General features: G+C 47.7%; 5 protein-coding genes and 1 pseudogene across 9 annotated transcripts in view; 3 read left to right on the forward strand and 3 right to left on the reverse strand.

The window, feature by feature from the left end:
- The first annotated feature begins 1,003 nt into the window (after positions 1-1,003).
- On the forward strand, positions 1,004-77,123 carry RTF1 (RTF1 homolog, Paf1/RNA polymerase II complex component). The gene is made up of 18 exons (XM_053595869.1): positions 1,004-1,207; positions 17,087-17,197; positions 38,884-39,031; positions 41,365-41,569; positions 50,291-50,405; positions 53,999-54,110; positions 60,264-60,399; positions 60,861-61,038; positions 64,036-64,118; positions 69,289-69,376; positions 69,475-69,582; positions 70,189-70,266; positions 70,998-71,119; positions 71,281-71,338; positions 71,771-71,848; positions 72,708-72,803; positions 74,666-74,777; positions 74,968-77,123. Exons 1-18 carry the CDS (start codon positions 1,010-1,012, stop codon positions 75,072-75,074), a joined length of 2,133 nt encoding a protein of 710 aa, XP_053451844.1. The 5' UTR covers positions 1,004-1,009; the 3' UTR covers positions 75,075-77,123.
- Positions 29,864-36,740, forward strand: LOC128587659 (multiple inositol polyphosphate phosphatase 1-like; annotated as a pseudogene).
- Positions 72,953-74,636, reverse strand: LOC128589030 (60S ribosomal protein L21-like). Its single transcript, XM_053595902.1, has one exon. The coding sequence runs from the start codon at positions 73,825-73,827 to the stop codon at positions 73,345-73,347; it is 483 nt and encodes a 160-aa protein (XP_053451877.1). The 5' UTR covers positions 73,828-74,636; the 3' UTR covers positions 72,953-73,344.
- Positions 77,124-92,898: 15,775 nt separating the features above from the next.
- Positions 92,899-102,750, forward strand: ITPKA (inositol-trisphosphate 3-kinase A). The gene is made up of 7 exons (XM_053595879.1): positions 92,899-93,460; positions 100,644-100,740; positions 100,822-101,038; positions 101,162-101,366; positions 101,595-101,696; positions 101,981-102,052; positions 102,159-102,750. Exons 1-7 carry the CDS (start codon positions 92,972-92,974, stop codon positions 102,360-102,362), a joined length of 1,386 nt encoding a protein of 461 aa, XP_053451854.1. The 5' UTR covers positions 92,899-92,971; the 3' UTR covers positions 102,363-102,750.
- An 81-nt stretch (positions 102,751-102,831) lies between these two features.
- LTK (leukocyte receptor tyrosine kinase) lies at positions 102,832-114,469 on the reverse strand. Its single transcript, XM_053595907.1, is given in 21 exon segments — positions 102,832-103,554; positions 103,645-103,735; positions 103,811-103,945; positions 104,628-104,729; positions 104,803-104,895; positions 105,027-105,124; positions 105,203-105,332; positions 105,528-105,590; positions 105,722-105,826; positions 106,325-106,391; positions 106,394-106,516; positions 106,783-106,878; positions 107,294-107,448; positions 109,479-109,558; positions 111,708-111,889; positions 111,955-112,111; positions 112,359-112,505; positions 112,616-112,765; positions 113,202-113,377; positions 113,466-113,579; positions 113,868-114,469. Coding segments are annotated over 21 exon segments (2,751 nt in total). The 5' UTR covers positions 114,028-114,469; the 3' UTR covers positions 102,832-103,227.
- Positions 114,470-116,879: 2,410 nt separating this feature from the next.
- Positions 116,880-139,654, reverse strand: part of RPAP1 (RNA polymerase II associated protein 1) — a 26,122-nt gene continuing 3,347 nt past the window's right edge. For 2 of the 5 annotated variants that reach the window (XM_053595853.1, XM_053595852.1), the window contains exons 2-25: positions 139,498-139,654; positions 138,136-138,284; positions 137,752-137,850; positions 136,054-136,174; positions 133,732-133,953; positions 132,664-132,843; positions 131,552-131,667; positions 131,169-131,267; positions 128,872-128,973; positions 128,498-128,665; positions 128,146-128,328; positions 127,891-128,025; positions 127,624-127,794; positions 126,978-127,135; positions 126,202-126,360; positions 125,886-126,087; positions 125,065-125,174; positions 124,588-124,783; positions 124,228-124,380; positions 123,861-124,003; positions 122,280-123,036; positions 118,655-118,831; positions 118,469-118,528; positions 116,882-118,380 (exon numbers count right to left, since the gene is read on the reverse strand). The exon at positions 139,498-139,654 is cut by the window's right edge and continues 94 nt beyond it. In XM_053595853.1, the coding sequence (XP_053451828.1) occupies positions 118,213-118,380; positions 118,469-118,528; positions 118,655-118,831; positions 122,280-123,036; positions 123,861-124,003; positions 124,228-124,380; positions 124,588-124,783; positions 125,065-125,174; positions 125,886-126,087; positions 126,202-126,360; positions 126,978-127,135; positions 127,624-127,794; positions 127,891-128,025; positions 128,146-128,328; positions 128,498-128,665; positions 128,872-128,973; positions 131,169-131,267; positions 131,552-131,667; positions 132,664-132,843; positions 133,732-133,953; positions 136,054-136,174; positions 137,752-137,850; positions 138,136-138,284; positions 139,498-139,654 (4,185 nt within the window). In that variant the 3' untranslated portion in view covers positions 116,882-118,212. Of the gene's footprint in view, positions 118,381-118,468; positions 118,529-118,654; positions 118,832-122,279; positions 123,037-123,860; positions 124,004-124,227; positions 124,381-124,587; positions 124,784-125,064; positions 125,175-125,885; positions 126,088-126,201; positions 126,361-126,977; positions 127,136-127,623; positions 127,795-127,890; positions 128,026-128,145; positions 128,329-128,497; positions 128,666-128,871; positions 128,974-131,168; positions 131,268-131,551; positions 131,668-132,663; positions 132,844-133,731; positions 133,954-136,053; positions 136,175-137,751; positions 137,851-138,135; positions 138,285-139,497 lie in introns of all 5 variants that reach the window. The other 3 variants (XM_053595854.1, XM_053595855.1, XM_053595858.1) reach the window with 3 other exon arrangements.

Consider the following 139,654-nt stretch of genomic DNA (forward strand, 5'->3'; position numbering starts at 1 on the left):
AATTTTCCTATTTTCAGAAGAGGTGAGATCTGCTTCTTGCTCATGTTGGTTTCCAACTAAAGCAATCTTCCCGCTTGTGTTTCCCATTGTTCCGGGGTTACAGGTGTGAGCCACCGCACCTGGTCACCTTAGTCTCACTTCCTTTTTTTTTTTGGCCGGGGCTGGGTTTGAACCCGCCACCTCCGGCATATGGGACCGGCGCCCCACTCACTGAGCCACAGGTGCCGCCCAAGTCTCACTTCCTTTTAATGCATTCGCCACATTGCAGACAGAGTATTCTTTTAAAAGCAGATCTAATCATGTCGTTCTTCAGTTTAAAATGCTAAAGATCAAACTATCTAAATTAGGTATTATTAGGTTCTGAATGATGTGGCTGCCACGTTCCTCCAGCCTCATCTGTCGCCCCCCCCCAACACACACACCACACGCTCCGCTTTGGCAACAATGAACTTTCAGTTGCCTAAACCCAACTTTCTCTATTATCTCTGGGCCATTGCCCACGCTGTGCTCTACTTCAAACACCCTTTCCTCCACTCTTTTTAAACATAACTCATATGTCTGGGTCCGAGCTCAGCTGTCAGTTGCAAGCCTCGGTATGCAGGTTTCATCCTTCAACCAGTGCGCTCGGCTTGGTCCGAGCGATAGGTGTCTTTCATCGCAGCTAGTTTCCTCCAGGCAGGCAGCCCCTGAGGTCGCCCTCCACGCCCCATCAGTGTCAGATAGTTGAAAAGAGACACGTGAGCCCCATCAGAGAGGACCTGGATCTTTGCAGTTCCAGCCTTCGACAGGTTGGAAGCCCACTGAACTTCGGCTTCGCAGTAGAAACATAGATAAGAGAGCCCAGGGGCAGAAAGAACCCGACAAGCCACCCCCGGCCTCTGCTGGAACCCAAGTGGGCGCGCGGCCCCACCTGCCACGCTGCGTCGGGGGTGGGACAGGGCAGTGCGCCGGGCGCCGGCGAACGGCGTGCGCCGGGAGTGGGCGGGGCCAGGGGCGGAGCGGAGCGCGCATGCGCGGTCGCCTTTGTGTGGGTCGAGCGGCGGCGGTGGCGGCGGCAGTGGCGGTCCCACTGGCAGGCGGGCAAGAGGGGAGTCCGGGCGGTGTCCGGCGTGGGAGCCGGGGGACCACCATGGTGAAGAAGCGGAAAGGCCGCGTTGTGATCGACTCGGACACGGAGGACAGCGGCAGTGACGAGAACCTGGATCAGGTGAGGGCAGGCCGCGGAGGCGCGGGACGGCAGAGCGGGAGGGCTGAGTCGGAGCCGCGGGAGCCGGCATCAGCTCGGGCCCGGAGCCTCCCGACCCAAGCGCCCGACCCGCGTAGTACCCTTACTGCTGCTGCAACCCCCATCCTGTCTTCCCCGCAGCGTCCAGGGCCCTCGGAGTCCGACCTGGCCCTGGACACTGAGCCCCGGGACTTGGCGCCTTGGGCGGGGAGGCGGGGCAGGGACCAGGCTGATGGGCCTCGGGCTTGGGGGTAGCGAAGGGGACCGCGATCTGCCATAGCCAAGTCGGGGTGGCAGGCTGCAGTCTGGGCGATCCGGGCCTGGAGAGATAGGAAGTGTCGCCCGCCAACCCAGGAGGCTGGGAGCTTTGGGAGGAGGTGCAAGGGTGAGCGTGGAGTGGGGGTGGGGGTATGAGAGCAGAGAAGGTGCGGGCTCTAGAAGTTTTTCAGACTAGGGGTGTGGACAGAGGATGGACACTAGTAAATGTCCCAAGTAGTCTCTGCAGTTTGGGGGAGGAAGACTTAGCTGTGGGCATGAGTTTATTTGGCGACTAGGGTCGTATGTGTTTGAGAAGGGTCCCCGTTGAGATGTCAGACAGGGGAAAACACTCTTTGGAGGAGGAAAGAGGGCAAATACTGGATGAAGTGGAGAACTGTGTAGGGCGCCATGGAGGTACTGTGACCCAGGCTTCTTGGCTTTTTTCATGCAACATCCCACAAATCTTTCTTACTTGAAGATTGTGCAGGAACTATTGAAAGTAATTTTTGGCCTTAGTGTCTTGTACTGTTTATATACTGGTACTCGAAAAAATATTGTAGGAAGGAAGCTGCCCTTGAAACAGTGATCTAGTGATATTAGATACGAACGTGGTTTCCCCCATGATTAATGAACAAATGATAAAAAGAAAGAATATGCAAAGGATGGTAGTTTTTTAAGTTGAGTAGAGTACTGAACTTGGAATCTGGAAATTTGAGTTCTAGGCTGGGCTTATGCTGTATTTTACCTATATATCTTTGATCTTAAATGTAAAATCAAGATATAACATTAGCCTGTGTATCTAATTGGGCAGTATAAGGATAAAGTGTTAATGGCTCTCAAACATTTGCAAAATTATAAAATTTTTGTATAAATGGCTTTTTTTTTGAGACAGAGTCTCACTTTGTTGCCCTCAGTAGAGTGCGGTGGCATCACAGCTCACAGCAACTTCAAACTTTTGGGCTCAAGTGATTCTCTTGCCTCAGCCTCCCAAGTAGCTGGGACTACAGGCCACACGCCTGGCTATTTTTTTCTCATTGTGGCTCAGGCTGGTCTTGAACCTGTGAGCTCAGGCAATCCACCTGCCTAGGCCTCCCAGAGTGCTAGGATTACAGGTGTGAGCCACCAAGTCCCTAAATGGCTTCTTGGGGGTTCTTTGTTATTAGGGCAGAGGTCTAAGGACTAAAGTATTAGGGCATGAAAAGGGAGGACTTTTAAGAAGGATCTGGAGGGTTGTTGAAGAAAAGCTGTTTTGAAAAAAAAAGGAAAGAAAAAGAAAATGGTGGGGGCCAAGAGGTGGGGAAATAATGGGGCTCACAGAGGACTGTCTAAGGAATAGAAACCTTGTTTGGGGATGAGAATTGAAATGGTAAGTTGAAAGTGTTCTTATTGAAAAGCTCCTGAAGTTTATAAAAATAGGGCTGGATGCAGTGGCTCACTCCTGTAATCCTAGCACTCTGGGAGACTGAGGCAGGTGTATTGCTTGAGCTCAAGAGTTTGAGAACAGCCTGAGTAAGAGTGAGATCCCATCGCTACTAAAAATAGAGAACTTAGGCGGGTGTTGTGGTGGGTACCTGTAGTCCCAGCTACTTTGGAGGCTGAGGCAAGAGGATCTCTTGAACTCAGGAGTTTGAGATTGCTGTGAGCTATGACACCATGGTACTCTATGCAGGCCATCAGAGTGAGACACTGTCTCTAAAAAAAAAAAAATCAAAAATACATTCTTGACTATAAAAGTTTGATAATTTTAGACTGGAAGTTAGGCTTAGAATCTGCTATACACCCTCTGTAAGTCAACCACTAAAAGACTAATTGACAGACAGAGATGTTCAACATAAGGAACTAGATCTCTTGTACTGATATGTACATTTAATCCATGTGCAGGCTGTGTAAAATAGGTCATCTTAAGGAGGTGGTCAGGGTACAAAGAGGGTCAACTGTGGAGGTTCTATGTTTATGCTACAAAGTACAATGTAGACATACTCTTTTTGTTTTTTGGCCGGGGCTAGGTTTGAACCTGCCACCTCTAGCATATGGGACCGGTGCCCTACTCCTTGAGCCACAGGCGCCACCCTTACAAAGTACAATGTAATAGTCTTCATATTAAATAAAGGATGTTTCTTTCATTATATAGGTTTGTGGCCATACTTAAAAAAAAAACACAACTGGACACAGTGGCTCACATTTGTAATCCCAGCATTTTGGGAGGCTAAGGTGGGAGGATTGTTTGAGGTTAGGAGTTTGAGACCAGCTTGGGTAACACAGTGAGACCCTGTCTCTACAAAAAGTTAAAAAATTATGGCTTGGTGCCTATAGTTTAATGGCTAGGGTGGCGGCCACATACACCAGGGCTAGTGGGTTTGAACCCAGCCCAGGCCTGCTAAATAACAATGACAACTGCAACAAAAAAATAACTGGGTGTTGTAGCAGGTGCCTGTAGTCCCAGCTGCTAGAGACGGCTGAGGCAGGAGAATCACTTAAGCCCAGGAGTTTGAGGTTGCTATGAGCTGTGACATCACGGGACTCTACTGAGGATGACATAGTGAGACTCTGGAAAAAAATAAATTATTACTGTATTTTTCTTCTTACTATTTTCTGGTCTGCAATTGTAGGTATTTCTTTTTTTTTTGTTTTTTTTGTAGAGACAGAGTCTCACTTTATGGCCCTCAGTAGAGTGCCGTGGCCTCACACAGCTCACAGCAACCTCCAACTCCTGGGCTTAAGGTGATTCTCTTGCCTCAGCCTCCCGAGTAGCTGGGACTACAGGCGCCCACCACAACGCCCGGCTATTTTTTGGTTGCAGTTTGGCTGGGGCGGGTTTGAACCCTCCACCCTCGGTATATGGGGCCAGCGCCTTACTGACTGAGCCATAGGCGCCGCCCTGTAGGTATTTCTAATAATAACATCAGCTACCATTTACATAGTGCTTAGGGTATGTATACTAGACACTTTAATTTACAATGTCAAGTTTGCAAATTATGGTTAACGTGTAATCGCTTTCCTCTCTTTGCATATAAAGAAAATGAGGTTGAAGGTGTTTAATCAGTCACACAACTAGTTAAGTGATAGAATTGGGATTTGTACTCAAATCTTTCCACTCTGTTTTTATTTATTTATTTTTATTATTTTTTTTTTTTTAGAGAGACAGAGTCTCACTTTGTTGCCCTCAGTAGAGTGCTGTGGCGTCACAGCTCACAGCAACCTCCATCTCTTGGGCTTAGGCAATTCTCTTGCCTCAGCCTCCTAAGTAGCTGGGACTACAGGCACTCGCCACAACACCCAGCTATTTTTTGTTGTTGTTGTTGTTGTTGCAGTTTGGCTCAGGCCGGGTTCGAACTCACCACCCTTGGTATATGGGGCCAGCACCCTACTCACTGAGCCACAGTCACCACCCGGCATCAGTGCTTTCTGTCTGTTTTTGTGTTCAGCATTGTACCAGGCTCTCAGATGAATCAAAAAGAAAGATCTCTGCCCTCTGGATGTTTTCACTAAAGTTCTTTAGTGAAAGTTCATAGTCAGTGTAGTTTTGGGGCCTTTAGGAATCCTTAGACACAACTAGTGCATTCTGGGCCTTTTCCGACCAAGATGCCAATTTTGTTCCATCTGGTTCTGAGTCTTCATTATGGATATGACATTCAACTTGCTGTCTAGTGTACAGTTCCTATGGAAGGAACAAACCATAATAGATCATTGAGTGTCCAGTGTGGAATGAATGGAGCATAGTTATTTATTTTTTATTTATTTTATTTTTATTTTATTTAATTTTTTTGAGCTTTCTAGCCTAGTTTTTCCTAATTGGGGAGGTGGGGCTCTGTGTCTGAAGCTCCCTGGGTTGCTTATTTAAAATGTAGGTTGGCGGCTTGGCGCCTATAACACAGTGGTTATGGCGCCGGCCACATGCACTGAAGCTGGCAGGTTCAACCCCAGCCCAGGCCAGCTAAACAACAATGACAACTGCAACAACAAAAAAAAAAACAGCTGGGCGTTATGGTGGGTGCCTGTAGTCCCAGCTACTTGTGAGGCTGAGGCAAGAAAATTGCTTAAGCCCAAGGGTTTGAGGTTGCTGTGAGCTGTGATGCCATGGCACTCCATCGAGTGTGACATAATGAGACTCTGTCTCAAAAATAAATAAATACAGGGCAGCATGTGTGGCTTAAAGGAGTAGGGCACCGGCCCCATATACTGGAAGTGGTGGGTTCAAACCTGGCCTCGGCCAAAAAACCGCAATAAATAAATAAATAAATAAATAAATAAATGAATAGAATGAAGATTGGGGCTAATACTTAACAATTCTAATACTTTGGAAGGCAAAGGCAGAAGGATTCCTTGGGGCCCAGAGGTCAAGACAAGTCTGAGCAAAATACTGAAGACCCCATCTCTACAAAAACTAGAAAAATTAGCCAAATGGGATAGCATACACCTGGAGTTCTAGCTATTAGGAAGGCCAAAGCTGGAGGATTGCTTGGGCACAGGAGTTTGAGGTTGTAGTGATCTATGATGATGCCAGTGCACTCTAGCTTGGGCAGGAGAGCAAGACCTTGTCTCAAAAATAAAATAACAAGGTTAAAAAGAAAATTTTTTTAATTTTTTTTAATTTATTTTTTGAGATAGAGCCTCAAGCTGTTGCCCTGGGTAGAGTGCTATGGCTTCACAGCTCACAGCAACCTCCAACTCCTGGGCTCAAACAATTCTCCTGCCTCCGCCTCCCAAGTAGCTGGGACTACAGGCGCCCGCCACAATGCCTGGCTGTTTTTTGGTTGCAGCCGTCATTGTTTGGTGGGCCCGGGCTGGATTTGAATTCGCCAGCTCAGGTGTACGTGGCTGGCGCCTTAGCTGCTTGAGCCACAGGCACCGAGCCAAAAGAAAAAAATTTAAAGTCACTGGCAGGGCCAAGTTTGCAACATTGAGGACTCTGGGCTTTATTCTGAGGATAATAAGAAGCCATTGAAGGATTTTAAGAGATACTCAGATTTGCTTTTTTTTTTTTTGAGACAGAGTCTCACTTTGTCGCCTTCAGTAAAGTGCCACGGTGTCATAGCTCAAACTCTTGGGCTCCCCAGTAGCTGGAACTAAAGGCAGCTACCACAACGCCCAGCTGTTTTTAGAGACGGGGTCTCACTCTTGCTCAGGCTGGTCTCAAACTCCTGAGCTCAGGTAATCCACCTGCCTTGGCTCACCTTTTTATTAGCTTACCTACGCTGCTATGTGTAGAGTAATGTAGAAGGCGCCCTTAGTTTGGTGGCAGGTAGTGAAGTTCAGGTCAGAGGAGGTAGAGAATATAAGTTTCACTAGAATGGAAGCTTCAGGACAGCGAGCGTATTTGTTCACTGTAGTACTCCTGGCACCTAGAATAGTCATTGTGTGACTTTGTCAGTTTTTGTTGAATGAAGGACTGACTTGGATTGGTATAATAATTAGAGAGATGACAGACAGTGGAATTGATTAGTTGTAATATTCAGGATGTAGGACTGACAGCACTTGAAGACTGATTGGCTATTGGGCTAAGAAGAGAATGTATAAGTGATGGATACCAGTCTCTGGGCTGAGACAGGGAACTGTAGAGGAGAATCATGTTTAGAGGTGAAGATCCTGAGTCTTGAATATGTGGAGTTTAAAGTGTCTATGAGATATCCAAGTGGAGACATCGAGTAGATAGTTGAAAATAATCCCTGCCTGACACAGTAGGCAGTTAATAAATCTTTGTCAAATAAGTGAATGCTACTTGGCACATCCATAGTGGGAAGTTTTCTAACCTGGTTATAATGATATTACTTACAGAAATAAGTGCTCTATCAGTTGGGTTCTTGCTCCAGCTCTTCTACTTGTAACAGATATGCCTTCTTTAAGGAGTAGAAATGTATGTTATTTAGAAAGTAGTGTATTGTGGTTGCAGCGCCAGCCACATACACCGAGGCTGGCAGGTTCAAATCCAGCCCGGGCCCGCCAATGACGGCTGCAACCAAAAAATAGCCAGGTGTTGTGGAGGGTGCCAGTAGTCAAACAAAATTTAAATGAGGAATGCTACCACATTTAGTGCCAATCATTTGCAATTTAAAAAATTCTAATACTGCTACTTTGGAATTACTACTTTTAAATTTTTTGTGTGTTTATTCATTGTATTGTTTTGTTTTTTTCCCTTCCACACAGGTTGGAGGGCAGTGGTGTTACCTTAGCTCACTGCAGCCTTCAAATCCTTGGCTTAAGTGATCCTTCTACCTCAGCCTCCCAAGTAGCTGAAAGTGGCTTAAGTGATCCTTCTACCTCAGCCTCCCAACTACAGGCATGCACTACCACCATTAGCATGCCTGGCTAATTTTTCTATTTTTTTGTAGAGATAGGGTCTCACTGTTTTTTTTTTTTTTTTTTGTTTTGTTTTGTTTTGTAGAGACTGAGTTTCACTTTATTGCCCTCGGTAGAGTTCTGTGGCGTCACACAGCTCACAGAGACCTCCAACTCCTGGGCTTAGGCAATTCTCCTGCCTTAGCCTCCCGAGTAGCTGGGACTACAGGCGCCCGCCACAGCACCCGGCTATTTTTTTGTTGCAGTTTGGCCGGGGCCGGGTTTGAACCCGCCACCCTCGGTATATGGGGCCGGCACCTTACCGACTGAGCCACAGGCGCTGCCCAGGGTCTCACTGTTGTTGCTCAGGCTGGTCTTGAATTCCTGGCCTCAAGCAGTCATGCTGCCTCAGCCTCCCAAAGTGCTAGAATTACAGGAGTGAGCCACTGTGCCCAGCCTTGATTTGTTTTATTACTATTTAAAAAAAAATAATACAGGCTTGTTCAAATAGCCCCAACAATACAAAAATACTTTCCTCTCCCACAAACATATACACACCTTCCTTACTCCTGAAAAATAACCAGTATCCATGGTTTGAATCATAGTTTTCAGCCAATAGTTTTGATTTGAAAGAAAGACTAGCAATTAATACCTCAAATTTAAAATTCTGTGAGTTATTTTTTTCTTCATCATTTCTCAAGACCTCCCACTTCTCCCTGTACCTATGGCTACTTTGTCTGGGCCACCATCCACTCTGATGGGACTGCTGTGGGTTCCTTTTGACTCCTTTCTGCTCTTCTACCCTGCCTCTCTAATCTGTTCATCTACTGGCTAAAGTGCTCTTTTGTTTTGTTTTTATTTCTTTTTCTAGCAATGCTCTTAAAAACCCTTAGTGGATTGGGTAAAACCCTCGGATAAAACCATCTGATGGTTCAGTCGGTAGGGTGCTGGCCCCATATACCGAGGGTAGCAGGTTCAAACCCGGCCCCGGCCAAACTGCAACAAGAAAAAAAATAGCGTTGTTTTTTTTTGGGGGCGTTGTGGCGGGTGCCTGTAGTACCAGTCCCTTGGTAGGCTGAGGCAAGAGAATCGTTTGAGCCTAGGAGTTGGAGGTTGCTGTGAGCTGTGACACCACTGCACTCTACCAAGGGTGACAAAGTGAAACTCTGTCTCAAAAAAAAAAGAAAAAAAAAGGTATCAGTTTGTCTTGGCACCTGTGGCTCAAGCAGCTAAGGCTCCAGCCACATACACCTGAGCTGGCGGGTTCAAATCCAGCCCAGGCCCGCCAAGCAACGACAGCTGCAACCAAAAAAAAATAGCTGGGCATTGTGGCAGGCGCCTGTAGTCCCAGCTACTTGGGAGGCGGAGGCAAGAGAATCGCTTGAGCCCAGGAGTTGGAGGTTGCAGTGAGCTGTGATGGCATGACACTCTACCCAGGGCAACAGCTTGAGGCTCTGTTTCAAAAAAAAAAAAAAAAAATTTGATGGCTTTACACCCACTGCCTTCAAATAAAATCCATGCTCCTGACCTTGCTTTAATAAAACTCAGAATGATCTATTTTCTTTTTACCTTTAACCCACCTCATTCCATTGTCCCTCTTGCTGGTAAGCTTAAGTCACATTGTTTATCTTTCAGTTCTTTGAACCAAGCTGTTATCAGCTTCAGGGACTTAGCTGTTCCATCTGAAGGCCTCTATCCAGAAAACTGTAGCCTGGTTTCCTTTCCCAAAGTTTCTGGCCTCAGCATAGGGGCCGTTGCCTCAGAGACACCTCCCAGATTGCCCCTACTGTGAACAGACCCTCTATTCACTTGACTGACTGCCTCCTTAGCACTTACCATTAGATGTAATTCATTGTTTCTTTTTTTATTGTCTGTCTCCCACACTCAGTTTCAAATTCCATGAGGTCAAGGGACTATGTATCTTTTCCTCACTGGTGTCTACCCAGGGCAAGGTACATACATAAAGGGTGCTGGTAGTCAGATGACCAATTGTCCCAGTTAGGAAACCAGAGTTTCCTAGATGTAGGACTTTCAGTGCTAAAACCTCAACAGAATAGGGCAGACCAGCATATTTGGTCACTTTAGCTGGTAGGCATTATTTATATTCGTTGTATTTGTGGAATAAGTGAAAAAGTTCTTAGTATGCTGATTAGCTACAAGCTCAAGGAGTAGGGCACCGGTCCCCTATGCCAGAGGTGGCAGGTTCAAACCCAGCCCCCGTCAAAAACCACAAAAAAAAAAAAAAAAAGTCTTAAAGTTTATTCATATGGGGGCGGCACCTGTGGCTCAGTTGGTAAGGCGCCGGCCCATATACCGAGGGTGGTGGGTTCAAACCTAGCCCCGGCTGAACTGCAACCAAAAAATAGCTGGGCGTTGTGGCGGGCGCCTGTAGTCCCAGCTACTCTGGAGGCTGAGGCAAGAGAATCGCTTAAGCCCAGGAGTTGGAGGTTGCTGTGAGCTGTGTGATGCCATGGCACTCTACCGAGGGCCGTAAAGTGAGACTCTGTCTCTACAAAAAAAAAAAGAAAGTTTATTCATATGGGTTTTTATTCTCCTTTTCTTGCTTTATTTTTGATGTCTCAGTTTTGGTGGTCTAGTTTATTTATTTATTTATTTTTTGTTAGAGACAGAGACTTGCTCTGTTGCTCTCGGTAGAGTGCTGTGGCATCACAGCTCACAGCAACCTCCAGCTATTGGGCTTAGGCGATTCTCTTGCCTCAGCCTCCCGAGTAGCTGGGACTACAGCTGCCCACCAACATCTGGCTATTTTTTTTTTTTGGTTGCAGTTGTTTAGCTGCCCCAGGCTGGGTTCAAACCCACCACCCTCTATATATGGGGCTGGCGCCCTACTCACTGAGCATAGGCACCACCTGGTCTAGTTTATGTTAAAGCCATGTTAATGAAACTTCTCTAAAGTCCAGACGCAGACTCTCTGCACAGCTATACCAGTAATAGGTTGGGCATTGGCATTACTTTAAGCAGATATTTATTTATTTATTTATGTAGAGACAGAGTTTCACTCTGTGGCCCTGGGCTGAGTGAGTGTGGTAGCTCACAGCAACCTCAAACTCTTGGGCTCAAGCTATCCTCTTGCCTCAGCTTCCCAAGTAGTTGGGACTACATACAACCACCACAACACCCAGCTAGTTTTTCTGTTTTTTAGTAGAGCTTCTTGCTAAGGCTGGTCTTGAACTTCTGAGCTCAAGCAATCCACCTGCCTCAGCCTCCCAAAGTACTAGGAATAAGGTGTGAGCCACCGTGCCTGGCTCAGATTAGCTTTTTTCAGTACACATGTTGGCTAAGTCACCCCTAACAAATATGACAGTTTCTTTACATGTGTAGTATTGGGAGGACTTTTTGGTTGCACAGTGGTCTATCCAGCTGTCTGTTGTGAGTCCTCAATAGACTGAACTAAAGGATTGGACTAAAAAGAGTAACCTTGCTGTGATTTTCCCTAATAATTTACCATACAGTCCTCAAGTTATGGAAAGTGCATCTTTCACATTAAGAGGGTCTTTGCTGTCTCCATACTATTGTTAATATAGTATTTAATGTAATAAGAGAGGAACTGTGGGCGGTGCCTGTGGCTCAGCAGGTAGGGCGCCGGTCCCATATGCCGGAGGTGGCGGGTTCAAGCCCAGCCCCGGCCAAAAAAAAAAAAAAAAAAAAATAAGAGAGGAACTGTGCTTATCACATGCAATTGTTCATTAATGAGGCAGAGCCATTTGTTAGGTTTTTAGTATAAAGTAAAGCCTTTTTTCTTTTTTTTTTTTTTAGAGACAGAGTTTCACTTTATCGCCCATGGTAGAGTGCCGTGGCATCACACAGCTCACAGCAACATCCAACTCCTGAGCTTAGGCAATTCCCTTGCCTCAGCCTCCCGAGTATCTGGGACTACAGGCGCCTGCCACAACTCCTGGCTATTTTTTTGTTACAGTTTGGCCAGGGCCAGATTCCAACCACCGCCCTCAGTATATGGGGCCAGCGCCCTGCCCACTGAACCACAGGCGGCACCCCAAAGAAAAATCTTTTTAACAGGATGGGAGTATGAATATCTTTCTTTTTTTTTTTTTTGTGGTTTTGGGCCGGGGCTGGGTTTGAGCCCGCCACCTCTGGCAAATGGGACCGGCACCCTACTCCTTGAGCCACAGGCGCTGCCCGGGAGTAGGAATATCTTAACACTTAGTTACAGTAACTTTTAATCGGTATCTACTGTATGTAATAGTTAATGTTTCAGGGAAGTATTTGGTTGATAGTGTATCCAAATCTCTATGTGAGTTGTTTCTTTTTTTGAGACAGAGCCTCAGGCTGTCACCCTGGGTAGAGTGCTGTGGCATCACAGCTCACAACAACCTCAAAATCCTGGGCTCAAGCGATTGTCCTGCTTTCGCCTCCCAAGGAGCTGGGACCACAGGTGCCTGCCACAATGCCCGGCTATTTTTTGGTTGCAGCTGTTGTTTGGCAGGCCCAGGCTGGATTCGAACCCGCCAGCTCATGTGTATGTGGCTGGCGCCTTAGCTGCTTGAGCCACAGGCGCTGAGCCTATGAGTTGTTTCTTTTGTTTTTTTTTGTTTGTTTTTTTTTTTGTAGAGACAGAGTCTCACTTTACTGCCCTTGGTAGAGTGCCGTAGCGTCACACGGCTCACAGCAACTTCCAGCTCTTGGGCTTATGTGATTCTCTTGCCTCAGCCTCCCGAGCAGCTGGGACTACAGGCACCTGCCACAACACCCGGCTATTTTTTTGTTGCAGTTTGGCCAGGGCTGGGTTTGAACCCACCACCCTTGATATATGGGGCCGGTGCCCTACTCACTGAGCCACAGGTGCCTCCCGAGTTGTTTCTTTTTTTTTTTTGGTTTTTGGCCGGGGCTAGGTTTGAACCCGCCACCTCCGGCATATGGGTCTGGCGCCCTACTCCTTGAGCCATAGGCGCCACCCCCCGAGTTGTTTCTTTAAGCAAGAACTCTAGTGTAGGCGGCACCTGTGGCTCAGTCAGTAGGGCGCCGGCCCCATATACCGAGGGTGGCGGGTTCAAACCCTGCCCCGGCCAAACTGCAACCAAAAAATAGCCGGGCGTTGCGGCGGGCGCCTGTAGTCCCAGCTACTCGGGAGGCTGAGGCAAGAGAATCGCTTAAGCCCAGGAGTTGGAGGTTGCTGTGAGCTGTGTAAGGCCATGGCACTCTACCGAGGGCCATAAAGTGAGACTCTTGTCTCTACAAAAAAAAAAAGAGCTCTCGTGTATTTGTGACTCTCAAGGGTTCAGGGAAAAGATTACTTATCAGAAGTCTTTGTAATGTTTATAAATTTGCATTAAGGTAATATGAAAAAAAGGTAATAGTAAAGGCCATAAACAAATTACTATATAACCTAGCAATCCCACTGCTAAGTATTTACCCAAGTACAATAAAAACTTATATTTACACAGAAACTTGTATATGAACATATAATTACCTCAAAATGGAAATAGCCCAAATATTTTTCAGTGGATGAATAGTTAAACAAATCGTGGTTCTTTTTTGGATGGAATAGTTCTTAGCAATGAACAGGAAAAAACTGAAATACTGATACATGTTGCAACATGGGTCAATCTCAGATACATTATACCAAGTAAAAGAAGCCAGACTCAAAAGGTTGCATGCTATATAGTTCCTTGTATGTGATATTCTATAATAGGCAAATCTATGGGAACAGAAAGCAGGTTTGTGGTTACCAGTGGATAGGAACTAAGGAAGATAAGGGAATTTGATAGAACTGTCTTTTAGATGGTGCCTGTAGGTGGGTAGGGCGGCCAGCCACATACACTGAAGCTGGCAGGCTCGAACCCGGCCTGGGCCAGCTAAAACAACAATAAACTGCAACAACAGCAACAAAAAAATAGCTGGGCGTCGTGGCAGGCACCTGTAGTCCCAGCTACTTGTTAGGTTGAGGCAAGAGAATCACTTAAGCCCAAGAGTTGGAGTTTGCTGTGGGCTATAATGCCACTCTATCACGGGTGACATAGTGAGACTCTGTCTCAAAAAAAAAAAAAAAAACAACTACATGATTGCAAGAGGGACTTTACCTAACAATTGCAATCAGTGTAACTGGCTTATTGTACCCTCAATGAATCCCCAACAATTAAAAAAAAAAAACTGTCTTTTATCTTGACTGTGGTCATAGTTAAACTGTATGTGTCCAACTCATAGAACTGTACATTAGAAAGGATTAAATATACTGCATATAACTTTCTTTTTTTTTGAGACAGTTTCACTTTTTTACCCTTAGTAGAGTTGTTGGCATCACAGCCCACAGCAAACCTCAGACTTTTGGGCTCAAACAATTCTCTTGCTTCAGCCTCACATGCAGCTGGGAATACAGGCTCCCACCACAACTCCTGGCTATTTTTAGAGACAAGGTCTTGCTCTGGTTCAGGCTGGTCTTGAACCTGTGAGCTCAGGCAATCCACTCACCTTGGCCTCCCAGAGTGCTAGGATTCCAGGCATGAGCCACCATGCTCGGCCACTGTATATAAATTATACCTCAGGTTTTTATTTTTTTATTTTTATTTTTTGTAGAGATAGAGTCTTACTCTGTTGCCTTCGGTAGAGTTCTGTAGCATCACAGCTCACAGCAATCTCCAACTCCTGGGCTTAGGCAATTCTCTTGCCTCAGTCTTCCGAGTACCTGGGATCACAGGCACCCACCACAATGCCCAGCTATTTTTTTGTTGCAATTTGGCTGGGGCTGGGTTCAACCCTCCACCCTCGGAATATGGGGTCAGGGCCCTACCCACTGAGCCACAGGCGCCGCCCATACTCAGATTTTTAAAAGACTATATGCACAAATATTGCTATAATTTGCATTTTGTCTATAGAGTTGCCATTTTGCTATGACAGAGTACAGTGTTCTTACCATTTTCAACTTTTTCAGGAAGTTGGTATGTTAGCCATGACTGTTTATGAACAAGGGAGAGGGTCAGCTGTCTAATTCGAGAAGGTCATTTCTCATTCTGGCCAGGGAAAGAGGGCATATTCCTAAAATAGAAAGAGACTGGAAGAAGAAAACAGATACTTCGTATCAATCTATTATTTTAAAATTTGTCTTAGCACTTGACCTATAATTGTATAGCACTGTGATCATCAAGGAATAATACAACTAGTATTCAGCAGCTGTGTTTTGTCTCTTTTGCCAGAAGGGAAAAATGTTTTAGACTAGTAAACCATAACTGAATTAGGAGCCAGGATTCTATCTGCCAAGGTTTGAATCCTGGCTTTTTGATGTACTAGGGTAGTTTACACAGCTTTGTTAAATTGTGTTATTTACTAGGTAAGTTACACAGCTTGGTTAAATTATTTAACTTTTCTTCTGCTCCTTAGTATTTTTATCTTTAATTGAGGATGATAAAAAAACTGAACTGTTGGTTGTTAAGAAGTTTAAATGTCAGATGTTTAGTAAAGTACCTTGCATCTAGTAAGTATAATATAATTATGGACTGGTATTCGTATTAGCAGAGAGCAGAGCAGGTAACCTTTTGTTTTGTTTTTGAGTGACCAGACTGAGTTAGGGAGGAGTAAAGGAAGAAGGGGAACCATGTGACAGCAAATCCTGGTTGTAGCCATGGCTTACTTACTGGCACCTTACTTTCTCTAATCTCACTTAAATCATCGGACAAAGCACAGATGACAAATTGGAGGCATAGGAGTTGTCAAGTTAGGATTGTGTTGTAGTGGCTACACTTACTGCTTGTTCTCAGAACCTGGATTAAACACCAGAAACATACATTCTTTTTCTTTTTTTTTTTGTTTTTATTCTGGAAAACTATTTTTCTTTTGGAGACAGTCTAACTCTGTCGCCCTGGGTAGAGTGCCACAGCATCATAGCTCACAGCAACCTTAAACTTGGGCTCAAATGATCTTCTTTCTTCATCCTCCCAAGTAGCTGGGATTACAGGAGTTCTCCACAACACCTGGCTAGTTTTTCTGAGACAGTCTCTCACTCTTGCTCAGGCTGGTCTCAAACTCCTGAGCTCAGGAGATCCGCCTGCCTCAGCCTCCCAGAGTGCTAGGATTACAGGCATGAGCCACCATGCCCAGCTCAACACTGAGTTTTATTTTATTTTTTGAGAGAGAGTCTCACTTTCTTGCCCTTGGTAGAGTGCTGTGGTGTCATGGCTCACAGCAACCTCAACTCTTGGGCTGAAGTGATCCTCTTGCCTCAGCCTCCCAAGTAGCTGGGACTACAAATGCCCATCACAATGCCCTGCTGGTTTTTTGGGGTTTTTTGTAGAGACAGGGTCTTGGTCTTGTTCAGGCTGCTCTTGATCTCTTCAGCTGGAGCAGTCCACCTGCCTTAGTCTTCCAAAGTACTAGATTACAGGTGTTAGCCATCATGCCTGGCTCATTTATTATTATTATTATTTTTTTTAAACATTCAAAATATAAAATGACCTCAGGAATTTACAGGTTTTTGTTTGTTTTTTTTTTTGAGACAGAGCCTCAAGCTGTTGCCCTGGGTAGAGTGCTGTGGCATCACAGCTCATAGCAACCTCCAACTCCTGGGTTTAAGCGATTCTTCTGCCCCAGCTTCCCAAGTCGCTGGGACTATAGGCACCCACCACAGCACCAGGAATTTACAGTTTTGTAAGCTTATTCATCTTAGCTCCACAAATGCCATTTTTACCATGCAATTTAATAAAAGGGATGCTAGGACTATTAGTTAGATATACCAGTTAAAACAGCAAGCAAATTTCCTTTGTAAACGTGGTTCTTATCAGTCCCTGAGCATCTAGTTCTGTCATTTAGCAAGAATCAGTGACAATTTGGGTGTAGCCTTCAGTTAAGTTTTCTAGTTAAACTTTTTTTTTTTTTTTTGAGACAGAGTCTCCATAGGGTGCCATGGCGTCACAGCTCAGGTAACCTCAAACTCTTAGGCTTCAGCAATTCTCTTGCCTCAGCCTCCCGAGTAGCTGGGACTACAGGTTCTCATCACAATGTCCAGCTATTATTTTTGTTGTAATCGTCATTTGTTGTTCAATTGGCCCAGGCCGGGTTCAAACCTGCCAGCTCTGGTGTACATGGCTGATGCCCTAGCCGCTGAGCTACCGGTGCCGAGCCCAGTTAAACGTTTCCATTTCAGATATATATTTACCATTAAGAGGGAGGGGATGAGTTTTGAATACATTTCTTTAGCACCTAGGAATGTTGTAGTTCGTTCACGTGATATAAGTCCTCATCATGATGTCCTTCGGTTGAAATCACAAAGATGTGAAAGAGATCTAGAGAGGGTGGGCATTATACTGGATATTCTTTCTTTGTTCAACAAAACTGACATGATTATTTTTGTCCTATTAGGAACTCTTGTCCCTGGCAAAGCGGAAGCGCAGTGACTCTGAAGAAAAGGAGCCACCTGTGAGTCAGCCAGCAGCCTCATCAGACTCTGAGACTTCAGACAGTGATGATGAGGTGGGTGTGAAGGTCATAAACTCAAGAACTCATAAACTGTGAGACTATTAGATATTTGAGGGTCCTGAGTTGGTAACTCCTGTCAGCCTCATTTCCTTAATCTGAAGCCTAGAGCTACTAGAACTTGTGGAGACACAAAATTGTATAAGGAAAGTTCTTTTTTTTTTTTGTAGAGACAGAGTCTCACTGTACCGCCCTCGGGTAGAGTGCCGTGGCGTCACACAGCTTACAGCAACCTCTAACTCTTGGGCTTACGCGATTCTTTTGCCTCAGCCTCCCGAGCAGCTGGGACTACAGGTGCCCGCCACAACGCCCGGCTATTTTCTGTTGCAGTTTGGCCGGGGCTGGGTCCGAACCCGCCACCCTCGGCATATGGGGCCGGCGCCCTACTCACTGAGCCACAGGCGCCGCCCATAAGGAAAGTTCTTGAATGTTGTGTTCATTGGACTACTAGTTACCTAGGGAGCCTTCTGCAGAGCATTTGTGGCCATTCTTTTAGCTTTGTTTTCAGCCCTATTGCAGAAGGAGCACAACATATTAATCATCTTTTTTTTTTTGAGTCGTCTTTTAAATCTTGCTTTCATGTTAGAAAATAGATTCTATCAGGAATGCCATATTTTAGTGGGAAATACTTGGTGAGACAAGAAGCTTTCTTTGTGACAATTGATTTACATCCCCCAGAGTGATGGTGTTAAGTTAAAGGAAGAAAATCTATCTGTTCACCAAAGCAGCTTTCCCAAACTACCTACTAACAAAGCTAGGCCCTAAAAGATCTAGAATCTTAATGGAAGATAGGGATGGGGTAAAAAGCGTTTGTTTTTATGTTTGTTTGTTTTTGCTGAGAAGAGTCTCACTTTGTTTTTTTTTTTTGTTTTTTTGTAGAGACAGAGTCTCACTGTACCGCCCTCGGGTAGAGTGCTGTGGCGTCACACGGCTCACAGCAACCTCTAACTCTTGGGCTTACGCAATTCTCTTGCCTCAGCCTCCTGAGCAGCTGGGACTACAGGCGCACGCCACAACGCCCGGGTATTTTTCTATTGCAGTTTGGCCGGGGCTGGGTCCAAACCCGCCACCCTCGGCATACAGGGCCGGCGCCCTACTCACTGAGCCACAGGCGCCGCCCAGAGTCTCACTTTATAATCCTTGGTAGAGTGCTGTGGACTCACAGCAACCTGCAATTCCTGGGCTCAAAGCATTTTTCTCTTGCCTCAGCCTCCCAAGTAGTTGGCAGTACAGGCATCCACCACATCGCCCGGCTGTTTTAGAGACAGGGTCTCACTCTTGCTCAGGCTGGTCTCAAACTCGTGAATTTAGGTACTCCACCACCTCAGCCTCCCAGCAGGGAAATATTTTTCAACAATAGACTAAAGGATGTTTATTTAATAAAATCAAATTTAGTTGGTAAGGCGCCGGCCCCATATACCGAGGGTGGCGGGTTCAAACCCGGCCCCACCGAACTGCAACAACAAAAAAAAATAGCCGGGTGTTGTGGCGGGCGCCTGTAGTCCCAGCTACTCGGGAGGCTGAGGCAAGAGAATTGCTTAAGCCCAGGAGTTGGAGGTTGCTGTGAGCTGTGTGACGCCACGGCACTCTACTGAGGGCCATAAAGTGAGACTCTGTCTCTATAAAAAAAAAAAAAAAAAAAAATCAAATTTAGTTAACAACTGAACAGTATTTACCAGTGTTCTGCATGTGCAAGTTGGGAATGATTACATTCTGATTGACTGGAGTGATGTTCTCTTAATCTTAAATAATTTAATAGACATAAAATTTCTTTCCACAGCAAGAGATAATGAATACTTATTTATTTATTTTTTGAGACAGAGTCTCACTATATTGTCCTCTGTAAAGAACTGTGGCATCACAGCTCACAGTAACTTCAAATTCTTGGGCTTAAGTGATTCTCTTGCCTCAGCCTCCCAAGTAGCTGGGATTACAGGCACCAGCCACAATGCCCGGCTATTTTTTGTTGCAGTTGTCGTTGTTGTTTAGCAGGCCTGGGCTGAGCTTGAACCCTCCAGCCTCGGGGTATGTGGCCGGCGCCCCACCCACCGAGCTATGGGTGCTGCTGTGAATTTTTACTCTTTTTTATTATTATTTTTTGAGACAGAGTCTTAAGTGATTGCTCTGGGTAGAGTTCCATGGTATCATGGTAGCTCACAGCAACCTCCAACTCAGGCTTAAGTGATCCTCTTGCCTCAGTTTTTCTATTTTTAGTAGAGACGGGGTCTCACTCTTGCTCAGGCTGGTCTTGAACTCGTAAACTCAAGCAATACACCTGCGTTAGCCTCCCAGAATGCTAGGATTACAGGTATGAGCCACCTCTCCTGGCCTATTCTTTTATTTTGCTTATTTTTAATGAAGGAGCTTTAATTCCTCTCAAAGTGAGAAAATGACCCAATCTTTAAGAAAACCAGAGGGGTCTATGAAGTAATTTGCTTGTTATTGTTGTTTTCTTTCTTTTAAATGTATAGACTATATGGGAAATCTTGAAATAATTCCCTTTCCCACTATTCCTGCAACTACTTTTGTTTTTCATGTTTCAGAAGTAGCTGCTGTGGACCCTCTACACTTAATATTCCATTAAGTTTGAATCTACGTTGTGTCTGGAAAACCCTGAAAGTTTTTTTGGTCTTTGTAGCTTCTTAAGAAACAAACAATTACTATTCTTGGAACTCATTCATTCTCCATATTCCTATTGTTAGGTCAGAGTCTTAAGTGTGCAATTACTGTTGGGATCCTCTTCATCATTTTTAGGTGCTTCTACTAGAAGAGTAGAGTATGTGTCATCTCCACAGCATTAGAGGAGCTCAAAACTTGTAATAGAGTAGATCCACACCAGGCATTGTAGCTTGCACTTTGGGAGGCCAAGCTGGAACAATCAGTTAAGGTCAAGAGTTCAGACTAGCCTGCGCAATACAATGAGACCATATGTCTACTAAAAATTTTTAAAAAAGGCCGAGGCACAATGGCTTATGCCTGTAATCCTAGCACTCTGGGAGGCTGAGATGAGTGGATTGCTTGAGTTCATGAATTCAAGACCAGCCTGAGCAAGAGCAAGACTCTATCTCTACTAAAAATAGAAAAACTAGCTGGGGCTCAGTGCCTTTAGCTCAGTGGTTAGGGTGCTGGCACATACACCAGTTTCGCGGGTTTGAACCCAGCTTTGGCTTGCTAAACAGCAACAATACCTACAACAAAAAAATAGCTGCGCACTGTGGTGGGCGCCTGTAGTCCCAGCTACTTGGGAGGCTGAGGCAAGAGAATCACTTTATCCCAACAGTTGGAGGTTACTGTGAGCTGTGACGCCATGGTACTCTACCGAGGGCAACATGATGAGACTCTGTCTCAAAAAAAAAAAAAGAAAGAAAAGAAAAACTAGCTGGGCATTGTATGCAGGGGGCCTATAGTCCCTGCTACTCAGGAGGCTGAGGCACTCAACCCCAGGACAACTGAATGAGACTCTGTCTCAAAAATAAAAAAATTTAGCTGGGCATGGTGGTACACATCTGTAGTCCCAACTACTGGGGAGGCTGACATGAGAGGATTGCTTGAAGGTCCAATAAATGAGAGAATAAGTAGATGTTTTGTTTTGTTTTGAGACAGAGTCTCAAGCTGTTGCCCTGGGTAGAGTGCCGTGGCATCACAGCTCACAGCAACCTCCAACTCTTGGGCTTCTGCAATTCTCTTGCCTCAGCCTCCCAAGTAGCTGGGACTATATGCGCCTGTTAACAATGCCTAGCAATTTTTTTTTTGGTTGTAGTTCTCATCATTCTGTTTGGCGGGCCCGGGCTGGATTTGAACCTGCCAGCTCTGGTGTATGTGACTGGCTCCCTTGCCGCTTGAGCTACAGGCGCCAAGCCAGTAGATGTTTTATGTATAGTATCTTTGTGGGGTGGGGGAGAACCCACAAGTAATAACTAAGTAATACTAAGTAATAACAGAGATTATACTTGTTTATTATTTTTGACATATGAATTCGCCTCGATGATATCTTGAGACACATGTGAGAATGAGAAGTGAAGTTGTTTCTGTAAGCCTTATTGGTACATTGACCAAGCCTGGGATTTCCTATCCCTGAAAGTATTTCGTAGGAGAAACAACAGGAACAATAAGAGTGACAGGAAAAATAACAAGGTTAGAAGGAGGAGGAAAGCTAGCCCACATTTATTCAAGAGTTGAGATTAAGGGCAATTCCTATGGCTCAGTGAGTAGGGCCCCAGCTAAACTGCAACAAGAAAAATAGCAGGGAGTTGTGGCGGACTCCTGTAGTCCCAGCTACTCGGGAGGCTGAGGCAGGAGAATTGGCTAAGCCCAAGAGCTGGAGGTTGCTGTGAACTGTGACGCTACGGCACTCTACCGAGGGTGACAAAGTGAGACTCTGTCTCTATTTATTTTAAAAAAAAGAAAAGGGGGGCGGCACCTGTGGCTCAGTTGGTAAGGTGCTGGCCCCATATACCGAGGGTGGCGGGTTCAAACCCGGCCCCAGCAGAACTGCAACCAAAAAATAGCCGGGTGTTGTGGCAGGCGCCTGTAGTCCCAGCTGCTTGGGAGGCTGAGGCAAGAGAATTGCTTAAGCCCAGGAGCTGGAGGTTGCTGTGAGCTGTGTGATGCCGCGGCACTCTACCCAGGGCCATGAAGTGAAACTCTGTCTCTACAAAAAAAAATAGAAAAGGGGTGGCACTGTGGCTCAGTCGGTAAGGCGCTGGCCCCATATACCGAGGGTAGCGGGTTCAAACCCGGCCCCGGCCAAATTGCAACCAAAAAATAGCCGGGCGTTGTGGCGGGCGCCTGTAGTCCCAGCTGCTTGGGAGGCTAAGGCAAGAGAATCGCTTAAGCCCAGGAGTTGGAGGTTGCTGCGAGCTGTGTGAGGCCACGGCACTCTACCGAGGGCCAGAAAGTGAGACTCTGTCTCTACAAAAAAAAAAAAAAAAGGTGGCGCCTGTAGCTCAAACTGCTAAGGCACCAGCCACATACACTAGAGCTGGCAGGTTCGAATCCAGCCTGGGCCTGCCAAACAATGACAACTACAACCAAAAAATAGCCGGGTGTTGTGGCAGGCGCCTGTAGTCTCAGCTACTTGGGAGGCTGAGGCAAGAGAATTGCTTAAGCCCAGGAGTTGGAGGTTGCTGTGAGCTGTGATGCTACAGCACTCTACCCAGGGTGATAGCTTGAGGCTCTGTCTCAAAAAAAAAAGAAAGAAAAAAGAGTTGAAGTTAAAAAAAGTGGCCAAAACAAAAAAGTCCATTTGTTAATAGGAACAGGGTCCTACATCAAGTAGTTCACAATCTTTTTTAGAAACAGGGTGGAGCATATAAAAAGAAATAGTTGCGGGCGGCACCTGTGGCTCAGTCGGTAAGGCGCTGGCCCCATATACCGAGGGTGGCAGATTCAAACCTGGCCCCTGCTGAATTGCAACCAAAAAATAGCCGGGCGTTGTGGCGGGCACCTGTAGTCCCAGCTACTCGGGAGGCTGAGGCAAGAGAATCGCTTAAGCCCAGGAGTTGGAGGTTGCTGTGAGCTGTGTGATGCCATGGCACTCTACCGAGGGCCATAAAGAGAGACTCTGTCTTTACAAAAAAAAATAAAAATAAAATAAAATAAAAAAAGAAATAGTTGCTAGCTAAATATGAAGGAAACCTAGAGTTTCATTTGTTACCAGTGAAAGTTACTTTGGATACCCCCCAAAAAACACTTTTTGTTCAAAATTGAATATAACTAGTGTGTGTGTATATGTATCAGCATCTAACTCTGTTGCCTCAGCCTAGAGAGCCATGGCATCATAGCTCACAGCAATCTCAAACTCCTGGTCAGGTGATCTCCTTTCCTCAGCCTCCTGAGTAGCTTGGACTACAGGTACCCACCATAGTGCCTGGTTACTTTTCCTATTTTTAGTAGAGACGGGTTCTCTCTCTTGCTCAAGGTGGTCTCAAACTCCTGAGCTCAAGGGATGCTCCTACCTCAGCCTTCCAGAGTGCTAGGATAACAGGTGTGAAACACCACACTGGGCCTCACGTATAGTCTTGTTTTCAACGTTTTTGAGAAATAAAAGCATTTGGCCCAGCCCTGTAGTTTAGCCCTTGTCACACCTATTTCTTTGTCCCAGAACTTTTATCAGCCTTCCCAGATCGCCTTTATGCTCAAGCAATTCTCCTGACTCTGCCTCCCAAGTAACTGGGACTACAGGCACCCACCACAATGCCCAGCTATTTTTTGTTGCAGCCATCATTGTTGTTTGGCGGGCCCTGGCTGGGTTCGAACCCACCAGCTCAGGTGTATATGGCTGGCATCTTAGCCGCTTGAGCCACAGGTGACGAGCCCACATAAAATTTCTATAATAAAATGTTCCACATGGATGAATCATTCCAATATTGAAACTAAACTCTTGAAAGTTTAAAATATATAGCTCGGCGCCCGTAAGTCATTGAGTAGGGTGCCGGCCGCATACACTGAGGCTGGCACGTTCAAGCCTAGCCTGGGCCTGCTAAACAACAATGACAACTGCAACCAAAAAATAGCTGGGCATTGTGGTGCGTGCCTGTAGTCCCAGCTACTTGGAAGGCTGATGCAAGAGAATCTCTTAAGCCTAAGAGTTGGAGGTTGCTGTGAGCTGTGATGTCACGGCACTCTCCTGTGGGTTTACATGGTGAGACATGAGACTGTCTAAAAAAAACAGAAACAGGGTGGTGCCTGTGGCTCAAGGAGTAGGGCTTCAGTCCTATATACCGGACGTGGCGGGTTCAAACCCGGCCCTAGCCAAAAATAAACAAAAAAGAAAGAAAGTTTAAAATATAGAAACATTATATAGAAGAACCTCCATAGTTGACCACCTCCTTAAATTGACCTAATGTTTGTAGATTGGACATGAACGACACGTACATATCAGTATAGTAGGCCTGGTTCCTTAGGTTGACTAGTTTGTTATAGCAATTAACATAACAGAGGTTCCACTGTATTGGAAAAAATTTTTGATAGTCACTTTTACATTTAGTAGTTTTTCTTGTTGATTTAAGCCATGGCTCTACTGAGCCAGGCACAGAGGCTTGCATCTGTAACCCCGCTACTTGTGAGACTGAGGAGGGAGGATTGCTTGAGGCCAGGAATTCCAGACCAGCCAGCCTGGCCAACATACAGAGACCCCCATTTCTACAAAAACTAAGAAAAACTAGCTGGCTATGGTGGCATGTACCTGTAATTCAAGCTATTTGGAAGACTGAGACTAGATGATCACTTGAACCCAGGAATTTGAGGCAGCAGTAAACTATGATTATATCTTTGCACTCTACCCTGGGTGATGGTGTGAGACCCTCTTTAATTTTTTTTTTTTTTTTTGCAGTTTTCGGCTGGGGCTGGGTTTGAACCCGCCACCTCCAGCATATGGGGCCTGTGCCCTACTCCTTTGAGCCACAGGCGCCACTCCCCCCCCCTTTTTTTTTGAGACAGAGTCTCAAGCTGTCACCCTGGGTGGAGTGCTGTGGCATCACAGCTCACAGCAACCTCAAACTCTTGGGCTTAAGCGATTCTCTTGCCTCAGCCTCCTAAGTAGCTGGGACTACAGGCATCCACCACAATGCCTGGCTATTTTTTTCTTTTTTGTTGCAGTTGTCATTGTTTTAGCTGGCCTCGGGGACGGATTTGAACCCACCAGCCTTGGTATATATGGCTGGCGAAACCCTCTTTAAGAAAAAAAAAAAAAAGTGGGCGGTGCCTGTGGCTCAGTGAGTAGGGCCCTGGCCCCATATGCCAAGGGTGGCGGGTTCAAACCCAGCCCCAGCCAAACTGCAACAAAAAAAATAGCCGGGTGTTGTGGCGGGCGCCTGTAGTCCCAGCTGCTTGGGAGGCTGAGGCAAGAGAATCGCATAAGCCCAAGAGTTAGAGGTTGCTGTGAGCCATATGAAGTCATGGCACTCTACCCGAGGACGGTACAGTGAGACTCTGTCTCTACAAAAAAAAAAAAAAAGAAAGGAAAAAAAAAGCTATGATAATGAATGACAGTTCCTGAATTATGAAATAATGCCTTCCAAACTACCAAGCTGGGGCCAGGCATGGTGGCTCAGGCCTATAATCCTAACATTCTGTGAGGCTGAGGTGGGTGGATTGCTTGAGCTCACAGGTTTGATACCAGCCTGAGCAAGAGCGAGACCCCATCTCTAAAAACACCCAGCTGGGTGTTGTGGCAGGTGCTTGTAGTCCCAGCTACTCAGGAGGCTGAGGCAAGAGAATCGCTTGAGACCAGGAGTTTGAGGTTGCTGTGAGCTATGATGATGCCACATGGGCACGGCATTCTACCCATCGTGACTAAGTGAGACTGTGTCAAAAAAAAAAAAAAAAAGAAAACAAAACAAAATACTGAGCTAAGTGCTACTGCTTTTTACAGCTTTTCTTTTTTCTCCATTATTGTACGTAAAAAGTGACCATTGTCCTGTCTCTTGATAATCTGCTCTACTTCCAGCTTCCCATGTCCGATCTGCTTTGGGGTCAAGAAACACAGGGTCTTCTGTGGAGTTTAGGTTGGAATACCTTGCTTAAGTACTTGAATTTAGTGACAGCTATTTGGATTGCTCATGAGCTTTATTTTTACAAAGTTTTTTTTGTTTGTTTTTGTTTTTTTGAGACAGAGTCTCAAGCTGTCACCCTGGGTAGAGTGCTGTAGTGTCACAGCTCACAGCAACTGCCAACTGTTGAGCTGAAGCAATTCTCTTGCCTCAGCCTCCCAAGTAGCTGGGACTGCCGGTGCCCGCCACAACACCTGGCCACTTTTTTTTTTGATTGTAGTTGTCATTGTTGTTTGGCAGTCACGGGCTGGATTCGAACCTGCCAGCTCTGCTGTATGTGGCTGGTGCCCTAGCCACTGAGCTACAGGCACTGAGCCCAATCTTACTGGTTCTTAACTATGTAGACATCCATACAATAGCACCTTATTTATCTAGACACCATTAAAATCTCATGACAAGAATTATATTTGGAATAACAAAGTGATTTCATGGACCATTTGCTTAAATCTTTTTTTTTTTTTTTTTTTTTTTGAGATAGAGTCTCACTATGTCACCCTCGGTAGAGTGCAATGGCATCACAGCTCACAGCAACCTCCAATTCTTAGGCTTGATTCTCTTGCCTCAGCCTCCCAAGTAGCTGGGACTATAGGCGCTGACTGCAACGCCTGGCTATTTTTTGGTTGCAGTTGTCATTGTTGTTTAGCAGGCCCAGACCAGGCTCGAATCTGCCAGCCTTGGTGCATGTGGTTGGCACCCTACTCAGTGAGCAATGAGCGCCGAGCCAGAAATTTTTTTTGAGACAGAGTCTCAAGCTGTGCCCCTGGATAGAGTGCCATGGCATCATAGCTCACAGCAACCTCTAACTCTTGGGCTCAAATGATCCTCTTGCCTCAGTTTTTCTATTTTTTTTTTTTTTTTTTTTTTGTAGAGACAGAGTTTCACTTTATTGCCCTCGGTAGAGTGCCGTGGCATCACACAGCTCACAGCAACCTCCAACTCCTGGGCTTAGGCGATTCTCCTGCCTCAGCCTCCCGAGCAGCTGGGACTACAGGCGCCCGCCACAACGCCCAGCTATTTTTTTGTTGCAGTTTGGCTGGGGCTGGGTTTGAACCCGCCACCCTCGGCATATGGGGCCGGCGCCCTGCTCACTGAGCCACAGGCGCCGCCCAGTTTTTCTATTTTTAGTAGAGATGAGGGGGTCTCACTTTTGCTCAGGCTAGTCTTGAACTTGTGAGCTCAGGCAATCCATTCTCCTCGGCCTCCCAGAATGTTAGGATTACAGGCATGAGCCACCTTGCCCAGCCCTCTGACTCTTTTCTATGTTCACCAAAAAACACCTACATCAGGAATTATGCTCTCTCAGACATAACCTCTTTTGGCCACTCTGAGTATCTAGAAATATGAGTACAGAACCCTTCTGACAATTGCTTTGATTTGGTATATCATTCAGTTCGTAGGGAATCCTACAATGCTAGGAATCTTAAAGATCATCTGGACACACTCCACAGATAGGAAAGCAAAGGCTCATGAATGTTTTGATTTCCTTTTTCTAAAATAGTACTTTGCATTTATGCAGAACTTCATAGTTTCTAACATGTGATAAACTTTTCTTATTTTGTCTCCTTTTAGTCTCACACTACCCTGATAGGTGGTCAAGACAGTTATTATTCCTACTTCACATATGAGGGAACAGGTTAAAGGCTTGGGCTATATCCCACTTCTTTTGAGTCCTAATCCCAGTGTAGTTTGTCACTAGCTCAGTTATTATTCTTTAACCCTACTTAAGTCAAAGTATTTTATTTCACTTGTAAGCTCAATTCAGCGTAACTGGACTAGAACAGTTTCTACTTTGGGTTTGGGTCTCTGGAATTGCTGCCCATTAGAGTATCTGTTACATTAGTGAGAGTCAAATTTGCTAATCTCTTTAATTTATTAGATAAAACTTAGGAATTTGGGTATTCCTTGCTCATTAGAGATAATTTTCTTTCTCAAATCTTGAAGTTTCGGGTGGCACCTGTGGCTCAGCGGGTAGGGAGCCAGCCCCATATACCGTGGGTGGTGGGTTCGAATCCAGCCCCAGCCAAACTGCAACAAAAATAGGCGGGCTTTGTGGCAGGCATCTGTAGTCCCAGCTACTCAGGAAAGGAGACTGAGGCAAGAGAATCGCCTAAGGCCAGGAGTTGGAGGTTGCTGTGAGCTATGATGCGACAGCACTCTACCGAGGGCAATAAAGTGAGACTCTGTCTTTTAAAAAACAAAACAAAACACCTCAGCGCTTGTGGCTCAAGTGGCTAAGGCGGCAGCCACATACATACACCTGAGCTGGCAGGTTCGAATCCAGCCTGGGCCCACCAAACAACAATGATGGCTGGCTGCAACCAAAAAATAGCCGGGCATTGTGGCAGGCCCCTGTGGTCCCAGCTACTTGGCAGGCAGAGGCAGGAGAATCACTTGAGCCCAGGAGTTGGAGGTTGCTGTGAGCTGTGATGCCATAGCACACTTTATCCAGGGCGACAGCTTGAGGCTCTGTCTCCAAAACAAAACAAAACTTGAAGTTTCTTTGATTTTTTTCTACCTCCAGGATGCTCACAGTACTCAGCATCTGAATGCCACCCAAGTCCAAAGCAATCACTCCCCATCCCTGTGTTCCTTCCTGTCCTAGGAAGGACAACTGCTTCCCAGAATGAAGATGTAGTTATAACATTCTACATGCACTCAGGATAGCACAGGGTTATATGGCACTCACCTTCCTTGTATCATTACAGAATTGCTGCCCATTAGCGTATCTGTTACATTAGTGATAGCCAAATTGCTAATCTCTTTAACTTATTAGATAAGCAAACATCTCACATCCAGTCTGTTTTAGGTTTTATTCACTGCATATTTACATAAGACTTCTGGAGCTGTGTGGGGCTCACGCACATATATGTTTAGGAAAGCAATACTGACAATGGGATCCTTCCCTTTTCTCAGGTGGTTTTTGAGCAGGTGTCATTGGGGGGGGGGGGCTGCTATGGCCTCTACACAGAGTTCAGATGCAGACCAGCAGGCACTAATTTTCTTATTTTTACCTTACATTTGGTGCATTTTAGGGTAACAACAGAGCTTGTTTTTCAGTAGAGCCATAGTTTCCAAAACAAATTAAGAAATGTCAGATCATTTCCTCTACTCCAGCGGTTCTGAATCTATGGGTCGCAGCCCCTTTTTAACAATGAAAATACATTGTGGCATTAGGAAGGTTGAGAGTCACTGCTCTACTCCCTTCTGGATGGAGAAAGCATAAGAACGTCTCTTTAATTCTGTCTTTTATTCATTAGACTCCATCTACTACTACACTCTGTCAATGAAAGAATTCATTTTCCCTCTGTCTCAGAGTCAAGAGAATAAGACTTTTGGAGGGATAGGTAAGCAATCTCTGGGCTAATGGCGGGATTAAGATATTTCTATATCATTTCTGTCTGCCACAAGTCTTGACCATCTCCTTTGTGGTTTATTAGACTCCTTATTCTTAGGAGAAGAGATACTGGGCAAATGTCCTTTTTTAAAAAAATGTCTTAAATATGTCCTTAGACCAAAATCATTCAGGAATCTCTAGTTTATAGGAGTAAATGTAAAATATTAAAAATGTGATCTCTAGGAAAAAATCTTTGGGAGATTTCTGGGACCCAGAGTCTTTCTCCCGAATTAAATAGGAATAATCATGAGACTGTTTCCCAAATTTAAAGTGATTGTCTTTGGATGGTGGAAATAATGGATGATTTTTTTTTTTTTAAATACTTTTCTCAAAGGCCGAAGTAGCTTATGCCTATAATCCTAGTACTTGGGAGGCCAAGGCAGGTGGATCGCCTTATCTCAGGAGTTCAAGACCAGCCTAAGCAAGAGTAAGACCCTATTGCTAAAAAATAGCCAAGTGTTGTGGCGGGTGCCTATAGTCCCAACTGCTTGGGAGGCTGAGGCAATAGGATCACTCGAGCCCCAAGAGTTTGAGGTTGCTATGAGCTATGATGCCACAGCACTCTACCAAGGGCAACAAAGTAAGACTCTGTCTTAAAAAAAAAAAAAAAGAAAAAAATACCTTCCTTAGCCTGGTGCAGTGGCTCATACCTGTAATCATGGCAGTTTAAAAGACCAAGGCATGAAAATCATTTGAGGATAGGAGTTGAAGACCAACATGGGCAACATAGTGAAACCCTATCTCTACAAAAAAATTTTAAAAAACTAGCTGGGTGTGGTGGTCTACACCTGTAGTCACAGCTACTTGGGAGGCTAAGGTAGGAAGATTGTTTCAACCCAGAAGTTCAAGGATGCAGTGAGTTATGATCATATCTGTTTTACTCTAGCCTGGGTGACAGAACAAGACCCTGGCTCTTTAAATTTTAAAACCAGATTTTAAAGGTTATTTAAGAATAAAATAATTTTGTAGAGAGTAAATATACAAGCTGCTGCAATCCAGCTTCTCAGTATTGAAAGAGGTATTTATAAGAAATTTTAGTTTTCGGCTTGGCGCCCACAACTCAGGTTAGAGCGCTGGCCACATACACTGAGGCTGGCAGGTTTGAACCAGGCCCAGGCCTGCTAAACAACAATGACAACTGCAACAAAAAAAAATAGCTGGGCATTGTGGTGGATGCAAGTAGTTCCAGCTACTCGGGAGGCTGTGGCAAGAGAATCGCTTCAGCCCAAGAGTTTAAGATTGATTGAGCTGTGACACCACAGCACTCTACCGAGGGTGACATAGTCAAACTCTGTCTCAAAAAAAAAGAAAAGAAAGAAATTTAAGTTTTAAAAGTAAAGTCACCCACATTATTATAATTCTCCCAAAACCTTGTCATATATTGTTGTTGGTTGTTTGCCTTTGGTGTGACAGACCTGATGGAGTCAGCCCCATGGTTGGCGAGGCGGCTTTGTCATCTCATTTCCTTTGAGAATTGTAGGAAGAAAAAAGTGAGGATCCTTTCTCACATTCAAGTATAGCCAGGAAAGCCCCTTTTAAATCAAAGTATTTTTATTTTCTTCTATTTTTACCTTGTCATTTTTTCCTCCCTCAGACAGGATAAACATTATAGGCTATAAATGAGCAGCAAGTTGCTAAGCTCAAGATGAGGCAGATTAAAGCAGATGGAGGGCAAAAGAATAAGGAAGTCAAGTTGCTTCCTTTTTTATTTTTTTGAGACAGAGCCTCACGCTGTCACCGTGGGTAGAGTGCCGTGGCATCACCTGCCTCCGCCTCCCAAGTAGCTGGGAATACAGGCACCCACCACAATGCCGACTGTTTTTTGTTTGCAGCCATCATTGTTGTTTGATGGGCCCGGGCTGGATTTGAACCCACCAGCTCAGGTGTGTGTGGCTGGCACCTTAGCCGCTTGAGCCACAGGTGCCAAGCCATGTAAGTCAGGTTGCTTCTTAGCACCTGCTGAGTTAATTTACCTGTGTAACTTCACATTTAGGTCATTTTTCATTTTGCTATCATAAACATTTCTCCCCCCCTCGGGTAATCCAGAACTTGGCTCTATTCCATATGAGAGAAATGGAAATCTGTAGGCAAAAATGTACCTAGCCACTGTGACACACATGTGATCCTGATAGCTCACCCTTTATACTCTTAGTCCCATTGGGTAGAAGGACAAAGGGCCAAGATGCCATGTTAGGAAAGAGGGATCATGGCTATTTTCTTTTTCTTTTTTTTTCTTTATTACTTTTTTTATTGAGACAGAGTCCAACTTTCTGGCCCTTGGTAGAGTGCCATGGTCATAGCTCACAGCAACCTCTAACTCTTGCACTGAAGCGATTCTCTTGGCTCAGCCTCCCAAGTAGCTGTGACTGTAGGTGCCCACCATAACGCCTGGCTTTTTTTTTTTTCTTTTTCTTTTTTTTGTAGAGACAGGTTCTCATTCTGGCTCAGGCTGGTCTTGAACCTCTTAGCTTAGGGCAGTACACCTGTGTCAGGCTCCCAGAGTACTAGGATTATAGGAGTCAGCCACCATGCCCAGCCAGCCAGTCATGCCTATTTTCTTTCTTTCTTTTTTTTTTTTTTTTTGTAGAGACAGAGTCTCACTGTACCACCCTCGGTAGAGTGCCGTGGCATCACACAGCTCACAGCAACCTCTAACTCTTGGGTTTACACGATTCTCTTGCCTTAGCCTCCTGAGCAGCTGGGACTACAGGCGCCCGCCACAATGCACAGCTATTTTTTTGTTGTTGTTGTTGCAGTTTGGCTGGGGCTGGGTTTGAACCCGCCACCCTTGGCATATGGGGCCGGCGCCCTACTCACTGAGCCACAGGCGCCGCCCCAGTCATGCCTATTTTCAAAAAGCAAATATTTTGCATCTATTATGTGTATATTTGTGCTATTTATTGTATTGTCACCACAGAAAGTTGATATATTTTACCTTCGTTAACTAAGAAATTGAGACTCAGCACCTATAGCACAGTGGTTATAGCGCCAGCCACGTATACCGAGGCTGGTGTGTTCAAACCCGGCCTGGGACCAGGTAAACAGCAATGACAACTATAATAAAAAATAGCCAGGCATTGTGGCTGGCGCCTGTAGTCCTAGCTACTTGGGAGGCTGAGGCAAGAGAATTGAGTAAGCCCAAGAATTTGAGGTTGCTATGAGCTATGATGCCATGGCACTCTACTGATGGTGACATAGGGAGACACTGTCTCAAAAAAGAAAACAAGTAAGTTAACTTAAAAAAAGAAATCATCATTCGTTCACTTTAATATATCACACTAGAACATGTGGCTGTTTTATTTTCACTTGTGCCTTCTACCTACTTCTTGGTTTTTTTTTGTTGTTTTTTTTTGTTTGTTTGTTTGTTTTTTGGGTTTTTTTGAGACAGAGCCTCACCTTGTCATCCCCGGTAGAGTGCCATGGCGTTATAGCTCACAGCAACCTCAAACTTTTGGGCTCAACTGAGATTCTATTGCTTCAGACTCCCAAGTAGCTGAGATTACAGGCACCCACCACAATGCTGGACTATTTTAGAGGTGAGGTCTTGCTGTAGCTCAGGCTGGTCTCAAACTCATGAGCTCAGGTGATCTTCCTGCCTCAGCGTCCCAGAGTACTGGGATTACAGGCGTGAGCCACCAAGCCCAGCCTCTACCTAGCTCTTGAGAACAAAAATAAAGTGGCAATTAAAATAACTAGCAAATATAAAATGTAAAACCAGGCTCTGTGCCTGTTGCTTAGCCCCTAGGGTACCATCCACATACACTGGGGCTAGCAGGTTCAAACCCAGCCTGGGCCTGCCAAACAACGGACAACTACAACAAAAAAAATAGGCATCCTTTCATAGTTGTATCAAGGTTCACCAACCAGCAGACTGTGGTTCTTAAGAATAATTCATGGGTAGCTCAGTGCTCATAGCATAGTGGTTATGGCGCCAGCCACATACACCGAATTTGGTGGGTTCGAACCCGACTCAGGCCAGTTAAACAACAATGACAGCTGCAACAAAAAATAGCTGGATGGGGAGTGCCTGTGGTTCAGTGGGCAGGGCCCTGGCCCCATAGACCGAGGGTGGTGGGTTCAAACCCAGCCCTGGCAAAACTGCAACAAAAAAATAGCCAGGCAGGGCAGCGCCTGTGGCTCAGTGAGTAGGGTGCCGGTCCCGTATGCCGAGGGTGGCAGGTTCAAAGCCAGCCCCGGCCAAACTGCAACAAAAAAATAGCCGGGCTTTGTGGCGGGCGCCTGTAGTTCCAGCTGCTCCGGAGGCTGAGGCAAGAGAATCACGTAAGCTCAAGAGCTGGAGGTTGCTGTGAGTCCTGTGACGCCACGGCACTCTACTGAGGGCAATAAAGTGAGACTCTGCCTCTACAAAAAAAAAAAAAAAAAAAAATAGCCAGGCATTGTGGCGGGCACCTGTAGTTCCAGCTACTCGGGAGGCTGAGGCAAGAAAATCGCTTAAGCCCAGGAGCTAGAGGTTGCTGTGAGCTGTGTGATGCCACGGCAGTCTATGGGCAATAAAAGTGAAACTCTGTCTCTACCAAAAAAAAAAAAAATTGGCTGGGCGTTGTGGCAGGTGCCTGTAGTCCCAGCTACTTGGGAGGCTGAGGCAACAGAATCCCTTAAGTCCAAAGATTTGGAGGTTGCTGTAAGCTGTGATCCCTTGGGCAACATAGTGAAACTCTGTCTCCAAAAAAAAAAAAGGAAATTCATGGGAAATTTCTAAGATGGAAACCTGTTTAAAACTACCCCTCTATTCTACCCCCCCCCCAAAAAAAATACTACTTCTGATCTTAGCTCTTGTCAGGTGGGATGTTAACTTACCATCCTATTATAAAAGGAGCAAAGATTTTATGCTTTTGTTAAATATTAGATGTAGAAATTTCATGTTCATACCAGATTTAATATTCAGTCTATAATAATAGAAAGATGAAGATAATCCTTCATAGTACATAAAGTTTCCAAGTAAAGTATTTTTCACCTAAAAAAAATTTTTTTTTGGTTTTTGGCCAGGGCTAGGTTTGAACCTGCCACCTTCGGCATATGGGACCGGCGCCCTACTCCTTGAGCCACAGGCGCCGCCCAAAAAAATTTTTTTTGTTTTTGAAAAAAAATCTCATTCTGTTGATCTCACTAGGGAGCAGTGGTGTCTTCATAGCACACTGTAGTAACCTCAAACTTTTGGGCTCAAGGGACCCTCCTGCCTTAACCTCCTGGGTAGCTGGGACTATAGGTGCGCACCACCACACCCGGCTAATTTTTCTATTTTTTGTAGATAGGGGATTTCACTCTTGCTCAAGCTGGTCTCAAGCTCCTGAGCTCTCGCAGTCTTGTTTCAGCCTCCCAAAGTGCTGGGATTACTAGCCTCTAAAATCATTCTGAATTGACAAGTTAAAGTATCAAAGAAGACATGCTTTGGCCGCCGCCTCCTCGGGGCTTCAGTAGCACCCGCCGCGGCCCTGGCTGCGGCTCTGCTCTCGTAGCTTGCCGGATGCTCTCTCCCAGAGCCAGGGGACTCGGTGGCTTCGGTTCTCAGCCCTTACTTCGGCACCAAGACTCGCTATGAGGATGTCAACCCCGGGCTGCTGTTGGGCCCCGAGATGCTGTGGCGGACCCCGGCGCTGCTGGAGGGGGCCTGCACCCCGGTGCAGCTGGTCGCCCTCATTCGGCACGGCACCCGCTACCCTACGGCCAAACAGATCCGCAAGCTGAGGAAGCTGCACAGACTACTGCAGGCTCGCAGGCCCAGGGATGACAGGGCCGGGAACGCTGGCGGCCGCGACCTGGGCGCCCCGCTGGCCGACTGGCCTTTGTGGTACGCGGAGTGGATGGACGGGCAGCTAGTGGAGAAGGGCCGGCAGGATGCGACAGCTCGCGGTGCGTCTGCTTCGCTCTTCCCGACCCTCTTCAGCAGGAAGAACTTTGGCCGCCTGCAGCTCATCACTAGCTCCAAGCACTGCTGCGTGGATAGCGGCGCCGCCTTCCTGCAGGGGCTGTGGCAGCACTACCATCCTGGGTTGCTGCCGCCCAATGTCAAAGATATGGAGTGTGAACCTCCAAGGATTAATGATAAACTAATGAGATTCTTTGATCACTGTGAGAAGTTTTTACATGAAGTGGAAAGGAATGCTACAGCTCTTTATCATGTGGAAGCCTTCAAAACTGGACCAGAAATGCAGAATATTTTAAAAAATGTTGCAGCTGGCCGGGCATGGTGGCTCACGCCTGTAGTCCCAGCGCTGTGGGAGGCCAAGGCGGGTGGATTGCCTGAGCTCGGAGGTTCAAAATCCATATGAGCAGCAGTCAGCCAGAGTAAGACCCCGTCTCTACCAACAACATCAAAAACAGCCAGCACCGCAAGAGAAGGAAGAAAATCACCAGAAAAGGAGTACTTCAAACAAACATGAACAAGCACACTGAAATTAAAAATAAAAATTAAAAAATTAAAAAAAAAAAAAATGTTGCAGCTACTTTGCAAGTACCAGTAAATGATTTAAATGCAAATTTAATTCAGGTAGCTTTTTTTACCTGCTCATTTGACCTGGCAATTAAAAGTATTAAATCTCCTTGGTGTGATGTTTTTGACATAGATGATGCAAAGGTGTTAGAATATTTAAATGACTGAAACAGTATTGGCAAAGAGGATATGGCTATACTATTAATAGTTGATCCAGGTGTACCCTGTTTCAGAATATCTTTCAACACTTGGACAAAGCAGTTGAACAGAAACCACGGTCTCAGCCAGTTTCTTCTCCAGTCATCCTCCAATTTGGTCATGCAGAGACCCTTCTTCCACTGCTTTCTCTCATGGGCTACTTCAAAGATAAGGATCCCCAAACAGCTTACAATTACAAGGAACAAATGCATTGGAAGTTCCAAAGTGGTCACATTGTACCTTATGCCTCAAACCTAATATTTGTGCTTTACCATTGTGAAAATGCTAAGACTCCTAAAGAAAAATTCAGAGTGCAGTTGTTATTAAACGAAAAGGTGTTACCCGTGGCTCACTCACAAGAAACTATTTCATTGTATGAGGACCTGAAGAACTACTGCAAAGATATCCTTCAGAATTGTCGCACCAGAGAAGAATGTGAATTAGCAAAGGTTAACAGTACATCTGATGAGCTATGAGTAACTGGAGAAGATATTTAATTCATCAGGAATCTTTTGGGAGCAATTATATGCTTGTAATAGGTGGGCAATCCCTTGATTACAGAAAGCTTTTACATTACTTGAATATTTCTGTCTTTTCACAGAAAAACATTGAGGTTTTTTGCTTTGGACAAGATATATGAGAAATAATTTTTCACTGGAGCAGCTCTCTTAGGGGGGAAACCTATTCAAAGAAACAGCTAGAACTGCAAATGTTTACAGAAATTTCCTATTTATATAAAATTTAATATATCTCAGCCTGATATAGAATATGATTTCAAAATGATGCTTGAAAAGTGCTGGAGTAACAAAATATGTCAGTTGGACAATCCATAACTTGACCGAACCAAGTTTAGGAGCTTTACCAATTGTGCTACAGTTCTCTTTTCCTCAGGTAGGAAAATTTTAGTATGTAGTATTGTTTTTCTTAATCATAACTATTGTGATAAGCTGGGAGTATGACTTTGAAAGAAAACTATCATTTCTAGATAAACATTTGAAACAGTTTTAAAAAACAAGGACACCTTCACTGAAGCACAACAAAAAAAGTATAATATTTGTGTTAAAGTATTTATCAAGTATTTGAAAGTAATTGCTTTTAACCTAATAAGTCTTGCAGGGACTTAGTAGGTTAAAATAAGTTATTTTAGGTTAAAATGCATTATTATCATGCCTGTACATTTAATAATGGAAAGACAAAAAGGACAATTCACAGTCAGATGGGTAAGAATCAAAGTTTCTTAAATCCACTGGTGATTTTTTCAATTCTATCACTTGGCTTCTATTTTTTATATTTTGCTATTATATGAAATGTAATGGTGGTTTTGATTTTTGGTGGTTTGATTTTTTTTTTTCTTTTTAAAATAAAGATTTCTCAGCTGGCTTAGTTTCAGTTTTAAACCCTTTATAAAGAAATAAAATAGTTCTTTAAATGCCGTGAAAGTATTTGCTATAATAAAATTCCTCTGACTTTAAAAAAAAAAAAAGGCATGCTTTAATAATAACTGCATATTCTTTGTTTTTTTTTTTTTTTTTGCAGTTTTTGGCAAGGGCTGAGTTTGAACCCATCACCTTCGGCATATAGGGCCAGCACCCTATTCCTTTGAGCCACAGGCACTGCCGATTTTTTTTTTTTTTTTTGAGACAGTCTCAAGCTGTCTGTCGCCCTGGGTAGAGTGCTATAGCGTCACAGCTCACAGCAACCTCCAATTCTTGGGCTTAAGTGATTCTCTTGCCTAAGCCTCCCAAGTAGCTGGGACTACTACAGGTGGCCATCACAGTGCCCCAGCAATTTTTTGGTTGTAGTTGTCATTGCTGTTTGGCGGGCCCTGGCTGAATTCGAACCTGCCAGCTCTGGTGTATGTGGCTGACACCTTAGCTGCTTGAGCTACAGGTGCCAAGCCTATTCTTTGAATTTTTAAAGCAATTGTGTGATCTTTCAGCTGTAAAATTAAAGTACTTGGTGAAGATGGTGTTTTGGCCTTGGAGTAGTTAACTGTGTATTTGACTGATGAAACATATTGTAGTTTCCTTATGTTTAGACATGTAGGATCTCCTGTTTATGATCCAATTTAAACATGATGTTATAGTGTAATGTGTACAGATTTTTGAAAAAGATATACACACATGTATTTAATGTTCTGCTTTACTTTGTGTCTCCTTGGAATTGGTCCCAGTGCTGCTATCCATGCCAAAGAGTGGCCTTTATCCTTTCTACTTGTGCTTTCTACAGTTTTCTCTTAGGCATAAGCTTCATTCACTGCCTTTCTGAGGATTATTTCATAACTAAACCATTCTCTGTGTACTGAATCCTAGACACACCAATCCTTAGCACCAATCCTCTCTGCCATTGAAAACATTAGAATCTGTTTTTTCTTATTTTAGTTAACTCAGCTTACTTGCTGTAAAGTTGATATCTTTATATTTCTTTTAGCAATAAAAAATATATGAACTGGGAGCAATGGCTCATGCTTATAGTTCCAGCTATTCAAAAGCCTAAGGCAAAAGGATCATTTGAGCCCTGGGGTTCAAGGCCAATCTAGGCAACATAGTAAGATGCCATCACTTAAAAGAAAAATTAAATTTTATTCTTATTATGTAAATTTTCTACTCTGTAAGAAATTCCAAACCAGAAGTTATGAAGTTTTAATCAAGTTATCAGAAATCTCTTATCTTTTTTCATATAAAGAGTATTTGTTTTTGGCTCAGCGCCTATGGCTCAAGCGGCTAAGGCGCCAGCCACATACATCTGAGCTGGCGGGTTCGAATCCAGCCTGGCCTGCCAAACAACAGTGACAGCTGCAACCAAAAAATGGCCAGGGGTTGTGATGGGCGCCTGTAGTCCCAGCTACTTGGGAGGCTTAGGCAGGAGAATCACTAGAGCCCAGGAGTTGGAGGTTGGTGTGAGCTGTGATGCCATGGCATTCTACCAAGGGCAACAGCTTGAGGCTCTGTCTCAAAAAAAGAAGAAAAGAGTATTTGTTTTGTGTTCAAAAATGAATATCAGAGACTCTTAACTCTTGAATCTTCCAGATTTTCCCACTAAAGTCCCTATTCCTATTTCAGTTTTCCTTTTTCTTTTCTCCTTATAGTGGACATTTGGGAGCAATAAAAATAAGAAGAAAGGAAAAGCCAGAAAAATAGAGAAGAAAGGAACGATGAAGAAACAGGCCAACAAAACTGCCTCCTCAGGCAGTTCAGACAAAGACAGTTCAGCTGAGAGCTCAGCCCCTGAGGAAGGTGAGCCAAGGCGCCCGGACCTGGGGGCTTTCACTAATGTCAGGTTGAAGATGCAGAGGCAGAAGAGGGGAGTAAAGGTGCCTGCATTATAGCATGACGTCTGCCTTTTAAGACATGGTCTTTAATTTTCCAATGTTCATGAATTCTTTAAGGATATGTATGAAGCAAGAAAGCTGCGTGCAATCCGAGGGTTGGTGAGACCCTTGAAAACCATTCATGGAACCCATGAGGAATCCCTGCATTACTCTCAACTCACTTTATCCTGAGCGCCTTCTCCTTTTTCTTTTTCTTAGACAGGTCTCACTTGGTCACCCTCAGTTATGGTATCTTAGCTCACAGCAACCCAAAACTCTTGGGTTGAAATGATTCTCTTGTCTCAGTCTCCCAAATGGCTGGGACTATAGGCGCCCACCACATTGCCCAGCTATTCTTTAAAGATGAAGTCTCACTCTGGTTCAGACTGGTCTTGAACCCCTGAGCTCAGGCAATCCACCCACCTCGGCCTCCCAGAGTGCTGCAATTACAGACATGAGCCCCTGCGCCCAGCTCTTCTCCTTTTTCTTGGTTATACATGCTCTAGATAAGGGGAGAAATCCTTGAACCAGATTTAAAACTCAGGAAAAAATGTTCTTTTTTGGAAGCTCGTCCCACAATTTTCTATTAAGACTAGTTTGGAAAGAGAACTTTTTTCAGAACTAGAATAATAAACTTAAATTTTTTTTTCCTTTTTTTTCTTTTTTTAATAATTGTTTGGGATTCATTGAGAGTACAAAGATTAGGTTACACTGATTGCATTTTTTAGATAAAGTCCCTCTTATTTCTTTTTTTTTCTCTAAGACAGTCTGACTTTGTTGCCCAGGCTAGAGTGCCATGGCATCATCATAGCTCATAGCAACCTCAAACTCTTCAGATTTAACAATCCTTCTGCCTTAGCCTACTGAGTAACTGGCCCTATACCACCTGTACCACCATGCCTGGCTATTTTTTCTGTTTTTTAGTAGAGACAGGGTCTTGCTCTTGCCCAGGCTAGTCTCTAACTCCTGAGGTCAAGCAATCCACCCTCCTCGGCCTCCCAGAGTGCTAGGATTACAGGTGTGAGCCACCGCACCCAGCCAACTGAATAGTTCATGGTATTATATCAGTGTTAAATTTCCTAAACTAGATTGTATAATTGGTTATTTAAGACTGTCCCCTTTAGGGCGGTGCCTGTGGCTCAGTCGGTAAGGCACCGGCCCCATATACCAAGGGTGGCGGGTTCAAACCCGGCCCCTGCCAAAAAATAGCCGGGCATTGTGGCGGGCGCCTGTAGTCCCAGCTACTCGGGAGGCTGAGGCAAGAGAATCGCTTGAGCCCAGGAGTTGGAGGTTGCTGTGAGCTGTGTGAGGCCACGGCACTCTACTGAGGGCCATAAAGTGAGACTCTGTCTCTACAAAAAAAAAAAAAAAAAAGACTGTCCCCTTTAGTAGAAATATTTAGGGGAAAAGAGTCATGATCTCTACAATTTTTAGTTTGGCAACATAAAAAATAAAAACGTATATATTATTTTTTATATGTGACAGAAATAGAAAGTAAGTTGGCAGTGTTAACAATGGGTGAATCTGGGCGGTGCCTGTGGCTCAGTGAGTAGGGCGCCGGCCCCATATGCCGAGGGTGGTGGGTTCAAGCCCAGCCCCGGCCAAACTGCAACCAAAAAATAGCCGGGCGTTGTGGCGGGCGCCTGTAGTCCCAGCTGCTCGGGAGGCTGAGGCAAGAGAATCACATAAGCCCAAGAGCTGGAGGTTGCTGTGAGCTGTGTGATGCCACGGCACTCTACCGAGGGTGATAAAGTGAGACTCTGTCTCTACAAAAAAAAAAAAAAAACAATGAGTGAATCTTAAGTAAAGGATGTATGGGGATCAAACTGTTCTTAGAACGTTTTTCTATAGGTCTGAAATGTTGTGTTTTTTTTAATATAAAATTTGAATTAAAAAGAATAAGCTAGAATAATGTGGGCATGAGTCTGTAGTCCTAGCTACTTAGAAGACTGAGGTGGGAGGATCAATTGAATCCAGAAGTTCAATACCAGCCTGGGTGATACAGTGAAAACCTCCCCCCAACAAGGAATAAAATAAAAAGTAACAAGCTGGTTTCTTATTCCAGCCTAAATTTTCCTAATCTGTCCTTGCATTTACGGCAGGCAGACCAAGGTCTGCTGTCAAGGGAGTTGAGGTTGTTATGTGCCACTTTACCTGGGAGAGACAAGGATGTTGATATCATAATCAACACTGCGGGGTCATCTGTATTCTCAGTCTTCTGCAGAATAGTATAATCTTTTGTTTGGGCTTTTGTTGCAGGTGAAGTGTCAGATTCTGACAGCAACAGCTCCTCTTCCAGTTCAGATTCAGACTCCTCCTCAGAAGATGAAGAGTTTCATGATGGCTATGGAGAGGATCTCATGGGAGATGAGGAAGACAGGGCCCGTCTAGAACAGATGACAGAGAAAGAGAGAGAGCAAGAACTTTTCAATCGAATAGAGAAGAGGGAGGTGCTGAAAAGAAGGTAAAGTTGTAACTACCCTACCTTTCCTGTTCATGTCTTGTATTGTATTTCCCCTCTTCTTTACATCACCTGTTTATGGAGACTGGCATTTGGCAATGTGATTGTTAACTTGATGAGATGCAAATGATGTATTTAGTAAACTTTAAGATCACTTTTGTTGTTTACTCAGCACCATTGACTTTACAAGTGTGCATTATTCATAAGGTTTTGTTCGTAAGACATCATGTGTTTTTTTTTTTCTTTTTGGAGACAGAGTCTTACTTTGTGGCCCTGCATAGAGTACAATAGAGTCTTCATAGCTCTCAGCAACCTCAAACTCCTGGGCTCAAGCGATCCTCTTGCCTCCTGAGTAGCTGGGACTACAGGCACCAGCACAACACCTGACTATTTTTAGAGATGGGTTCTTGCTCTTGTTCAGACTGGTCTCTTAACTCCTGAGCTCAAGGAGTCCACTCACTTAGGCCTCCCAGAGTGCTAGGACTACAGGTGTGAGCCACCACGCCTGGCCCCAGTTTTTATATTTTTTAAAAACTCAAATGGTGGCTCAGTGCCCATAGCACAGTGGTTATGGCGCCAGTCTCATATACTGAGGGTGGCAGGTTCGAACCCGGCCTGGGGCAGCTAAACAACTGCAACCAAAAAATAGCCAGGCATTGAGGTGGGTGCCTGTAGTCCCAGCTCCTTGGGAGACTGAGGCAAGAGCACGCTTAAGCCCAAGAGTTTGAGGTTGCTGTGAGCTGTGATGTCACAGCACTCTACCAAGGATGACACTCTGTCTCAAAAAAAAAAAAAGAAAACCTCAAATGGTAAATTGCTTTTTCAGATTCAGAAGCTACTTCAGTTCTGAACTTGTACTATACTTTAAAGAGCAAAAGTTCTTCCTTGGCTGGGCATAGTGGCTCATGCTTGTATTCCTAGGACTCTGGGAGGCTGAGATAAGGAAGATCACTTGTGCTCAGGTGTTCAAGGCCAGTCTGAGCAAGAGCAGGACCCCTGTTTTTACTGAAGATAGAAAAACTAGTTAGGTATTGTGGAAGACACCTGTAGTCCCAGCTACTTGGGAGGCTGAGGCTGGAGGATCGTTTGTACCCAGGAGTTTGAGGTTGCTGTGAGATAGGATAACTCCATAGCACTGTAGCCTGGGGCAATGGAATATGACTCCCTCTCACAAAAAAATAAAAAGAAAGTTCTTTTTTATTTTCTAACAGAATTTCAAGGTAAAAATAAACTGGAGGCTTGGCACCTGTGGCTCAAGCGGCTAAGACGCCAGCCACATACACCTGAGCTGGGATGTTCAAATCCAGCCCGGGCCTGCCAAACAACAATGACGCTGCAACCAAAAAGTAGCCGGGCGTTGTGGCAGGTGCCTGTAGTCCCAGCTACTTGGGAGGCGGAGACAGGAGAATCGTTTGAACCCAGGAGTTGGAGGTGAGCTGTGGATGCCACGGCACTCTACCCAGGGTGACAGCTTGAGGCTCTGTCTCAAAAAATAAATAAATAAATATAAATAGGGCAGTGCCTGTGGCTCAGCGGGTAGGGCACCGGCCCCGTATGCCAAGGGTAGTGGGTTCAAACCCAGCCCCGGCCAAACTGCAACAAAAAAATAGCCGGGCGTTGTGGCGGGCGCCTGTAGTCCCAACTACTTGGGAGTCTGAGTCAAGAGAATCGCCTAAGCCCAAGAGTTTGAAGGTTGCTGTGAGCTGTGTGATGCCACGGCACTCTACCAAGGGTGATAAGGTGGGACTCTGTCTCTACAAAAAAAAAAAAATATATATATATATATATAAATAAACTTGACTTTTTGTCTAAGGAAATGAAATAGTCCTCAGAACTAGAGTTCTTCCTACCTACCATCACAACAGAAAAATGGAAGCATTTTTCTTGGCAGCAGTTCTTGCCATTTCATCTAGGATCCTTGTCCCTTCTGGAGATGATATTGTCAGGAGTTATCCTACACAAGAATGTTTGGCTTTCACTTAGCAAGAACCAGTAGACCTTTGTTTTGAGTGTGAGTGCTCCTAAGGTTACCTGTTTTGGTACAAACAACACTTAAGAAACTATGTTGAGGTTCAGCACCCATAGCACAGTGCTTATGGTGCCAGCCACATGCACCGAGGGTGGCAGGTTTGAGCCCCACCTGGGCCAGCTAAACAACTGCAACCAAAAAATAGCCGGACCTGGCGGTGGCTGTAGCCCAAAGGAGTAGGGCGCTGGCCCCATATGCCAGAGGTGGCAGATTCCAACGTAGCCCCGGCCAAAAACCGCAAAAAAAAAAAATAGCTGGGCATTGTGGTGGGCCCTTATAGTCCCAGCTACTTGGGAGACTGAGGCAAGAGAATCACTTAAGCCCAAGAGTTGCAGTTTGCTGCGAGCTGTGACACTACAGCACTATACCCAGGGCGACATAGTGAGACTATGTTTAAAAAAAAAAAAGAAAAGAAAGAAAGAAACTATATTGAAGCTAGGCGAGATGGCTCAAGCCTGCAATGCTAGCACTCTGGGAGTCCTAGGTAGGAGGACTGTCTAAGCTCAGGAGTTCAAACAGCCTGAGCAAGAGTGAGACCCTGTCTCTACTTAAAATAGAAAAATTAGCCAGTTGTTGTGGTGGGTGCCTATAGTTCCAGCTATTCAGGAGTCTGAGGCAGAAGGATTGCTTGAACCCAGGTGTTTCGGGTTGCTGTGAGAGAGGCTAATGCCCTGGCACTGTAGCCTGGGCAACAAAGTGAGACTCTGTCTCAAAAAGAAAAAAGAAATGCTCCTGGAGTTGATAGATGGTTCGGGGTGACTTTTAACATGTTTATTTCTGAACTGTAGCAAGCATAACAAGAGTTTGTCATATAAAGCCCAGGAGGGCCCTATCACAAAAATCATAAAGTAGAACAAGAGTAATGAATGAGTGTTTTTCTCAACTTGTAGAAAAGTTTAGGGGCGGTGCCTTGTGGCTCAAGGAGTAGGGTGCTGGCCCCACATACCAGAGGTGGCAGGTTCAAACCCGGCTTTGGCCAAAAACTACAAAAATATTTATGTATTCATTTGTTTTAGAGGTAGTGTTTTGCTCTAGCGCATAGGCTGGAATGCAGTGACTCAGCACTGCAACCTCAACCTTTCTTGGCTGGGGCTGGGTTTGAACCCGCCACCTCCAGCATACGGGACCGACGCCCTACTCCTTGAGCCACAGGCGCCGCCTACCTTTCTAATGCCTCGACCCTTTAATATATAGTTCCTCATGAATACAGTTCCTCATGTTGAGCTGACTCCCAACCATAAAATTTTGTTTTGCTACTTTATAACTGTAATTTTGCTACTGTTATTAATTGTAATGTAAATATCTGATATGCAGGATGTATTTTCATTGTTACAAAGGGATCGCAACCCACAGATTGAGAACTGCTGTCCTAGACTCAAGCAATCCTCCCACCTCAGCATCTTGAGTAGCTGTGACTACATTCTCGGTGCACCACACCTAACTAATATTTTCAATTTTTTCTAGTGACAATGTCTCATTCTTGCTCAGGCTGATCTCAAACTCCTGACCTTAAGCAGTCCTGCATTGGCCTCCCAAAGTGCTAGGATTATAGGTGTGAACCACCACAACCAGTCTGTTTTTATTTAAAAAAAAATTTTTTTTTCAGGAGGCCAAGGTGGGCAGATCACCTGAGCTCACCAGTTTGAGACCAGCCTGAGCTAGAGTGAGACTCCATCTCTAAAAATAGCCAGGCCTTGTGACAGGCACCTGTAGTCCCAACTACTTGGGAGGGTGAGCAAGAGAATCACTTAAGCCCAAGTGTTTGAGGTTGCTGTGAGCTATGACACCGTGGCATTCTACCAGGAGCAACAAAGTGAGAATCTGTCTCAAAAAAAAGAAAAAATTTTTTTTTATACTTAGAGATAAGATCTCACTCTGCCACCCAGGTTGGAGTCCAGTGGTGTGATCATTGCTAACTGCATGCTCTTGGTCTCAGACAATCCTCTTGCCTCAGCCTTCTAAGTAGCTGGAACTACAGGTGCATATCATGCCCAGCTAATTTTTAATTTTTTGTAGAGATAGAAGGCTCACCATGTTTCCCAGGTCAGTCTTTTATTCCCCGCCCCAACTCCCCTCTAATCTAAAACTCCTGGCATCAAGCAGTCCTCCCACCTTGGCCCCCTCATGCTTATAGACCTGAATCACTGTACCTGGCCAAAACTTCCTTGTATATTCTAGACACTAAACCCTTATCACATGTATGACTTGCAAATATGTTCTCCCATTCGGTAGGTTATATTTTCACTCTTTGGGCAGTGTTAGATTTAATGCAACATTTTAATGATAGTTTAGCTCTTATATTTAGGTTGTTGATATATTTGGAGTTGTTTTTTTTTTTGAGGGGGACAGAGCCTTAAGCTGTCACCCTGGGTAGAGTGCTGTGGCATCACAGCTCACAGCAACCTCCAACTCCTGGGCTCACGCGATTCTCCTGCCTCCGCCTCCCAAGTTGCTGGGACTACAGGCGCCCGCCACAACGCCTGGCTATTTTTGGTTGCAGCCGTCATTATTGTTTGGCGGGCCCAGGCTGGATTCGAACCTGCCAGCTCAGGTGTATGTGGCTGGCGCCTTAGCCGCTTCAGCCACAGGCACTGAGCCTTTTTTTGTTTTTTTTTTTGAGACAGAATTTCACTTTGTCACCCTCAGTAGAGTCCTCTGGCGTCATAGCTCACAGCCACCTCTAACTCTTGGGCTCAAGTGATTTTCTTGCCTCAGCCTCTCAAGTAGCTGGGACTACAGGCACCTGCTACAACGCCTGGATATTTTTAGAAACAGGTTCTTGATCTTACTCAGGCTAGTCTCAAATCTGTGAACTCAAGGCAGTCCACCCATCTAGGCCTCCCAGAGTGCTAGGATTGCAAGAGTGAGCCACCATACCTAGCCTGAAGATAATTTTTTTTTTTTTTTTTTTTACCATACGCTAGTTTCATACACTACATTTTTTTTTTTTTTTTTGCAGTTTTCTGAAGATAATTTTTGTACGTGGCATGAGCTAGGGTTCCGACTTCATTCTTTGTATATTCAAACTTCTCAGCCTATGGGCCAGGCACAGAGGGTCACGCCTATAATCCTAGCCCTCTGAGAGACCCAGGCAAGTGGATTACTGTGAACTATGACGCTACAGCACTCTGGCGTGTGACAAAGTGAGACTATGGCTCACATACATACACAAAAAATGTCTCAGCCTACATGTTAAAAAGCTATTCTTCCCTCATTGAAGGAATGGTCTTGCCACTCCTTCAAAAATAAGTTGGCTATTGATACATGGTTTTATTTGTAGACTCTTAATTCCATACCATTGATCCAAGTATGCTTATCTGTATGCCATTTCCATTGGGGTTGGCTTGTTTGCTTGCTTGTTTGTTTTGGAGACAGGGTCTTGCTCTGTTGTCCAGGCTTGAATGCAGTGGTGTCATCGTAGCTCACGTAGCCTCAAACTCCTGAGCTCTTGGGGTCCTTCTCCCCCAACCCCTCTAGTAAGTTGGAATACAGGTGCATGCCACCACATCCAGCGGATTTTTCTATTTTTTTGTACAGATAAGATCTTTTTGTTCTTTGAGACAGCGTCTCACTTTGTTGCCCTCAGTGGTGTGCCCTGGCATAGGTCACAACAACCTCAAACTCTTGGGTTTAAGCAATTCTCTTGCCTCAGCCTCCCAAGTAACTGGGAATACAGGTGCCTGCCACAACACCCAGCTATTTTTGGTTGCAGTTGTCGTTGTTTAGCAGGCCTGGGCCAGATTTGAACTCACCAGCCCCAGTGTATAAGGTGGACGTCCTAGCTGCTGAACTACAGGGGCCGAGCCAATCTTGTATGTTCTAATCTCTCAATCTTGCTCTCTCTGTCTCTCTCTCTCTTTTTTTTTGTAGAGACAGAGTCTCACTGTACCGCCCTCGGGTAGAGTGCCGTGGCGTCACACGGCTCACAGCAACCTCTAACTCTTGGGCTTACACGATTCTCTTGCCTCAGCCTCCCGAGCAGCTGGGACTACAGGTGCCTGCCACCACGCCCGGCTATTTTTTTTTTTTTTTTTGGCCGGGGCTGGGTTTGAACCCACCACCTCTGGCATATGGGACCGGCACCCTACCCGCTGAGCCACAGGCACCACCCACGCCCGGCTATTTTTTTTGTTGTTGTTGTTGCAGTTTGGCCGGGGCTGGGTTTGAACCTGCCACCCTCGGCATATGGGGCCGTTGCCCTACTCACTGAGCCACAGGCGCCGCCACCCCCTTTTTTTTTTTTTTTAGACAGAGTCTCACTATGTCACCCTCAGTAGAGTGCCGTGCTTATAGCAACCTTGAACTCTTCAACTTAAGCAGTTCTCTTGCCTCCACCTCCCAAGTAGCTGGGACTACAGGCACCTGCCACAGTGCCCAGATATTGCAGTTGTCATTGTTTAGCTCGCCTGGTCCAGGTTCAAACCCACCACCCTCGGTGTATGTGGCTGGCACCATAGCCACTGTACCATACGCGCTGAGCCAATTCTAATGTCTTTATTCATAAATGATACTGGTCAGTACTTTTCTGATCTTGTGATATCTTTGTCTTGTTTTAGTAACATACTAATAATAGCCTCCTGAAATGAGCTGAGAAGTGTTTCCACTTCTGTTTTTTTAGAAGAGTTTTTGAAGAATTGGTATAACACATTGTTTAATTTTTTTTTTCTTTTAGAGACAGAGTCTCACTTTATCACCCTCAGTAGAGTGCTATGGCGTCACAGCTCACAGTAACCTCCAGCTCTTGGGCTTAGGCAATTCTCTTGCCTCAGCCTCCCAAGTAGCTGGGACTACAGGAGCCCACCACATCACGGGGCTAATTTTTTTGTTGCAGTTTGGTTTGAACCCGCCACCCTCAGTATATGGGGTCAGCGCCCTACTCACTGAGCCACAGGCGCCTCCTGAATTTTTTTTTTTTTTTTAAGACAGAGTCTCAGTGTGTCGCTCAGGGTGTCACAGCTCTCAGCAATCTCAAACTCTTGGTCTTAAGCAATTCTCTTGCCTCAGCCTCCCGAGTAGCTAAGAGTACAGGCACCTGCCACAATGCCCAGGTATTTTTTGGTTGCAGTTGTCATTTTTGTTTAGCAGGCCCAGCCCAGGCTCGAACCCACCAGCCTCAGTATATGTGGCTGGCGCCCTACTCTCTGAGTTACAGGTGCCGAGCCCACGTATTTCTTTTCTTTCTTTCTTTTTTTTTGAGACTGAGTCTCAAGCTGTTGCCTGGTAGAGTGCCATGGCATCATACATAGCTCACAGCAACCTCCTGGGCTCAAGTGATTCTCTTGCTTCAATTTTTTTTTTTCCTCCTATTAGTAGAGATGGGGTCTCACTTTTGCTTAGGCTCGTCTCAAGCTCGTGAGCTCAAGCAATCCAGGTTTAAAAAGATGTTATCATGGGTGGTGCCTGTGGCTCAAAGGTGTAGGGCGCCGGCCCCATATGCTGGAGGTGGTGGGTTCAAACCCAGCCCCAGCCAAAAGCAGCAAAAAAAAAGAAAAAAAAAAGAAAAGAAAAGTATGTATATATCTGTTACCAAAAATCTAATGATGAGTACGGCATTATCCTGAATATTTTCTCATTTTAAGTCTATTCCAACTTAATGCTTTCAAGTACTTTTGTTATATATACAATTCAGTATTTGTGACATACTAATAAGGTACATTGGACTTTTTACAAGAATCCAAAGTGTTGGTGGCACCCGTTGCTCAGTGGGTAGGGTGCCGGCCACATACACCCAGGCTGGCGGGTTCGAACCTGGCCCAGGCCAGGTAAACAATGACAACTGCAACAAAAAAAAGTAGCCAAGTGTTGTGGTGTGTGCCTGTAGTCCCAGCTACTTGGAAGGCTAAAGTAAGAGAATCACTTAAGCCCAAGAGTTTGAGATTGCTGTGAACTGTGATGCCTTGGCACTCTACTGACTCTACTAAGGGTAACTCAGTGAGACTCTATCAAAAAAAAGAGGACAGCACCTGTGGCTCAGTGAGTAGGGCGCCTGCCTTTTATACCGAGGGTGGTGGGTTCAAACCCAGCCCCGGCCAAACTGCAACAAAAAGAAATCGCTGGACATTGTGGTAGGTGCCTATAGTCCCAGCTACTCAGGAGGCTGAGGCAAGAGAATTGCCTAAGACCAGGAGTTGGAGGTTGCTGTGAGCTGTGACACTACAGCACTCTACCGAGGGTGATAAAATGAAAAAAAAAAAAAAGAGAAGGGCGGTGCCTGTGGCTCAAAGGAGTAGGGCGCTGGCCCCATATGCTGGAGGTGGAGGGTTCAAACCCAGCCCCGGCCAAAAACTGCAAAAAAAAAAAAAGAAGAAGTATCCAAAATGTTTATGAACTCCTTTCTTTTTTTTTTTTTAAGAGACAGAGTCTCACTTTATCGCCCTCAGTAGAGTGCTGTGGCATCACAGCTTATAGTAACCTCCAGGTCCTGGGCTTCGGTAATTCTCTTGCCTCAGCCTCCCAAGTAGCTGGGACTACAGGCGCCCGCCACAATGCTTGGCTATGTTTTTGTTGCTGTTTGGCTGGGGCCGGGCTCAAACCTGCCACCCTTGGTATTTGGGGCCAGCACCCTACCCACTGAGCCACGGGAGCCACCCTTAACTCCTTTCTTCTACTTATTTTCTTTCTCTTATCTAATGGGAATTAGTCCCTTGCTTATCCTTCATTGCTACTTAATAACCAAGCAAATATCTTTTCAATAGATTTGAAATCAAGAAAAAACTAAAAACAGCCAAAAAGAAAGAAAAGAAAGAAAAAAAGAAAAAGCAAGAAGAGGAGCAGGAAAAGAAAAAGCTGACACAGATTCAGGAATCTCAGGTAGGAGATCATTTAGTCCTCTTTTGTCCAGAGTGTAAACTTCTGTTTTGATGGAGAGTGTGTTTGTGCCTTTTTTTTTTTTTTTAAAGGTGACTTCTCTCTTTTGTTGGGTGTTTTGTTTTGTTTAGCAGGTCCTGACCCACCAGCCCCAGTGCTCTAACTATTGAACTATGGGTACCCAGTTGTGTGTGTGCCTTTATGTGTCTGTTTATGTGAAAGATGGCTTTATGATAATCACCTGAAGTTAATACAAAACTGCTACATGCCATCTCCATTTTGTAGTTTTATTAATCTCTGGATATACCTTATGATTTCACCAGTATCTGCACTGTTTAACTCTTTAGCACTTCTCTTTTTTTGTTGGGTCTTTTTTAAAAAATGAGCTCTTAAAAAAAAAAATGAGGTCTTTCTATGTTGACCATGGTAAAACGCAGTGACTATTCAAAGGTGTGATCAGAGTGCACTGCAGTCTCAAAGTCCCAGCCTCAAGTGATCCTCTTACCTCAGCCTCCCAAGTAGCTGGGACTCCAGGTACATTCCTCCATGTCTGTCTTTCACATAACAAGTCTGCATTTAAAAAGCAGCAGGATGGGTGCCGGGTGAGGTGGCTCATACCTGTAATCCCAGCACTTGGGCAGCCAAGGCGGGTGGATTACCTGAGCTCATAGGTTCGATACCAGCCTGAGCGAGAGCAAGACCCTGTCTCTAAAAATAGCCAGGCACTGTTGTGGGTGCCTGTAGTCCCAGCTACTTGGGAGGCTGAGACAAGAGAATTGCTTGAAGCCCCAGAGTTTGAGGTTGCTATGAAGTATGATGTCATGGCACTTTACCAAGGGTGACAAAGTAAGACTCTTCTTCAAAAAAAAAAAAAAAAGCAGCAGGATGGGCTGTGCACATTGGCTCTCACACCTGTAATCCTAGCACTCTGGGAGGCCAGGGTAGGTGGATCGCATGAGTTTAAGACCAGCCTGAGCAGGAGTGAAACCCCATCTCCAAAAATAGCCAGGGGGAAAGGGAGGGGAGGGAGGGGGGAGGTGGGTAGAGGGAAGGGGATTGGTGGGATTACACCAGCGGTGCATCTTACAAGGGTATATGTGAAACTTGGTAAACGGTCTGTAAAGCTAGTGAATGATGCCCCATGATCATATCAATGTACACAGCTATGATTTAATAAAGAAAAAAAAAAATAGCCAGGCATTGTGGTAGGCACATGTATCCCAGCTACTCAGGAAGCTGAGGTAAGAAAATCACTTGAGGGCGGCGCCTGTGGCTCAGTGAGTAGGGCGCCGGCCCCATATGCCGAGGGTGGCGGGTTCAAACTCGGCCCCGGCCAAACTGCAACAAAAAAAAAATAGCCGGGCGTTGTGGCGGGCGCCTGTGGTCCCAGCTACTTGGGAGGCTGAGGCAGGAGAATCGCCTAAGCCCAGGAGTTGGAGGTTGCTGTGAGCTGTGTGACGCCACGGCACTCTACCGGAGGGCAATAAAGTGAAACTCTGTCTCTACAAAAAAATAAATAAATAAAGAAAATCACTTGAGGGCGGCGCCTGTGGCTCAGTGAGCAGGGCGCCGGCCCCATATACTGAGGGTGGAGGGTTCAAACCCAGCCCCGGCCAAGCTGCAACAACAACAAAAAAAATAGCTGGGCATTGTGGCGGGCGCCTGTAGTCCCAGCTACTCGGGAGGCTGAGGCAGGAGAATCGCCTAAGCCCAGGAGTTGGAGGTTGCTGTGAGCTGTGTGACGCCACGGCACTCTACCGAGGGCAAGAAAGTGAAACTCTGTCTCTACAAAAAAAAAAAGAAAATCACTCGAGCCCAAGAGTTTGAGTTTACTGTGAACTATGATGCCATGGCACTCTACCCAGGGCAGCAGAGTGAGACTCTGTCTCAAAATAAATTAGTGAATAAATAAAAGCAGCAGGATGTGTGTGAGCAGCCCTTAAAAGTCAGTAAACATCTTGTCTCAGGTATCCAGGTTGGTTGTGATGTTTATTCAGGTATATGTCATCTTAGGCTTGGTATAAATGTAGGTAGGAGAATCATCTCTGCATTCATCATCAAAGGCTTTGTTGATAATATCAACAAATATTAGACATGATCTAGGGTGTTCAAGTTTATAAAGGTAATTCCTAAACTTCCTAGTTTATTAGGCATTTAAGACGGGGACTTACTTTATTGCTCTGGTTTTTTTTTTTTTTTTTGCAGTTTTGGCCGGGGCCTGGCTTAAACCTGCCACCCCCGGTATATGGGGCCAGCATTGTACTCCTTGAGCCATAGGCACCTCCCTATTGCTCTGTTCTTTTTGTCCACAAGCGGATGCTCTCTCTCCCCTTATACTACAGTTTCTAAGTTTCTGCAGTCAATATAATTGTCAGTGCTGGGCACAGTGGCTCATGTGTGTAATCCCAATACCTTAGGAGACTGACATGGAATGATCACTTGAGGCCAGGAGTTTGATACAGTCTAGGCAATAAAATGAGACCCTATCTCTGACTCAGCGCCTGTGGCTCAAGCAGCTAAGGCACCAGACACATACACCTGAGCTGGCAGGTTCGAGTCCAGCCCAGGCCTGCCAAACAACAATGACAGCTGCAACCAAAAATAATAGCTGGGCCGGGTGGTGCCTGTGGCTCAAGGAGTAGGGCACCAGCCCCATATACTGGAGGTAGCAGGTTCAAACCGGGCTCCGGCCAAAAAAGGCAAAAAAAAAAAAGCCAGGCGTTATGGCGGGTGCCTGTATTCCCAACTACTTGGGAGGCTGAGGCAAGAGAATGCTTGAGCCCAAGGGTTTGAGGTTGCTGTGAGCTATGACACCACGGAACTCTACCCAGGACGATAGCTTGAGACTCTGACTCAAAAAAGAAAAAAGAAATACAAAGAAATAGCCGGGCATTGTGGCAGGCGCCTGTACTCCCAGCTACTTGGGAGGCGGAGGCAAGAGAATCGCTTGAGTCCAGGAGTTGGAGGTTGCTATGAGCTGTGATGCCATAGCACTCTACCCAGGGCAACAGCTTGAGGCTCTGTCTCAAAAAAAAAATGAGACCCTATCTCTAAAAAAAAGAAGAAAGAAAGAAAAAGTAGCTGGGTGCAGTGGTGCACACCTATAGTCTTAGCTACTCAGATAGCTGAGGCTCGAGGATTACTTGAGCCCAGTAGTTTGAGGCTGATGGAGTCCAGCCTAGACAACAAAGTAAGAATCTCTCTCTAACAAAAAAATTCCTTTTGGAGGATTGAATGTATTAATAATTGTTGGCTATAGACAGTCTTATCAGCTGTTAGTTAAAAGGCCCATACTGGGCGGCGCCTGTGGCTCAGTGAGCAGGGCGCCAGCCCCATATGCCGAGGGTGGCGGGTTCAAACCCAGCCCCGGCCAAACTGCAACAAAAAAAAAATAGCCGGGCGTTGCGGCGGGCGCCTGTAGTCCCAGCTACTCAGGAGGCTGAGGCAGGAGAATCGCCTAAGCCCAGGAGTTGGAGGTTGCTGTGAGCTGTTTGATGCCACGGCACTCTACCGAGGGCAATAAAGTGAAACTCTGTCTCTACAAAAAAATAAATAAATAAATAAAAGGTCCATACTACACATCCTTCCTTACCCAGGTAACATCCCACAACAAGGAACGGCGTTCCAAACGGGATGAGAAACTAGATAAGAAATCCCAAGCCATGGAGGAGCTGAAAGCAGAGCGAGAAAAGCGGAAGAACAGAACAGGTAAGTGGGGGAAATATAATAGCTACTTTGTGTCTTTGATCAGATTATTTGATTTCCTTGTGCCTTTTTTTAATTTTTCCCTCTTTTTAGCTCTTTATTATATAAAATTCCAAACTTATGCCCAGAACAGTACAGTAAACCTCCATGAACCTGTCGTCCAGCCTCAACAGTCAGCTCATGGCTAGTCTTGTTAAATTTATACTCCCTCTTCCATCAGATTATTTGTAAGTAAATACCAGCATCATTATGTTGAAATCATGAATATTTTAATATGTGTTCCTAAAAGGTAAGGACTCTTGTTTTAAACCTACTATAGTGCCACCTATAAAAGAAGGTAGTCCCCAGGTTACAAACAAGTTAAGTTCTGTATGTTTGTTCTTAATTTGTGTGGAAATTGGAACAGATCTATTTACCTATTACCTATATAGCCTCCATTCATGAGTGCGAGTTGTATGTCAGCCAGATGTAACCTGGGGACTGCCTGTAGTAACAATTAATCCCTTAATACTAAATATTTAGTGCTCAGATTTCTCTATTTTATAATTTAAAAAATAATTATTTGATAGTTTGAATCAGCGTCTTAAGTCCACAAACTGTGATTTGTTAATATGTCCCATAAGTTTCTTAGAATAGGTTTTCTTCTCCTCTTTTTTTACTTACCTTGCAGTTTAGCCTAGACAACAAAGAAGAAACTGGAAGAAACTGGGTCATTTGTCTTGCAGTTTCTCGTAGATGCTGACTGCATTGTATTGACGGTGAATGTATTTCTCTAGTCTTTGAATTTCCCATAAATTGGCAGTTAAAACTTGAGAATTGGTCAGATGTGGGTTTGTTCTGCTTCCATTTGGGGGAGCAGGCTGATTTTTAGGTGGTAGTATATATTTCCAACAGCAGACATATAATACCTGATTATCTCTTGTGATGTTACCAGCTCTATCAGTTAGCTTTCTTTTTTTTTCTTTTGTGGTTTTTGGCCGGGGCTGGGTTTGAACCCGCCACCTCCGGCATATGGGACCAGCGCCCTACTCCTTGAGCCACAGGCACCGCCCTCTATCAGTTAGCTTTAACAACAATAATGTGTAGTTACAGACAAACACCCCCACCCACTCCCGTTCCTGCTCATGTACCTGTAGCTCAGCTGCAATTCAAATGCCTGATAATGTGAGTTCAGCTCAGATTGTCTCCAAGCTTCAGGTTTTACCCCTTCTTCTTTGGACCAGGCACATTCCGTTTTTTTGAGACAGTCTCACTTTATCACCCTCAGTAGAGTGCCATGGAAGCACAGCTCACAGCAACCTCCAATTCCTGGGCTTAGGTGATTCTCTTGCCTCAGCCTCCCGAGAAGCTGGGACTACAGGCACCTGCCACAACACCCGACTAGACCAGGCACATTCTTTTTTTTTTTTTTTTTTTGTAGAGACAGAGTCTCACTTTATGGCCCTCGGTAGAGTGCCATGGCATCACACAGCTCACAGCAACCTCCAACTCCCGGGCTGAAGCGATTCTCTTGCCTCAGCCTCCCGAGTAGCTGGGACTACAGGCGCCCCCCACAACGCCCAGCTATTTTTTTGTTGCAGTTTGGCCGGGGCTGGGTTTGAACCCGCCACCCTCGGCATATGGGGCCGGCGCCTTACCAACTGAACCACAGGCACCGCCCCAGACCAGGCACATTCTTAACATGGTTATGGCAGCTGTGTAAAAGTGGCAAGTAAAACATACAATGCTTCTTAAGGTCTGGTCTTGGAACTGGTACGTGGTCACTATGGGGCCAGGAGGAACTACCACGTCACATGGCAAAGAGCATGGTAAAGAGAGGGATGAAGGATCAAAAAGAGCAATGTGTTCTTTTTTTTTTTTTTTTTTAAAGACACAGTGTCACTTATAGCAACCTCCATCTTCTGGGCTTAGGCAATTCTCTTGCCTCAGCCTCCCAAGTAGCTGGGCCTACAGGCGCCCACCACAACACCCGCCTATTTTTTTTTTGTTGTTGTTGTTGCAGTTTGGCCCAGGCCAGGTTCAAATTCTTGGTATATGGGGCCAGTGCCCTACCCACTGAGCCATAGGCATTGCCCAGAGCAATGTGTTCTATCCTGGTAGTCTTGGTGGTCTTTACCTAAATCACTTAATTCATTACGAGTTATAAAGTGGTGATATTCTAGTCTGTCAGATTTCTTCAGTTATTATCTAGTTTGCTTCTATAAAGAGAAACTTTTTGTCAGCTGTATATCACATTGTTCACTTGCAGGTTTACATAGAAGTTACCCATGTGTCATCAGCTATTATTCCATAATTGAATATGAAAGTGAAACAAAGCTGATAAGTCCTCTGTATGATACCATTGCTTTCATCTAGGGATAACGCCTGCTTAGGTATATACAAAGACTGAAATTTTAGAATAAAGTAATCCAAAAGATTCCTAATTTTATAAAGTCTGTCTTTACTAGGTATAACTTGTGAATTATCACTAAGATAAAAAAAAAAATGTAAAGATTTGCTCAAACATTCTGGTCATAGATTTAGTAAATATTGGTGTTTCAAGCAAAGGTCTTGTTGACCAGTAATTTCTCCAATGTGATTTTTTTTTTTTTTTTTTGGTTTGTCCCATCAATATCAATAAACTGAGAAACTTCTTTATATCATTAGTGGTAACTTCTGTCCATGGTAAAGTTTTAGTAGAGTTTTTTTTTTTTGCAGTTTCTGGCCAGGGCTGTGTTTGAACCCACCACCTCTGGCATATGGGGCCGGCGCCCTACTCCTTTGAGCCACAGGCGCCACCCAAGTTTTAGTAGAGTTTTTATAGAAGTATTCTATTTGGCAGTACTATAAATTGAGAAACAACTAAATAAAAAAATTGGCTGGGTGCAGTGGCTCCTGTAATCCTAGCACTCTCCGAGGCTGAGGTAGGTGGATTGCTTAAGCTCAACAGTTTGAGACTGCCCTAAGCAAGAGTGACACCCATCTCTACTAAAAATAGAAAAACTAGCTGGGTGTTGTGGTGGTGGTACCTGTGGTCTCAGCTACTTGGGAGGCTGAGGCAAGAGGGATCACTTGAGCCCAAGAGTTTAAGTTTGCTGTGAGCTATGACGCCATAGCACTCAACACCAAGGCAACTGAATGAGACTCTGTCTCAAAATAAATAAAATAGGCCAGGCTCTGTCTCAAAATAAATGAAACAGGCCAGGCGCAGTGGTTCATGTCTATAATCCCAGCACTCTGGGAGACTGAGGAGAGTGGATTGTTTGAGCTCATAAAGTTCGAGACCAGCCTCAGCAAGAGCGAGACTCTGTCTCTAAAAATCGCCAGGTGTTATGGCGGGCACCTTGTAGTCCCAGCCACTTGGAAGGGTAAGGCAAGAAAATCACTTGAGTCCAAGAGTTTGAGCTTTCTCTGAGTTATGACACTAGAGCACTCTACTGAGGGTGACAAAACAAGACTCTGTCTCAAAAAAAAAAAAAAGGAAAGAAAGAAAGCTTTTACAATATCCTGTATTACCCTGTGTTTTAAAAATTATACAAACATGAGTTGTACAGTTCTACTCATGTTGCAAGTACAAACATGAGTTGATTCATCATTGGTCAACAATGCGTTAATTACCCCAAAGGACATTTTTTTTTTTTTTTTTTGGTTTTTGGCCAGGGCTGGGTTTGAACCCACCACCTCCGGCATATGGGACCAGCGCCCTACTCCTTGAGCCACAGGCGCTGCCCCCCAAAGTACATTTTTAATAGGAAAGACAAGATAAATGGTCAATTTATTTTCTTTTATTTATCAGTATTCAAAAGAACCAGAGTTCCTTAATCACATCCAGAGATGACCAAAGAAGTTTATTTATTTTGAATATACTTGTGAACTCACAGATTTTAATTTTTTTTTTTTTTTTTTTTTGAGACAAAGTCTTACTATGTCACCCTTGGTATAGTGCCAGGGTGTCACAGCTCACAGCACCTTCAAACTCTTGGGCTTAAATGATTCTCTTGTTTCAGCCTCCCGAGTAGCTGGGACTACAGGCATCCACCACAACACCCGGCTATTTTTTTGTTGTAGTCATTATTGTTGTTCTGCAGGCCCTGGGCCGGGTTTGAACCCCCAGCTCTGATGTATGTGTCTCAGTGCCTTAGCTGCTAACTACAGGCACTGAACCATTTCTTGGTGTATTTGAGCCAGGGGCTTGCTTTATTTCCCAGGCTAGAGTGCAAGGGCATGCTCACAGTTCACACAACCTCAGACTCCTGTGATCAAGTGATCCTCCTGCCTCAGCCACCTGAGTAGCTGAAACTAAAAATGTGCACCACCATGGCTGGCTAATTTTTTTATTTTTTGTGGAGAAAAGGTCTTACTATGTTGGTCAGACAGCAGTCCCTCCTTGGTTTTTATATACAGCAGCCACCAACAGACTGTTACTATAAATCAAATTTCATTAGAATACAGTGATATTCATTTGTTTACATATAGTATGTGTCTGCTTTCTAGCTACAACAGCAAAATTGAGTAGTTGAGGCAGTGACCGTATGAATTACATACCTAAAGTATTTACTATCTTGCTCTTTATAAAACATTTTCTACTGCTGCAAGCTATTGTATTGTCTCATTCCTTTTTTTTCTTTTTTGAGATAGAGTCTCACTTTGTCGCCCTCAGTGGAGTGCCATTGTATTACAGCTCACAGCAACCTCAAACTCTTGGGCTTAAGTGATTCTCTTTCCTCAGCCTCCCAAGTAGCTGGGACTACAGGCACCCACCACAACCCCCTGCTATTTTTTTTTGTGGTTTATATTTTTGTTGCCATTGTTTAGCAGGCCCGGGCCTGGTTTGAACCCACTAGTGCCCTAACCACTGAGCTACGGGCACTGAGCCCTCATTACTTTTTTATAGCTGCACAGTAGTGTATCGGGTGGATGTACCAGGAATGATTCAGCCACTTTCCTATTTGGGTTGTTTTCACTCTTCTGCTATTACAAATGGTACTACAAATTCTTTTTTTTTTGTCTATGTTGCCCCAAGCTAGAGTGCAATGGCATCATAACTCACAGCGACCTCAAACTCCTCGCCTCAAATGGTCCTTTTTCCTCAGCTTCCCAAGTGACTGAGACTATAAATGCCTGCCACAACACCTGGCTATTTTTAGAGACAGAGTCTCCCTCTTGCTAAGACTGGTCTTGAACTCCTGAGCTCAAGCAAACCACCCACTTCAGCCTTCCAGAGTCCTAGAATTACAGCTGTGAGCCATCTCACCTGGTGGTACTGCAAATTCAAAATTAAGTTTTCCTCCAAAACTCTATAGTCATTATGAGTTTTCCCTTTCTTTTCTGGCCATCTTCAAGTGTCTTCAGTAGTGTTGGTGACTCTTTCTTCCCAGTTAGTAACAATCTTCCAGCCTTTTTTTTTTCTGTTGGAGGCTAATATCTGGTGCCTGAATAATTATTACTCTCTGGTTTAACTCATTTTTGTATATAGCCCATGGTATCACAGTACAGTCTAGATCAGATAGAGCTGTCTATGTATTTGAGTCCTCTTCCATTTCCAGTTCTTTTTTAAGGATGAAAGATGTGGCTCAGTGCCTGTAGCTCAGCGGCTAGGGTGCCAGCCACATACATCAGGGATGGCGGGTTCGAACCCGGCCCAGGCCTGCCAAACAACCATGACAACTACAAAAAAAAAAAAAAAAGCCAGATATTGTGGCAGGCGCCTGTAGTCCCAGCTATTTGGGAGGCTGAGGCAAGAGAATCTCTTTTTTTTTTTTTTTTTTTTTTTTTTTGTAGAGACAGAGTCTCACTTTATGGACCTCAGTAGAGTGCCATGGCCTCACACAGCTCACAGCAACCTCCAACTCCTGGGCTTAAGCGATTCTCTTGCCTCAGCCTCCCGAGTAGCTGGGACTACAGGCGCCCGCCACAACGCCCGGCTATTTTTTGGCTGCAGTTTGGCCGGGGCCGGGTTTGAACCCGCCACCCTCGGTACATGGGGCCGGCGCCTTACCGACTGAGCCACAGGCGCCGCCCGCAAGAGAATCTCTTAAGCCTAAGAGTTTGAGGTTGCTGTGAGCTGTGATGCCCCCGAGGATGACATAGTGAGACTCTGTCTCAATAAAAAAAAAAAGATGAAAGATGTTTCAGTTTTGGGTTGAAATAACCTGGGTAATCATTTATCCTTTCTAGCTGAGCTCCTCGCCAAAAAACAGCCATTAAAAACTAGTGAGGTCTACTCTGATGATGAAGAGGAGGAAGAGGATGACAAGTCTAGTGAAAAGTCAGACCGCTCATCTCGAACATCATCATCTGATGAAGAAGAAGAGTAAGCTCTCGTACATTGTGGTGGTTCTTTCTGGAGAAGCTTTGTGTAGTTTTCATAATCTCCCTGTTTGGGCCAATAACTTTGGTTTGCTAAACTGAGTTCCTTAATACATGTGCCCATTCATTTCTTTTGCCTCTGGCTGCTAGCCTGCAGCCGTGGACATTTCACCTGGGTCTGGCAGGTAGTAACTGACTTTGTGTCTCTCAGCCTGAGCTCTCTTTTGTTTTTTTTTACTCTGATAGATTATCTAAGGTGGCAGCCTCATTCAAGATAGTTCACACTACTGGTTTTGAACAGGATTCTAATACAACTCTTTCCCAGTGTTTCATTTATTTCTCCTCCTAGGTTAATCATATGGACTTTGGTTTACAACAGTTAAGTTTTGAGAATTTGATATTATTTTTCTATTTTGTTTTGTTTTTATGATGAATATTTTTCCATTACCTCCTTCTTCCTCATAGGAAAGAAGAGCTCCCTCCAAAATCACAACCAGTTTCCTTACCTGAAGAATTGAATCGGGTTCGATTATCACGGCATAAGCTAGAACGTTGGTGTCACATGCCCTTCTTTGCTAAAACTGTCACAGGATGTTTTGTACGGATTGGCATTGGAAACCACAACAGCAAACCAGTTTACCGGGTTAGTATTTCTTTCCCTGGACAATTGTCCATGTTTTAAATACAAGATTCTCGGCCAATTGTGGTGGCTCATGCCTGTAATCCCAGCACTCTGGGAGGCCGAGGCAGGTGGATCACCTGAGCTCATGAGTTCGAGACCAGCAAGACCCCATCTTTAAAAATAGCCAAGCATGGAGGCGCCTGTGGCTCAGTGAGTAGGGCGCCGGCCCCATATGCCGAGGGTGGCGGGTTCAAACCCATCCCCGGCCAAACTGCAACAAAAAAATAGCTGGGCGTTGAGGCAGGTGCCTGTAGTCCCAGCTGCTCGGGAGGCTGAGGCAAGAGAATCGCGTAAGCCCAAGAGTTAGAGGTTGCTGTGAGCCGTGTGATGCCACAGCACTCTACCCGAGGGCAGTACAGTGAGATTCTGTCTCTACAAAACAAACAAACAAACAAAAATAGCCAAGCATGGGCAGTGCCTATGGCTCAGTGGGTAGGGCGCCAGCCCCATACTGAGGGTGGCGGGTTCAAACCCGGCCCTGGCCAAATTACAACAAAAAATAGCCGGGCATTGTGGTGGACACCTGTAGTCCCAGCTACTCCAGGAGGCTGAGGCAAGAGAATTGCCAAAGCCCAGGAGTTGGAGGTTGCTGTGAGCTATGACGCCACAATACTCTACTGAGGGTGATAAAGTGAGACTCTGTCTCTAAAAAAAAAAAAAAAAAAAATAGCCAGGCAGTGTGGCAGGCCCCTGTAGTCCCAGTTACTTGGGAATCTGAGACAAGGGGATAGCTTGAGCCCAAGAGTTTAATTGAAGTTGCTGTGAGCTATGGCACCATGACACTCTACCTGGGGCAACAAAGTGAGACTCTGCCTCAGAAAAAAAAAAATAAAATTTAAAAAGAGCAGAACCCCCTTTCTACTAAAAGTAGAAAAATTGGCCTGGTGCATACCTATAGTCCCAGCTGCTCATGAGGCTGAGGCAGGAAGATCGCTTCAGTTTGAGATTTCTGTAAGCTGTGATGACACTACAACAGTCTACCCAGGGTAAAAGAGTGAGACTCTGTCTCAAAAAAAAAAAAAATAAGAAGAAGAAGAAAAATATAATAATATAAAATAAAATAATATATATAAAATGACTCTTTACTGAGAGTAGGAGTTACTGAAGAACTTTGTCACTCTCTAGTTTGACTGTAAAATAGACTACAGATAAGATCCCTGTAGAGCATTGACAATCTGAGGTGACTAAGGATTATTCATGACCTACTGCCAGGAGGAATACTTGTAGTCCAAGGGACTGGTGGGTTTGGATTTAGAATAATTTTCTCTATCCATTTTCTTGTATTTTTTTGAAACAGAGTCTGACTCTGTTGCCCTGGGTAGAGTGCCATGCTGTCACAGCTCACAGCAACCTCAAACTCTAGGGCTCAAGTTAAGCAATTCTCTTGTTTCAGCTTACGAGTAGCTGGGACTACAGGCACCTGCCAAAATGTCCAGATAGTTTTTCTAGTTTTAGAAAAGATGGAGTCTCACCCTTGCTCAGGCTGGTCTCCCAGAGTGCTAGGATTACAGGCATGAGCCACTAGGCCCAGACCACTATACAATTTCATTATAAAAGGGAGAAGGGAGACATTTATGAAGTATTTTTTAGGAGCTACATATTAAGGAGGCTCTGTTCATTTGAAAAATAAATTAATGATGAAAAATCTTCATGTTATATACTAAGTGACTTCTAGACAGAGGAATTGTATGAAATTGTATAAAAACAAAACAAACATACACAGACAAGTCCTACCTAATAGAGCTGCTCTTTTTTTTTTTTTGAGACAGAGTTTCACTATGTTGCCCTGGGTACAGTGCTGTGGCATCACAGCTCACAGCAACTTTAAACTGTTTGGCTTAAGCAATTCTCTTGCCTTAGCCTCCCTAGTAGCTGGGACTAGAAGGGCCCGCCACAACGCCTGGCTATTTTTTGGTTGTAGTTGTCACTGTTTGGCAGGCCTGGGCTGGATTCTAACCCGCCATCTCCGGTGTACGTGGCTGGCATTGTAACTGCTGAGCCCCTACTAGAGCTTATTATGTGGGTTCTAGCACTGCTCCTCTGGTCTGGGTGGCTGGCACATTGCCATTTGATTATTTCTTCGTTGTTATTGGCCTTTTTTCTTTTTTTTTTTTGAGACAGAGTCTCACTGTGTCACCATAGGTAGACTGCCATGGCATCACAGGTCACAGCAACCTCAAACTTGTGGGCTTAAGTGATTCTCTTGCCTCAGCCTCCCAAGTAGCTGGGACTACAGGCACCTGCCACAATGCCCAGCTATTTTTTTTTGCAGTTGTTGTTTAGCTGGCCTGGGCTGGGTTTGAACCTGCTGGCTTGGGTGTATGTAGCTAGTGCCTTACCCACTGAGCTACAGGCGTCACCGAGTTTGTCTGGGTTTTTTTGTTTATTTGTTTTGAGACAGAGTCTCACTATGTCTCCCTGGGTAAGAGTGCCATGGCATCACAGCTCATAGCAATCTCTAACTCATGGGCTTAAGTGATTCTCTTGCTTCAGTCTCCCAAGTAGCTGGGACTACCAGTGCCCACCACAACGCCTGGCTAGAGTTTATCTGGTTTTGACATGTGTGTTCATCTCCTATAGCCATGCCAGGGACCTACAGGCGTCCTTAAAAGGATGGCAAGAGAAATTGATCTCAATGATCTTCATATTTGGTTAATAAAAATCAACCTTTGAAATCCTAACTACATCCTCTAGTAAGGTAGAATTAGTTGGAGGAAAAGCTTCTAATGGAACCACCAGGCTACCTGCCTTTACCTGTGGTACTTTCTTACCCTGGGCACAAGGCTCTCTGAGTTGGGCCGCCTGAATCCTAAGCCTTTCTAGGTTCTTAGAATACCAGGCCTCTGTGGGCTTTGCTCCGCACAGGATCAGTTGTCTGTATTCAAGTTGGTAGAGGCAATGGAAGAGTGGTTTGGAAACCCTGAAAGAGTGTTTTGTTGTCTCTGTCCTTTCACTTAGGTGGCTGAGATTACGGGTGTTGTGGAAACCGCCAAAGTTTACCAGCTAGGTGGCACCAGAACAAACAAAGGGCTACAATTACGGTAAGAGACACTTCTGTTTCAGCTTCTGCTCCTGCTTCAGATAGGCAATGCTTGTTTGCATTGTTATTCTGTCAGTGTGATATTTCCCATTACATTGAAAAGTATTTATGCTGTCCTCATGAGGTACTTGGAGAGAGACTTATACTCTATCTTTTCTTTTTTCTTTCTTTCTTTTTTTTTTTGAGACAGTCTCTTTTGCACAGATGTGAATGCCATGGTGTCAGCCTAGCTCACAGCAACTCCTAGGATCAAACGATCCTCCTGTTTCAGCCTCCCAAGTAGCTGGGACTACAGGCACCTGCCATAATCATAATTCCCATCTAATTCTTCTATTTTTAGTAGAGATGGGTTCCTGCTATTGCTCAGGCTGGTCTTGAACTCCTGAGTTCAAGCAGTCCTCCTACCTCAGCCTCTCAGAGTGCTGGGATTATAGGCATGAGCCACCATAGCTGGCCATTATATATATTCTGTTTTATTGAGCTTTTTTTTTTCTATTTTCTGTTTTTGAGACAGTTTGATTACGTCACCCTCAGTAGAGTGTGTGATGTCACAGCTCACAGCAACCTCAAACTCTTGGGCTTAAGTGATTCTCTTGCAACCTCCCAAGTAGCTGGGACTATAGGCACCTGCCATAATGCCTGGCTGTTTTTTTGTTGTTGTAGTTGTCATTGTTGTTCAGCAGGCCTGGGCCGGGTTGGAACCCACCAGCCCCATTATATGTGGCCGGTGCTCTAACCACTGGGCTATGAGGGCCGAGCCTTTTTTTTTTTTTTTTTTTTTTGAGACAGAGTTTTACTTTCTTACCCTCAGGAGAGTGCTGTGGCATCACAGCTCACAGCAACCTCCAACTCTTGGGCTTAAGCGATTTTCTTGCCTCAGCCTCTACCGAGTAGGTGGGACTACATACAGGTGCCTGCCACAGCACCTAGCCATTTTTAGAGGTCTGGCTCTGGCTCAGGCTGTGAACTCCGGCAATCCACCTGCCTCAGTCTGCCAAGTGCTGGGATTACAGGCATGAGCCACCATGTCCAGCTATATAAAACCTATTGTATGTATGTATGTATGTATATATGTATTTATTTATATTTATTATTATTTTTTTCTTTTTTGAGACAGTCTCAAGGTATCGCTCTGGTAAAATGCTGTAGCATCATAGCTCACAGTAACCTCCAACTCTTGGGCTCAAGCAATCATCTTGCCTCATTTTTTTTTTCTATTTTTAGTAGGGATGGGGGTCTCTCTGTTTTGCTCAGGTTAATCTCGAACCTGTGAGCTCAAGGTATCCACCCGCCTCGGCCTCACAAACTGCTAGGATTACAGGCGTGAGCCTCCTCACCCAGCCTTTATTTATTTATTTATTTATTTATTTATTTTTGAGACAGAATCTCAAGCTGTCACCCTTGGTAGAGTGCCGCAGCATCATACCTCACAGCAACCTCCAACTCTTGGGCTCAAGTGACCCTCTTGCCTCAGTTTTTCTATTTTTAGTAGAGACGATGTCTCGCTTTTGCTCAGGCTGGTCTCAAACCCATGAACACAAGCAGTCCACCTGCCTCGGCCTCCCAGAGTGCTAGGATTACAAGTATGAACCACCACACCTGTCCTAGAATCTACTTTATATCCTGTAGTAAAAGTAGGGTATTGTCTCCAATCGGGGGACCAGGGATTTGAAGTAGTAGAACAAATAGAAGAGACACATTGCTTTGTGAGAGATCTTCATCCCAGAGCCAATAGGCATTTTTTTGGTGAGTGTGGTCAAGAGGCTTGCTTCTGGTCCTGACTCCATCATGTAATTCACTCACCTCATCTTTTTTTTTTTTTTTTTTTTTTTTGCTTTCAATTTCAACTGGTTTGAAGTTTGTTGTGTTTTTTTTTAATTTTTTTTTTTTATCCTTTCTTTACCAATTCTCTTGCCCTTTGCCTCCCAAGTAGCCAGCATTACAGGCGCCTGCCACCACAATGCCTGGCTTTTTTTTTTTTGGTAGAGATGGGGTCTCATTCTGGCTCACTCCTGCTCACTCTGGCTCATGCTGGTCTCAAACCACCTGCCTCAGCTTCCCACAGCGCTAGGACTACAGGCGTGAGCCACCATGCCTGGCCACTCACTTCATCTTTGTCAAATCAAGATTACCCCTTCAGAACTTAGTTCCTCTTCAGTAAAATGAAAGTGTCATTCACTCAACAAATATTTACTCGGCTTGGTGCCTGTATTTCAAGCAGATAGGGTGCCAGCCACATACACCAGAGCTGGTGGGTTTGAGTCCAGCCCGGGCCTGCACAACTACAACCAAAAAATGTCCAGGTGTTGTGGCAGGCACCCATGGTCCGAGCTACTTGGGAGGCTAAGGCAGGAGAATCACTTAAGCCCAAGAATTTAAGGTTGCTGTGAGCTGTGACTCCATGGCATTCTACCCAGGGCGACAGCTTGAGACTCTGTCTCAAAAAAAAAAAAAAAAAAAAAAATTTATTGGGCGGCACCCGTGGCTCAAAGGAGTAGGGCACCGGCCCCATATGCTGGAAGTGGCGGGTTCAAACCCAGCCCTGGCCAAAAATTGCAAAAAAAAAACCCAAATATTTACTGAATGTACTATGTGCTAGGTGTTGTTCTAAGCATCAGGATATAAAGGACAGAACAAAACAGACACACCAGGGTGGCACCTGTGGCTCAGCGAGTAGGGAACTGGCCCCATATATTGCATAAATTGCAACAAAAAAATAGCCAGGCGTTGTGCTGATGCCTGCATTCCCCACTACTCGGAGGCTGAGGCAAAAGAATCACCTAAGGGGGCGGCACCTGTGGCTCAGTGAGTAGGGCGCCGGCCCCATACCGAGGGCAGTGGGTTCAAACCCAGCCCCGGCCAAACTGCAACAACAACAACAAAAAAAAAAAAAAAAAAAAATAGCGGGGCGTTGTGGCGGGCTCCTGTAGTCCCAGCTGCTTGGGAGGCTGAGGCAAGAGAATCGCTTAAGCCCAAGAGCTGGAGGTTGCTGTGAGCTGTGTGACGCCATGGCGCTCTACCAAGGGCAGTAAAGTGAGACTCTGTCTCTACAAAAAAAAAAAAAAGAATCACCTAAGCCCAGGAGTTGGAGGTTGCTGTGAGCTGTGTGACACCACGGCACTCTACTGAGGGCGATAAAGTGAGACTCTGTCTCTGCAAAAAAAAAAACCAGACACACACAAATTCTTGGTCTCTTGAAGCCTGTCAATTCTAACGACCCTCATATAGGAAGGAATAGAAGTAGTTTTCCAGGATCACATGTCAAACACCAGTCTATAGACACAGCTCTCCTATGGCCTAATGTGTTTTCCATGGTCTCTCCATTCTTCTCTCTCATCCCATCATCTTTCTTGAGTTTTTTGGTTTTTTTTTTTTGCAGTTTTTGGCTGGGGCTGGGTTTGAACCCGCTCCCTCTGGCATATGGGGCCAGCGCCCTACTCCTTTGAGCCACAGTGGCCACCCTTGGTCTTTTTTTTTTTTTTTGCCAGGGCTGGGTTTGAACCCACCACCTCCGTCATGTGGGACCGGCGCCCTACTCCTTGAGCCACAGGCGCCGCCCCGGTCTTTTTTTTTTTTAGAAAAAGGGCCAGCTAAGGGTAGGGGATGGCCCTGACAAGGATTGTCCCTAGTAGGCACTGAGTCAGTTAACTTTGTTTTCATCCTCTCTAGAGAATACAGTTTTCTTGTCAGTGAGATAACTCCGTTCTTTTTTATTTATTTTAGAGACAGGGTCTTGCTGTGTGGTCAGGCAGGTGCATAGGGGCTGTTCAGGCACGATTATAGCTCACTGCAGCCCTATACACCTGGCTCAGGGGATCTTCCTGCCTCAACTTCCTGAGTAGCTGGAACTGTGGCACACCCCGATACTGGGGCTCCATTGCATATTCTTGATGCTGATTGACTGTAAAGGATTTTATTGTAAATAGACATTTATAGCACTAAGCAAGTCCATTTGGTTTTTGGTGCTAGCTTTGTGAGTTTTTATCTATTTATTTATTTATTTTAAATTTTTGAGACAGTCTCACTTTATCACCCTCAGTGGAGTGCTGTTGCATCACAGCTCACAGCAACCTCAAACTCTTGGGCTTAAGCGATTCTCTTGCCTCAGCCTCCCAAGCAGCTGAGACTACAGGCACCTGCCCCAATGCCCAGCTATTTTTTGGTTGCAGTTGTTTAGCTGCCCCAGGCCAGGTTCGAACCTGCCACCCTCCTCAGTGTATGTGGCTGGCCCGTAACCACTGTGCTGCGGGCACTGAATCAGTTTTTCTATTTTTAGTAGAGACAGGGTCTCACTTTTCCTCAGGCTGGGCTTGAACTCGTGAGCTCAAGCAATCTACCTGCCTCTGTCTTCCAGGGTGCTAGGATTACAGGCGTGAGCCACCATGCCCAGCCTGTTTTGGTTTTGTTTCTTTTTTTCTTTTGTAGAGACAGAGTTTCACTTTACTGCCCTCGGTAGAGTGCGTCACACGGCTCACAGCAACCTCCAGCTCTTGGGCTTATGTGATTCTCTTGCCTCAGTCTCCCGAGTAGCTGGGACTACAGGCGCCCGCCACAACGCCCGGCTATTTTTTTGTTGTTGCAGTTTGGCCGGGGCTGGGTTTGAACCCACCACCCTCGGCATACGGGGCCGGCGCCCTACTCACTGAGCCACAGGCGCCGCCCTGTTTTTGTTTCTTTTTTTAGAGATAGTCTTACTTTGTTGCCCGCAGTAGAGTGTCATGGCATCACAGCTCACCGCAACCTCCAGCTCTTGGGTTTGGCGATTCTCTTGCCTCCGCCTCGCGAGTAGCTGGGACTATGGGCGACCGTCACAATGCCGGGCTATTTTGTTGTTGTTGTTGCAGTTTGGCCAGGGCTGGGTTTGAACCCGCCACCCTCAGTACATGGGGCCAGCGCCCAACTCACTGAGCCACAAGCGCCGCTCCTTGTTTTTGTTTCTTAACTTTAGTGCCTGGTTCTTGCTCCCTGAGCTTCTGATTTAGTTGATCTACAGTGGTGCTTTAGCATCGAAAATGTTATAAATCTTATATTATAAAATGTTATAAAATGTTATAAAGGGTAGCCAGTATTGAGGGATAGTTATAGATAGGCAATAAGTACCATCTGGTGGGCTGCTCTGCTGGTACTGCAGTCATGCACATTCTCAGAGGCACTACCTCTCTCTCACTTAGGCATGGCAGTGACCAGCGCGTGTTCCGCCTAGAGTTTGTCTCAAACCAGGAATTCACTGAAAGTGAATTTATGAAATGGAAAGAAGCGGTAAGTGGCTAGAGACTACCTAGCAGTTGTTGATAAACACTGAGAGCATCTCTTTCCAAAATCTTTTACTAATAACCTTTTATCACATTTTGGTCCAGATGTTCTCTGCTGGCATGCAGTTGCCTACCCTAGATGAAATCAATAAAAAGGAATTATCTATTAAAGAAGCTCTTAATTATAAATTCAATGATCAGGACATTGAAGAGGTAAGAAACCTAATACTCCACAGCCTGGAGGTTCATCAAGAACCAGTGTTTAGAGAAAATTGTGATTTTCTTCTTTCCCTGTATCTTGACATTTTTAACTATGCATAAAGATAAGGGAATATTAACGGTGGTACCTTATTATGTAGAGTTCATCAAGCTTTTCTCTGTACATTCTCATCTTCGGATGGGACTACATAGATTAAAATGTATTCATGACTCAGATGAGGCTACAAAGACTACAGCATACTCAGGGATCTGTAATCTGCTGGGATTGGTCCTTCAAGAATTCTCTTACTCCAAAACATTTTGGTAAAATTCTTTGATCTCTGTTCTCTTAGACATTGGGTAGCCTTACAGTACCAGGCCCTTGGGCTGCTGCTGTTTATTGGTGCATGTTCCTTCAGACTGTCCCAAAAGAATCTTCGTGTCCCTGGAAGCAGCATTCCCTTGGAATGAACTCTCAATCTCTCTCTCTGGGACATGACACTCCTATAGGAAGAGCAGCCCCCTTTTAACTAGCTGCTTGCCTCCAAAATGGGCTTATTTAGCCTGTCTACAAAAATTGTTTAGGAATACCTCATTGCTGGTATCTCCTCTCTGGTACAGATTGTAAAAGAGAAAGAAAGGTTCAGAAAAGCTCCACCCAACTATGCTATGAAGAAGACTCAGCTGCTAAAGGAAAAGGTAAGGACTTCCATTCGCAACTCCTTCCCCATCCTGTGAGAAGATGTAGAAATCAAATGTGTTGGGTGGCGCCTGTGGCTCAAAGGAGTAGGGTGCTGGCCCCATATGCCGGAGGTGGCGGGGTTCAAACCCAGCCCCTGCCAAAAACTGCAAAAAAAAAAAAAAAAGAAAGAAAGAAAAAGAAATCAAATGTGTTTATCCCCTGCCAAGTTAGTGGTAGCAGTACTGGAGAAAAAAATGTGGGCTTGATAATAACCAACACAGTGTGTTCTTGGCACCCAGACGGCATTCCTTGGCCATTTTCCTTTCTGTAAATTAAAACTCATCTTATTTGTTGCATTCTCCTTTCTTTCTAGTCACTTTAGTTTTGTGTGGAACAAAATAGACCTTGAGATAGAATTCAGTACTGGGTCTGTACAGACAAATGACATTGTCCAGCCCAGCTGCTGCTGGTGGTTTTCCATTCTTTACACCAGAATGGCATGAGCCTTATTACGGTGCCTTGACCAGATGGATCCTGGGTTCTAAGGTAAATGTTATATATGACTGCCAGCAGAGCCAGGTAGCTATATGGGAAGGTGTTACTACTGTACTGTGTACGTCTGTAACAAAAATTATAGTTTGTATTTGTAAAGTACTTCTTCAGTATTCTGTCACATCTCCTGTCACTTGTTCATTACATGAGATGTCTTGCCTGTGCTAAGTAAACTCACACATCTCCCTGCTCACAGGCCATGGCTGAGGACCTGGGGGATCAGGACAAGGCCAAACAAATCCAGGACCAGCTGAATGAGCTGGAGGAGCGGGCAGAGGCCCTGGACCGCCAGCGGACCAAGAACATATCTGCTATCAGGTATGTTACTGAGCATGATTCAATTGGTCCCCTAGTCTTGACCCACAGGCCTTGGCCAGAATTATTTGGCAAGTGTGTGGCCTGCACATGCTGTGCTGTACTGACAGACAGAGCTCTGAGGTCAGGGACTCAATGATTCCCTCCCTCTTCTTACCCCACAGTTACATCAACCAGCGGAACCGAGAGTGGAACATTGTGGAGTCTGAGAAGGCCCTGGTGGTAAGTAAGACAACCTTATCTAAATTACTAAAAAAAAAATTAATAAGATGATATGAAATCTTTCCTACATATTGCTCAAGTATATTTTTTAAAAAATTAGTGAAATAACATGTACACGTAGCATATACATGGTCTTTCTCTATGCCCCCCCCGTACACACATATAATTTACTAATTTATAATGAAAAGCAGAAGTCTTCTGCCCTGTCTTACCCCTCCCCACCCTTAGATTCTACTCCACAGCTGCTCATTTTTACCATTTTCGGCTTTTCGGTTGTTGCTGCCATAACTACTCTGGTGTTCTTAAAGAGAAAAGGATAATAGCTTTTTATTTCTTTCAGTCTCTTATAAAGACTCTTATTTACATGTGAGCTTAAGAATGAGAGGAGGGGGAATGGAGATGCAGTCCTGCAGTGCATGCTGTCTGTTTCAGGCTGAAAGTCACAACATGAAAAACCAACAAATGGATCCCTTTACTCGGCGGCAGTGCAAACCTACCATCGTTTCTAATGTGAGTGCCTAAAGAGGACGTTTTTAGTCAGGACCTAGATTCTAGGACATAAAATTAATTCCATTAGGAAATTAATAAAGAAGTTAAAAATAATGTTTTCTTAGCCGGGATTTGCTTGTCTGAAGCTCTTGGGTCTGGATACTTCCTTTTTTATCTCACTATAGGGCATATATAAGTAGTGAAGACCTGGCATGAATTCATAAAAGCCTAGGAGACTATCCATACCAGGGTGGGTTTACGGTGCAGTAGACATTAGTAATGTGTCTGTTAGCTAGTGCCTGACTGGGCTTGGCTTTATTTACTTATTTTTTTAATTTTTTTTTTTTCATAGAGATAGAATCTCACTTTATGGCCCTTGGTAGAGTGCCGTGGCGTCACACAGCTCACAGCAACCTCCAACTCCTGGGCTTAGGCAATTTTCTTGCCTCAGCCTCCCCAGTAGCTGGGACTACAGGCCCCCACCACAATGCCCGGCTATTTTTTTGTTGCAGTTTGGCCAGGGCTATGTTTGAACCCGCCACCCTCAGTATATGGGGCCAGCACCCTACCCACTGAGCCGTAGGTGCTGCCCTAGGCTTGGCTTTAAAGCTTTTTTTTTTTTTTTTATTTTTTGGCTGGGGCTAGGTTTGAACCCGCCACCTCCGGCATATGGGACCGGCGCCCTACTCCTTGAGCCACAGGCGCCGCCCGGCTTTAAAGCTTTTAATTGCCCTTTTTTTGTTGTCTTGAGGAAAACCCCACTGAGCTGCTATTGGGTTTGCTATGGTGCCTGTGGTGTTAGTATGGTAGGTGGGAAGGAACCTGGCAGTAGGACTGTGAGTATTGAATAATCTCTAAAATAACTTATTTTTTCTCTCAGTCCAGAGACCCAGCTGTTCAAGCTGCCATCTTGGCCCAGCTGAATGCAAAATACGGTTCTGGAGCATTACCAGATGCTCCAAAGGAAATGAGCAAGGCAAGTACAGTACCACCCTGTGGCCTGCTGGACTGGACTGCTGGCCAGTATGCCAAGCAGTCTCCTTGCCCAGTTCAGGCTTGATTTACCTGGAGGAAGGTGGAGTCCACTTGCAGTTCTTTCTCCTTCCCTATTGTCTACAAATATAATCAGCTGCTACTGAATTTTTTTTTTTTTTTTTAGGACACATTAAAATTTGCTTTAATACTTCTTTGGGGGGGAAAAAACCCACACTTGTAGTGAATGAACAAGAAACATTTTTATGCTATTATTTGTATCTACAATGCCATGAATTCATAGGGAAGAGGTTCCAGCAGCTCAGAGAGGCACCTTGCCATTGAATGTGACAAAGTGTTGATTGACTTTTGAAGTCGTGGGAAATAGGTCCCAGCACCTTGTATCACTGTTACATGGGGACTATTGGTTATCCTGTGTGCTATGCTGTACACTTATTATGCCGTGAGCTCATGGGGAATAAATAGGTTCTTGCTCCTAAAAACATGGGTCCCCTGGTACTCCTGTGTGCTATGTTATATGCTTATTATGCCATGAATTCATAGGGAATGGGTTCCAGGAGCTCAGGCTCCTTTCCATTGGTTCTCACAAAGTGGGTTTCTCTGGGTGGCGCAGGCTGGCGCTTCAGTTGAACCCAGGTACCTTTCTCTTTGGCTTCCTTCTTTTTGTGATCATTTTCCTTCACACGTTTCAGGAAGCTATCTCGGCTCTTAGAGTGCTTAATATGCTCAATACGAACATTAATCCTCTTCGCGAGGATCTTGCCCTTAACTTGTTTGTTTACAACAATGCCAACAGCAGGCTGGGTAACATTGTAAACTCTTCCAGTTTTGCCATGGTAACATTTGTGTGGCATGCCTTTTTGAACAGTACCCATTCCCTTGATGTCTACAATATCACCTTTCTTGTAGATTCGCATATATGTGGCCAAAGGATCAACTCCATGTTTTCTAAAAGGCCTAGAGAACATGTATCGGGTGCCTCTCCTCTTTCCCTTTGTGTTTGTCATTTTGGTGAATTACTGGAAGATGGGGTCTCTGCTACTGAATTTTTGTTGAACAACTAAATCCTAAAACTAATAGCAGTACTTACCTAGGGTCTTGATTAAGTGTTGAGGCACCTGACTTGTAGCTCTGTTTGCCACATTTTCTCCTATGTAAAATTACTGGACCTACTTCACAGGATAATCTGGAGGAGCAGTTGTCACATAAGGATTAAATGTGGGCGGCGCCTGTGGCTCAGTCGGTAAGGCGCCGGCCCCATATACTGAGGGTGGCGGGTTCAAACCCTGCCCTGGCCGAACTGCAACCAAAAAATAGCCAGGCGTTGTGGCGGGCGCCTGTAGTCCCAGCTACTCGGGAGGCTGAGGCAAGAGAATCGCTTAAGCCCAGGAGTTGGAGGTTGCTGTGAGCTGTGTGAGGCCACGGCACTCTACCGAGGGCCATAAAGTGAGACTCTGTCTCTACAAAAAAAAAAAAGGATTAAATGTAAAAGTGAAAGCTCTTTGAAGACAAAAATGGTAAATTTAGAAGCCGTTTTCTGCCTAACTTAGGGCATTTCCTATATAGTCTAAACTGTCCCAGGAATTCCTGACATTTTAGATCAGAAGGTGGCCTTTTGTCTCATGTCCATCCTGTCTATCCTTATTCCACAGACGTGAGCGAACCTTCTCTTTGCTTTTAGCCTTCAGAAGGGCATGCTCTTTGTGGCCTTGCCTCAGAGAAGGAATCGGAGAAGGGCCTTAGTAGGAAAATCTAATGAACCTGAGTAAGAGCTTTTACCATTAGTGGCTGCTGCTGGTTTAAATCCACTTGCTCTTATAATTAGTTTTCCTTTTCACATTGTAGGGTCAGGGCAAAGATAAAGATTTGAATTCTAAGTCAGCCAGTGACCTCTCAGAAGACCTGTTCAAAGTACATGATTTCGATGTGAAGATTGATTTACAAGTTCCCAGCTCAGGTAAGTGAAGTTGAAGGGACAAGATGGATACTTGGCTCTCTTGGGCAGCAAGGAGGCCTGATTTTAGGTAAGAAATAAGGGTGTCTGCTCATCAGTATGTATAAGGGCAGTCAGGCTACTAAAGGATGAGGCACAAGACGAAAGAACTTTGTAGGTATGTCAGGTTTCAATTTTCTCTTCTTTCTCACAGAATCCAAGGCTTTGGCCATCACCTCCAAGGCTCCGCCAGCCAAGGATGGGGCTCCGAGGAGATCTCTGAACTTGGAAGACTACAAGAAACGACGAGGGCTTATTTGAGTGCACCCAGCCTGCTGCTTCTGACCCTGCATGCCCCATCACAGTGTCCCACCTTTCCTCTTTTCCTTTGATTTGCCCTTTCGGGCTGGAGCAGCAGTAGAACTGGGAAGAGACTCCAAACTGCCAGTTATCTGTAATATAAACCATTTTGCTGTATAGACCTCCCTTGTCTACACACCATCTCCCACCAGCCCTGTGGGCCCTACCCAGTATGGATCTGGGCTCATGGGCATTATCCATGTCTTTAGATTTGTGTTTGCTTTTTATTTTTTTTGTTGTTGTTGTTTGTTTCGGGTTTTTTGTTGTTTTTTTTTTTTTGGTTTGTTTGTTTTCTTTTTAACCAGCACAGTTCATTGGCCACTCTGCACGCATTCAGTATTACCATGGAGCTGGGATTCTTGCTGGAGCCCCTTGTGGCAATAGCAGCAGCACTGGGCAGTCTCCTCTGCAGACTGCCTTGGACCCATCCATTGAACATTGGCACCTGAACCTGTGGAGGGAGCGGGGATTGGGCACCTGCAGTCCTCCTTCCTCTCTCCTCATCTTTCTCTTCTTCCCATCTCTGCGGAAGAGGGGCTTTCAAAAACCAGTTTAGTTTCCAAAAGTGTACATTTGTGGGGAGGGTGGGGGGGGTCTGATTTGAGAGAGAGAGAGAGTGTATGTATGTGTATGTGTGTGGATTTTTTTATCATTTTTTTAAAATGCAGTACTCTTTGTATCAGTCTGTCATGGGTCTATAGCTGTTTCAGATTTTTTTCAGCTGTACTTGAGCATCTGAAACTGCAAGAAAGAAACTCATTAAATGTGATTCTTCTTACTAAACAGGCCTGACTGCTGTAGCTGTGTAACTTCCCCTCCCCCACCTCCTCTTCCCCATCACCTCCCACCTTGGAGAAAATTAGCCCCCTGCCCTGCAGGCTGTGTCCTGGAAGGTGGGAGGGAAGCCCAGGGCCAGGTACCAGGGAGGGCAGTGAAGGTGTCTTGCTCACCCCACGTACAGCCCACAGCTTCTTGGCCAAACATAGATATGTCTTTTTCTCAATGAGTATACCTGTCTCTTCCTAGTGATTCTGTTTTGCTCTTTTGGCAAGAATAACATTTTGTTTTTTAAGAGAAATTATTCAACATGAATGTGGAGAGTAAACACAAAAAGATATAGGTTGCAAGTGTTACAAGCATGTGCAGTTTGTGTGTGTGTGTACATATATATGGTAAGCACATATATGGTTGTGCAGTGAGGGTGGAGCCAGCAAAGGGGTGTGTATGTCTTTATGAAATGTTTGAAAGAGATAAGCTGACTGCTTGATAATCATTCTCAGGTGTAAAGCTCCAAGTGTAAATAAGAGTGGCATTTAACAAATCTTTTCAGAACAAAGTACAGCTGACTATATATACCAAGAACTAAGCTAAAGGAACAGCTGAGAGCTGCCGATTTCCGCAAGAGGGAGAGGAATCTAAAAGTTCTGCTTTGTACTTCTTCACCCTACTTTTGTATAAGGAAGGGTGATAGTGGGAAATCATGGAGTTATGTTGTATTTAAACATAAAAATGAACTTGGTAACTCTTCTGCGTTTAGTAGAGCCTCACTGTTGCTTTAACTTAGTTTACATTTTTTTATTTTTAAAAAAGCAGCAAAGGATGGTTTTGAAGTATTGTGACTGTAAAATTGATAAATATGACTGTAACACAGCTATGTGGTAGCTGTGACACAGTTCAGTTGGGCAAAGGAGGGGCGATGGACTCATTAAAATCATATACTTGAATAGTCCATTGACCAGAACTCTTTATAGACTATTGTGTAAATGTGAAATCACAGACTGTTAAACATTGCCTGGACTCCAGCATAGTCCTGGAGCCACTGGGACCTCTCCTATCATGATGAACCTGGACTTTTTTCTTTATGGTTTTAAATGACATAAAATCATAGAATCCAGATAATTTGCTGGAGTCATTCTGATCCACCATGTAGATCTGTATTTAGTATCATTTGGATTTGGAGAAGTGTCAATTACATTATGGCTGTGTAATAAAATTTTTATTAAAACTGCATCACACTGTAGCCACTTTGCCACTACATCCCCACATGCAGTTCCTGGAACCATTCTGAGATGCCAAAGCACAGAGCAGGGAGAAAATCAAACCAAAGAAGACTGAAAGTTAACTTACCACCTCAGTGACCTACTTGGCAAATTAAATCAAGACTGAGGACTTGTCTCCAGTCTCAGCTGAGGCAGGGCCTCTGAATCAAGTTCTTGGCCAGGCATAAGCTAGGGTTTCTTGGCGGTTCTGTACAGTATTTCTTGTAGAGGGGAATTGCTTCGGTGGGCCCCTCCTTCCTCCCAGTGTGGTTTCAGCATTGAAGAGTGTGGCACCCAAGATTGTTTTATACATTTCTCAGTTCCTTCCAAGAAGCAAAAAAAGTCCAGGGTCCATATTCCTAGTTCATGATGTATATAGGGCTGTCTTGCTTCAGACAAGTTAAAGGAAAGTCTACTGCCTGCAACTTCTCTTAAAAAAGAATGTTTTTGTTTCTGTGAAGTCCTGACTTGTCAATCAAAACTGTACAGAGATTTGTAAATAAATTTTGTGCCATTTTGACAAGAGGATCAGATTTAGTCCAAAGATTGCATCCTGAGGGGCAAATCTCAAAGCCATGTTTTAGAAGTCCAAAAGAACCTCTCTTGCTCATCCTTCTCCTATACCCCCCAAAGTGAAAGCAGCTGTCATTAATTCCAGCAGCCTGGTCCCACAGTGGCCTCTCCTATAGTTACCTAGACTAGGGCATCCTCCAATTGCCCTGACATTTTTTTTTTTTTTTTTTTTTTTGAGACAGAGCCTCAAGCTGTCCCCTTGGGTAGAGTGCAGTGGTATCACAGCTCACAGCAACTTCCAACTCCTGGGCTCAAGTGATTCTCCTGCCTCCTCCAGCTCCCAAGTAGCTGGGACTACAGGCACCCACCACAACACCTGGCTATTTTTTTGTTGTTGCAGCCGTCATTGTTTGGCAGGCCTGGGCTGGATTCAAACTGCCAGCTCAGGTGTATGTGGCTGGTGCCTTAGCCGCTTGAGCCACAGACGCCAAGCCTGCCCTGAAATTTTTTTGTTTTTTTTGCAGTTTTTGGCCAGAGCTGGGTTTGAACCCTCCACCTCCGGTACATGGGGCCCGGGGCCCTACTCCTTTTGAGGCACAGGTGCCGCCCTCCCCCTCTTTTTTTTTTTTTTTTTTTTTGAGACAGAGCCTCAAGCTATCACCCTGGGTTGAGTGCCGTGGTGTCAGAGCTCACAGCAACCTCCAAACTCCTGGGCTTAAGCGATTCTCTTGCCTCAGCCTCCCGAGTAGCTGGGACTGCAGGCGCCCGCCACAACACCCAGCTATTTTTTTTTGGTTGTAGTGTTGTCATTGTTTGGCAGGCCCAGGCCCGATTCGAACCTGCCAGCTCTGGTGTATGTGGCTGGCACCTTAGCCGCTTGAGCTACAGGCACCACCCTGATTTATTTCTTAGTAAGAAACTACAAGTTGTAACAGAGCTAGGTAGGTCCTACCTAATACACTGCCTAACCCTAGTGAGAATCTGGGCCTTTCAACTTTCAATTGGCCTAGGCACAGTTCTTTGCTCTCCTGTTTTCCTACCTATCATGAGTGAAAAGGAGGAACCCCAGGGGCTGTGAGTGGGGCTATGGAGGAAAATGATAGCGTTTCTTCCTTCTCCCAAGCTAGGGTGATCTGTAAGGGCTCCCCACCCTCAGTGCCTGAGGGTGTGTCTCAAACCTGACTTTTTTTTTTTCAAGACAGTCTCACTCTTGTCACCCTTCATAGAGTGCTGTGGCCTCATATTGGGTTTGAGCAATTCTCTTGCCTCAATTTTCTGAGTAGCTGGGATTGCAGACCCCTGCAACAATGCTTAGGTGGTGTTTTTTTTTTTTTTTTAATAGAATGAGTATATTAAAATTTGTTAATATTGTCCATATTTTTAATTTTGCTGAAGTATTTAAAAGTATGTAAAATTACAGATATCATGACAATGATTATCTTCAGTGTACATTTAAAAAAAAGTATTTTTCTACATAACCACAATTCCCTTTTCTAAAGTTAAGAGTATTTGTTTGTTTTTTGAGACAGTCTCACTTTGTCACCCTCAGTAGAGTGCCATGACGTCACAGATCATAGCAACCTCAAATTCTTGGGCATAAGTGATTCTCTTGCCTCAGCCTCCCAAGTAGCTGGGACTATAGGCTTCCGCCACAATGCCTGCTATGTTTTAGAGACAGGGTCTCCCTCTTGCTCAGGCTGGTCTCAGACCTGTGAGCTCTGGCAATCCACGCGCCTCGGCCTCCCAATGCTGGGATTACAGGCTTGAGCCACTATGCCCCCCATCTAGTTTTTTTTTTTTTAGTAGAGACAAGTTCTCACTCTTACTCAGGCTAGTTTCAAACTCTTTTTCTTTTTTTTTTTCCAGTTTCTGGCCGGGGCTGGGTTTGAACCCTCCACCTCCGGCATATCGGACCGGCACACTACTCCTTTGAGCCACAGGTGCCGCCCTCTTTTTTATTTTTATTTTTATTTTTGAGACAGATTCTCATTATGTCGCCCTCAGTAGAGTGCTGTAGCGTCACAGCTCACAGCAACCTCAAACTCTTGGGCTTAAGCAATTCTCTTCCCTTAGCCTCCCCAGTAGCTGGGACTACAGGCGCCAGCCACAACGCCCAGCTGTTTATTGGTTGTAGTTGTCATTGTTGTTTGGCAGGCCCAGGTTGGGTTCAAACCCGCCAATTTTTTTTGTTTTTTTGTTTTTTTTTGTTTTTTCAGTTGTTGGCCAGGGCTGGGTTTGAACCCACCACCTCCAGCATATGGAGCCGGCGCCCTACTCCTTTGAGCCACAGGTGCCACCCAAACCCCCCAGTTTTGTTTGGTGTATGTGACTGGTACCCTAGCTGCTGAGGTATAGGTGCTGAGTGCTGGTATTATGGGTGTGAGCCACCTCACTCAGCCTGTTTTCAAACTCCTGAGCTCAAGCAATCCCCCTGCCTCTGGTCTCCCACAGGCTAGGTTCCATAGGCTAGGATTACAGGCATGAGTCACTATGCCTGCTTCGCCTGACCTTTTTTTTTTTTTTTTCAGACAGAATCTCAGTTGCTGTAGGGTAGAGTGCTCTGGCAGCACAGCTCACAGCAACTTGAAACTCCTGGACTCAAGACATCCTCTTACCTCAGCCTCCCAGGTATCTGGGACAAGTGCCTGCCACAACACAGAACTAGTTTTTCTGTTTTTAGTAGAGATGGTCTTACTTTGCTCAGGCTAGTCTTGAACTCCTGAGCTCAGAGATCCACCCACTTCAGCCTCCTAGAGTGCTAGGATTACAGGCATGAACCACCAGCACACCTGGTTGTTGGTTTTTTTTTTTTTTTTTTTTTGCTGTTTTGGCCAGGGCTGGGTTTGAACCCGCCACCTCCGGCATATGGGGCCAGTGCCGTACTCCTTTGAGCCACAGGACCGCCTTTTTTTTTTTTTTTTTTTTTTAAGATAGGGAACTCCCTCTGCCACCCAGCTGAAGTGTAGTGGCATCATCATAGCTGACTTGAACTTCTTGTTATTTTGTTTTGTTTTTTGTTTTTTTTTGCAGTTTTTGGCCAGGGCTGGGTTTGAACCCGCCACCTCCGGCATATGGGGCCAGCGCCCTACTCCTCTGAGCCACAGGCGCTGCACCCTCACTTGAACTTCTTTTTTTTTTTTTTTTTTGTAGAGACAGAGTCTCACTGTACCGCCCTCAGGTAGAGTGCCGTGGCGTCACACGGCTCACAGCAACCTCTAACTCTTGGGCTTACGCGATTCTCTTGCCTCAGCCTCCCGAGCAGCTGGGACCACAGGCGCCCGCCACAACGCCCGGCTATTTTTTTGTTGCAGTTTGACCGGGGCTGGGTTTGAACCCGCCACCCTCGGCATATGGGGCCGGCGCCCTACTCACTGAGCCACAGGCGACGCCCCTCACTTGAACTTCTTGACTCAAACAATCCTCCCGGCTCAGTGCCTGTAGCTCAAGCAGCTAGGGCGCCAGCCACATAAACTGGAGCTGGCGGATTCGAATCCAGCTCAGGCCTGCCAAACAACAATCAACTACAACCAAAAAATAGCTGGGCGTTGTGGCGGGCGCCTGTAGTCCCCACTACTTGAGAGGCTGAGGCAAGAGAATCACTTGAGCCCAAGAGTTTGAGGTTGGGGTGGCACAAGAGTTTGAGGTTGCTGTGAGCTGGGACTCCACAGCAGTCTACCCAGGGCAACAGCTTGAGACTCTGTCTCAAAAAAAAAAAGTCCTCCCCACTCAGTCTCCCTAGTAACTGGGACTACAGGCACAAGCCACCACACTCAGCCCAGGCTGGTCTCAAACTCCTGGCTCAGGCGATCCTCCTGCCTCAGCCTCCCGAAGTGCTATAGGCATCAGCCACCAGGCCCAGTCTCTGACCATATTTTAGCTAGGAAGCAAGAAGATGTTGGAGAAGGTCAGAGAACAATCACAGTGATAGCAGCCAGGTCCAACATTGCCTCTGGTGTTGAAGAGGTGAGTCCCCAGGGCTTACTCCACAATGAAGTTTTCTCCAACTCTCTCATTCCCATTACCTGACAGTTGGCAGCAGTGAGCCCTAGAGAGCAGGAGCTCTGGACCCTTGACTTCAAAGCTTGCTTATCTCTCAGGATCTAGATGTTTTGGAGCAGCCTATCTCTGAGAAGCAAGAAAGCTGCTGCACAGGTGGAGGGGAGAGGGGTGCTGAATGGTCAAGTTTTATTTCCCTGGCCAGGTTCCTCCAGAAGGGGAGACTGTTCCATGGGTTACTAGGGGTAGAGGGGTGGCTGTGCTCCAACACCTCTTGGAAGCCACTGACTCCAGACCAGATTTTTTTTTCAGGTTTCCTAGACCAAAGCAGGCTGCTTAGCTCCTCTGGGAGTGGGTTGCACTGGGGGTTGGAGGGATAGTGGGCTAGAGGGAATGGCAGTGCTAAGGAAGGGCTGGAAGGTAGCCTGCCTTCTCAATAAGGTTCCATAGGCCAGCCCCAATACTCACCTCACAGAGCACAACCTGGACACAGAGTTTCTTTTTTCTTTTTTTTTTTTTAATTTTGGCCGGGGCTAGGTTTGAACCCGCCACCTCTGGTATATGGGACCGGCGCCCTACTCCTTGAGCCACAGGCTCCGCCCGACACAGAGTTTCTTGGCCCAGGTAGGGGCTTAGCCATCAGAGCACAGGCACCTAGAAGGCTTCCAGACTCCAGGGAGAGCCAAGAAGCACAAGGCACTCAGCTCTACAACTTACTACCTAGTGCTGGGCTCCTAGGGGAAGCTGAGCCACAAGTTGTCTTTCTTTAAAAAACAATAGTTGGGGCGGCACCTGTGGCTCAGTGAGTAGGGTGCAGGCCCCATATATGGAGGGTGGCAGGTTCAAACCTGGCCCTGGCCAAATTGCAACAACAACAAAAAAAATAGCCAGGTGTTGTGGCAGGCACCTGTAATCCCAGCTACTCGGGAGACAGAGGCAAGAGAATTGCCTAAGCCCAAGAGCTGGAGGTTGCTGTGAGCTGTGATGCCACAGCACTCTACTGAGGGTGACAAAGTGAGACTCTGTCTCAAAAAAAAAAAAAAAAAACAATGGTTGGCTCAACCTCCCCTGAGCCTTTCCTTAAAAAACAATAGTTGGGGGCAGTACCTGTGGCTCAAAGGAGTAGGGCACTGGCCCCATATGCCAGAGGTAGCAGGTTAACCCAGCCCCGGCCAAAAACTGGAAAAAAAAAAAACACAATAGTAGTAACCATCTGGGCATGGTGGCTCACGACTGTAATTCTTGTACTCCGGAAAGCCAGCCAGGAGGATCCCTTGAGCTCAGGAGTCTGAGGAGGAGTGGGACCCCATCTCTACTAAAAACAGAAAAACTAGCTGGGTATTGTGGCAAGTGCATGTAGTCCTAGCTGAGGACTGGGCAGGAGGCTGAGGCAGGAGGATCACTTGAGCTGAGGAGTTTGAGATTGCAGTGAGCTAGGCTGATCCCATGGCACTCTAGCTTGAGCTGTTAACAGAGTGAGACTAGGTCTAAAAAAAAAAAACAAACCAGAATCCTGTTTAATATTAAATGTTCCTGTCCCCAGTAGGTGTTCAATAATTGCTATTGTTAGAAGGCATGGTGCTGAGTGCCACAGCCCCTTGGCAGAGTGGTCCCCTCAGAGTGGCTGGGCTTGTACCCTAAGGGTTGGAATGGAGGGGGCAGCTGGGCTGATGGAGGGGGCAGAAGCCAAGAAGTACAACGCAGGCATGGGGAAGAGGGCACCACCAGGAGCTGGAGTGAGATTCCTGGTGGCCCCCACTTAGTGGACTACAAAACTGCCTCCGGGTGTATGTTCCCACCAGCAGGCTCTGGGCTGGCCTGAGGATCCACTGGAAGTGGGCTGCCAATGGACCAGACCTGTCATTCCTTCCATCTGCCCCAACACACACTCCCTTTACTGACCACCACCCCAAAGGCCTTGAAGGCTGCCATATCCTCACCACTACAGCGGGGTTCAGAATGTGAGATCTGAATTACCCTCTACCATCAGGAGAATTAAAACTCAAAACAGGGCCAAACCGGAAAATAAGTGTAAAGAAATCCAACAAAGGGGGCAGCGCCTGTGGCTTAGTGAGTAGGGTGCTGGCCCCATATACCGAGGGTGGCAGGTTTGAACCCAGCTGCGGCCAAACTGCAACAAAAAAATAGCCAGGTGTGGGCAGCGCCTGTGGCTCAGTGAGTAGGGTGCAGGTCCCATATACCGAGGGTGGCAGGTTCAAACCCAGCCCCGGCGCAACTGCAACAAAAAAATAGCTAGGCGTTGTGGCAGGCGCCTGTAGTCCCAGCTGCTCAGGAGGCTAAGGCAAGAGAATCGTGTAAGCCCAAGAACTGGAGGTTGCTGTGACCTGTGACACCAGGGGCAACAAAGTGAGACTCTGTCTCTGAAAAAAAAAAAAAATAACAAAATAAAAAGTAGGCTCGGCACCTGTGGCTCAAGATATATGTGGCTAAGATGCCAGCCACATACACCTGAGCTAGCGGGTTCGCATCCAGCCCAGGCCAGCCAAACAACAATGATGGCTGTGACCAAAAAATAGCCGGGCATTGTGGCAGGCGCCTGTAATCCCAGCTACTTGAGAGGTGGAGGCAAGAGAATCACTTGAGCCCAGGAGTTGGAGGTTGCTGTGAGCTGTGATGCCACGGCACTCTACCCAGGGTGATAGCTTGAGGCTCTGGCTCAAATAAATAAATAAATAAATAAATAAATAAATAAATAAATAAATAAAATAAAGGGCGGCACCTGTGGCTCAGTAAGTAGGGCACCGACCCCATATATGGAGGGTGGCAGGTTCCAACCCAGCCCCAGCCAATCTGCAATAAAATAAATAGCCGAATGTTGTGGCAGGTGCCTGTAGTCCCAGCTACTCGGGAGACTGAGGCAAGAGGATCGCCTAAGCCCAAGAGCTGGAGGTTGCTGTGATGCCACGGCACTCTAGGAGGGCGACAAGGTGAGACTCTGTCTCCAAAAAAAATAAAATAAAATAAAAAGTAAAAACAAAAAAATAATCCAACAAAGGTCTGATCCTTCCCATGGTGACTACCCAGTTTTCTTTTTTTTTTTTTTGCAGTTTTTGGCCCCAGCCAGGTTTGAACCTGCCACCTCCGGTATATGGGCCTGGCACCCTACTCCTTGAGCCACAGGTGTCACCCAACTACCTGGTTTTCTTTTTTTTTTTTTGTAGAGACAGAGTCTCACTTTATGGCCCTCAGTAGAGTGCTGTGGCCTCACACGGCTCACAGCAACCTCCAACTCCTGGGCTTAAGCGATTCTCCTGCCTCAGCCTCCCGAGCAGCTGGGACTACAGGCACTCGCCACAATGCCAAGCTATTTTTTGGTTGCAGTTTGGCTGGGGCCAGGTTTGAACCCGCCACCCTCGGTATATGGGGCCGGCGCCTTACTGACTGAGCCATAGGCGCCGCCCTCAACTACCTGGTTTTCTTCTTCAAAATATTGGATATTGACTGGGTGTGGTGGCTCACACCTGTAATCCTAGTACCCTGGGAAGCAGAGGCAGGTGGGTCCCTAGAGCTCAGGTGTTCCAGACCAGCCTGAGCAAGAGCTAGACGCCATCTCTACTGAAATAGAAAAACTAGGCTCAGTGCCTGTAGGTCAGCCGCTAGGGCGCTAGCCACATGTACACAGGGGTTGGAGCAGGCTTCCTCAAACTGCGGCCCACGGGCCACATGAAGCTGTGTGAATTGCATTTGTTCCCGTTTTGTTTTTTACTTCAAAATAAGATATGTGCAGTGTGCATAGGAATTTGTTCATAGTTGTTTGTTTTTTTTAAACTATAGTCCAGCCCTCCAACGGTCTGAGGGACAGTGAATTGGCCCCCTGTTTAAAAAGTTTGAAGACGCCTGGGCTGGGGAGGGTTTGAATCATACTGGGCCCTGCCAAACAACCATGACAACTACAACAACAAAATAGCCGGACGTTGTGGCAGGCACCTGTGGTTTGAGATTGTTGTGAGCTGTGACTCCACAGCACTCTACCCAGGGCGACAGCTTGAGACTTTGTCTCAAAATAAAGAAAGAAAGAAAGTAAAATTACCAATGAATGTGGCAAATACAACAAGAAGAACAACAACACTATATATACACCTTGGATATAAATTTTTTTTTTCATTTAGCTGTGAACGGCCCTACTTTGCTAAGCGCGTGCGAAGACAACACATTGCTCAGCCTCAGACGTTACTCACCTGGCCTTCAGTGTGCTAGTTTATCCATGGATTTCCTCTGTGAACTCTCCTTCATCTTTCAGTGCTAGAGCTCACCTACTCCGGAAGCCTTCCCTGACCTCCCCCACCCCCGGGTAGGCCCTCTCGCCGGCTCCATCTAGCGCGGCACTTACTGTGGTGTACAGGTATTTGAGTCTCTACCCCAGCCTGGGAGCTACCTGTGTGGTGGCCTTTCTCTTCCAATCTCCAGCATGCAGCCAGCCTGACACTTAGTCAAAGCACCATAAACGCGATGCGAGGGAGGTCGAAGGGGGACAAGGGACAGCCACCCTGCCGCGGCCGCCAAGTTGGACCGTATCCGAACCCGCCTTTTCCTTTCATCTGGTTCCCAGACCCCGCGCATCGCCGCGCACCCAGGAATGAGACCCGGCGGCGCGGATCAGCAGAAGCTCCAGCTTCTTATCCTTTGGGTTCAACCTAAGGCGGCGAGAAGCGCGGCGGCGGCAGATGGCAGCCCTCCAGCCCCGAGCCGTGCGCCACGCGCCCCAGGCCCTGCCCGGGCCCGCCCACTCCCGGCTCTGCGTCCTCGGAGCCGGGGTCAGAGCGCCCGGCCCTGCGCGGGGGCTCAGCCTGGGCCGCCCCGCTGACTGCTCTTACGGGCGCTCGGTCTCCAAGCTCAGACCCGGCAAGGCGTGCGTCCGGGCGGCTTCCCGGTGTCAGGCGCTCTCCAGGGCGTAGTTTGTGGTGCCCCCAAGGCCAGTGCGGAGGCGCTGTGGTTACTAGGTTCCTGGGGCAGCCTTCGCGTGGCCCCAGGTTATGCTTCTCCACCGGATGCTCTGTGGACTTGGTCACCATACACCCGGAGTGGAGGTCACAGAGATTACCAATTAGGAGTTGCGCACGCGCCTGGCCCCCGCCCCGCCACAAGATTCGGGAAGTTCCCTGGTTGTGGCTTGGGGCAGGGAGGGCTGCAGCATTCCAGGCGTTCTTCAAGCTAGTCGCCTAGCAGTCACACACCTAGTCCCTGACCGTAGGCCCTCCTGGTCCCCGAATGCTTCCACTTCGCCACTAGGAGAGATTTTGCAGGTTCTGAGATCTGGAGAGAGAGGAGAGGAACACAACAGCCTCCTGGAAGGGAAGGGAAACTTTGTTTCCGAAGCGTGTCAGGAGAGACTATGTGTCCTTTTTTTGGTGTGGGGGGGAGGTGTTTTGTTTTTTTTTGTTTGTTTGTTTTGAGACAGAATTTCACTTTGTCCCCTTTGGTGGAATGCCCTAGCGTCATAGCTCACAGCAACCTCAAACTCTTAGGCTCAAGCGATCCTCTTGCCTCAGCTGGGACTACAGGAGCCCGCCGCAACGCCTGATTATTTTTAGAGACAAAAGTCTAGAGGCTGCTCTCAACTCCTGAGCTCAGTCAATCCACCTGATCGGCCTCCCGGAGTGCTGGGACTATAGTGAGCCATCGCACCTGGTCAGGAGAGATTGTGTTCTTATTGTGCATACACACACGTGGTAACACATTTAATTCTAGGCAAGGGTGACTCAGATTGTGGAGGATCAGTGAGCACTGCTAGATCCTGAGCTCTGCTAAAATACCCTTGCACCCATCCAAAATATACTCACAAAGTCTAGTCTATCAATTTATGGGATCAGAGATTGCAGGAAAGAAAGAGAAACCGAAAAGTAAGAAAAAGAATCTGACCTGGGAGCTGAGGACTCACCTATTGGGTGAAGACAGCCATTCATTACTCTTCCTAGGAGAAAGGAAACCTTTGATTCTTCCCTATCCTCAAGTTTCCACTGGGCCCTGGTTCTGGCCAGCCCTTTAGCACCCCCTCTAGTGTACTGGACAGAGAAGGGCATCAGACTGACCACAAGTGAGGAATGTACAGCATTCATTCCTATATTCTTTGCACCTAGCACAATGTCTGATTCATAGCAGCTGCTCAGTTGAAGTTTGTTTGCTCTATGAATGCATGAGTGAATCACAGGTATTGTCACAGAATATTGGAATCTTTTTTTTTTGAGACAGAGTCTCACTTTGTCACCCTTGGTAGAGTGCTATGGCATGATAGCTCACAGCAACCTCAAACTTTTGGGCTTACGCGATTCTCTTCCCTCAACCTCCCTACCCTGTTTCCCCGAAAATAAGACAGTGTCTTATTTTAAAGTGTGCTCCCAAAGAAGTGCTAGGTCTTATTTTCAGGGGATGTCTTCTCTTTCCTGTGAGTAGGTCTTATTTTCGGAGGATGTCTTATTTTCGGGGAAACAGGTTAGTAGCTGGGACAGCCATAATGCCCAGTGTTTTGTTTTGTTTTGTTTTGTTTTTGTTTAGCAGGCCCGGGCCAGGTCCAAACTCACTGGCTCCAGAGTAGGTGGCGCCCTAACCATTGAGCTACAGGCACCCCAGAATATTGGAATCTTGGGGTCAGCAATTCCCTTGTAAGGGCACCAAGCCTCACAGATTATGTCTGAGACTTATTATTAGAATAAAGGCCTGCACCAGCTGGAACTTAACAGCACACACACACACACGCACACACACACACACACACACACTACACAGAGATTCTGCTCCCTCTGGAGAAGCTTCAAGGCTCCTTAAAGTAAAAGGTGCCCCATTCAGGAGCACAGGTCAAAGGCTGTGCAGGCTTCCCACCCTCTTCCCGTGAGAGGCTCTACTTGTGTCTTAGGAAGCAGAATCTAGCCCTGTGTCCAGCAGGGAGTGGTAAGGGCTACCCTGGCAGACAGAGCTAAATGAGTCAGGCTGGGGAATAAAGCCAAGTCCCCAGATATGCCTCACCTCAGACATTCCATTTTCCAGGCCTTCACCTTCCCCAGCTTTTGTGTCCCAGGGTAGTTGTTCCCAGGAGATACTCAGCCCTCAGGTGTAATGAATCCTAAAGGCCATTGAAAGCAGTGAAGACTCTGAGACCTTAGAAAGCAGGCCTAGGCTTGGTGCCTGTGGCTCAAGTGGCTAAGGCACCAGCCACATACATCTGAGCTGGTGGGTTTGAATCCACCCCCGGGCCCACCAAACAACAATGACAGCTGCAACCAAAAAATAGCCGGGCATTGTGGCAGATGCCTGTAGTCCCAGCTACTTGGGAGGCTGAGGCAAGAGAATTGTTTAAGCCCAGGAGTTGGAGGATGCTGTGAGCTTTGATGCCATAGCACTCTACCCAGGGTGACAGCTTGAGGCTCTGTCTCAAAAAAAAAAAAAAGAAAGAAAGCAGGCCTAGATGTCACCCAACCACCATATGCCATAACAAAATGTAGGTTCTCTCCTTGGACATATGGCCAAGACAGAGCCTATCCTAGAAGAGCCACCTAATGATCATCAAAACCTTGACACATTCTTCTTGGTGCTAGTTTCCCCATTTTTTATGCAGCACATAGGGGGCCATTCCCTCCACCTACATACTGGTCGGTCTGATTTTCTCCATATCTATTCCAGATATCAAAGGCTTGGGAAACCCAGGCATAAAGAATAGATAATCTGGTTTGGCGCCTGTAGCTCAAGTGGCTAAGGTACCAGGCACATACACCAGAGCTGGAGGGTTCGAATCCAGCCTGGGCCTGCCAAACAACAATGACAACCAAAAAATAGCTCGGTGTTGTGGCGGGCACCTGTAGTCCCAGCTACTTGGGAGGCTGAGGCAAGAGAATCGCTTAAGCCCAAGAGTTGAAGGATGCTGCAAGCTGTGACTCCACAGCACTCTACCCAGGGCGACAGCTTGAAACTCTGTCTCAAAAAAAAAAAAAAAAAGGGTGGGCAGTGCCTGTGGCTCAAAGGGGTAGGGCGCCGGCCCCATATGCCGGAGATGGCAGGTTCAAACCTGGCCCCAGCCCTGGGCAAAAACTGCACACACACACAAAAAAAAATGAGTGGCACCTGTGGCTCAAAGGAGTAGGGCACTGGCCCCATATACCAGAGGTGGAGGGTTCAAACCCAGCCCCGGCCAAAAACTGCAAAAAAAAAAAAAGAATAGATAATCTAAAATTTCAAAGTTTCAAAGTTCATTCCTGCCTTGACTAAGAGGACATTAGAGTCCCTTGACCTTGTTTAGTCCCCCAGCTATACTGGGTGACTGAGTCCTTGCCCTCATATTTGTACCCTCATGTTTTTGCCTGTGGTAAGTAGAGGCTAATTGCCTTCATTGCCAAAGGAAATAGATGCTAATGAAAGAAACTGAACATAGGGTGGCGCCTGTGGCTCAGCGGGTAGGGCGCCGGCCCCATATGCCAAGGGTGGTGGGTTCAAACTCAGCCCAGGCCAAACTGCAACAACAACAAAAAAAAATAGCTAGGCGTTGTGGCGGGCGCCTGTAGTCCCAGCTACTTGGGAGGCTGAGTCAAGAGACTCGCCTAAGCCCAAGGATTTGGAGGTTGCTGTGAGCTGTGTGACGCCACGGCACTCTACCGAGGGCGATAACATGAGACTCTGTCTCTACAAAAAAAAAAAGAAAGAAACTGAACATAGGTCTGGCTCAGTGGCTCATGCCTGTAATCCGAGCATTCTGGGAGGCTGAGGCAGGTGGACTGCCTGAGCTCACAGGTTTGAGACCAGCCTGGGCAAGAGCAAGACTCTGTCTCTAAAAATAGCTGGGTTGGGGCAGCTCCTGTGGCTCAAGGAGTAGGGCGCTGGCTCATATACTGGAGGTGGTGGGTTCAAACCCAGCACTGGCCAAAAAAAAAAAAAAAAAACTATAAAAATAGCTGGGTTAATAGCTGAGCATTTTGGTGGGCACCTATAGTCTCAGCTACTTGGGAGGCTGAGGCAGGAGAATTGCTTAAGCCCACCACTCTACTGAGGGCCACTCTGCCTAAATAAATAAATAAATTTAAAAATAGCTGAGTGTTGTGGTGGGGCCTGTAGTCCCAGCTACTTGGGAGGCCGAGGCAAGAGAATCACTTGAGCCCAAGAGTTTGAGGTTGCTGTGAGCTGTGACAGCACAGCACTCAACTGAGGGTGACAAAGAAAGTAAGACTCTGTCTCAAAAAATAAAGAAAAAGGGGCGGCGCCTGTGGCTCAGTGAGTAGGGCACCGGCCCCATATGCCGAGGGTGGCAGGTTCAAACCCAGCCCCGGCCAAACTACAACAAAAAAATAGCCGGGCATTGTGGCGGGCGCCTGTAGTCCCAGCTGCTTGGGAGGCTGAGGCAAGAGAATCGCTCTAAGCCCAAGAGTAGAGATTGCTGTGAGCCGTGTGATGCCACGGCACTCTACCAAGGGCGATAAGGTGAGACTCTGTCTCTACAAAAAAAAAAAAAAAAAGAAAGAAATAGCCAGCCTGAGGTCCACCACACTCCGTGATTTTGGGCAGTGGACTTTACACTTGTTTTTTTTTTTTTTTTTGTAGAGACAGAGTCTCACTTTATGGCCCTCGGTAGAGTGCCGTGGCATCACACAGCTCACAGCAACCTCCAACTCCTGGGCTTAAGTGATTCTCTTGCGTCAGCCTCCCGAGTAGCTGGGGCTACAGGCGCCCGCCAAACGCCCAGCTATTTTTTGGTTGCAATTCAGCCGGGGCGGGTTTGAACCCGCCACCCTCCGTATATGGGGCCGGCGCCTTATCGACTGAGCCACAGGCGCCGCCCCGACTTTACACTTCTGAGTTCATTTGTAAAATTAGGAAGAACTCACCTGACCCACAGAGTTGTGACCATGAAGCTGAGAAATATACACTGCAAAGTGCTTTTCAGTGTATGAAATACTTAATGGCTGTATGGATCTTCTGCCACTTTACATGTTGGTGGTCAAATGGGATACAAGGCTGCTTTGAGCAGAAGTCAATATTTCCTGTCTTACCAAAAATGCCAGGAGTGAGGAACCCCTCTGGGCAACCCACTGGGGGAGTGGGGGCAATTGCACCCCCAAGGACTGCCTCAACTCACATTAAAGAGGATAAGTAACTCAACCAGGGAATTATGGAAAAGCCATTGTGTCCTGGTTAGGTCCCCTGACTCCTGGGCTGTGTTCAGTTTCCTTGTCTTTTCTTTCTTTTTATTTTTTTTGTAGAGACAGAGTCTTACTGTACTGCCCTCGGTAGAGTGCCGTGGCATCACACGGCTCACAGCAATCTCTACTCTTGGGCTTAGAGCGATTCTCTTGCCTCAGCCTCCCAAGCAGCTGGGACTACAGGCGCCCGCCACAACGCCCGGCTAAGGCTGGCTATTTCTAGAATACTACCACACTAAAAGCCATTCTAATGCTTTAGAGCTTTAATAGCTCTCATTTTATTTTATTCTCATAACAATCCTGTGTGAACAACAACCCTGCAAAGGAGAATCACCAGTTCAGGGAGGAGAAATTACTTGCTTAAAGCCACACAGCACATTCCAAGCCCCAAGCTCCAAAGAGTGACGAGGAGGAAGGAGGGCTCAGTACCGGCCCGGCCGGCGAGTATCAGGGATGCTGCCTAGGGCTCCATTGGGACACGTGGAGAGATCCAGGCCCTTCCCCCTGACCTTGTTCTCTGCCCGCCGGGAAGTAGGGAGCTGGGAGCGGGGGCGGGGGGTGCTGGGCTAGTCCCTGGGACTGTTTCCATTTGGTGGCACGCCCTGGGCTGGGGTTTCTTTGGGAGACCAGTGGCCTTGAACTCTGCGCTAAGGGGCCCCGACCTGACAAAAGCCCCGAGACTCGGAAGCCTCTGCGGGAGACGGATGGAACGCTGAAAAAAGGAGCCCGAGGGGCAGGATGGGAGAGCAAGAGCAGGACCAGTTCTTCCCCTGCGGGGACTGGGCCTTTGGAGCCGTTTGGAGGAATCCTTCCCAGCTCACAAACTCTGGAAGGCAGTAAACCCCCGGGGCGGAGCGGCCCCGCCCACTTTCTCTAGGGCGGGCTAGGACAGGCAGCCAGGGCCAGGCCCAGATTTTGTGCCTAAGGAGTCTGGACTTTCCTGCCACCCCAAGGAGCAACTGAGAGCCTCCCCTGCAGGGCAAGGTCCCTTGGAGGCCCGCGCTTTCTCTGAAAGTGAAAGAAGTGGGCGGGGGGCGCGGCCTAGGCGGGGCCGAGGCGGGCAACCACGCAGGCTCCGCCCCGGGGCAGTCTCAAGCCGCGGGCGCCTAGCGACTCCAGCACCCGCGGCGCCGCGGGCTGGTGGGCTTAGCTGCTGCGCCAGTGCAGGGAAATGACCCTGCCTGGGGGCCCGACGGGCATGGCACGGCCGGGGGGCGCAGGGCCCTGCAGCCCCGGGCTGGAGCGGGCCCCGCGCCGGAGTGTCGGGGAGCTGCGCCTGCTCTTCGAGGCGCGCTGTGCCGCGGTCGCTGCTGCAGCCGCTGCAGGGGACCCCCGGGCCCGCGGGGCCAAGCGGCGTGGGGGGAAAGTCCCTAACGGGCTCCCGCGGGCTCCCCCAGCCCCAGTGATCCCGCAGCTGACGGTGACAGCCGAGGAGCCCGACGTACCCCCGCCCAGCCCTGGGCCGCCTGAGCCCGAGGGTGACTGTCTCCCGGCAGTGGGCTCGTTGCACCTGCAACAACCTCGCCGCCTTTCCACCTCGTCGCTCTCCTCCACTGGTTCCTCGTCGTTACTCGAGGACTCGGAGGATGACCTGCTGAGCGACAGCGAGAGCAGGAGTCGCGGCAATGTGCAGCTGGAAGCGGGCGAGGACGTGGGTCAGGTATGGGCCGCGGGGGCGGGGCCAGCGCCTGGCGCGGGGGCTGTGCACTGGGGACCAGGCCTGGAGCTCTCGGAGGACCGACTCCTGTCCCACGGTATCCCCGCGAAGGGTCAGGTTCTTACTGTTTAAAAGAAACATAGGGGTCGCAGGGAGGCACCAGGCCGATCTCTCTCCTTGGCAATTGCCCCTCCCGCCCCAGCTTCGTAAGCGGGTCGCGGCCCGAACCCTGGGTCCTCAAAGGAGGGTGAAGAGTACACTACCAGCCACCAGGACCAGGAGAAGCTGGGGGAGCGTACCTTGGAGGCTGTGAGGTACGACTGGAGGAATCGAGGGGCTCAGCCTTGCCCGGTGAACCCTCAGAGAGAGAGGGGCAAAGGAGTGTTTCCCTCGCTCCCCGCCCCCTCTCCAGTGCCGCGGCCCCACCCCCGCCGTTGCCACGGTTTCCCTCTCCTGAGTGGGAGTGGAGAGGAGCTCCAGGCTCTGCTCGGGAGCCGCTGCCTGCCGTCTGCTCCCGGCGCCCGCACGAGGCGTGGATGCAGGAAAGGGAGGGGGCGCAGGACTAGGAGCTCTGGCAGGGAGCAGGACGCAGCCCACCTAGTGCAGCCTCCCACCCCGACAGTCTCCCTGGCTTGCTGCTCCTAAGCGTAGCCAGGGAGAAGGTAAACTGAGACTAAAAGGGGGCATAATCAGCCTGCTAGTCTGTCTCTGGTAGCCTGGATGTTCTAAGGCAAGAGTTGTACCTCAGAAAACCCAGGCCAGGATGCGGTGAAGTCATTCCAGGCGCCCCGCACTTATGGATGTAGGCTCCCAGGACAGCCTTCCTGTCCCCCTCGTTTTAACCGAGGCCAAATACCTTAAATAACTGCCCTCGGTCAGCGCTAAGGACTTGCTCTAGATCCACGTTACGCAAGTGTCCCTGAAGCAAAGAGAGAGGCGGGGGGCACCCTGCGGCCTCTGGTATCTCCAAGCCTGTCCGGTAGCCTGGGTCGGGACGACCGGGGTGAGAGCCGCTGCGGGGAGAGCGCCCGCGCTCTCGCCTCACACTCGGATTGGACAAGGCGAAGGAGACGTTGTATCAACTTGCTGTGGCTCCGTTAACTCTGACTCCCCTGAGATTTACATTACCCCGTGGGCGGTGGGTTTTGACACAAGAGGGGAGAATGATTATGGCGGGCTCCTGTAGTCCCAGCTACTGGGGAGGCTGAGGCAAGAGAATCGCCTAAGCCCGGGAGTTAGAGGTTGCTGTGAGCTGTGACGCTACGGTACTCTACTGAGGGCGACAAAGTGAGACTCTATCTCTAAGGGAAAAAAGTGAAAGAGAGAGGAGAGTGAAAACAGGAACACCCCCGCTCCCCGCCTCCAGGTATAGATAAGATGCAGAGGCTTGGTCCTGAGCCTGTGGCCTTCCTCTTTCCTGCCCCGACTGGTCAGGGTACCCCTGACCCACGATCATTTCTGGAGCAGCCGTGGCTTATGTGGGGGGCAGATGCCGCGGAGGGGTTCCCAAGACAGTGGAACGTGCGGCAGCTAGAGAACTCCTCCCACTCTTCGTCGGGAAAACTTGAGCATTAGCACTAGGTGGGCTGCTCCCCCGCTCAAATCTCTGACAGCTGAGAAGCGCGAGCAGGCTAGCGGTGCTGCGAGTGGGGGCGCTGAGGGCGCGGGCACGCCCGGCTTCCCTCTTCCGCCCGCAGAGACCTGGCGGAGTGCCTGGGGGCGGGACTAAGCGAGGAAGAGGTCCGCGGCTCAAGCCTGAGTGCAGTGTAGACAACCCCCGCTGAAGTCAAGACAGCCTCAGCTGTGTCCTGGGCGTCTTCGGTCCGCCTCTTCCACCCGACCCTACTGTCTTCCGGAGCCGCCGGGAGCTGGTGCAGATGGCCACTGAGGGCCTTTCCAGCTCCAGCCCTGGGTCTTCCCAACCCCCAGCCCGCCAGGGCCTCCCCGAAGGCAAACAGCCACGGCGGCGGCAGATAAGCCAGGGACTGTTGACAGAGGCTGCCTGAGTCCTCGTGGAAGGGCCTGGAGCGGACTTTGCCTCTGGCTGTGCCAGAGCAACACAGCCCTCCACCCAGGCCGCCTTTAGGGCTTCCCCTGGCAGGAAGCAGAGCCGGTCCTGCCAACTGTGAAGGATGCACCTGAGAGAATGGTAATAAGACCCAACTCCAGGACTCCCTCCCTACCAACCCTACATTTGGGCCTAGGCAGAGGGAGGCTAGGAAAAGCCATGCCTACCTCTGCCTAGGACATACATCTTCCCCTTCGCCTCCTAGGAGCGCTGTACAGCCTGCCCAGAACAGGGTAGTTGGGCAGGCAGCCTTGCTTCTTACAGGGGCCTTTCCTCTGGTAGAAAGAGAAACTGTGAGCTGGGAAACATGAACAACCCAGGAAAATAGTAGGAGACCTGTCCCCAAGGGCAGCTCCCATGACTCTAAGGCCTTGCCGGTCTCCTGAAACAATAGCTGGGTATTGGTCTAGCAGAAGAGAGGGTGTTTGGCTCCTGATCATCTGGTTTGCTTTTCTCAGTGCTCCGGGCTGGGTAAGGAGACTTGGATGACATCCCCTCCTGGACTCAGAATTCCCACACATCGCATTCCACTAATTATAGAGCAGAATTTAGGTTAACAGACTTCCTTTTTAAAAAGCAAATGCCCATGGGAAGGTGAAGTCGTGGGTCACTTATATCTTAGTGCAAATCATTTTATAAATTTAAACTGCTCCACCACCACCACCACCACCACAGGGAGTGCTAGTTTGATAGGGCAATTGGAACATGGGGCGGGTGTTGGGCTGGTAGAGCTTCAACTAGAGACTGGGTGAGTGGAAGCAAGCAGCAGGGGTGAGTACCGAAGATGCAAAGGGTCTGCTCTGGCAGGAAATATGATGAGTTTCTTGTATAAAATAAAAAGTAGGTGTTCTCAGGACTTCCACATGGAGTGTAAACAAAGGAGGGTCTGAAGCCAGTATCTGGCCAAGCCTTGCCCAAGGAGAGATACGACCTGTTTAGCCCTAGGAGTAAGGAATTACTAGAGGGTTCTCCTGTGACTTCAAAGACTATCATATGGTCAGCTCTCCTAGCTTTTGGCCAAGACACCCAGGTATCCTCTGGCTGTATTGGTTTCCCAGAGAGAACACCTTCACAGAGAAAAAGCTGTGACTTTGGGCCCCCTTGGCAGCTAGATTTTCAGCCTGTAACATAATAAAAGCTTTCTGATTTCTATACAATAAAAGTATCACCTGCTCAAAAATATCTTCCCTGCTGTTGTTAATGTGCCAGAATCCCCGCCCACCCTCCAAAGAATTATTTTTCAGGAGCCTTTTTGGATACATTCATTTTTAAATACATTATGTTCCCTGGGGGAGGTATCCTCTAAGATGGAAGATGGCAGTGAGTTGAGTTTCATGACACATCAATTCCTTCCATGCTTGACCATATCCATCACTGGGAATGGGGCTAAATCCTGCCACAGCCACCTCCTGAGCTCAATGAGATAAGAAAGCCCTTTATGACCTGATGGCTAGAACTAGCCTTAGTTGCTACTGCTGTTGGCTCATATGAGATGCATAAAACCTGGGTGGGGAGAGTAGGTGCTGTCCCCATTTTACCTCAGCTTGGGAGTAAGTCAATGTAGCATTCAGATACCAATCCAATCCTCTTCCCCCAGGACTACCTTCCACCTTCCAGCTCCCTTCACTGTTTTCGCATCATTTTAGAAGGAAGGATGATGCAGTTCTCTCACCCCACCTAAACAAAAGCTCCTTCCCTCTTCTATTGGGGAACTAGATGTATCCTCTTACTAAGTCCATTCTGACTCATGGACTGACTTACTATGTCCATTCCAGACTTATGACTGAAAATCACTGCCCTTGTACAAAACTTTTTCATGGATTATCCCAATTGACTCCCCAAAGGGAAGTAGGGTGGTACTATGAACTTTGGAACCTGCTGGTGCAAGAGAGCTTTAGTCAGAGATTGGGAGGCTGGAGGCAGAGAGTGAGGGGATGTTAACTTTTCTGAACCTTGACTTCTTTTTGCAAAACAGAGTAATAATACACCTCATACACTTGCTGTGTGTGTTTATCGTGATCATGGTTCTCAAACTGCATGTGAAAGAAGGGGAATCACATGGTACTTCTGAATATAATGGTACATACATCATCTTCCTGGAATTTTACTTGAGGATTTGAGGTGGAGAGTTTTATAATAAAACTTGGATTTATTATGCAGCAGAATGCAAACCTTGTATATATTTAACGATTTTAAAAAGGAGTTTTGAAAGTGATGTCATGCTTCTAGTGGGCTGCTTCTGGCTACACCCCCAGATCTGCAGGGATAGGACATGTGATCACACCCTAGCATGCCATGTAAGGACTTCAGTAGGAAAGTGGGAGCAGTGCAATCTGATGGGAGGTGAGAAAGTGCCTGGCATGAAATAGGCAGTCAGTAAATTGTGCCTTGTGTTATGGCAGCAGCTACATCCTCCTAGAGGAAACAGGTCCACACAGATGAGAGTACTCAAGTTTGGGTTCACTCAGCTAGAAAGTGACAGGACCAGGACTGGAATCAACTGCTGACTCCCCACCTGTGCTTCCCATGAGAAAGGGCTGTATGGTCAGCAGCCTTCCTCTACTTAGGACATCTCAGTTCTCCTTCTCCCTCTTAGAACTCTGTCCTGTCAAGGAAGCTGGTTTCTGGGTTCTAGTCTGTGGGGGCACACATGCATAATTCCTCTAAAAAGTTAGTCCCCCTAGGAGGAGGCAACAGACATACTATCTGGGTGAGCAAACCTGTGTACTTTAGAGAATAGACAAAAAAAGCTGAGTTTGAGGTAAGAAGACAAAGGTTCTGAGTTTGAGATGCTGTCAGGATCAGGTGAAGGCCGGGTGCAATGGTCATGAGGCAAGGGATACACCAGAACAAGAGAAAATAAATCTATATTTTGCTCCCAGTTTTGTCTAAGATAATGGGTCCTCAGCTGTGCATCCTATTTTCTAGGGCTTAGGTTTCTGGATCTAGAGTAAAACAAAACCTGCCTTTGGCCTTGCCAACTACTGAGGTGTGCATCAAATCCAGGGACAGCAAGAGGATCTTGGGGAGCCCCAAGCCATACTTTCTCCAGATCATACCAGGCTGGCCTCCCTATCCTGAACCTTTGTTAACTATGTGTTTATCCCCCTACATGAGAGGAACCAAGGTCCCAGTGATCCATTGTCCAGCTTATGGTTCATGCCGTGGAATGGGATTGGGGAGCTAAGTGCCTGTCACACTCAAGCCTCATTTACTAATCACAACAGTCCATAAAGGTAGTTATTTCCTCATTTTATAGATGAAAAAACTGATGCACAGAGGTTTGTTTCTCAGTCCCCAGAAGATCCCTAGACACTAATAAAAATGCAAAAATTTTGGCCCCATCTTAGCTAGACCTACAGAATTTCCCTGCAGTAGACAGGAGAATCAGCCTTTTTTTGGAGACAAAGTCTCACTATGCCTCCCTCAGTACAGTGCCGTGGGGTCACAGCTCACAGCAACCTCAAATTCTTGGGCTTAAGTGATTTTCTTGTCTCAGCTTCCCAAGCTGGGACTACAGGGACCTGCCATAACACCCAGCTATTTTTTTTTTTCTTTTTTTTCCAGCTATTTTTTGGTTGTGGTTGTCATTGTTGTGCAGCAGGCCCAGCTGGGTTATAATCCATCAGCTCAGATGCAAGTAGCCATAGCCCTAGCTACCTGTGAGCCTTTTTTTTTTTTTTTTTGACAGTCTTAATCTGTTGCCCCAGGCTAGAGTGTTAGCATGTCCAGGCCTCAACCTAGCTTACAGCAACCTCGAATTCCTGGGCTCAAGAAATCTTCCTACCTCAGTCTCCCCAGTAGCTGAGACCACAGATGACTTCCACAAAGCCAAGCTAATCTTTCTTTCTTTTAGACAGAGTCTCACTTTTTTGCCCTGTGTTATAACTGCTCACAGCAACCTCAAACTCTTGGGCTTAAGCAATTCTCTTGCCTCAGCCTCCCAAGTAACTGGGCTACAGGCACCCACCACAACGCCTATTTTTAGAGATAAGGTCTAGCTCTGGCTTAGCTGGTCTCAAACTCCTGAGCTTTCTCCGCCTCCCAAGCAGCTGGGACTACAGGTGCCCACCACAACACCCAGCTATTTTTTGGTTGCAGCCGTTGTTGTTTGGCGGGCCCGGGCTGGATTCGAACCCACCAGCTCAGGTGTATGTGGCTGGAGCCTTAGCCGCTTGAGCCACAGGCACCGAGCCTTTTTTTTTTTTTTGAGACAGAGCTTCAAACTGTTGCCCTGGGTCAAGTGCCATGGCATCACAGCTTACAACAACCTCCAACTCCTGGGCTCAAGCGATTCTCCTGCCTCTACCTCCCAAGTAGCTGGGCCTACAGGCACCCACCACAACGCGTGGCTATTTTTTGGTTGCAGCCTTCATTGTTGTTGGGTGGCCTGGGGTGGATTCGAACCCACCAGCTCAGGTGTATGTGGCTGGCACCTTAGCTGCTTGAGCCAAACAGGTGCTGAACCAGGATAATTTTTTAATTTTTATTTATTTATTTATTTTTTAGAGACAGAGTCTCACTTTGTCGCCCTCAGTAGGGTCGAGGGTCAAGTGCTGTGACATCACAGCTCACAGCAACCTCCAGCTCTTGGATGTAGGCAATTCTCTTGCCTCAGCCTCCCAAATTTGTCTATTTTTAGTAGAGGTAGGGTCTTGCTCTTGTTCAGGCTGGTCTCCAACTCCTAACCTCTAGGGATACTCAGCCTCCCAGAGTGCTAGGATTACAGGTGTGAGCCACTATGCCCAGCTTATTACTATTTTTTAAAGAGACAGGGTCTTAACTCTGTCATCCAAGCTGGAGTGCAGTTATCCAGTGGTGCCATCATAGCTCACTGCAACCAATAACTCCTGGGCTCAAGCAATCCTCCTGCCTCAGCCTCCGGAGTAGCTGGGACTACAAGCAGCCGCCACAAGACCTGGCTAGTTTTTTTTTAGTAGAGATGGTCACGCTCTTCCTCAGGCTGCTGAGCTTAATCAAAGGATCCTCCCACCTGAGCCTCCCAAAGCCTTGGGATTACAGGCGTGAGCCACCGCGCCCTGCCCTGGGACTGTTTCAGAGGAGGGCTTATGCATTACCGAAACGCTGACCCGCAGACCCTGACCTTGTCGCTTTCAGAAAAGCCACTGGCAGAAGATCCGGACCATGGTGAATCTGCCGGTCATCAGCCCTTTCAAAAAGCGTTACTCCTGGGTGCAGCTGGCGGGGCACACAGGTTAGCTGGGTCGCCCACATGGGGTGGGGAGGTGACCCGGACAGGAAGGGGCTGAGCAGGCTAACTGGTATTTGTCCGCAGGGAGTTTTAAGGCGGCGGGCACCAGCGGGCTGATCCTGAAGCGCTGCTCTGAGCCAGAGCGCTACTGCCTGGCGCGGCTGATGGCGGACGCGCTGCGCGGCTGCGTGCCTACCTTCCACGGCGTGGTGGAGCGCGACGGCGAAAGCTACCTGCAGTTGCAGGACCTGCTCGACGGCTTCGACGGGCCCTGCGTGCTTGACTGCAAGATGGGCGTCAGGTACGCGTGCCCTGCGGTACTGAGTGAGGTGGGGACCGTGTTGGGGTTGGGGGCTAGAACAAGCACTCAATGAGGTGCCCTGTGCGCCCCCTCATTCCCGGGTCGGGGCCTGCACCCCCATAGGACTTACTTGGAGGAGGAACTGACCAAGGCCCGAGAGAGGCCGAAACTGCGGAAGGACATGTACAAGAAGATGCTGGCAGTGGACCCTGAGGCGCCTACTGAGGAGGAGCACGCGCAGCGCGCGGTCACCAAGCCGCGCTACATGCAGTGGCGAGAAGGCATTAGCTCTAGCACCACGCTAGGCTTCCGCATCGAGGGGATTAAGGTGGGCAGGCTCGTTTAGCTCTGCACCGCCCTGGCCTTTCCTCCCTCCTAGCCCCACCATACGGTATCCTTCCCAGTTCGTTGTCTCCTCCTGCCATACCCCAACTGCCGCGTCACTGTGATCGCCACCACCGCGAGAGGCCCTCTGGCGGCCGTCTCGCTGTCCCCAGCAGCCAACGACCCGGGAGGTACTGCTGCCCTAGGCTGACTCCCGTCCCACCTCCTTCAGAAAGCGGACGGCTCCTGTAGCACCGACTTCAAGACTACGCGCAGCCGGGAGCAAGTGATTCGTGTCTTTGAAGAGTTTGTGCAAGGAGATGAGGAAGTGCTGGTAAGGGCGGAATCCCAGAACCCTGAGGTGTTGGGGAACCTGAAATCAAGGGATGCCCCTGGTCGTACCGTCGAGTGCTCTCGCTTATGGGACCTCCTTTATCTCGCTGTGATATCTGAGCTGTGACTGCTTTATGTTCCTTCCCTTCTGGGCCGTGCGCGCTGCGGGAGGCGTGTACCCTCCTCACAACAGTATCTACCAGGCTGAACGTGCATTATGCCTTAATTGTTAGCAGGGGCTCACTTAGCGTTTGTTAATTTGCCCTTCTTGTCTACTCTCTCCAGAGGAGGTATCTGAACCGCTTGCAGCAGATCCGGGACACCCTGGAGGTCTCCGAGTTCTTTAGGAGGCATGAGGTAAGAAGCCGCGAGGCTCAGGTCTGGGATTTGTGAGGCCTAGAGTGGGAATAGGGTGGGGCTTCTCAGGGACAGGGCTGTGGCCTGACTGCGCGGGGCTCGGCAGGTGATCGGCAGCTCACTCCTCTTCGTGCACGATCACTGCCATCGCGCTGGTGTGTGGCTCATCGACTTTGGCAAAACCACGCCCCTCCCCGACGGCCAGATCCTGGACCACCGGCTGCCTTGGGAGGAGGGCAACCGCGAGGATGGCTATTTACTGGGGCTGGACAATCTCATTGGCATCTTGGCCAGCCTGGCTAACAGATGAGGCTGGACTCCTGTCCCCGCGTGGGCCGGGCGGTCTGACAAGTGGACCTGCGGCTACCTCCCCACTGTGCATGCCGGCGAGAGACTGAAACCCCGTTGCGGGCGGCTCAAAGGGTCCTGCAAGGCCAGGCGCCAACCACAAAGTGAGCGCACTGCTGATGTCAGGGGTTGGCGCCCACACGGCCCCAGCCCCCAGCGTTCCCAGAGCAGAATGACACTCATTTACGAAATGAGAGGGAACAAAGGCTTTTTCCTCAGCCCAGCTCTTCTGAGGAGGCTCCACCCTCTCCAGAGGAGCCAGGTAATGACTTTTATTTAGCAGGCATAGACCTACTGGTCTAATCTCTTACACTACAATAAGACTGTCCTTCCCAATAAAACTCAAAGACCCAGCTTCTATGGCTCAGGCCTCATCCCTTCCCTCCTGTGGTCCACTCTTCCTCAGTTCTGGTGTCCCTGATATCCACTAGATCATTGGAGGATGTGAGAAGAGCTTTTTATTGGAAGCATCTGCAAAGTTGGGGACTGTTCAGATGAAGGATGTTCACAGAGGGCCAGGACTCCCTAGGGATGCCTGGGGATGGGAATGGGAGGGGTTCTAGTCCCAAAGATCAAAGGCTAGAAATGGTCTGGCCCTTCACCAGGAGGCCTGGAGTTGGTTTCCAGCATGGAAAGTCTAGTGCTGCCAAGCCAGCCCTGAGACGGGTCCAGACATGCAGACTGCAGTGGGGACAGAGGCTACTGGAATAACAAGCCACTTAGGGGTGGTACCTGTGGCTCAAAGGAGTAGTGCGCCGGCCCCACATGCAGGAGGTGGCAGGTTCAAACCCAGCCCTGGCCAAAACAGAAAAAAAATAACAAGCTACTTAGAAGCCTGATAAGGAATAGAGAAAGGAGCCATCCCTACTATCAATGCCTGAGTCCTCCTCACTCTCAGAGTCTCCTGGGGCCCAGGAGCCATAGGTGGGATTCCAAAGGTTCTGAGGTTGAAGGCCCTTGGGTTTGAGGGGCTTGAGGCCAGAGGACAGCCAGGGCCCAAGAAGGCTCCCTCCCCAGCTTTTTGTGCCCTCTGTACTCAGCTCCTGTGGGGATTTGAGGCCCTCCAAAAATCTGTTCCCCAGCCCAAAAGGCCTGTCCTCCTCCAGGATGGGCCCCAGCTCCACTGACAGGGGTGAATTCAGCACATTGGGGTCCTATAAGAGGAAAGTCAGGGAGTAGGGGGCCATGGAGTTGTTTTATGGCTCCCCAAGACCAAGATCATCAGTGTGGGTCAGGGAGCACACCTGAGGGCAGTATTGTAGATGCTCCAAAATGCTGGCAAAGCTGGGGCAGGGTTCAGGCTGGTGCTGCCAACACTAGGTCATGATGCGGTACCTGGGAGGAGGCAGGAGTTCATGCCCACCCATGGCCATGAAGGACCTCTCTCCCTGGGCAGCCCTCTAAACTCACACTGGCCCTGGACATCTCCTAGGAGGATCCATCTAGCTCCCTGAAACAATGAAGTCTAGCACCTCCTGGTTGGTGCGCCCAGGGTAGGGCATGTAGCCCAGTGAGAAGATCTCCCAGAGCAGCACCCCAAAAGACCTGTATCACAAATAGCAGAACCAGGTGAGACCCATTGGCACACCCTCTCCTTCCCTCCCACAAGTTTGCCCAGAAAGAAAGAGATTAGCAGGGCAGCGTCTGTGGCTCAGTGAGTAGGGCGCCAGACCCATATACCAAGGGTGGCAGGTTCAAACCCGGCCCCCGCCAAACTGCAACAAAAAAATAGCCGGGGGTTGTGGCAGGCGCCTGTGGTCCCAGCTACTCAGGAGGCTGAGGCAGGAGAATCGCCTGGGCCCTGGAGGTGGAGGTTGCTGTGAGCTGTGTGACGCCATGGCACTCTACCAAGGGCGAGAAGGTGAGACTCTGTCTCTACAAAAAAAAAAAAAAGAAAGAGATTAACTTAGGGTGGCGCCTGTGGCTCAGTGAGCAGGGCGCCGGCCCCATATACCGAGGGTGGTGGGTTCAAACCCAGCCCCGGCCAAACTGCAACAAAAAAATAGCTGGGCGTTGTGGCGGGCGCCTGTAGTCCCAGCTACTTGGGAGGCTGAGGCAGGAGAATCACCTAAGCCCAGGAGTTGGAGGTTGCTGTGAGCTGTGTGACGCCACGGCACTCTACCGAGGGCCATAAAGTGAGACTCTGTCTCTACAAAAAAAAAAAAAAAAAAGAAAGAGATTAGCTTCAAAACAGAGGACAGGAGGATAAGGAAGGGTGTGTTATCACCAGGGGTCTGTCTTAGATGTGAAGATGCCCTCCAGGAAGGCTTCTGAGGGCATCCACTTGACCAGGAGCAAGGCCCCGTTCCCCTTGTGGTAATAACTGGCCCTACAGAAGGGAGGAGTGATGAGTTGTAAACCCTCTTGGACCAATAGCCTTCCCAGCTCCCCAAGCCTTGCACTGGTAGATAGCTCTTGCCATTCCAAAGTCCCCAGTCTTGGCCACTCGGCTGGGCCCAGTGCAGCTCAGCAGGCAATTCCGGGCAGCAATGTCCCTGCAGAGTTTGGCAAAAATATCACTCCCAGAACATAAAAGATTTGGCCCTTCCTGATCTATTTCCTTAAAAGGAACAAGGAGGGGGAGGCAGTGGGGCTGGGGATCCCCTGAGCCAGGACTGCTCCCAACCTGTGGATGAAGTGATTTTCCTCCAGGTAGTGGTAGCCCTGGGCTATGTCCTGGGTCAGTTCCAGCAGGTCCTGCATGACTAGAGCTGATGGCTGGTCCTGGGTCAGGCAGAAGGTGTGTCAGTCCATGTAGGACACATGGGCAGGATCTTTGGAGGACTGAAAGAAGGATCTCACCAGGTGTGACCGACTATGTCTCAGGAAACTCTTCATGTCCCCTCCAGACATCAACTCCAGCAGAATGAAGCGGGAGGCAGCCTGGAGGCTGAGCCCCACACACTGCATGATGTTCTTATGGCTAAACTTGCTGAGTGGGGTGGTGAACATACCCCACCACCAGCAGGGAGATAGAAACCATGTTCTAGGTTCCATAAAACTGGAGAGGACCTCTGTGTCACCAGACTTGCCACCTCTCAACCCCAGGATGAAGAAAGGCTGTTCCCGTAAGCAGTTCTGGCTTCTCCCTCCCACCTTCCAGCCCTGCCCCCCGCCCCAGGTCTACCTGATGATGAGTGCCTCTATGAGGAAGTCCAGCTCGTCTTGAGGAGAACAGAGTTCTGGCAGTCTGGGGCGGGCAGAGGAAGAGCACAGAGATACTGAATTCCCCTGGACACTTTAGAAGGGTGGGTTAACCCTAGCTCTAGTAATTGCTCTCCCTTCCCATGGTGCCCTGCTTTCCTGCCCCAGCCGGAAGACTCACTCCCTCTCACCTTAATAACTACCTGTAGTGGTCTGGAATCCCCAGGAAGGCCAATTACCAGTCCCTCATACACCTCCCCAAAGGCACCGTGGCCCAGAGCTCTGCAGGAAGACAGGTTGGAAGTGAGTGGTTGGCTGGCCTGGAGAAGGGTCCTAGAGTCCTAGTACCCCCTTTCTGTGCCCTGCTCCTCCACATCCCCATGCCTCTGGCTGACCCCATGTGAGCTCTCTCTGCATCCTGGCATGGTGGAAACCCTGCAAGGGTAACATGGACTCGCACAGAGCCAGGGCAAAAGAGGGCAGATGTGGGGTCAGAGTTGGGGGGGAAGACTGTGATGAGGCCTTAAGTCCTAGCACACACCATAGGAGGCAAGGGGTCTCTCTTGGGCTCTAAAATAGTCTTAAGTCCCTACCATTCCAGAATTGAGGCTGAGAGCTGAACTTGAGCAAATTATTTCCCCATTTGGAGCTTCTTTGGGCCTCCATTCCCTGAAGTTTGGGCCAGAGTTTCTCTGGGATCCATAATTTACTACAGCAGGGAGCAGGATCAGAGATGTGGATCAGAGTGTACAGGTTGTTAGAGGGAAGTAGAGGACTCACCTCAGCAAAGTGACATTAGCTGGGGAAACCTCCGTGAGCCCTGGGGGCAGAGGCCAGGACTGAGCTAGGGCAACCCCACCTTGCATTAATGGGTGTTGGCAGCTGTCCTGATGGCAAAGGTTCAACGCTTGCTTAGCTCAAGCTCAGGGCCTGGCTGCTTCATTCCCCACAGACACTGCCACTTCTGGTTTGCTGGGGATAGGAGAAGCAAAGGCATATACTCTACCTTCCCATCAGGTCTACTCGCCCTCCCCCTGCCCAGGACACCTCTACAGATCCCCATTAAGGTGAATGTTTTCTCCAGACCTCCCTACCTGCTTCCTTAGAACCCCAAAGGAGTCTACCACAGCTCTCCTGGTGGTAGAGATCTTGAAGTCAGCCATGTGTGCCCCAGGACCCCACAGCTCAGTGGAGAGGAGGTAGCCTTGAATCTGCCACATCTGCTCCATGCTCCATACTCAGAATCAGGACTCCACACACCATAAGGAGGTTCAGTGCCGAGGTCACCACCACAGCCACCATTAGAACCAGAGGGCCTGGGGAGGTGGGCAGGTCTAGGGAGAGAGACACCTGCAGTGGGAAGGTGTTCTCTGTCCCTTTACCCTCAAGTTTTACCCATTGCTTCAAGACTCAGCTCAAGTGTTAACTTTTCCATGATGCCTTCCCCAATTATCCCAGATAGAAGCAACATCTCCCTTTTGAGAACTTGTAAAACATGTTTTACCCCTCATGGCAATTGTCACTTGAGATATAAATCTATATTGCCATATTTAAATATCCATCTCACCTCCCGCACTGGACTACATGCCCCTGGGGGGCAAAGTTTGCACTGATGGGTCTCTAAACCCTGCCCAGTACCAAACAGTACCAGGTACACAGAAGGTCTATAAACCATCTTTCCAATTGTCCTACTGCCCTTCCCAGCCTGTGATCCCAGGAGTCAAGACCTTGGGCAAAGGTAGGACATACCCATGCAGGTGATGTTATCCACAGCTAGCTCCATGCCCTCAGGCCACAGGCATTCAGCCAACTGGAGCTCAGCCTGCCACTGGCACTCTCTCAAAGGGCAATGACTAGAGTTGAAATACCTTCAGATCTCTACCTCTCCATGGCTGTGACTGACAGTAAAAAAACTGATATGGTGGGGTGAGGTGTGGGGAATATGGGCAATGGGGTTGGATTTTTGGGTGGGATATGCATGCCTTTTCCAGCTATGTGGTTAATTCTAGCCCAAGACTATTTTATTTATTTAGTGAGACAGAGTCTCATTCCATCATCCTGGGTAGAGTGCCAAGGCATCATAGCTCACAGCAACCTCAAACTCTTGGGTGCAGAAGATCCTCCTGGCTCAGCCTCCTGAGTGGCTGGGACTACAGGTGCCTGCCAAAATGCCTGGCTGGTTTTTCTATTTTCAGTGGAGATGAGGCCTTGCTCTTGCTCAGGCTGGTCTTGAATTCCTGAGTTCAAGCAATCTGCCTCCCTCCGCTACCTGAAGTGCTAGGATTACGAGTGTAATGCAAGACTTCAGAGCAAAGATCAGTGTCAGGCATGCAAGGTGGGTGAGAGAGCTTGAGCCTTCTGTAAGCTTGCCTGCTCTCTTCTGGGAACCTTAAGATCCCACTTTTTTTTTCTGAGACAGTCTTACTTTGTCACCCTTAGTAGAGTGCCATGGTGTTGCAGCTCACAGCAACCTCAAATTCTTGGGCTTGGCTCGGTGCCCATAGCACAGTGGTTATAGGGCCTGCCACATGCACTGAGGCTGGCGGGTTTGAACCTGGCCTGGGCCAGCTAAACAACGACAACAGCAATAAAAAAAAAAATAGCTAGGCATTGTGGCAGATGCCTGTAATCCCAGCTACTTGGGAGGCTGAGGTGAGAGAATTGCTAAAGCCCAAGAGTTTGAGGTTGCTGTGATCTGTGATGCCATAGCACTCTACTGAGGACATCTCTGTCTCCAAAAAAAAAAAAAAAAAAAACTTAAGCGATTCCTTTTGTTTTTTTTTTGAGGCAGAATCTGAGTATGTCACCCTGGGTCGAGTGCCATGGTGTCACAGCTCACAGCAACCTCAAACTCCTGGGCCCAAGCAATTCTCCTGCCTCAGCCTCCCAAGTAACTGGGACTACAGGCGCCTGCCACAGTGCCCAGCCATTTTTTGGTTGTCACTGTTGTTTGGCAGGCCCAAGCTAGATTCCAACCCACCAGCTCCAGTGTACGTGGCTGGCGCCCTAGCTGCTGAGCTACAGGTGCCGAGCCTTGAGCAATTCTCTTGTCTCTGCCTCCAGAGTAGCTGGGACTACAGGCGCCTGCCACAAACCCAGCTAATTTTTGTTGCAGTTGTCACTGTTGTTTAGCAGGCCTAGGCTGAGTTTGAACCTGCCAGCCTCAGTGTATGTGGCAGGCTCTGCCTTTTTTTGAGACAGAGTCTCACTTCATCGTCCTAGGTAGAGTGCCAAGACATCATAGCTCACAGCAACCTCAAACTCTTGTGCTCAAGCAATTCTCTTGCCTCAGCCTCCCAAGTAGCTGGGACTACAGAAGCCTGCTACAATGTCTGACTATTCTTTTATTTTTTTTTAGAGTCTTATTTTGTCGCCCTCAGTAGTGCCGTGGTATCATAGCTCACAGCAACCTCCAGCTCTTGGGCTTAGGCAATTCTCTTGCCTCAGCCTCCCAATCAGCTGGGACCACAGGTACCCACCACAACGCCCAGCTATTTTTTGTTGCAGGTTGGCTGGGGCCAGGTTTGAACCCGCCACCCTTGGTACATAGTTCCGGCGCCCTACTCACTGAGCCACAGGTGCCACCCATGTCTGGCTATTTTTAGAGAGGAGGTCTTGCTCTTGCTCAGGCTGGTCTCCAACTCCTGAGCTCAGGCAATCCACCCTCCTTGGCCTCTCAGAGTGCTAGGATACAGATGTGAATCACCGTGTCTGGCCCAAGTTCCCAGGTATTTGAAGAGAATTTATAGCAAGGGAATCCAGAATCCCCCAGTGTAATGATGGTATCACACTGATAGCCCACTTCTCAAATGATCCTGTGCTATGCAAAAAGTAGATGGTTTCCAGTGTAGAGCTGGTAGCTCTTACATGAGTGGGTTCAGGGATTGGGGAAAAGGCTTGGCTTGGTTAAGAGATGAGGCTGGGGTCAATACATGCCAGAGGTTGCAGGTAGAGTTCACTGCTGGGGTATATGAAGGATACCCCATCTTCCCCATCAGCCCAGAGGTTGTCAGTCTGAGGCATCACCTCTTGAAAATGTGAGTGATGGTGGGTTTGACTACAAAAGTGAGGAAGTGGGGGGGAAGAACAATAGGAGAAGGTGTGGGGGACAGAGGCTAAAAGAGGAGTAAGGAGCACACAGCTGCCTCACTTCTGGGGAGCTGGCATCTCCCAGTTGAAATCCCAGTGTGGCCTTCTCTACACTAGCATTCTGATGCAAGTGTTTCTGTTCATAAGCAGGTGCTCAAAGGCTAGAGAGGTGGGGAGGGAGTAATCAGCTAGAACCTGAAGGCCTGGCTCTGGCTAGCTGGGATACCTCCTGTCTGTTTGAGCCCCTCCCATCCCATATTCTCAGCTATAAAATGGGAGAGGCTCAACCCACACATTCCATTTCTGTGAGAATGTAGTTGTGTGTGTAAAGTATTTATAAACAGTATAGCCCAGATACAAAGCCTCTGTTTCTTTATACTAGTGGTTTCTAAACTGAAGTGCATTAGAATCATTCCCTAGAGGACTGATTAAACACTTTGGGACTCTTCCCTAGAGTTTCTGATTCAGTAGGTTAGAGAGGGGCTGAGAATTTGCATTTATTTTTAATTAAAAAACAAAAAATTGGGGCGGCACCTGTGGCTCAGTGAGTAGGGTGCCGGCCCCACATGCCGAGGGTGGCAGGTTCAAACCCAGCCCCGGCCAAACTGCAACAACAACAAAAAAATAGCCGGGTGTTGTGGTGGGCGCCTGTAGTCCCAGCTGCTCGGGAGACTGAGGCAAGAGAATCGTGTAAGCCCAAGAGTTAGAGGTTGCTGTGAGCCGTGTGATGCCATGGCACTCTACCCGAGGGCGGTACAGTGAGACTCTGTCTCTACCAAAAAAATAAAATAAAATAAAAAATTGTATATATTATGTACAACGTTTTGAAATATGTATACATTGTGCGATTTGCTAATTCGAGCCAATCATCATATGCACTAACTCGCAAATTTATCATTTTTTGTGATGAGAACATCTAAAATCTAAAAATCTTAGCAATTTTTAAGAATTATTTATTTATTTAGAGATAGAGTCTCAGTTTGTCGCCATCGGTAGAGTGCTATGGCATCACAGCTCACAGCAACCTACAGCTCTTAGGCTTAGGCAATTCTCTTGCCTCAGTCTACCGAGTAGCTGGTAATATAGGCGCCCGCCACAATACCCAGCTATTTTTTTGTTGCAGTTTGGCCAGGGCCAGGTTTGAACCCACCCCCCTTAGTATATGGGGCTGGCGCCCTACTCGCTGAGCCACAGGCGCTGCCCAATTTTTTTTATTTTTAAAAGGGATGAAGTCTAGCTCTGTCACTCAGGCTGGAGAGCAGGGGCACAAAAGAGCCTCATGAGCTCAAGAGAGCCACCTGCCTTAGCATCCCCACCAGTAGCTGGGACTAGAAGCCTGGGCCACCAAGGCTGGCTAAGAATACATTATTATTAACTATAGCACCATGTTTTGTAATAGAGCTCTGAAAGTTATTTCTCCTAACTGAAATTTTGTATCCTCTGTCCCAAGAAGAGTATGTGTACACTTTTTTTAATTTTTTGAAACAGATTTTCTCTGTTGCCCTGGGTGGAGTGCCATAGTGTCATAGCTCACAGCAACCTCAAACTCTTGGGCTCAAGAGATCCTCCTGCCTCAGTCTTCCCAGTAGCTGGAATTACAGGCACCTGCCGTGACTGACACCTGGTTAGTTTTTCTATTGTTTGTAGTCAAGGTCTCCCTCTTGCTCAGGCTGATCTCCAACTCAAGCAATTCACTGGCCTCTCCGAGTGCTAGGATTACAGGCCTTGAGCCACTGCGACCAGAGAGAAGATGCATTACTAACACTTCAGGTGGTGCTGAGGTTCCACATTACAGGGCCACCCTTTGAGAACTACTGACTTAAACCAATCCTGCCTTTGTGCCTTCCAGCTGACAGCAACAGACCAGGGAAAGCACCTGTCTGATGGGAAAAGACTCTGGATTTAAATGAAAATCTAGGGACTCCTGTCTGCAGGTGTGATTCGCAATTTATTTGACCTCCTTTTCTAAGAATTTTTGCTCTGGCCTGAAGCAGCTTAACATCTTTCCCACTCAGCCCTGCTCTAGGCTCTGGCCAGTTTTAAGGTTCTAACCTCACTTCACCCTCGGAGACGCCCGGATGCCCTCCCCAAGGGTGCACCTACCCCGGTAGCCGCCGCCGCCTCCACCAGCACTGCAGGCCCCTCCGCCGCCTCCAAAGCCACCAGCCGCGGCCCAGCCAAGTGTAGCCTAGGCCTCTGCACAGCTCCGGCCGCCCTCCGCGGAGAGGGCCTGCGACGTCCAGCCGCCCCCTCCACCTGCAAAGCGACAGTAGGCCAGATGGGTAGCATACCCGCCTCTCCTCGCGGCCGGATGCCCTCACCGGCCGCTCCGCCTCTCCCGTCGCTCCCGGGCGCCGCTGAGCGGTTCTCCAGTTTCTCAGGGACGGCCTGAGCCCAGCCTCGGCTCTGCTGCCTCAGGTAGGCTCAACCGCCGCCTCCGGCTGCCACCAGCAGTGGCTCCAGCTCGCCAGCGCGCAGCTATGGGGCCAGCGGCATGTTCACGGGAGCGCCCTCCAGCACAGAGGGAGGACACTGGCATTCTGGGATGGCTCCCGCCACGGGGGTCCCCAAGAGGGCTGGGGCTCCCAGCCCAGTTCGGGAATAGAGGAACAGACACCAAGGGACATACATACCAAGCGTGCGCGCGCACCTCTGGGAAGAGGATTGGAACCCCAACGCCGAGCGCTGGAGGAGGTTAGGCGAACAGCGCCAAGGGAGCACGTACCCGCAAGACGTAGGTGGCGGCTCCACCACCCCCGCCACTTCCAGCCCATCGCCGCGACTTCGAGACCGATTGGGTCCCATCCATCGCCGCGTGCTAGTCAGCGGCTGGAGACTCTCTGAGGCAGACGAGTTGGCTCTCCGGGCTACCCTGCTGGCACTAGGGGTAAGAATGGGCAGAGCCCGGGACCCTCCCTTCGCAGTACCCGTGTCCGAGCAGCGAGAAGGAACGCCATACCCCTTCCCACTGGCTCCACTTACTCCAGGACAGGCGTCCTCTCCCTGCTGCCCTACGAGGATGTAAAGCGGCTCCCCACCACCAAGGGAGAAGATCGCCGAGACGAAAACGCCATGCGCCCTCAACAGGTGGTTTTTGGCGCCTTTGCCGCCCGCAGCTCCGTAGGCTGAGATCTTGTGGGACGCGGGCGTTGAGTCCCCGCCCTTGCTCCTCAAGCCAGCTGCTCCAGGCAGAGGTTGGCGACGGAGGCGGCTCCAGAATTTTTTATCTGAGAGACTTAATCGACTTTGAAGGGATGAGACTAGGTTTGAACACCACAGAATTAAACTTTAGACTTATTTTAGGACTGTTCGTGGAGATGAGAGAGACTCAAGCCACCCCCTAGCGCTGCCGTTTGTTAGGGGTCTCGGGTACAGGCTAATCGGCGGCTATAACAGCCACACTTCCTCTGGGCCCGCTGGAAGGAGGGACACTCGAGGTCGTCCTGGTTGGACGTCGCTGCGGAAAGCCCTAAAACGCAAGACGGTGCGGCGTGCACGTGGCCTTGGTTCTCCTTACATTGGACCTGCAGAATAGCAGGTCACTGCCCACCCCTAGCCCACCCGGCACTTACAGGTACTGGCCCGGGCCTGGCACCTGCCACAGCTGCACGCCTCTCAACGGCCCGGCGGTCCCCACAGTCTCCACCACGCCGCTCCCCGCGTACGCCCCCTTACATGGTGCTTATGTGGGCCCGCGCCGGCCACTGGCCCGACAGGTGGAGAACTGCCAAGATCCCTCGGTGCCTGGGAGCAAGGAGGGAGAAAAGGATCGTCGAGGCCCTGGCCGAGCCGAGGGGTCTGGGCTTGGGGCGCGGAAGAGAAGGGAACTCACCTGAGGGATTTAAAGGGAGGGCGGTGACTTTGGGGTCCCGGGAGCCGGGGGTTGGCAGAGGCGAGGATAATGGAAAAGGCACCTGGGACTCTGAGCTGGTGCAGAGAACGGCGCCTGAAAGGTGACAGGGAGCCAGCAATGTAGCGACAGGGAGCATAATGTTAAAGGGGAGGCGGGATAGCAGATGAAGAGGTAAAGCGATTCAGAGAGAACCCGGGCTGCTGGCGCCCCACCTCCGACCCCGCCCAGCGGCGCTCGCTCGCACCTGGATGCCGGCCACAACCCAACTTCAGTATCTGAAGACTCGTCTACCAGTTTTTCTTCCGGAGACCTTGACGCTCTGAACTCGGTCGGTTCTGCAGGACACCCCATCCTTCCCAGCACTTAGATTGGTGGCCTTACCCCCAGGCAGTGCTGAGACCCCACTTCTCAAGCTCGCGATGCGGGTTCTCGGATTCGCGCTTTCCGCCCGCACTCCAGAAGTACGGACTGGAGAACTTCGGCTACGAGTGTTCCAGGCCTCTGGAGGAGCCACTGACACATGGCCTGTCGCGACCGCCATCCCCAAGCTTAGGAAGATGCCTCTGGCTGGGCCGTTTCCTGATTGCCAGACGGCACTTATCCGCGGCTCCAAACCACAGCAGCAGCCGGCCCAAGCGGCCCATCGCCCGTTTGGTCCGCCGCACCCGAAGTTGACAGCTCCCAACTAGCCGTTGCGCCCCAGGCTTTTACGAGTGTCCAACGGCGAGACACCCCTGGGAACCAAAGACGCTCTGGCCACGCCCACCTCAGACCCCAGGATGCTGAAGGAGGAAAGGGCGGGGCGTGCAGGCAGCGAGGTCCTCACGCTTCCGGGAGGATCCTTGCGGAGCCCACCGGCAGCTGCTCGCATCTCCAGCTCTTGAGTGTGCCCAAGCTGCCCTGGAGACTGGGGTGGGAGATGAAGGGCCCCATTCCAGACATCAGGTACGGACTTCCACATTCCTTAGGACAGGAGCAGTGGAGTGTGCACTGCATTGCTGGTGGCCTTGGTTCTCCTAACGGTGGGTGTACTGATGTGATCATATCAGAGTTGTGGGAAGTACTCTTTAATCTGCTCCAGAGAAGGGCTTGTTACTTGCCATTATGTGTCTTTCAGTGTCTTTTTTTTTTTTTTGTAGAGACAGAGTCTCACTTTATGGCCCTCAGTAGAGTGCCGTAGCCTCACAGCTCACAGCAACCTCCTACTGCTGGACTTAAGCGATTCTCTTGCCTCAGCCTCCCGAGTAGCTGGGACTACAGGCGCCCGTCACGACGCCCGGCTATTTTTTGGTTGCAGTTTGGCTGGGGCCGGGTTTGAACCCGCCACCCTTGGTATATGGGGCCGGCGCCCTACCGACTGAGCCACAGGCGCCGCCCGTCTTTCAGTGTCTTTATGACTACAAGGCTGAATCTCCCTGATACTCTCAGAAACATGGATCTTAGTTGGCTTCATACAGTTGCATTGACTGTTACACCTGTAAACAACTTCTTATTGTGATGGGGTAAAGGACTGGACTAGATGTCAAAGGGTCTGATGCTAGTACTAGCATCTCTAGTCAACAGGTGATTTAGCAAAGCCACAACTGAGCTGAGGGTTTTCTCCACCGCCTGGGGATGGGAAAGGTGCTCTGTAAACTACCCCCTAACAGAGAAGGCTACTCAGCCTTCAGGTGGTTTTGTTCTTGGGTCCTAAATCTTTTGCTCAACACAACTAATTTGAAAGGCTGAGACCTACATTTAATATAAAACACTTGAAAAAATAAGTTATAGTAGCTATTGGTAAAGTCTGTGTATAATACAAGGTATAGATGCAACAGTGACTTTTGTAAAAACTATGGTATCCATGCCGTAATTAACTATGATGATACTGCACTGAGGTCACTGAATTTACTTTTCAAGGGCCCTGTAGGCTGCTACTTCTCAGATTGTGATTAGTTGTGGACAACAGCATCAGTATCACCTAGAAACTTGTTAGAAATGTAGATTCTTGGGCTTCATCCCAGATGTACTGAATCAGAAACTCTAGTGGTAGGGTAGGGCCCAGGCAATGTTTTTTTTTTTTTTTTTTTTTGAGACAGTCTCACTACATCAACCTTGGCTAGAGTGCTATGGCGTCACAGCTCACAGCAACCTCAAACTCTTGAGCTTAAGCAATTGTCTTCCCTCAGCTTCCCAAGTAGCTGGGATTACAGGTGCCTGCCACAACGTCCGGCTATTTTGTTGTTGTTGTTGCAGTTGTCATTGTTATTTTTAGCTGGCCCGGGCTGGGTTTGAACCCATCAGCCTTGGTGCATGTGGCCGGCGCTGTAAACACTGTGCTACAGGCGCTGATCCCAGGCAATCTGTTTTAACACACCTTCTAGGTAATTTTTGTCACATAAATTTGAGAACCACTGGTATTTGCAGATACAATAGTTGCTTAATAAGACCCTATTAGATCAGCGGTTCTGAATGTCTGGGTCGTGACCCCTTTGTAACAATGAAAATACATCACAGCATTAGGAAGGTTGAGAACCACTGAATATTAGATAGTTCTATGTCAGCAGCTCCATTTATAGGGAGTGGGTTCTCCTGGCATACTACACTCATCCCGATGATTCACAAACACCGTAATAAATAATTCCAGATAGTCATTGACAGTGTAAGAAAGCCTAAATGTTGGAATTCAGACAAAAGAACAATCTAGAAATTTTATCAAGATACAAATGAATGGGGGGGCGCCTGTGGCTCAGTGGGTAGGGCACTGCCCCCATATACTGAGGGTGGCAGGTTCAAACCCAGCCTTGCCAAACTGCAACAAAAAAAATTGCAAGGCATTGTGGACCTATAGTCCCAGCTACTTGGGAGGCTGAGGCAAGGCAATCGCCTAAGCTCAGGAGCTGGAGGTTGCTGTGAGCTGTGTGATGCCACGGTAATCGCCTAAGCTCAGGAGCTGGAGGTTGCTGTGAGCTGTGTGATGCCACGGCACTCTACCAAGGGTGATAAAGTGAGACTCTGTCTCTACGAAAAAAAAAAAAAACATGGTCTTAGTCACCCAAGCTGGAGTAAAGTGGTGTGATCCTAGGTCATTGTAACCTCAAATTCTTGGGCTCAAAGGATACTCCTGCCTCAGCCTCCCAAATAGCTGGAACTATATAGGTGAGTGCCACCACACCCAGCTAGTATTTAAAAAAACAAAAAAATTTAGGCTGGGTGCCCATGGCACAGTGGTTACAGCGCCAGCCACATACACCAAGGGTGGCGGGTTCAAACTGGCCCAGGCCAGCTAAACAATGACAACTGCAACAAAAATGGCCAGGTGTTGTGGCAGGCACCTGTGGTCCCAGCTACTTGGGAGGCTGAGGTGGGAGAATCGCTTGGGCCCAGGAGTTTGAGGTTGCTGTGATGCCACGGCACTCTACCAAGGACAACATAGTGAGACTCTGTCTCAAAATAAATAAATAAATAAAATTTAGAGATAGAGCCTCACTATGTTGACCTGGATGGTTTCCAATTCCTAGCCTCAAGCAATCTTCCCACTGCAGCCTCCTAAAGTGCTAGGATTAGAGCCTGGTCTGAGTTTATGCTCTGATCCACTCCTCCCTAGCCAATAAAGTCCACAGTGAAAATGGTGTTTGTGGGACAACTACTGCAGCAGTCTGACATTTGGCTTCTTTGTGGCTTATAATACCAGTTGATGGAAATAGGGAACCACAAGGAGAATAGATGCTAACCTCATTATGGACACCTACACACCTAATGGATCACTGAGAGTTCTTCCAGAAGTATCCTCATTACCGCATTGTTGCTTTGGCTTGGATTTATCCAGGAAATAGAACCCATGTTCTTTTTAGAGGTCTTTTTTTTTTTAGTCTCACTTTGTCACTCTTGGAAGAGTGTCATGGTGTCATAGCTCACAGCAACCTCAAACTCTTGGGGTCAAGCGATTCTCTTGCCTCAGCCTCCCAAGTAGCTAGGATTACAGGCACCCACCCCAATACCTGGCTATTTTTAGAGATGAGGTCTCACTCTGGCTCAGGCTGGTCTCCAACCTGTGAGCTCAATCCACCCACCTCAGCCTCCCTGAGTGTTAGGATTACAGGCGTGAGCCACCACACCTAGCTTAGAGATCTCTTTTTGAGGATCTATGTTGCCCAGGTGGGTTTGTAACTCCTGGGATCAAGTGATTCCTCAGCCTTCCAAATAGCTGAGACTAAGGTATGCACCATGATGCCTGAAAGGACCCACATTCTTGGTGTCCCCAGATGTGGACTCAGTTGTTACCTTCCACTCATGATTCTATCTCTCTTTTCCCGTGAATACCCATCCCTCAATACCAACCCTAAACATGACTGAAATCAGTCCAAATCAGATTCCAAGATTTAAAAAATTCTTACTAAAACAATTTTTTATTTCAATGTACAGCTATAGCATTCACATACCTCAGCATAGGGCAGGGGTTGGGAGTAGGTAAGGAGAGGTGTACTTATTCTGTTCCCAAAGAGGGGGTAAATAGGTAAGTCACCCTTCACTCTCAGCACAGGCCCTCAAAAACCCACATCCTGAACTCCAAATATCAGGATGTAATGGTGGGGTTCATTTGGCACCAAAAAAATCTCAAACAACATGCTCCCAGGAAGGCAAGAATTCTGCTCTTTTGTCTCCTGCCTACCCCTATGACATAATGCCCTCTGTCTGACCAGGCCATCTGTTGGAGAGATGGATATAGGAGAATGTAGCAACTATGCTAGGTCTCTGATGCTCCATCTTGGAGCACTGTTGAGGTCAGTCTCTGGAGGTACTGTTGGCGTAGACTGGGCAACTGAGAATATAGCTCAAAGCCCTCTGGGAGGGTAGAATTGGGAAGCTTATAATGGAGGAGGTGCTGCCGGAGACTCTGCAGAGAGGGAAGAAACTTTATAAAGTGAGAAGTGAGATGCTACTGAGGTATCTGACTCTTAAGACCCTCTGATTTCCCACTCTCTTAATGGCCCTGATCTTACCTCATCTGCCAGCAGACAAGTTTTCTGCAGCATACTCTGGCGGGCCACCTTTACCTCATCCTAGACGAAAAACAAGGAGAGGTGGCACTGAGCAAAGGGCTGGGACCCCACCTCTTCCCCAGGTGACCCAGGGGCAGCTCATTTGCTAGATCCCTTTCTCCCTCTGAAGATGGGGATGTAACTTACTGAGCTCTTTGGGTCCTGGGAGAAGATGAAGCTATTGACATGAGCCACAGCCACAGCATAGAGCACGGGGCACCAATGTGGACGGAGTGCACCAGTAACGAGGGCCCGGAAATAGAGTTGAAGGAGGGCCAGGTTGTCTTCAGGAGGCCCTGTGTAGCACTCCAGGGACACAGGCAACTGTGACAGGGGAAATGAGAAGTGCTGAGGGGGCAGGTGGGAAATGTGTATCACTGCACAACCAGTAGGATGTGGAGTGTGCCACTGCACCTAGCTTAGAGATCTCTTTTTGAGGAGCTCACTATGTTGCCCAGGTGGGTCTCTAACTCCTGGGATTAAGTGATCCCTCAGCCTTCCAACTAGCCTAGACTAAGGTGATATTCTCACATGAAACCAAATCTTAAGGGCAGAGATAAGGTCCTAAGCAGACATTAATCCTTCTCTAGCACTGTGCCTGGCCAACATTGTAAGTTTTAAAATGCTTATGTCTTAGAATATTTAATGATATAAGAAATGCTTATTATGGGAGGAGGGCACCGGGCCCATATACTGAGAGTGGCAGATTCAAACCCAGCCCGGGCCAGCTAAACAATGACAACTGCAACAAAAAATAGCTGGGCATTGTGGTGGGCACCTGTAGTCCTAGCTACTCAGGAGGCCAAAGCAAGAGAATCGCCTAAGCCCAGGATTTGAAGCTTGCTGTGATCTGTGATGCCACAGCACTCTACCGAGAGTAACAAAGTAAGTCTCTGTCTCTAAAAAGAAAAAGAAAGAATGCAGCTCTACAAAAAATAGAAAAATTAGCCAGGCACTGTGGAGAGCACTTGTCATCCCAGCTACCTGGCCTGAGTGAGCTAAACAATGACAACTGCAATAGCTGGGCATTGTGGCAGGTGGCTGTAGTCCCAGCTATGTGGGATGCTGAGGCAAGAGAATTGCCTAAGCCCAAGAGCTGGAGGATGCTGTGAGCTGTGACACCACAGTACTCTATCTACCCAGAGTGACAAAATGAGACTCTGTCTCTAAAAAAGAAAAAAAAAATTAAACAACAAAACTGGCTATGAATGGTGGCTCATACCTATAATTTCAACACTTTGGGAAGTCAAGGAGGCTAGAAGTTCAATACCAGCCTAGATGACTGGGTGTGGTGGCTGATACCTGTAATCCTAACACTCTGGGAGGCTGAGGCAATTGGATTGCTTGAGCTCACAAGTTCGAGACCAGCCTGAGCAAGAGTGAAACCTGTCTCTACTAAAAACAAAAAAACTGGTTCAGTGCCTATAGCTCAAGCAGCTAAGGCACCAGCCATATACACCAAAGCTGGCAGGCTCGAATCCAGCCCGGGCCTGCCAAACAACGACAACTACAACCAAAAAATAGCCAGGCATTGTGGCCAGGCGCCTGTAGTCCCAGCTACTTGGGAGGCTGAGGCAAGAGAATTGCTTAAGCCCATGAGTTGGAGGTTGCTGTGAGCTGTGACGCCGTGGGACTCTGCCTAGGCATCTTGAGGCTCTGTCTCAAAAAAAAAAACAGAAAAACTAGCCAGGTGTAGTGGCACATGCCTATAGTCCCAGCTACTTGGGAGGTGGAGGCAAAAGGATTGATTACTCAAGCCCAAGAGTTTGAGGTTGCTGTGAGCTAACACAGCATGGCACTCTACCCAAGTCAACAGAATAAGACTCTGTCTAAAAAAAAAAAAAAAAAGACAAGCCTGGACAACATCTGGAGACCTTGCCTCTACAAAAATTAAAAGAAAATTAGCTGGAAGTGGTGGTACACACCTGTAATCCCAGCTACTCAGGAGGCTGAGGTCAGAGGTTTGCTTATATGAACACAGAAAAGACTAGGGCTCAATGCCTGTAGCTCAGTGGTTACAGTGCGGGCCACATGCACTGGGGCTGGTGGGTATGAACCTGGCCTGGGACTGCTAAACAATGACAACAATAAACCAAAAAAAATAGCCTGGTGTTGTGCCAGGCACCTGTAGTCTCAGCTACTGGGAGGCTGAGGAAAGAGAATTGCTTGTGCCCAACAGTTTGAGGTTGCTATGAGCTATGATGCCACAGAACTCTACCGAGGGTGACATAATCAGACTCTGTCTCCAAAAAAAAAAAAAGAAAAGGCTAGGAAAAGATCAGTCAAAATCAAAATAGTAACCATGGGGCAATGAGATTATGGAAGACAATGTTCATTTTCTTTTTTCTGAGACAAGAGTTTCACTTTGTCACCCTCGGTAGAGTGCTGTGCACATTATAGCTCACAGCAACGTCAAACTTTGGGCTTAAGCGATTCTCTGGTAGCCTCCCAAGTAGCTGGGACTAAAGACATCTGCCACAATGCCTGGCTATATAGATGGGGTCTTGCTCTGGCTCAGGCTGATCTCAAACTCTTGAGCTCAAGTAATCCACTCAAGAATCTCATTCTGTTGCCCAGGCTGGAATATAGATGTGTAACCATAGTTCACTGCAGCCTTGAACTCCTGGGCTCAACAGATACTCCTGCTTCAACCTCCTCAGTAACTAGGACTATAGGCACCACCATGCTCAGCTCCCTAGAAATACTTATATTTTCAGTTCTTTTCTTAATTTTCTTTTTTTTCAAGACAGTCTCAGCTATTGCCCTGGGTGCTATGACGTCATAGCTCACAGCAACTCAAACTGTTGGGCTCAAGTGATTCTCTTGCTCTGCCTCCTGAGTAGCTGGGACTTCAGGGGTCCACCACCATGTCTGGCTATTTTTAGAGACAAGGTCTTGCTCTGGCTCAGGCTGGTGTTGAACTTGTGAGCTCAGGCAATCTTCCCATCTCGGCCTCCCCGAGTGCTGGGATTATAGGTGTTAGCCACTGCGTCCAGCCCTCATTTGTATAAGTTATAAGGAAAATAAAAATAATCTTAAAAAATAGTAACTTTTGATATCTTATAAATTTAATGCCTTAGCCTGATATTTGAGGTCCTCTAACACTTTCCTTCTCATTTTTAGCCTGTTTCCAAAAAGTTCTAAATAGAACTCTCTCTTCCCCTACTCGGGAGGCTGAGGCAGGAGAATCATTTAAGCCCAGGAGTTGGAGGTTGCTGTGAGCTGTGTGACGCCACAGCACTCTACTGAGGGCCATAAAGTGAGACTCTGTCTCTACAACAACAACAACAAAAAAAGAACTCTCTCTTCCCTCCTTCTATCTTTTGTCGTGCTCCTTTCTGCCTCTCAGCTCTTGCTTATGCTGTTCTACTAGGAACATCTTACCCTTCTACCTCTTCAACAATTCAAATTCTATCCAACCTTCAGTGCCCGAGTCAATCCCTACTTCTTCCACAAAGCATTCTCCTTATGGGAAGCCTACTTGGATCTTCCCCTTTCCTGAATCCTGACTTAATGCCTACCCTGTTTTCCCGAAAATAAGACCTACTTACAGGAAAGATAAGACGTCCCCTGAAAATAAGACCTAGCGAATCTTTGGGAGCACACCTTAAAATAAGACACTGTCTTATTTTCGGGGAAACAGTAGAATTTGAATAATTTAGGTTAAGATGAGGAACTGGAGGCCCACTAAAGAAAGCTCTCTACTGCTCAGGACTGCCCCTAGGGCCAATACAGGGCACCTTTCACAGGACCTGCTAGACTGAAAAAGTACCTGGGTCAGAGGCAGGCTCAGAGATCGCAAGGCTCCCACGTGTTCCCCAAAAAGAGCAAGGCGCAAGGTGACACTGAATCGACGCTGTAGGGGAAAAAGGACCAGAGCTCCAAAGAGGTGGTCCCCAAAAGAGACAGCCTCGAAATGATCCAGGAAGTTGGCATAGAGGTCAGGAAAAGATGTCAGGCCAGGAAGTGGACAGTCTAAATTGAGGCTTGGCAGGATTTGAGGTTGACAGAGCTGGGCTAGGAGGGCTGCCACCAGAAGCTGTATAGGTGACTCTCGGAACAGCTCACTGTCTACCAGGAACACACACATGAGCCGTGCCAAGCGGGCAGCAGGAGGCACAGCCCAGAGGACCTGGGGGCGCCAGCTCTCCAGAATTAGCAACCACTGCAGGACCCGCATAGCTATGCCCACAGTGTCAGTGGGAGGGAGCCCCAAGGAGGTGTCTGAAGCCCGATGGTAGAGCTGAATCAATGGCTGGAAGGGCCAGTCAGTGGGCAGCAGTGGCTCCTTTGGCACGGGCAGCAGGAGGGTTGGGACTCGCTGTAGCTCTCCTCGGTGCATGGCCTGGGAGACCAACAGGCTGGCTCGGGCTGGTGAGCAGTGACTCAAGTAGCAGCTTCGGATACTGGGGAGGTCCTGGCAGGCCTGAGATAGTAGAGCTCCTCGTCCATTCCAAGGGTCCCTGCTGCTCCCTAAGGAGAGTCGGTCAGAGAAGTCCGCTGCCTCAGGACCCCCTGATGCTCTTTCTCTGTAATGGGACCCAAAACCCCAAAACAAGGGTTGGAAGCACAGCAACTAGAGGCCATGAGAGCTCTTCAGGGCTTTCCAGAAGCACCTAGGTCCGATACTCCTCCTCCCTGCTTTCTTAACAACCACCTGTCATGCTGTGTTATATAGCAGTAATGACGATGAATAATAGAGCCAGCTGCCTAGGTGCAAGTTTATATAACTTCTCTATGCTTCAGCTTCCTCATAGTGAGAGTATGTTTTATATGGCCCATAATAAATACATAAGGGAATACCAGACACAGTGTAAATACTCAGTAACTTTAGCTGGCACATGTGTATATGTGTCATTTTTTAATGTAATTTTTTGAGACAGAGTCTCACTATGTCACCCTCGGTAGAGTGCTGTGGCTTCACAGTTCATAGCAACCTCCAACTCTTGGGCTTAAGCAATTCTCTTGCCTCAGCCTCCCAAGTAGCTGGGACTACAGGCACCCACCACAATGCCCAGCTATGTTTGTTGCAGTTGTTATTGTTTAGCTGGCCTGGGCTGGTTTCGAACCTGCCAACCTGGGTGTATGTGGCTGGCGCCATAACCACTGTGCTACAGGCGCCAATTTTTTTTAGACATACAGTCACACTGATGTCTCACAATCATTCTTTGGTGTGGTTAGTCTCATCCTCACTTTACTAATGAGGTAGCAGAAGCTCAGATAAGTTAAACATGGAACCCATGGAAGAAAGAGAATTAAACATAGATCTTATGGCTCCAAATTCAGGGCTGCTCAATTAACAACCACAGCAGCCTTCAAAAGGCAGAGCTCACAGCACTAACCCTGGACTTACGGGAGGAACTCTAGCCGGAAGACATAGCTCATCAGCAGCTCATGGACAAGGTACTCGCTTCCAGGCAGCAGCCGGCTTAATAGGGCTAAAGCCACACTGTGATGGAGGGCAGCGCTGGTGGCAGGTAGTGGCTGGACTGTTGCCTGTGGACAGAAAAGCCGGGAGCTATTTAGTGCAGGGAAGTGTGGAGGGGAGGGGACAAAGCGGTGAGAAGTGAGAAAGGATATAAGCAAGACTGAGAGGCATAGACCCAGGGCATATCTGAAGGCAAGTAGAAGCTGCAAGCCCTTGCAGAAGCTGCAAAGGTTCCAAGAAGCAGGAGGAGATAATGGGGTGGGGGCAGAACCTGTCAGACAGGGGAACCCACCACTTTCTGGGCCAGGGAGAGGGCCAGGTACTGCAGGTGATACTCATGGTGAAGGGCCCACGCAGAGAAGGGTGTGAGGTGTGGGGCAGCCCCAGGAGTCACACACTGGAGGAAGTAGTTCTGGAGTCCAGGTGCAGCCAACATGGCTGCCAGCTGAGGAAAAACAGTTTTGTTCAGATATAGAAATTGACTCTGATGGCTTCGAGAGCTGCCCGGGTGGCTGTTCCCTCCCACCCAAACTCAGAGAAATGGATGTTGGCAGAAGAGGCCTCCCTTCCCCATGGAAAACTCTCCCCTTTCTTTCTTACTTCTGCCACTATGGCCCCCTGCCTGGTCCCTAACCAGGCACCCAGGGCTTACCTGGCCACATAGCCCCTTGTGGATCTGGGCCAGGGTATTGGAAAGTGAGAGGAGGGCGGTGAGGAATGGGAAAGGTGAAGCTGGGCCAGCCAGACTGAGAGGGGGGCAGCCTCCTGCACAGCCCAGTGACACGAGGCTAGGGGGAGCTTCAGGGGCTGGAGCACAGGTCAGCGGGTTGCAGAGAGGGGAGCAGTGCCTGCAGGCAAAATGGAGAATCAGAGGGGGGCTCTAGCTTGACATGTACCAGACTGGAAAAGAGCAACTTGATCTGTGACCAAGGCCAGCAGAGGCCTGGCTATGCAAGTCAGTTCCCATATTCCTTAGAGGCCCACACACTGCTGCCTGCCAGGGAGTCAGCTTTTCCTCAGACCAAGGTGCTGAGCCCTGGGATGGATAGGAAACTAGATCTGAGAATCCCACAAGAAAGGAAATGGCCTCTCCTCCACCTCCCCCTAACTACCCACACATAGTACATACCTAAGGGACTCCCACAGGCTGCCCAGAGTGGGCTGTCTCAGCAGTGGCAGCAATAGCTCCTCCGACAGGCGCTCTGTGTCCTTGAGCCAATCTTCTGGGCACAAGCTTGGCTGGAGAGCCATGGAGTTCACTGAACCCATGGCCCAGGATGCCCATTCTCCTAGCTCCTATGTACCCACACCAACACCAGTAACCCAAGAGCCTAAAAGAGTGTGTTTGGAGGCTTCTACAGGTTGGTCTTTTTTTTTGAGACAGAGTCTGACTCTGTTGCTTTGGCTAGAGTACCATGGCATTAGCTTAGCTCACAGCAACCTCAAACTCCTGGGCTCAAGTGATCATCTTGCTTTAGCCTCCAAGTAGCTGGGACACCGGCACCAGCCACAATGCCCAGCAAGTTTTTTCTATTTTAGTAGAGGCAGAGTCTCACTCTTTCTCAGGTTGGTCTCAAACTCCTCAGCACAAGAGATCTTCCCATCTTGGCCACTCAGAGTGCTATGATTTCAGGTGTGAGCCACCTTACCTGGCCCAGGCTAGCCTTTCTAAAGGGAGAGAGGCCCTGAGGCTGCTCTGGAACCCAAAGGCTAGGGGTACATAAATAGAGAGCATAAAGGCTACAGGAAGGCTCAAACGCTGCTTGGATTTCTGGTCCCAACTAACATGGCCCCTGGGAAGCATCACTGAGATGTGGAGGTAGAAAGAGGAGGAAAGGTAGGAAATGGGGAGTAGAAGTGGAGGGGTAGAGACAAAGAGCAAGCAAGTGGGTGGCATGTGGTTGGAGGCTGGGCAGGGGGCACAGTGGAAGGTAGGCAGGCAACACTCACTTGCTGGCTCCAGACCTGGTAGTAGGCGCTCAGGAACAACAGGCAGGCAGTGGGCACTGGGCTCAGGGCACTCCACACCTCAGATTTGGGCAGCAACTTCAAGGTCTGCCTTAGACATGGCTCCACAAGAGGCTGAAGCCCAGATACCTGTGTCCAAGTGATCAAGGAACGGGTGGCCAAAAGGCTGGCCTCAGCAGAATCACTACAGAAGGGCCAAAAGGGTCTACAGTGAGGATGTGGCTGCCTCACTCCCCATTTAGCCTGCCCTGGGGTTCTTGGTAGGATGTCCCTCCTAGCAGACTCAGGGTTAACTTACCTAATAGGTTCAGGGGGGTTGCTGCCAGCTGCTAGGGTCAGCTGGGTGAGAAGAGTGAGCAATGAGGCTATCCGCTGCCTGGACAGGGGCTGTGGAGGGTAGGTGCTGAGCTCTTGTGGCACGGCCTGCAAGGCTTGCATCAGCATTGGGTAGAGCTCCCTAGAGAACAATAAGTAACTTTCATTGCACAAAGGCAGACAGAGATACAAGCACAGGCATAGCCCTCCCCAGGGATTTGTAGTCTAAAGGACAATCAGGAGGGAAAAGGCCCTAGGGCTGAGGCACTATTGGATGTCTGCCCCCAGCCAAGAATTTAAATCTGAGTTTGCCAAGATTCCAATGCTTTTGTGCATAGAATGTGGTTAGCTGCTGGTTGTTCCACTCTTCTCTGGCCAGTCCTGACTCCCAAACCTTTTCACACCCAGCAAAGTCCCTTCTTCATTCTTAGCCTAAGGCTTGGGACCATGAGCAATACTGAGGTACTGATTTGACCAGATGTGCAAAACTGGAGGTATCTCCCCCACCTACCCTCTACTGTAGACCCATGTCTGCACCAAACAAGCTTCAGAGGGTTTCTGAACAGAATGGAGGGGTGGGGGGTGGGGCCTTGGTATGTGTCATACTTTATGGGGGCAAGACATGATTGCAAGAGGGACTTTACCTAACAATTGCAATCAGTGTAACCTGGCTTATTGTACCCTCAATGAATCCCCAACAATAAAAAAAAAAAAAAACTGGAGGTATCTAGAAGGAAGTTTACCCCTGCCTCTCCTCACCTGTAAAGGTCAATGCCCTGGCCATAGGATGCGGCCACAGCCCACAGACGGAGGGCCTCAGTGCTCAGCGTCTCAGCTTCCTCTGGGGGCAAAGCAAGTTCCTGGGGAGCCTCAGCTATGAAGCGGCACAGGCGGCTCCGGAGGTCAAAGCTGCTCAACTGGGGGTAAGCAGAGTCTAGGGATCAGGATCTGCTGGGAGTCCAAGTCCAGCTACTCTCAGTGGGACTGCCAAGATTAGCTCAATTTGGCCTTGCTCCAGGCCCTTCTGACCCACAGGATCATAGTTCTGGGCAGGGATGAAACTACCTCATCCACCTCTCCCTCTCTCTCTTTAGCAAGTAACTGCTGGGCACCTTCTGTAGGGCTGCTTGGCTAAGGGTGATGAATGCCTATCTGCATGTGGCTCTTGTGATCAGGGTCTGCGGAGCAGGGCACCCTCCCCTCACATTATGAGACCACAGCAAGCCTATAGGATACACCAGGTTCCAGCTTACTAAATTCCTGTCTGGTGATTTCTGTTGAATTTTTTAAAAACTGAACAAGAGAAGAGGAAAATGGCATGAATTGACCACTCTGAGTTCAGGAACCATGTTTAGTTACCAATCCAGCCATGTCCCCTTCATCCCTTGCCCTTTGTCCTGCTCACCAGCCGGGCAGCAATATTTCTACCAGACGAGGCCAGGACACGAAGCAGTTTCATGGCAGCGGAACAGGGTACTTTGTTTAGACTGGGAGTAGGCCCTACGCCCATGGGGGACCAACTGGTGGGCAAGAACTCTCCAACTATGATCTCTATCAGCCGAGGGCACTCCAGGACCTATGGGAGATGGGAGGAAAAAGGTGGGTAGGGAAGCTTTCTTGAGCAGGCATAGCCAGGCTCTTTATCCACTCCCTGTTCCCTTCTCTTTCTCACCCTTGTGGCTGACTCTAAAGAATGCCGGATCAAGCGGATGAGCACAGCCAGGATGTCAAGGACCACAGCAGGTCCTGGGCAGGTTACCTCTAGCACAAAGCGCAGCCGAGGCAGCAGGTTGGTAGCCAAGAGCCCCTAGGTGTCCAAGAGATAAACCCATTGCCAAATGTACCTGGGCCCCAGCACTGATGACACCTCTTGCCCAATATGTACTTGCCCTCTAGATCATGAGACGGGAAAGATGCCTTTTTTTACCTTAATGACATCATGGCGGGCCAGGTCAGGTGGAGGCCGGGTTCCTTCCTTAGAGCTCTTCCTTTTCGTCTTTTCTGCCGGGAGTTCTTCATCCTCATCCTCATCCTCCTCATCCTCCTGGCTGGGTATCAAAGGGAACATCAAAGCTCCATGGTACCAAGAGAAGGTGCTGTCGAGGAGCTCCTGGCGGAGGAAAAGGAATGAGAGCAAGAGGGGCCAGGAAACGGGCCCAGGAGCAGAGTGGAAACCTCTTACAAAGACCAGAAAGGCAAGGCTCCTATGTGCAAGGCATGTCCAGCATGAGGAGTGGGGACCCTGGTGCCTCTAAGCACCAGTCCTACTCCTGTGGTACCTCATCTCCAGGAGCTACCAGCAAAGCCCGAAGAGCCCGGATGGCAGCTGCGATGACCCCATCCACTCTGTCATCCAGAGAGAAGCGCAGCAGGAAGAGGAAGCCAGCATCCAAAAGGAGGTGCAATACACTGCCCACCAGCAGGTCTCTGAACTCACCAGCCTGGGCCTTAGGGGCAGGAGGATAAAACCTTGCTGAAGATGCTGAAGTTATATAGTCTTTGTTCTAACATTGTATTTGCCCACCAATGACCTGGGTTGTTAAAAGCACGTATCTTGTTGGTGAGCCGGAGAGAAAAGGGTAGGAAGTGGGGAAGTCTAGGGTTGTGGGCAAAGGGGTAGAGGTAGGCAGGACCAGGCCAGTGGTCCACTCACCCTGCTGATGACCTGGGCCAACACATGCAGTGCTAGTGCTCTCTGCTGGGAAACCTGGCTGCGGGTCAGGTGGAACAGCTCCTGTAGGGAATACCCTGCTCTCTGGGGCAGGGATAACAAGTCAAAAATAGTAAAGGTGGCTCCGCGCCTATAGGTCAGCGGCTAGGGCACCGGCCACATACACCAAAGCTGGCGGGTTTGAACCCATCCTGGGCCTGCCAAACAACAATGACAACTACAACCCAAAAATAGCTGGGTGTTGTGGCGAGTACCTTAGTCCCAGCTACTTGGGAGCTAAGGCAAGAGAATCAATTAAGCCCAAAGAGTTTGAGGTTGCTGTGAGCTGTGACGTCACAGTACTCTAGAGGGTGATGTAGTGAAACTCTGTCTAAAAGAGAGAGAGAGAGAGAAAGAAGGAAAGAAAGGAAAGGAAAAAGAACGAGTAAAGGTGCAAGGCAGCGCTCCCCAAATAGTCAGCAAAGTGTCAAGGGAAAGAGCGGCCCCATATACCCAGGGTGGCGGGTTCAAACCCGACCCTGGCTGAACTGCAACCAAAAAATAGCTGGGCGTTGTGGCGGGCGCCTGTAGTCCCAGCTACTCGGGAGGCTGAGGCAGGAGAATCGCTTTAGCCAGGGAGTTGGAGGTTGCTGTGAGCTGTGTGAGGCCACGGCACTCTACCGAGGGCCATAAAGTGAGACTCTGTCTCTACAAAAAAAAAAAAAAAAAAAGTGTCAAGGGAAAGACAAAGATGAACAAATGCTGCATTCTGTCCCAGCTCTCCATGGAGCTTCCAGCTGGTAAAGATAGAACACGCACAAGTAATCCAGGCACACAGAAGATGGTGGGGAAGGTAGTAATCCATGTTTATTTTATTTTTATTTTTTTGAGACAGAGTCTCGCTCAGTTGCCCTGGGGTTGAGTGCTATGGCGTCATAGCTCACAGCAACTTCAACTCCTGGGTTCAAGTGATTCTCTTGCCTCCTGAGTAGCTGGGACTATAGGTGTGCACCACAATGCCCAGCTATTTTTTCTTTTTTAGAGACGGGGTCTTGCTCTTGCTCAGGCTGGTCTCCAACTCCCGAGCTTAGGCAATCCACCCACCTCACCTCCCAGAGTGCTAGGGTTACAGGTGTGAGCCACCATGCACAGCAGTAATCCATGTTTAATTTGCAACTGTGGATAGGAGAAAGACCAAGGGGACCTGCAAAAGCCATCTGGTCAAAGTGGATGGTTAGAGCCTTTATGGCCTGGTATGGAGCAAAAGGTAAAGACATTCCTGAGCAAGCTGAGCCCTACAGGTCCCTGAGTACAGGAGGTATGTGGGGAGGCAATGGCAGAGTGGGACAACAGGAGTGAAGGAAGCAGGTCGCAGGGTCCTTCCCAAGCTGAGGAACCAGTACTTATCTGTGAGCAGAGGGAAGCAGGGAAACGTTCTGAGGCAATACATAGCCTCAGCTGGGCCAGAGGAAATCAGGATGGCAGCCCCGTGAGGGACAGAATGACATGGAAAAGAGTGGAAGGCATGGCAATAAACCAGACAGAGGAAGGCCATGATGCAGAACACATCAAGGGGAGGTGACTAAAGTAGGCAAGTTCTAGCAACCAACCAGAATATGAGGGAGAGGAGAGCAAGATTTTGAGCCTAAGGAACTGAATGGACAGCAGACCACTTGGGGGGGTCAAAGGCAACTGACCAGATATTCTTTTCCATGTGGTGTTTTAAAATTTTTTTGTTTTTACTAGGGAGGCTGAGGCAGGAGAATCACCACAGCAGTCTACCCAGGGCAACAAAGTAAGACTCTGTCTCTAAAAAATATAAAACAAAACAAAACAAACAAAAAAAAATTTTTGTTTTGTTTTGTTTTTAGAAACAGGGTTTCACTCTATTGCCCAGGCTGGAATGCAATGGCCTGATCATAGCTCTTTGCAGCCTTGATTTTCTGGGCTTTAAGTGATCCTCCCATCTTGGTCCTCTGAGTAGCTGGGACAATAGGGGTTTGCCACTATGCCTGAATAGTAGTTTTTTTGTTTTTGTTTTTTAATAGAGATGAGATCTTCTGAACTTCCAATAGTGTGAATTCTGGTGGTAAAAAAGAAAGAGTTTAAAAAAGAGAGAAAGAGGTGCAATCTTATTATGTTGCCCAGGCTAATCTTGATCGCCTGGCTTCAAGCAATCCTCCTACCTTAGCTTCCAAAGCAGTGGGACTGTGAATGTGGACAACCTTGTCCAGCCTTTACATCATTGTTAAAAGCACTTGCCAAGAGCTGCCCAGTTCTCCCCAAGCCTTGTGCCTCACCTCTGCCTCCTCTCCATGGTGGTGCAGGCCCAGGTGTGTGGGTAGGTCCACGTCAGGGGCTAGAAGCTCTCCCTGCAGACTGAATCGTGCCTGCATCCTCTGATGAGGAGGAAGAAGAATGTGGGCTGGGGCAGCAGCAACTTCTCCACACCAATTTCACACCTTTAATCCTAGGCATCTCAGGACTTAGGTCTTGATCTACCTCTGCCTGGAAATGGGACTCATCTGGCCTTGGGGGCCAGGCAGGATGATGGGAGAGGAGTGTGAGGGCAAGGAGAGATGTTTCTCAGGCTCAGCCAAATAGAAGGGCCTAAGTTCTGGGTCTAAGAGCAGCAGCCTTTCATTCTCCACCACACCCCTGTAGGCCAGCTGGGTGTCCTCACCTCCTGTGTCTGTTGCCGCCGGAGTGGGGGCAGGTCCTGGGTCCAGCTGAGCTTCTCCATTTCAATAGTGTCCATGTGCACCCATTCCTTGTGGGGGGTCACAGGTAGTGCAAGAGCTAGGGAGATGGAAGCAAGATGTGGCTCAACTGACTAGTTCACAGGGGTCCCTACTGTCACTCAGCAGCTGCCACAGCTACCTTTGCTCCAGGATCTGGCAGCTTCTACCCTCAATTATGGCTAAATGTCATGGCCCCAGAGCTAGAACTCCTGGGAATCAGGTGAATGTCACAGATATGGCAAGATATGGCAGATATACCTAGTCCTGGGCCCTAGACTCTTACAGACCACAGCGTTTATTGGGAATAGGAAGAGGAATGAAAGAGAAAGAGGCATAGAGGAGGAAGGGAGTACCGCACATACAGGGAAAGCACAGCTCTCCACTCTCTAGTACCACCCTCTGAAGGAGGAGGGGAGCAGGGACAATGAAGAAGCAGCTATACTGTCCCAGGGGGCTGGATATAGAAACATACCCCTGCAACACTCTCCTCCTTCCTCACCCCTACCCCACTCAACCTGTTCAGGTGGCCTGGAGCTCCTCCAGGGGCAGGAGGTTCCTGGCTGTCATAATTCAATTTCTTCTTTTGTTAATCACTAATGAAATAATCTAGTTTCTGGGAAATGAGTGCTTCCACTGGCCTCTCTGCTTCTGGTCTGGCATGTTCATAGATCTCTGTCAGACTCTTCCTCTTCCATCACCCTGTCTGGGCCATCTTCCCCCACACTGAGATCAGAGATAGAAAGAACTATGGGATAGACAGAGCCAGAGCCAGGGCAGCTAAAGCAAAGGCAGGGAGATGTTTTCCCAGAGGGAGGGGAGCCAATCAGTCCTTTTCAAGGAGAGGCAGAATAGGAGCAGTAACAGGACAAGAAAACAGGAAGCATGTGGAGGAAGAAGATATGCACGAACAAATGAAGACTGATTGAAGCCAATAATGAGGATTAATATTAGCTGTCCAAGGGCAGAGAAGCTTCTCTTACTTGCTAGGCCTAAGAGAAGAGCCATTTTCCACTCCTATTATCCACCAAAAGAAGTCCCTCTCCCACCTCCAAACCTGGGGTTGCTGGCTCTAGCTTTTCTCCCTTTCTGGGCTCACTGGCAGAAGTTGACCTGAGGGGCTCCTCTTTGGTGACATGAGCGGAGGGTTCTCCTGGCCTCTGGTCCTTATGGGCCTTCTTTGCTGCTTGTTGTCGGGTGCAGCTGTGAGCTCTCAAGAAGGCAACCAAGCTGGGGTCTAGAGGTGAAGATATAGGGAAGAGTAAGTGGGGGCAGATAGTGTGCACAGCCATTATAGGCCTGCTGACTATTGCCTGCCTGTTGGTGTCAAGGACAGGCAGGCAATAGGCCTATAATGGCTACGTACTTGCCAGACCAGGCCTAAGCCCTCCGGGTCTTCTCATGGCCTTTTAATGACCCTGCCTGCTCATACATGTGGGGTCACTGGAGCCTGCATGACCACCTTTCTCTCTACCCCTCCCAGTCCCCTGGCTGAGATTCCTATACCTATTCCTGTGTTTGAATCCACGTCAAAGGTGCTACAGAATGAATGCTGACTATGGCCAAAGAGAAGGCATTTTGCAAATAATTTTCCTCACCTTCTCTCAGCTAATTTCTTTATACACACATATTTACTAAAAATCTAATATGTGTGATGCTTTGTGTAGGTGCTAATAGGAAACAGACTGCCTGGGTACCTAGCATTGGTGAAGAAAAGCTAGGAGTGTAACACAGTACAGTGTCACAGAAAAGCACAGACTGCAGCTACACTAGAGCACAGCTGTAATAAAAACGCCATGTACACTACACCAGGCAGTACAGTCATACAGACTATGGTGCTTTACCAGCAGGGACTGTGCGACCAGGCAGAGCTGGGTTCAAATCCTGACTTTCTTATGCACTGTGCGGCCCCTAGAGAATTTCTTAAAAGTTCTGGGCCTCAGTTTTTTTTTTATAGGTAATGGGAGGTTCACACCACCCACCTCAAAGAATGCATTTAAGGACAGAATGAAATACTAATAATACATTATAGTACTCAGCACAGTGCTTGGAATTACAAGTCTCCCTCCGTTAAGTGGCAGTCCCTTCCTAGCCTGGTCTTAGCAAGAAAGCCAAGTCCCCATACCAAGCTGGGTCAGCAACCGCTGCTGTTCCTGCAGGATCTCCTCAGGAGCCATGGCCTCCAGTCTTGCTACATTCTCTTCATGGATGGTCTGGACTTCCTGCTCAGCCTCCTGGCCCCTGAGCCCCTTCCCTGTGACCAGACTGGGGCCACAGAAGCTATGGCTGCTCTCTGGAAGCTGGAAGTCCTGGTCCTTAGGAACAGGTGCCTCACACATCACAGCACCTGGAAGAAGTATATAATCAGTTTCATTCCACTGCCCTCCATGGATCTAACTGGGTCATATGGCCCTTTTCTGTATGCCTGTTAAGTTTGGAGATAGGTACAGACCTGAGCTTTCCCAGGCACCGAATAGAGACCCTACTCGGTCTGGCTCAGGAGTCCAAGGGCAGTGGCTTCCTTGGTGAAGTCACTATAGGAGGTCATGAGCTCCCGAACTAAAGCAATCCCCCCCACACCATTAGCCATGCATGCAGCGATACTATAGGCTCAAACTGCCATACCTGGCCACATCCTAGTTTCTGACATTTTTCTTGGATATCTAGGCAGCCATCTACTGTTAGGCGCCTGCCCCCAGCTATTCTGCTAGTAAGGTACATCATCATAAAGGAACTTTGCCCCATATCTTTTTTATTTTTTAAGAAATTAAATCTGCTTGGGCGGCGCCTGTGGCTCAAAGGGATAGGGCGCCGGCCCCATATGTCGGAGGTGGTGGGTTCAAACCCAGCCCCGGCCAAAAACTGAAAAAGAAAAAAGAAAAAAGGAAAGAAATTAAATCTGCTGGCTCAGTGCCTGTAGCACAGTGGTTATAGCACTAACTATATACACTGAGACTGGCAGGTTCGAACCCAGCCCAGGCCAGCTAAACAACAATGACAACTGCAACAAAAAATAGCCAGGCATTGTGGCAGGTGCCTGTAGTCCCAGCTACTTGGGAGGCTGAGGCAAGAGAATCGCTTAAGCCCAAGAGTTGTAGATTGCTGTGACCTGTGATGCCACGGCACTACCAAGGGCGACATAGTGAAACTCTATGTCAAAAAAAAAAAAAAAGAAAGAAATTAAATCTGGCTATGTTGCTCAGACTGGTGTCGAACTCCTAGGCTCAAGTGATCTTCCTGCTTCAGCCCCTCAACTACTGGTACATGCCACTATGCTTAGCTCAACTATATCTTCATTTTCCTGTCTTCTTTTTTTTTTTTTTGAGACAGAGCCTCAAGCTGTCACCCTGGGTAGAATGCTGTGGTATTACAACTCACAGCAACCTCCAACTCCTGGGCTCAAGCGATTCTCCTGCTTCCGCCTCCCAAGTAGCTAGGACTACAGGCGCCCACCACAACGCCTGGCTATTTTTTGGTTGCAGCCGTCATTGTTGTTTGGCAGGCCCGGGCTGGATTCGAACTGGCCAGCTCAGGTGTATGTGGCTGGCGCCTTAGCCACTTGAACCACAGACACTGAGCCAATTTTCCAGTCTTGACAGATACTTCTACCCTATACCCTTTCTCTTAGAGTTGCATAATGCCCCTCAGTGCACCTAGATATGAACCAAGCCTTTCATATTCAATACTCTAAGGAGGGACACAGAACGACTTTCTCTTGACATAGCTCAAATGCACCTCCTATCTGAGGCAGGGAAGATATACAAAATTGACCCTATGATCATCTTTTAAAAGGGCCAAAGCAGGGCATGGAACCTCACACTTTTTTTTTTGAGACAGAACCTCAAACTCCTGGGCTCAAGCGATTCTCCTGCCTCCGCCTCCCAAGTAGCTGGGACTACAGGCGCCCGCCACAATGCCCGGCTATTTTTTGGTGGCAGCCATCATTGTTGTTTGGCGGGCCCGGGCTGGATTCGAACCCACCAGCTCAGGTGTATGTGGCTGGCGCCTTAGCCACTTGAGCCACAGGCGCCGAGCCGGAACCTCACACTTTTAATCCCAGCACTTTGGGAGGCAAAGAAAGCAGGATTTTCTCAGGCCAGGAGATAGGTATAGACCTGAGCTTTCCCAAGCACAGAATAGAGACCCCACTTGGTCTCTACCTCAACTAGCGGGGCATGGTGGTACACATCTGGAGTTTGAGACCAACCTGGTCAACGTAGTGAGATCTTGTCTCTACAAAGAATAAGAAAAATTAGCTGAGAGTGGTGGTACATGCCTATAATCCTAACTACTCAGGAAGCTGAGGCAGGAGCATTGCTTGAGCCCAGGAGTTCAAGGCTACAGTGAGCTATAATTATAACACTGCACTCTTGGCAAGGCAACAGTGTAGAACCCTGTCTCCAAAAACAAAAAAGGCCAAGCCAAAGCCTCTTCAACCCCAGCTCACCACATGGTGGGTCCAGGTTGGACACAACTTCCCCAGATGATAGGACCCTGGTTTCAGACACCCTCCTTGCTGCAATTTCCTGGGCAAAGATGCTTCTCTTAGCAGATGTTGCTGACTTTTCCTATGGCACAAAAATAAAATCTAGGTTACTAAGGCTCATTATCCCATTTTCCTCTCAACCCCATTATACCAAAGTCTCTGGAACAAAGAGATAAAAGAGACTTAGCTCCAGGGATCATACCCTAGTCTTTAGAAAAGAGAGAGCTCTACAGGAGTAAAGGTCTTAAAATCTGACATACTTGAGTTGAAACCTTGGCTCTTCTACCTGTTACATGAGTGGTGTAGGACAAGTTATTTATCTCTCTGAGGGTCTCAGTTTGCCTCATCTGAAAAATAAGGATAAGCTACCCTCATACTCGAGGTATCATCATGACACCTACCTTACATGTTTCTTATGAGGATTGAAAGGATTATCTATGAAATGCTTAGTATGGTACTGCTTTATAAATGGACTTGCTTATCATTATTAAAAATGCCTGAAGAAGGTCAGGGACGGTGGCTCACACCTGTAATTCTAGCACTCTGAGAAGCCAATGCAGGTGGATTGCTTGAGCTCAGGAGTTTGAGCCCAGCCTGAGCAAAAGCAAAACGCCATCTCTACTAAAAAGTAGAAAAAAAAAACTAGCGGGATGGCTCGGCACCCATAGCACAGCATTTATAGTGTCAGCAACATACACCTAGGCTGGCGGGTTTGAAACTGGTCCAGGCCAGCTAAACAACGATAACTGCAACCAAAAATAGCTGGGCATTGTGGAAGACACCTGTAGTTCCAGCTACATGGAAGGCTGAGGCAAGAGAATTGCTTAAGCCCAAGAGTTTGAGGTTGCTGTGTGCCGTGACACCATGGCACGCTACTGAGGGCAACATAGTGAGACTTTGTCTCAAAAAAGAAAAAAAGGGGCAGCGCCTGTGGCTCAAAGGAGTAGGGCACCAGGCCCATATGCCGGAGGTGGCGGGTTCAAACCTAGCCCCTGCCAAAAACTGCAAAAAAAAAAACCAAAAAAAACTAGGCTCGGCACCTGTAGCTCCAGTGGCTAAGGCACCAGCCACATACACCAGAGCTGATGGGTTCGAATCCAGCCCGGGTCTGCCAAACCACAATGACAACTACAACCAAAAAATAGCCAGGCGTTATGGCAGGCACCTGTAGTCCCAGCTACTTAGGAGGCTGAGGCAAGAGAATCGCTTAAGCCCAGGAGTTGGAGGTTGCTGTGAGCTGTGATGCCATAGCACTCTAACCAGGGCGAAAGCTTGAGGCTCTGTCTCAAAAAAAAGAAAAAAAGAAAAAACTAGCGGGGCGACGCCTGTGGCTCAAAGAGGTAGAGCGCCGGCCCCATATGCCAGAGGTGGTGGGTTCAAACCCAGCCCTGGCCAAAAACTGGGGAAAAAAAAAAAAAAAACTAGTGGGCCATGGTGGTACACATCTGTAGTCCCAGCTACTCAGGAGCCTGAGGCTGAGGCAAGAGGATTGCTTGAGCTCAGGAGTTTGAGGATGCTGTGAGCTATGATGACGCCTTGCATGCACGGCACTCTACCCAGGGTGACAGAGTGAGACATTGTCTCAAAAAACCCAATAAACGAACAAACAAAAAACTACCTGGAGAAGATACATTATTCCAAAGTACCACCTAGGCTTACCTTGCCCACCTGTCTCTCCTGTGAGCGATGGAATACAGGGGGAAAAGCAACGCCACTGGGCATAGGCAGATGCACGGCCATGGAACGTGTATCTCGTTCCTATAGCAAGAAAGCACAAAGTAGTAAAGGACAATTAAGAGACCTCCACAAGCTAGACTCTATACCACTAGCCCTGGTTCTATAAGATTAGAACCTCACACTGGGGGGTTATGAGCTTCCCTTGCTTTAGGGCAGAGTGATTCTAACCGAGTCCCCAACCAGACTGCCAGGGGAAAAGTCTCCCTTTCTGAAGTACCCTCCACTCACAAGGCTTACCCTGACCACCCACCCAATATCCTTGCTACCCTGGAACCCCTTGTCCCACTTAGCCAGGATGAGACGCACAATTATCTTAGTTAAGACAGCAGTGATGTGCTGATCGTGCCTGTTCAGCCTCTCTTCTGGATCCTCATCTTCATGTAAAGGGTAGCCAGGGCTGGACCTGGCTCTCTTTGGGGGAGCAGGGACCAAAGCTGGTGGTAAATCTGGGAGACCTGAGAATTAAAAAACCCCAAAGACCTGAGAATTAAAAACGCATATCTTCCTAGGAGGACCACCCCTAAAAAGGGAACTGCCTTGGAACCGGGCTCAAGCTGTTTCACCTTGGGAAAGATATTTAACCTCGTTTCTTTTTTTTAATTTTTTTTTTTGTGTGTGTGTGTGCAGTTTTTGGCTGGGGCTGGGTTTGAACCCTCCACCTCCGGCATATGAGATGGGCACTCTACCCCTTTGAGCCACAGGTGCTAACCTCTTTTTTTTAATTTTAATTAGGCTGGGTGCCTGTGGCTCAAGTGGCTAAGGCACCAGCCACATACACCTGAGCTGGTGGGTTCGAATCCAGCCTGAGCCCACCAAACAACAATGACGGCTGCAACCAAAAAAATAGCCAGGCGTTGTAACAGGTGCCTATGGTCCCAGCTACTTGGATGGCTGAGACAAGACTCGCTTAAGCCCAGGAGTTAGAGGTTGCTGTGAGCTGTGATGCCACAGCACTCTACCCAGGGCGACAGCTTGAGGCTCTGTCTCAAAAAAAAATAAAAATAATAAAAAAAAAGCCAATTTTATTAAAAAAATAAATAAATAGTAAATTTTAATTAATTAATATTTTTTGAGATAGAGTCTCACTCTGTTGCCCTGGGTAGAGTGCCATGGCATCATAGCTCATAGCAACCTCAAATTTGGGCTTAAGTGATCCTCTTGCCTGAGCTTCCTGAGTAGTTGGGACTACAGGTGCTAAACCCAACGCCTAGCTAGCTTTTTCTATTTTTAGCAGAGATGGGGTCTTGTTTTTGCTCAGACTGGTCTTGAACTCCTAAGCTTCAGAGCAGCCTCAGCTGCTCAGAGTCTTAGGATTACAGGTGTGAGCCACAAGGCCCAGTCTAAATTTTTAATTTTTTTTAACACCAGGTCTGTGTTACTCAAGCTGGGCTCGAATTTCTAGCTTCCTGTGATCATCATGCCTCAGCCTCCAAAGCTGGGATTTGGGATGGCATTAATAGCTGGAATTATACGCATGAGCCACTGCACCCGGCTAAAATATTTAACTTCTTTGAGCCTCTGTTTCTTCATCTGTAAAATGGGGCTATAGCAACAGAGACTATGCAATGTTTGAAGATTGATGGAGCAGAACCCAGCTTTATCAGGAAAAGGAAGGGGCCCCTAAGGCTATAATCTTTCCCCTCCTCAGCCTCACCCCACGACACTCACTGTCCAACATCACCATATCCCGATGGTCCTGCCGCAAAGCCTGTTCTGGGTTAGCATCGTCACCTCTCCTATTTCCTTTCTTCACCAATCGTACTGCTGGGGTTGCACCAGCTGCAAGAAATTGACTCTGGAAGCGCAGCAGGTCCACCTCGGACTC

The sequence above is a fragment of the Nycticebus coucang genome, chromosome 6 (genome assembly GCF_027406575.1).
Source record: "Nycticebus coucang isolate mNycCou1 chromosome 6, mNycCou1.pri, whole genome shotgun sequence".
Taxonomy (NCBI): Eukaryota; Metazoa; Chordata; class Mammalia; order Primates; family Lorisidae; genus Nycticebus; species Nycticebus coucang.

Excerpts from the sequence above, each read along its gene's own strand:
- ITPKA (XM_053595879.1), top strand. The coding sequence starts at position 92,972 with ATGACCCTGCCTGGGGGCCCGACGGGCATGGCACGGCCGGGGGGCGCA. Across the intron at positions 101,039-101,161 it reads GACTGCAAGATGGGCGTCAG|GACTTACTTGGAGGAGGAAC; the intron begins GTACGCGTGCCC and ends GCACCCCCATAG. Across the intron at positions 101,367-101,594 it reads TCCGCATCGAGGGGATTAAG|AAAGCGGACGGCTCCTGTAG; the intron begins GTGGGCAGGCTC and ends CACCTCCTTCAG.
- RTF1 (XM_053595869.1), top strand. The coding sequence starts at position 1,010 with ATGCGCGGTCGCCTTTGTGTGGGTCGAGCGGCGGCGGTGGCGGCGGCA. Across the intron at positions 50,406-53,998 it reads CACAGATTCAGGAATCTCAG|GTAACATCCCACAACAAGGA; the intron begins GTAGGAGATCAT and ends TTCCTTACCCAG. Across the intron at positions 61,039-64,035 it reads ACAGCAAACCAGTTTACCGG|GTGGCTGAGATTACGGGTGT; the intron begins GTTAGTATTTCT and ends CCTTTCACTTAG.
- LOC128589030 (XM_053595902.1), bottom strand. The coding sequence starts at position 73,827 with ATGACAAACACAAAGGGAAAGAGGAGAGGCACCCGATACATGTTCTCT.